This window comes from Saccostrea echinata, unplaced genomic scaffold (assembly GCF_033153115.1).
Source record: "Saccostrea echinata isolate AGI-Se365-2 ecotype Australia unplaced genomic scaffold, CSIRO_AGI_Sech_v1 ptg000003l, whole genome shotgun sequence".
In the NCBI taxonomy this organism is placed as follows: domain Eukaryota; kingdom Metazoa; phylum Mollusca; class Bivalvia; order Ostreida; family Ostreidae; genus Saccostrea; species Saccostrea echinata.
In genome coordinates, this window is record NW_026889752.1 from 11,899,175 (window position 1) to 12,043,353 (window position 144,179).

General features: G+C 33.5%; 8 protein-coding genes and 1 long non-coding RNA gene across 9 annotated transcripts; 4 read left to right on the forward strand and 5 right to left on the reverse strand.

Moving 5' to 3' along the window:
• Positions 1 to 514: 514 nt before the first annotated feature.
• On the reverse strand, positions 515 to 9,419 carry LOC133178583 (uncharacterized). The gene is made up of 3 exons (XR_009720000.1): positions 9,300 to 9,419; positions 697 to 824; positions 515 to 601 (listed from the first exon to the last, which is right to left on the reverse strand). It is a non-coding gene; the product is annotated as an uncharacterized LOC133178583 (long non-coding RNA).
• A 16,000-nt stretch (positions 9,420 to 25,419) lies between these two features.
• Positions 25,420 to 30,006, reverse strand: LOC133178463 (ankyrin-3-like). The gene is made up of 3 exons (XM_061313159.1): positions 27,123 to 30,006; positions 26,274 to 27,023; positions 25,420 to 26,168 (listed from the first exon to the last, which is right to left on the reverse strand). Exons 1-3 carry the CDS (start codon positions 30,004 to 30,006, stop codon positions 25,420 to 25,422), a joined length of 4,383 nt encoding a protein of 1,460 aa, XP_061169143.1.
• A 7,511-nt stretch (positions 30,007 to 37,517) lies between these two features.
• On the reverse strand, positions 37,518 to 41,689 carry LOC133178464 (ankyrin-1-like). The gene is made up of 2 exons (XM_061313160.1): positions 37,825 to 41,689; positions 37,518 to 37,689 (listed from the first exon to the last, which is right to left on the reverse strand). The coding sequence occupies exons 1-2, from the start codon at positions 41,687 to 41,689 to the stop codon at positions 37,541 to 37,543; spliced, it is 4,014 nt and encodes a 1,337-aa protein (XP_061169144.1). The 3' UTR covers positions 37,518 to 37,540.
• A 3,318-nt stretch (positions 41,690 to 45,007) lies between these two features.
• On the forward strand, positions 45,008 to 49,178 carry LOC133178466 (serine/threonine-protein phosphatase 6 regulatory ankyrin repeat subunit B-like). The gene is made up of 2 exons (XM_061313161.1): positions 45,008 to 45,034; positions 46,315 to 49,178. The coding sequence occupies exons 1-2, from the start codon at positions 45,008 to 45,010 to the stop codon at positions 49,138 to 49,140; spliced, it is 2,853 nt and encodes a 950-aa protein (XP_061169145.1). The 3' UTR covers positions 49,141 to 49,178.
• A 13,408-nt stretch (positions 49,179 to 62,586) lies between these two features.
• On the forward strand, positions 62,587 to 72,476 carry LOC133178582 (ankyrin repeat, PH and SEC7 domain containing protein secG-like). Its single transcript, XM_061313300.1, has 2 exons — positions 62,587 to 62,669; positions 69,370 to 72,476. Exon 2 carries the CDS (start codon positions 69,373 to 69,375, stop codon positions 72,163 to 72,165), a length of 2,793 nt encoding a protein of 930 aa, XP_061169284.1. The 5' UTR covers positions 62,587 to 62,669; positions 69,370 to 69,372; the 3' UTR covers positions 72,166 to 72,476.
• On the reverse strand, positions 64,204 to 67,752 carry LOC133178467 (ankyrin repeat domain-containing protein 50-like). The gene is made up of 3 exons (XM_061313162.1): positions 67,723 to 67,752; positions 65,455 to 66,283; positions 64,204 to 64,403 (listed from the first exon to the last, which is right to left on the reverse strand). The coding sequence occupies exons 1-3, from the start codon at positions 67,750 to 67,752 to the stop codon at positions 64,204 to 64,206; spliced, it is 1,059 nt and encodes a 352-aa protein (XP_061169146.1).
• Positions 72,477 to 76,581: 4,105 nt separating the features above from the next.
• On the forward strand, positions 76,582 to 87,197 carry LOC133178585 (cell division cycle 5-like protein). The gene is made up of 20 exons (XM_061313301.1): positions 76,582 to 76,708; positions 76,888 to 76,991; positions 77,635 to 77,796; positions 78,193 to 78,314; positions 78,971 to 79,067; positions 79,831 to 79,881; positions 80,512 to 80,588; positions 80,971 to 81,074; positions 81,493 to 81,572; positions 81,808 to 81,883; positions 82,221 to 82,385; positions 82,841 to 83,006; positions 83,260 to 83,393; positions 83,816 to 83,993; positions 84,251 to 84,375; positions 84,795 to 84,983; positions 85,399 to 85,596; positions 85,902 to 85,985; positions 86,315 to 86,443; positions 86,810 to 87,197. The coding sequence occupies exons 1-20, from the start codon at positions 76,664 to 76,666 to the stop codon at positions 86,912 to 86,914; spliced, it is 2,391 nt and encodes a 796-aa protein (XP_061169285.1). The 5' UTR covers positions 76,582 to 76,663; the 3' UTR covers positions 86,915 to 87,197.
• Positions 87,198 to 97,884: 10,687 nt separating this feature from the next.
• On the forward strand, positions 97,885 to 102,294 carry LOC133178880 (uncharacterized). The gene is made up of 13 exons (XM_061313546.1): positions 97,885 to 97,981; positions 98,593 to 98,658; positions 98,794 to 99,010; positions 99,124 to 99,191; positions 99,333 to 99,441; positions 99,698 to 99,774; positions 100,144 to 100,255; positions 100,569 to 100,642; positions 100,904 to 101,468; positions 101,605 to 101,669; positions 101,789 to 101,828; positions 101,962 to 102,033; positions 102,177 to 102,294. Exons 3-13 carry the CDS (start codon positions 98,864 to 98,866, stop codon positions 102,231 to 102,233), a joined length of 1,386 nt encoding a protein of 461 aa, XP_061169530.1. The 5' UTR covers positions 97,885 to 97,981; positions 98,593 to 98,658; positions 98,794 to 98,863; the 3' UTR covers positions 102,234 to 102,294.
• Positions 102,295 to 108,147: 5,853 nt separating this feature from the next.
• LOC133178468 (uncharacterized) lies at positions 108,148 to 111,988 on the reverse strand. Its single transcript, XM_061313163.1, has 4 exons — positions 111,980 to 111,988; positions 111,189 to 111,640; positions 110,483 to 110,803; positions 108,148 to 108,289 (listed from the first exon to the last, which is right to left on the reverse strand). Exons 1-4 carry the CDS (start codon positions 111,986 to 111,988, stop codon positions 108,148 to 108,150), a joined length of 924 nt encoding a protein of 307 aa, XP_061169147.1.
• Between the last annotated feature and the right edge of the window lie 32,191 nt (positions 111,989 to 144,179).

Here is a 144,179-nt window from a genome sequence, read left to right on the forward strand (position 1 = left end):
TGGTAGTGTCCATCCCTAGATGCATCGTCCATGCAAGTTTGGTCCAGGTAGGGCTTATAGTTACTTGGGAATGGGACTTGCTCCTAAAACTTTAACCGGGACGCAGACGCTAACGCCGACGCCGGGGTATAGCATAAGCTCATCTCGACTTCGTCGAGGTGAGCTAAAAAAATAAAGGCTTAAATAGTACATGCAGGATCATATGATCCTGTCCACATTTTTGACATAGAGAAATAAAATTGTTTATCTAGATGCACCCTCTTTCTTCTCTTATGCAGATTTTCCTTATATATATGCATACAAGTTATTAATCCTAAAACACTTTTTGACCCGAGAACAGCTGCAAGATAATTTTCAATAGGTTGCTTCCCCTTATGTGCATGTGCTCCTTTTCATGAAGTTTCTTTACTTAAATTTCTCAAGATTTTTCAGATTAATTTTTTGGTTAACAAATAGTACTGTGTCATACAAAACTCACAACTCCTCTCATATTTTACCTTATCTTCCTTTTTGTTAACAAAATCCACTTTTCCAACATCTCTCTCTGCAGTGAGTCTATCATTAAGTCATTAACTTGTCTTGCTCCAATACAAAAGTTTTCCTACACAACAGGTATATAAAAAAATAACAATCATCATTGTAAGTTGATATGATAATATTAAATGTACATAATTTATTGAAAAAAATGATTCTAACCTGGACAACTTTTAGCTTGGTTGGTTTTGTTATCATCTCTGTTGGCATAATATAATCTGAACTTTCTAATTTACCCTTCTATCAAGTGGCTATAGTTGCTCGACACATACATATTTTTTATCCATTTCCTGAAAAAATAAAATTCTAATTTACTATGTGTATTAAAATGTTATTCCTTTTAAAAAGAAACTTACACTAGTGATTCAGGGGACCTAGGTTCAAATCCTGGTTTGGTCCATCCCATATTTATTTGGTGCCATTGATCACCCCTCGACTTGCAGGTAAAAGGTTTGCCAGGGGTAAGAAGAACTTGAGTTGTGTCTTCAAGGGCAAATACAATTTAAGGAGGGAGGAACATGGCGATCACGCAGGCTTGATCACCATTGCCAGATCACTCAGTTAATAAACATGCTAAAGCACCTGATTAGTGATTCAGAGGGCTGGGTTCAAATCCTGTTCTTGCTTATTGCATTTTCCTATTACACACCTAATGTCAATGGCAGAGAAATTCAAGAACTTTCCTGTCATTTATAAACAAAATATTTTGGTGACTAATTGTTGAGTTCAGCTATATGGTACATGTTAAATTTAACTTTTTACCTCAAAAGCTAAGAACATACAAATTACAGTTTTCTTAGAGACTGTAGGCAAACTGGATACATTTCCTTTGTCTGACATGGAAATAAACTCCCATATTCATGACAGGTTTTCTTAATTTTTCATTGAAAATAACAGCCTAAAATATGATTTTTTAAATCTTGTTTACCTAAGAGTTATGCTCCAATACACCTTATTTGACCAAGTTATAGTCATTAAAGGAATCTATTTCTCAAATTAAAGAAATTGTAGGCTCCTTTCATTTACTAATTCTTGACCTTAATTAAGAAAAAACTGCAACAAATATGTTTCAAAAATTGACAGAAAAAGCGACATCGGCCATACGTATGGAACAGCGTCCAATCATAAAATTATGTATTATCTAAAATATGGTTGAAACGATGTCAGAGACAAACTAATTATTCAAAGATCTAAAAATTATTAGAATATATTTAGGTCATTGAGTTGAAATTGGTATATAATATATGATTTTTCAAAGGAGAGTACAATTTCAAAGACAGTACAAAAAATGGAAAACTACTGTTACTGTTATTTGATGAAAATAGCATAGCTCTATTCATGACATGATTGTATAATAGTGTTGTACTTTGCATGCACTATGCCTATATAGTAGTCAGGCATAGTGCATGCAAGGTACAACACTACTGTTATTATTATGCTGACTGTTGTATAAAAATGACAATATTATCTCCATTTCCAATGTTTCATCACCTCTTACATTCATATTAGTACACCCCTATTATGACGTCACGTTGTGCTAACGGTACATCATAATCTTTTTTCTTTAATTTTGAATGTTCCATGTACAGATAGTTTCAGAGAATTTTAGTTGAGTGAAGGGGAAAAAATTGCAAGAAACTATTTTAGAAAATTATTTTATTTTTTTTCTTTAAATGTAAAATATTTGAAACTAAGTTTATATATATTATAATACAGTGCTTTAGATAATGGCGTCTGTGGTGTAATTGGTAGCGAGTCAGACTGACGATTTCGGCGTCGTGAGTTCGATCCACGGCGTGGGCGCTGTTGGATTTTCTTCAGAAAAAGAAGCCATGCACTAGCTATTTTGGCATAGTATGCTTACGATATATAATTCCTTAGAACACTATGCGAAAATAGTTGGGTATTGATTACATAGAGACAAACTGACAGGAAGCATAATAATATGTAATAAATAAAACGCAACATCAGACTTGGCTCTGCAGCTATATACAGGAAGTGTGCATACTGATGACATTCTTAAATTATTATTTATTGAATTTTAAAAAATTACTCCATTATGGTCTATATGTAAATATCACACACACACTAGCAGTGTGGCCAAACCAAGAAAAAATTGTGTGTGCACCACAAATACTTGATAATCATAGGTAAGAAGAGATAACAGAGCTCACCTCAACGAATGTTGTCTTTAAGTAAGGCAAAGTCCCACACTAAACTAATAATCTAGTAGTCTGCATCCCTAGATGTAACATTTATGCAATTTTAGTCTAATAGGGCTTGCAGTTACTTGGGAATGGGCTTACCTAAAAAATTTAAACTAGTCACTCATCCAGAAAATGTAAGTCAAATCCACCATCTGAAGCAAGTTTGAGAGTGTTTATCCCATGATAGCCCTTATAATTTCTTGGTAATTGACCTGCTAAAAATCTTTAAACCTGGTCACTTATCTGGAAAATGTAAGTCAGATCCAGCATCTGAAGCAAGTCCAGTAGTGTGCATCCTTAGATACATCATCCATGCAAGTTTGGTTAATACCAGGCTTATAGTTACTATGAAATGGAATCTGCTCCAAAAACTTTTAACCTGGTCACTCATCCGGAAGGAAAATGTAGGTCATATTCAGCATCTAAAGGAAGTCAAGTATAGTGTGCATCCTATGATGTATCATTCGTACAAGTTTGTTCAACCTAGGGCTTATAGTTACTTGGAAATGAAACCTGCTCCAAAAAATTTTATACTGGTCACTCATCTGGAAAATGTAGGTCACATTCAGCATCTGAAGCAAGTCAAGTAGTGTGCATCCTAAGATGTATCATTCGTACAAGTTTGGTCAATATAGGGCTTATAGTTACTTGGAAATGAAACCTGCTCAAAAAACTTTAGTCACTCATCTCTAAAATGTAGGTCAGATCCAGCAATTTAAGCAAGTCTGGTAGTGTGCATCCTTATATGTATTATCCATGCAAGTTTGGTCAATATTATAGGGCTTATAGTTACTTGGAAATAGGGTTGGATACCGTTAAGGATGAAACAGTACGATACCATACCGGTATTTTTAGAACGATACGGTATTTTTAACGATACGGTACTATACCTCGATAAATGAGAATAAGGGCTCATTCTGTAACAAATGTGCTTTCATCAATCTTCAACCATTCAATGTTATAATCTAAAATGAGCATATAAACTATGTTATATTTCAGTCTTTTAATAAATCATCAACAAAACAAATAAATTGAATCTCAAACAAATCAATTTAACTAGATACAGCTGACCGCTTCACCCGGTTGCCACTTGCCAGGACCCATTTTGTTTGGTTGCACTAAACGACGAAACATTAAAAATGGATAGAGATGCACATCACATTTTTGCGACATTTTGCATTTTTTATTTACAATTATTATTAGTTTTTTATAAATAAAATTAAAACACGATTAATGTGAATGTTTTTTTTTTATTTTTAAATATACGTATTGATTTACCTCGAATATCGCCAGTCAAAAGGAAGTATCGTACTAAGCATCCATTTCGTTTATTAGCCTACCCTTTCAATGCGCGGAGAATTTTATTTTAGCGAGTCTGGAATCTCTTTTTTAAAAATCATTTTGAATGTATTAAAATGTTTCAAAGACTGAGAAATACCGTTATTAGTACCGGTATTAAATGAAAAGGTATTTTACCGGTATTTTTGAAGTAACTATTCGTTTCGGTATTGGTACCGAGTACCGGTATCCAACCCTACTTGGAAATGCTCCCTTTAGCTGAATTTGCAGCATCTGAAACCTTGACTGGTACAATGAAACATACTAGAAGCAACCTTCATGCATCTCTGATTAATATAGGGCATACATGTAGAAGTACAGTTGACCTTCTGTATTTCGAACACGAATATATCTCAAATACCATAGATATGTCGAAGTCATATTTTGAAGTCCCATCTGCTTATTCCTTACTAAGTATTTTACCCTGAATATCTTAAATCCTCGGTTATCTCAAAGTATTTTCTTTGTCCCTTTGAGTTCGAGATAACAAGGTTTGACTGTACTTGAAAAGAAATCTGCTCCAAAAACTTTAACATTGGATGCGGACGCCTGTACTGATGGTATTACATAAACTCCCCAACTTCGTTGAGGTGAGCTAAAAATTCAAAATCCATATTCTTGACGTTATCATGAAACTAACTTAATGTCATACTGGGCTGTGCAGCTTGTATATACAATCTATTCACACCTATAATTTTTGTAAAATAGTGTATATTGTTTAATTTTTATATATTTACTAAATCATGGTCTATATCAAAATTATGTTGTATACACTTGGCAGTGTGGTCAATATCAAGAAAATTATGGCATTTGTCTATGAACTTTCTGGACAACCCTCATACAAGTACTCTTTTAACTCAAAAATCTTTATTAAGGTCATGAAATACTGAATTTTCATCTAGAATGTCACATTGATCTGCAAAACTCAAAGGAAAAAATTTGGTGGAACAATTTGTTGAATGAAAATGTATAAAACAAAAATCTAGCATAAACCCATTATTAAGGTGACCAGAGATATATGTATGATCCTTGAAATTTAAAATCTTTATTAAGGTGACCAGGTATTCAGGGTTGTCCATAAGAACTGAAATAGAAAGAGGACATTTTAAAAGTGGAAGGTTATCTTGGATTCCTCTGCTAGTGAGGGTTGAGGGGGCAATGCCAGAATAACTGGGGGATTATGTCAATACAAGCGGCGAATATTTACCTGGCCCCTGAATCTTGAGCACAACCGTGGGTATTCTGCATTTAAGCAACATGTGTTTCCTCACTATTCCTTAACATTGAAGAATAAAACATCCTTATAAATAAAAAATCTAGCTTACATGCATTAACCCATCATTAAGGGGACCAGAGATATATGCATGATTCTTGAACTTTAAAATCTTTATTAAGGTGACCAGGTATTCAGGGTTGTCCATAAGAACTGAAATAGGAAGTGGACATTTTAAAAGTAGAAGGGTGTCTTGGATTCCTCCTCTAGTGGGGTTTGAGGAAGAAATGCCAGAATGACAGTGGGATTAAGTCATTACAGACAGGGAATTTCCCTGGCCCCAACGTCTTGAACACAACCTTGGATATTCTACATTTAAGCATGTAAAACATTAATCAATTACATTTAAGCAACGTTTCCTCACTTTTTCTTAAAACTGATGAATAAATTAATCCTATAAATCAAAAATCTAGCTTACATGCATGAAACTATCATTAAAGCTGACATGAATTCTTAAAAGCGCAACATTTGCATCAATGTACGACTTGTTTCATACCAACTAGCCATATTCTGCCATATTTCTTTCAGATACCTTGTCTTATTGTAACAATGTATACCCCAATGCCCTCGTTACACTTGAGTGAGTTTTTGGTTTGGCTATCGACGCGTGCACATCTCCGATAGTAAAGTATCTTGGAACACACGAATTGATGAAAACATTTCAAGACCATAGCAGATAAAAACAGTCATAAAGATGTTTATAAGTATCGTTTTGAATAATATAAATGCAAGTTTGGAAGAAAAAAACATAGTTGTGCATGTTCTTTAAAAGCATGCCAATATACAGATATATAGCATAATTAACTTGGAATAATTCACAGTAAAACTTGTACAAACAATCTGCAATTATCTATTGTAAGAATGAAACAAACAACCAGCGTATTTGATATGCATGTCCATATGCAAATATAATGATGCATACCGAGAGAACGTGTCGAACGCTGTAAACTTATTCATACCTCCAAAATAGACCACTGTACTCGTTCGAAGATGTGCACATGCCGAGTGATTTACACCTTGTATTTCATTGAAATATGCAACACAGAAAAGTAATAAACTCTATAAATACTCAACAGTAAACACGTTGTCATGTCATCATACAGCCTACCACTTTACCTGAAAAATCTTTGACAAGCTAAAAAAATGCTCTGGAAAAATGGGAGGGGGCAACCCCAATCCACGCGTTCTACAGACCTGTCTTTTATGGTTGATTTTGTAACTAAAGGATTTTTTTAAAGAATGGCTGGCTCTCCCCACTCTCATCCAACGATACTGTATTGTATACTCAAATATTTTTCTTCCAAAAATGATAGTATGAATGGAATCTGTCCTCCCCCTGACTACGGATATTTTTCAATCCCTGTTTTCCGCAGCACAGTTAAGGTGTCAAATGGAAATATCGGCGAATTTTTTAGATAGAAAATACATTCTTTACAAGGATGGGCTTTTCTTTTTAGGACTTTACTATTATCGGACAAATGCAATGTGGTTGAAAACTAAATGTTGAGGACGATTAGATTTCTTATTAAAACTTGTCACGTGATGTGGCAGTCACGTGATTTTAGCAAATATACCTGAAGTATTGAGGTCATCTATAAATTCTAATATTGCAAGGGCATAACCAAGTTAAAAATCTAAGTTTAACATATAATTATTTTCAGCACTCTTTGTAGTTTGTGAAAAGTGCTGCGAACCTATATAGATTCTACTATCTAATTGCTAAAACTACATTTGTTAGACCGTATGTTGAATATTTTGCTGGTCAAGTACATTAAATGTAGATATAATTAATTCATTTACAAGATTTCAACAGGTTCGCAGCACTTTTCAAATATCTTCATACTTCTTGAGTTTATGTGTAAAAGCTTGTCATAATTCATTGAGGCTATGCCCTTGCAATATATCGATTTATTAAGACCCTTCTTTTACCCTTCAATGAATCTGCATACAAATATACGACAGTATCGCTTGTCTATGGAATGTACGGGAAGTATATGAATAAAATCATAAAACAGACATCGCATCCAAGTTAATGGATTCTTATATATCTACAATTTATATTTTATTTAATTATAAAATACATTTTTCATTGTATAAATATAACTTGATCCGCCTCTCACTGCATACAAACTGCGTCAAATTTTCCGATATGACGTCACATTGACAAGTGCATTGCGATCAGTGAATTGTTTAAAAATTGCTGTGTGGGATTTAACCAACGACAATAATGCATGCACTAGTTAGAATTGATGTAGTTTAAAGCTATTCATAACTTTATAATAGCAAATCATTTTATTTTGTGGTAATTTGAAGAACTTATATTTTTGTGTGATGTCATAGTAAGCATTTCCCGTATAAATTAGACCCCGCCTCCTTACTGCAGCCTTAACTGTGCTGCGTCCTTCTTCATTTTTTCCATAAGTATTTTGGTATTTTTCTGCATCCCTCCCAATTTTTAAGTGCCTAAAGTTTTTTTAGTTTTTTTTTGGCTTATCAATCATTTTACTACCCCCCGCTCCCCATCGCATATACGCATTTTGAGAAATGGTGCTACGTGCCTGTTTTATATGTATGTATAGGAAGCCTTTCCAGGTTGAAAATTTTCCCTAGATAATATAAAATTTGATACCTATACAATTTCTTGTATTTTAAGAGAATCTGTAAGGATTACTTGAAACCCTAACTGCAAAATTGTGGATAAATATTTTTTTGCATTTTCATACAAGTATACACACACACACACACACACACACACACACACACTCTCTCTCTCTCTCTCTCTCTCTCTCTCTCGTGTAAGCATACGTAAGAGCAATAAAGCGTACAAAATCTGATGAACTACAAGCAAGTTAAAATCATTGGAAATGCTTTACAAGGGCAGATCAAGGAATTTTTCCGGAGGTGGGTGGATCAAACCTGCTGAAAAAAAATGTCTCATTTTTTGACAAGCCAAAAAATAAACAAACAAAAATAAAACAAAAAACAAACAACACACCTAAACACCCAAAAGGGGAACTAAACAATTGTGAAAACTATATTTCACGGAAATGGAAACTGTGCACCATTCTCACGAACTTTCCAGAGGGAACGAAGTCATTTTTTTGTTATTTTATACCTATTATAAAAATTTTAGACAAGAAGAAAACAATATTAAAATTTAAAAAAAAAAACTTTGGGGGGAGGGGGCACTCTCAGAGGCACATTACTTTCATATAATTATATACTAAAAGTGTAATACATATACTAACTCAGCTTCAATTTAAACAAAAACATGTACTGTAGATTATTTTATATACACATAATTATGTCTGTTCTTGTTGGTAATTGTATCAATCATGCTTGTCATTTGTGATGCCTGAAAGGGCCCCGATTTGAAAATAATCTATGTACAGAAACAAATTGTTCAGTGTGTGTAAATTTACGATATATTAGTTTTAGTTTTATATCTAAAACAGTTGAAGCCAGTTCATTGTACGTATTTAAATATATTTGATCAAGGAAAATCCGAATTTTTTTTCCGACATTTGTTTAAAATATATTGAAGAATGTATTATACATATTCCACCCCCATCCCCCTCCTTTCATTTTCTTTAAAAGATGTAAGATCCGTAACAAGAATGTATGTAATGAATTGACGCTTAGAGCAAAGTGATTTTTATTCCCTGTGACTTTAAAATATATTGTAAACTTAATGGATATAAATATTAATGAATTACACTTATAATGAAGCAAAATTCTCCATCCCTGGCACTTCGTTATAAGCATGTTTTACTGTAATTCTTACAAAATTTTGTGATTAAATATCAGGAAAAAGATGACTTTTGGTCACAAAACTCACCTGAATGGGATTGCATGCATAATTTTATTTTAAATTTCTTCAACACTAAATATTCTAATGGTTAAATTTCATCAAACAAACAGCCCTAGGAATCAACACTTTAAATTACCTCAATTAAACACCAAATCATCCTTCCATTCTCATAGTTGTACAACACTTCTTCTTCATGTAAGTCCTTTCTTGTCAGCATGTATATGCAACTGTTTTCTTTTACCAAAACTTTTAATTCGATCCATTGATTGATTTGTTTCATTCTCATTGTTGACATCTGTAGGGAAATAAAAGTTTCATAATTACATGTATTTTAATCAAACTCAAAAGTACCTCTCTTAACAGATTATTAATCACTCTAAACTCTAAATGTTTTCTTTAACATGAAAATAAGTCATAACAAACACATTTTTAAAATATTTTAATCTGTAATCTACTGTAGTAGAAAAGGAATGTATAAAGAAAATAAAAGGTTGGAATCAAACTAAGGACACCTGTTTCACAAGTCATTGTTCTAACCACTGAACTATCAAGGCTGATTCATATAGTCTAAACTACTATTTTGTTCACTCTTTCAACAGTCTTTGATCTCAAAGACACGTAACAAGTTCACCTATCTGGAATTAATCACAAGCCCCCACCCCCACCCCCCATCACACCTTTGTTCGAATTAAAGGAAGCTTTAAACACTGCTCACTGAAGAGTTCTACATTTAGTATAGGTATCTCTCAATACCTCAAAGTATGCAGGACTGCAATCATGTGTTGTGGGTTTGTGTTCAGTAAAGTGTGCAGAGTTATGCCTAGGTCACATTTAAGCTGATGGTCAGGCAAATCAAATTTTTGTCGTATCGTCGGCTTAAAAACATGATCAGCCGACAGTAGTATCGAGCGACGTGGAGCAGTCACATTAATTCCTAAGAACACTGATAATTTTCAAATATTAGATAATTCTAAGTTGGCCAACAGTCACCCAATCATCGTTCACTAAGCCACAGTTTGATTTTCACCATCAGCCAACATTTACAAAAACCCAATTCCAATAATGTTGACCCATCCACGACCGACTTTAAGAACTGTCTACCAATGTTCGGATGATGATTGAAGGTTGGTCGACAGACTATTGCACGACTGCTTCAATTGAAGGAATCGGCCACCAACGCAGAGAAAATTATAACATGGCCCAACAGACACAAAATTGGTAGGTTGACAAAAAAAGAGGTCAAAATCAGGCAAGACAATGGCAGATGAACAGATGACTGTTGCCTGAAGAAGGTATTTTTGCCTCAAAAACTGTCGCCCGTTGATCTTTTTTTGGAAAGTGACTGGGGTTTTTGAAAACATGTAAACATTAAAACAGAGACACTTCGAGGTATTGAGAGTAAATAACATCAAATTATGCATATCAAGTCTGCATTTTGACTTACAGGGATCATGGATTTCTGAATCAACAGACTGAGAGTTCAAGAGATCAAACGTAAATTTGCGTAGTTATATAAGTAAAAATATCTTTGTAGTCACCTTTTTATCACCTGAAAAATTGGAATTTCCCTGTTAATTAACAACCATTTTGCTTTCTTCTTTGTTTCGTTCAAAATTCATTTAATTTTCCCTTTTTTTCTCACCATTTTTGCAATGAGGTCAGTCATATTTGTTAAAGGATTTTGTCTCTAATACAAGGAGTAACTCTATATCTGTATCTACATAACCACAATTCAGATCATAATAGAATTTGGCATACATATTACATTTAAATCTTTACATTTTGCTGCATGTTTTTGACATCATGGTATGAAAATGAAGTCAATATATTGATGACTTGTGTCAAAACCAGAAGTCTCTGATGAGACTGTAGCTCTTCTGGTTTGTACTTAAACAATTTTTTTTTTAAAATAAATAATTTTTAATTAGACAATTTCAATATTATTGTGTGTGTTAATTAATTTAACATGTTATAATGAATATTGGACCATAATCTGTCGTTGTAAGCTGGCAACACAGAGAAGAGTAATTCGAAATGCAAGTCATGTACACTAAACGAAAGTAGGGTCCTGAATAAGTCTCGTTATATCCGGAGTCCACTGTACTGGGTTTCTGGTCTTTGTTATCAACTAAATTTTTGTTTTGTAATACAGAGGAATATGAATAGCAAGTTTATTATTACAGATCCATTGGACCAACCATATTTTCATTAATTTTGGGGATAAATGACTATTGGGAAAATTAACACATTCGATTGGGAAGAAAGGTACCTCTTTTGAATTAGGAATGGGGCCCTTGAATGGCCCTAATTATAGACAATCGAGAGCCCTAAGGCATCCAGGTGTGGTTCCCCGACAGCTTGGCGAAACGAATTGAATAACTATCCTACTTTTCCCCCCCTTGGGATCCCTAATTCTAAATGTTACATGCAAAGCCAGCTGTTATAATACTGCTAATTTCTTTTCCAAAACTGGTTGTTTTACCATTACTTTCATCACCATGTCTCAAAGAAAAATCAAAAAAATTTCAAGAGTGAGAAAAACAAAAATTCTTTCCGATGGTCATGAACATACACTTGCCTACCAATACATAGCTATAAACATGTGGTAAGCACTTTTTATGGCTGTAATGTATTATCAAACATTTTCTAATGTAGTAGGTTATCATTACAGAAAAAGTTAAAACCTGCAGTTTTTAACACATTGAAATTGGATTCCACGTAAAAATACTAATTACAGTTTGTGTACACAATGTGGCATGATTATCTCATGCAGAAAGACGATGGGATAAGTTAGGTACGCTTCATTGCATATGATACCTGTGAAATTGATTTGAAACTGCACTTCTTTGTCAACTTATTTAGTACATACTTGTCTTGTTTAAGGTAGTTCTATACTCAGCCCTAAATGGGCTCAATATTGAAAAAATCTGCTTTTATAAGATAGACATATATCCCAGCAATGGAAAAGCATAAGAAAATTATATGTCAACATGTTTATTTTTCTGCTATGGCCTCTCAGACTATATACCCCGAAATGTAGAATACTGAAAATGTACCTATCCACGATTTTGTCTATATATCAGAATTAAAATCTAAACAGTCAACTTAAATACACAGAATAGAATAGAAAAATTTTAAGGAACCATATTTAATCATTATTTTGCGTGAATTATTTTAAATATGTGCACTTTGTTAGGCTAACGTATCAAAATTTAGTACGAGAAAATATGCTTCAAAGGTCAGTCTCCGTCTTTTTTAAATATTTTTATGGACTCAATCTTCAAAAATTTGCTTTCTTTTTACTAAATAACATCTAAGAAAAAGAATAAGCTAAAAAAAATTATATGTTGACACATTATTTCATGATATGGGCTCTGAACTAAAGGTACCCCCATGAAATTTCTCTTCCAAAAAAAAGATATTGCCACATTTTACTATAATACAGTTAAAGTTTGAGTGTACATTTGTATTTACAAAGTTGTACATATTTAAAACAATAATAATACACACCAATATCTATGCGTCTTATGTAATAAGTATTATTCAAGATAAATTTGCAATGTTTGAAATAATAAAACTTGTCACTGTCAAATCATAGCAACTCCTTTTCTTGCGAACTATCAGTGTTACGGTAGCTTCAACTTGTCCGCTGACAATAGTCTGTCTGTCGCATTGATTTGATATTTGTAGCATACTCGTCCATGTTATCGGCATATTCTCTTCTACAGAAAAGTCATTTATATTATATCTTTATTACCTTATCGTCTTTCTGTCAACCGACCGAAAGTATTTTCCAACCTTCCCCCTTTTTTTTTAAATTAATTTCTCCTTAAACAGAAACTGTATAAGCAATGTTTGTAAGTTTGTTGAGGCGACCAACTCAAAACAAAATTGTTACCGGATATTTAAAACGCCAAGTAAAAGTCAAACCAATAGAGTTAAAAAATCACACCTCGGAAATAAGAAGTGTGGTTCCGGTTTTACTATTCGTTAGTGATGTAGTGCGAGTATTGGTCTACTTTAATGACATTGTTACATAATTTAGCTAATAAAAAAGAAATATCACCTCTTTACTTGACTACTGACGACATATTTATTATTTATTTGGTACATTATCAGGTCTGGACGATTTCCAAATATGGAAGTCAAGAACGATAACTGAAAGTTGCCATAAATATGCATCATATACACGTAAATATTTTTCTGCCCAATCAGAACAGGGTCATTCTACGAATAGAGGCCCAAATGGTGTCCCGTCATTTTAGTATGTGTTGAGCAATACCTGGTTTATGAAATTTTAAAAATAAATCTGGAATATTGTAGAAAGAGATAATAAATATGCATACACACCATAAGGACACCCCTGAAAGCAATATTACTTCTAAAAAAAATTTAACGTCATGGACTTGCTTTGAAGTGCCATGTCCCAAACTACAAAATCGAATTTGTAATATTGAATATGTGTGTGTGAAAACTGAATTTTCTGTCAAAATTTAACCTGTCGAGATTACTAAGGTATGATAAAATATTCATTGTTGATTTTAAAAAGATACGGGTTACTGAATTCTTTTTTTAAATAATTTATTGTTTGTAAAACGGTGTCCCTGATATTCTTGTCATTACCGAAACGGTGAGATAAAACTGCAAAATATAAGAGACAAGAAAGATAATCCAAAAGAAGAAGCCACGTGATTAAAAGTTTCAGAAACCGCCATCTTTGATACAAGGCATAACGCTCTCCTGTGGGTAAGTAAGCAGATATTACATTGTAAATGGTCTTACTTTCAAGCGTATGTTTATTCAGTGTCATTACCGAATGCTTGCTACAATAAAAGTGCGATCACCTAGGAAAAATGCAATTGTTTAGAAAGAAATATAGATTGGTTTTGAATTGTGTTGTACATTATTTAACCCCTTTTGGCAAGTAGCGCCCTCTATATTCTGTTTAACATTTCAAAATGTCATTACCGAAACGTGTCATTACCGAAACAAATCCCTTGAATCAAATCGTTTCGGTAATGATATCAGTGTTACGGTAATGACAAATCATCTTTAGATTGTCTTGTGCATGGATTTTACAACACTATTATAGTGTTTTATGCATAAGAGGTTGTTACAGATAACTCCTATATGTGGGTCCAGTCCTGGGAGGTAGGCGAAACTAACCTACATCTAATACACAGTGTTTTGAACAATTGTTTTCAAATGCTGATGAATTACCTGTTTAAAAATTAATTTTGCTCAAGCCATGACTGTTTCTAAATAAATTTGGAAAATATAAGGCATGATAACAGGGGGAGGGGGTTGTATACCATTATAAAGCACGTGCTTCTTAATGCAATTAAATGGTTAGATTGAAGTAAATTTCTAACAAATTCCTTACAATTTTTAATTAGCATTGGCTGTCAAAACAAAATTATTAGATTCATATTCATGCCTTTATTAAAACCTGTTACTTTTTTATTTCTAGGAATGAAAAAAAAAGTAAACTTGATAAGAAAAACGTCTTTGCAATCGAAAATTTAGTGGTGATTTCTGAAAAAAAAGCTTAAGGAGCTTCTACTCATTCAATACACTGATAACTTACGTTTTGACTGGGCAAAATTAGTCGTTGATGCATATGAAAAATATGAACATTCAAAGGAACTTTTATTACTGATGAACAAGTGCTTAAAAAAAAACCCTGAACTATGGCACTCACTGCAAAAGAAAGATCAAAAAGATGGAGGGAAAGTAGAAACAGGATCCAGAAAAACATACAAAATACTTGGAGAAAGAAAAGCAAAGGTATCAAGAGAGGAAAAAAGTCGGCAAACTGAAAAATGTAGAAGAGTTATCAGAGAGAGATCAGCGATCAGTAAGAAAACAATGGAGAAAAAATCAACGAAACAAAAGAAAAAAGGATAAGAAGACTAAAATTCTCCTTTCAACTAATACACCTCCGAATTCATCAAGTCAAGATCTGTCACGCGAACAGCTTCCTCGGGACGGAAGAACATCTAGAGGTAGAAAGAAAATCAGGAAAGATAGATCGAAAGCATACAGAGAAATTGGTAAACTACGAATCAAACTTGCACTGAAGGAAAAAGATGTTGCCCGATATAAAAAAAGACTCTACAGAGAAAAAGTGAAAAACAGAAATTTGGATTCTCCAAGAACTAAAACGAACACTCTTATCAGAGGACAAAACGCATCGGAGGAAGTAAAGCGTACTTTGCATTTTCACCACAGCCTGGTCAAAGGTATTAGAGAAAAGTACAGATTGGCTGCTGAAAGGAAGAGTAAAGAGATTTTTGTCAATGTTCTGACATCAAAGTTATTACGAAAATACCGACTTAAGAAGTATGCAGCCAAAGCATTTGGATTTTCAAGGAAGAGAAATTTAGATCACAAAGGGAATATGGAAACGCGGAAGGGCTTATTCAAAAGAAACAGTTCAAGGATAGATGAAATACAGAGATCAGTCAGATCTTTCCTTCAGCGCGACGATAACAGCAGGATAGCACCAGGAAAGAAAGACACAATAACCCGGAACAAAGTAAAGAGACAGAAGCGTTTTTTGAATGACGATTTGAGAAATCTCCATGACAAATTTCTGTCTGAATTTCCAAACTTGAAGTTGTCGTACTCGTTGTTCTGTAGGTTCCGACCATTTTTGGGTGCTCAAAGCAACAGAGAAGGATCGCCAAACATGTTTATGTATAAAACACGAAAATCTGCAATATCAAGTTGATAAACTCAAAGGCCTTGGTCTTATTTCCTCAACAAATTTCAATTCCCTTACTGCAGAGATATGTTGTGACACCGGGAGCAAAGCTTGTATGTATAGAGAATGTCCGCAGTGTGAAGACAAACAAGTTTTTATATCAGACAGGGATCTTGGAAAACAGGTCACATGGAAAAAAATGGGTCAGCCGAAGGGTTGAAAAAGTCAAGAGAGTTCAAGGAAAGGATATAAAGTATGTCACATTCTTGACAATGCGGGAAGATGAGAGTGGGAATGCTATGTCACTTGTTGAGAAATTCCAAGAAAATCTAAAGAAGATTTGTCGCCATTTCTTCAATATTAAACATCAGTTCATCGCTCTTAGAACTTTGCGACAAAGTATGACAGAAAACGAAGTAATGATTCATATCGACTTTTCAGAAAACTACCAGTGCAAATATGACAGAGAAATCCAAAGTGTGCATTTTGGTGCTAACCAAAACTAGATCACTCTACATACAGGTGTGTTTTATTACAAAGACACATGCACGGGATTCTGTACCATTTCTGATTTTAACAAGCATGGACCCCCAGATATCTGGACCCACTTAAAACCAATTCTGTCCTTGCTGCGAAGTACATATCCAGACATAAACACTGTATTTTGTAAGCGATGGACCCACAACCCAATATAGATGCAAGGCAAATTTTTATTTGCTTTCAACTTTGCTCTTTGACTGGGGTTTCAAAGTAGGTAACTGGTCTTTCTAAGAAGCTGGCCACGGGAAAGGCCCTGCAGATGGTATTGGTGGATCGGTGAAGCGGGCAGCAGACGCCTTTGTCTCTCAAGGTGGAAGTATAAATAATGCAAAGTCAATGAAGACTGCATTGCAGCAAAAAGACTCGACTATTCAATATTATTTAGTTAGTGAAGCAGATCTTGAGGAGATCCATAGAATAATACCATCAGACCTGGACTCTGTTCCGCAGACCACATCAGGTATCAGTATATTTGTAGTTTTATTGAATTCAAGTCATTGTATTAGAATATTGACCATTTATTTAGAAACTATCTTCCATTCATTCTCATTCACAGGTTTATTCAGAGGAGAGACACAAGTTAAGGGTGAGGGTACTCAGTTGCTTTTGTGCAAAGCCGAAGTCGTGCGAGTGTTTCCAGCCTTCAGCTTTTACCTTCACTTCGGTATCATCTAGATCCTCCCACTGAATCCAATCCCTCTTCGGCTGATACAGACTGGATTGGAAAGTGGTGTGTCGTTCTGTACGATGACGTGCCGTACCCTGGAATCGTCCAGGATGTGGACGATGAAGACTTCGAGGTTAAAGTCATGCACAAGATCGGTCAAAACCGATATTTTTGGCCCCTTCTGCCAGATATCCTTTGGTATGAACATAACAAAGTTGTTTGCAAAATACAAGAGCCTTCTCCGGTGGGTAGTAGGCACTTCCAATTATCAAAAACCGATTACGAACACTTGCTCCAGTTATTACAGTAAATGTAACTGTGATCATTTGGTGCGTATTTTTGCAACGGTGAACAATTTGAAATGTTTGTTTTTTGTTGGTAGCCTTTCTGGTTGAAAAAAAAAATTGAGTGTGTTGTTTGTAGTTAAATTGATAATAAAGTTCATTCTTGCTTTATACCACATTGGGTTTTTTGAAGGATAAGATACAAAAAATTTATAGAATAAGTTATGAAAATATTCGATCGAAACAACTCGAAACTATTTACCGGAACGCACTGTCACTACCGCAACGTATTGTCATTACCATAACGAGGAGAAAATAGGTCAATTAATTATCAATCAATCTAATAATAAATGTAATAAAGTGTTTAATCAACATGCATGAGTCCGTGAAATCTCACACCGTAGAAAAATGGAAGTAAAATAATCATATACACTCCTCAAGTGGTTTATTGACCAATGGTTTTTTGCATTTTTTAAAAACGTAAATTTAACACCACAGTACGAAAAATAATGTGCGAATATTTCACTCAAATAATCATGAAGGTAAGATATTACTAAGATTTATTACTTCAAACTATGAAAAAATTGGTTAAATACTGTAACAATATTTTATGACGATTTAGTCGTCTGTTGCGGTAATGACAATTTTTTTTCATGTATGTATGTGTAAGTCTCAAAATAAGCAATAAAATATTTTAAACATTGCTGCTGCATGTTGAAATGGTTTCCTCTAAGTTAGATTTAGTAAATAACGCAGAAAAATTGAATAAAATAGGGTATATGAATTCTGACTTTTGGAAAGTTCGTTTGGGCCTCTATCCGTAGAATGACCCAACACAGCATTTTTACACATCCCAAAACATATTTCAAAGGGGTTAAAGTTAAAACTGAATATGTATCCAATAATCCACCATCTGAGCTCACCCAACGGTGATACTGTTAACATACAGGGGTTTTTCTAGGTCTTTAAATCAAGAGCCTGGGCTTTTCTATTTGGAAACATATTTCAAAGGGGTTAAAGTTAAAACTGAATATGTATCCAATAATCCACCATAGCAATAGCAAAATTTGGTTGTAATTAGCAGCAGGGACCTATTTACTGTTAGTAAATAGGTCCCTGTTAGCAGATTAGAGACAATATCATATTTAACATTTTTTTCTAAATGAAATTTAGTTTTTCTTCATTTGCAAAGTATTCATTGACTTATTTTACATTCAGTTAATCAGTTTATGGAGCATGCCTTTTAATTTTTTTTTTTAGCATCATTCCTGTTACATGTATACATGTTCAGGGCTAGACAAATAGCATTGCCCGACACCCGGGACAACCAATTTCGTTTGGCGGGCAAGTTATTTGATAACTGGTACCTGCCTGTGGACAAGTGTTTTTCCAGTTAACAAAAAATCCTATACTCAAATGTTGTTTTGTTTTACCGCTGTTAAAATATAATGAATCATAGCAGAACATCTGTTTTCGATGCAGTTGACCGCTACATCGAACACTCAGTAGGAACTCCTCTAGAATGCCCATTCATGTTTTGATAAAATATGCATGAGAAGTAGAACACGGCAGGTATCAATGTCATGTGAAAAAAGTTGAAGAGGATTTTGGACCTTTCTTTTGTCAAAATGTAGAATTCATGCCGTGAATACACGATATAAACAAATGTGGCTGTTATTAAATTGGAGGTGTTGACTGGCGAACACACACAGTCATGAAGTTGAACCCTTAATTGACATTCAGGAGTGTTTTTCATAACACAATAATGTAGGTACAGGTGTATTATTTTCATTTAAAAAATACAGAGAAATGTATAAGTACAAGTTTATGTATATACATTGACATGTACATGTATATAAAATTTTAAGTTTAATAATCATTGCACAGCGCAGACGCGAGGAAGTCTCCCTAGAATTAGAAATTTCTCCTTAATTTCTCCATGGGAGATTTGTGATTTTGGGTCAAGGTTGGTCCTAAATGTTAATATTTTATTTTTGTGTTATTTAAGGAAAAGGTGGGACAAGCATATTTTTTGGTAGGACAAGTAATTTTACGATGGTAACCTGTCCGAGGGCAAGTACTGACAAATTCTATTTGTCTACCCCTGATGTTACTGAGTTCGACGGACATTATTTTAACCATACATGTTTGTTTCGATTGTCTTGTGTGAGTTCTTACGTCCACTGTTCTTGGCAACTTAGCCAATCTTCCCGTTTCTGACCACTCCATATTGACTTCGGTACAAATTATGAGAGCAATGAATTCCTAGTAACTTACCCAAATCTTTGCATTTAGGCGCCATATTGAGGACATAAAGAATTTCGAACCCGATCTAAATTCAACGGATTTCTCTAAAATCCATATCTTCTAAGTAATTTTTAATAAAATTTTAAACTCCTTCAAATTTTCATTAATCATATAAATCACATTTTCCCCATTATTTTAAGTACAACTGGAAGTACATGTTTCTCATTTATTCCTTGTAAATAAAATTTCACATCAAATATTAATCCGAGATTCCTCTGACTCTAACCCCTGCTTTTATATTTTGACATGTGCAGGGGAGAGTCACACTCGGCACACCTCGGCCGATTCGTTCCTCATCAAACCTCGGCTGTATCATGTAAACCTCCATTGAACCGAAGCTACTTTATACGCAATATGGCTGCGCCCTACATTTACACGTGCACAGTGTGCTGAATTCGATCCGTTAACAAACGTGTGATTATGTAAAGATACTAAGTGCATTTTTCTTGGTAAGTGTTATTCTTAGTGTAACCTATATGCTTTTGAAAATTTTCTTCATATATCAGATGCATGTTTATTATCGTTTTCAAAGCGTTACGTTTTCCATAAGCGGTAAACAGGCAGACTTATCACAAATGTTAAGCGGAGACGCATATCAAGTTTCCTCGTGCAGCCGAGGTTTGATGAAGGTGACGGAATCAGCCGAGGTTTGCCGAATGGGGAGAGTCAGAGCGGAGGCCATATTGAAAAGTGGGAATTCAGCGACACCAGCTGGTGTCGCGACTCTGCCTACCTTTTACAACTTTATTTTGCGGATCTAACTTCCGAGACGCGAGAACTCAGTAAAGGGATGATTCTTCTACAACTTATTCATCACTAATATGATGCTATCGCCATTTAAACGGCCCTATCACCGACAAATGAAGCATCACTTGAATTAGGTCGCCTCCTCGCCATTCGATTTCTTTGCGCATGACGTCAGCACACAAATACACAAAATTCCAATCGGTTTCAAATTAACACGTGGTCAAAACACGTGTGGAGTTTTCGCAAAAACATGAGAGTCCGGTGAAAAAGCACAGGAAACAACAGAATGATGTTACATTTATTTACTGATAAGGAAAACAACTGTCGAAAGTGGCCTCTATGCTCATATGAGAAAAAAATTGGCAGCATCACCACACATGATTTGTTCATGTGATAGTTTGTTTGTGTATTTGTGTGCTGACGTCATGCGCAAAGAAATCGAATGGCGAGGAGGCGACCTAATTCAAGTGATGCTTCATTTGTCGGTGATAGGGCCGTTTAAATGGGGATAGCATCATATTAGTGATGAATAAGTTGTAGAAGAATCATCCCTTTACTGAGTTCTCGCGTCTCGGAACATAGATCCGCAAAATAAAGTTGTAAAAGGTAGGCAGAGTCGCGACACCAGCTGGTGTCGCTGAATTCCCACTTTTCAATATGGCCTCCGCTCTGACTCTCCCCTGCACATGTCAAAATATAAAAGCAGGGGTTAGAGTCAGAGGAATCTCGGATCTCCCCTGCACATGTCAAAATATAAAAGCAGGGGTTAGAGTCAGAGGAATCTCGGATTAATCAAATATTTATCTTTCAAATTGTTTAACTTTGTGTTGCTGGAATTCAGTTGAACCTGACTATCCTAAGAGCAGACTATTATCCCCTCTTAGGGTAGCAGTACAGTAGAATAGAGGCGATAGGAACAGAGAAGTGGTAATGGTGGGGAATGTTGGACGCAAGCGCCCCCCCCCCCCCTTGAAGAAACACTCAAAAATATCATTTTTGAAACAGAGTAAATCATTATTCATTTGTTTAAAGTAACACTGCCAGATTTTCTTTATTTTATATGTGAAAAATGACTTCAAGGATGCACCAGAATGTATATTCATTTATTAATGATTTTAATTTAAGGATTGCACAGGATTGAGTCCTGGAAAAATCGTGTGGGTGGCATATGCCCCCCCCCCCACAAAAGGTATAAGTAACACAGGCACTTGATTCGATTAAAAAAAATTAACCCATAGTATAATAATATTGCGTTATTACTATACTATGGGTTAAAAAATTTGTTACTGAAACAAGTGCCTGTGATAAGTAATTAGTAAGTAAAAATACTAATAAAAGTACTTCATAACATACTAATTGGTACAGTGTGCCCCAAAGAGGCATATTAAGTAAGAAGTAAGTACAAGTAAACCCAATTTTATTAATACACCAATTAGCACAGTTATCATACATGTAAGTACATGCATCATACAACAAAAATATGTATGTATACTTATCCTGAAGCTTTTTTGACATTTAAATCTTCTATTTAGAATTTTATTGATTTTTTTTTTAAATTGGGCAGTTGTGGTACACTACCCCCATTTTATATCCTTTTTCTTTTGCTAATAAATACATTTTATCATTTCATATAAAGACTTCAAAATTATCTTTGGTAGACCCAGGATTTTTTTTAAAGGGGGTTCAACAGGCTAATAATGGGGTCTGAGCCAGTGAGGGCCACCTTGTGGCCCAGTGGGTAAAGGACAAAAGCCCCTTTAAGCTCCCAGGATTTGGGTCCTTTTTAAATCATTTTTGTGAGTTGTGTTATGTATATTTTATGTATAATAAAAGCAATTTCTAACAAAAAAAAATAATGATTATTTCACCTTTACTTAATTTTGGCACACATGAGGGGAAAGGGGTCTATAGAAACTGTTTTAAGAACAGTTTTTTTACTGTAATAGAAATTTCATATTCATCCAGGATTTTGGTTTCAAAATACGAATAATAGATTTACCTCCTAAAATTATGTTTCTGGGGAACATAACAAATTTTATTTTAATGCTTTTTAGGCAGTGAAAAGGAATTATACACTTAAAGACCTTGAAGACTCAGATTCATATTTGAGTTGTTATTTATATAATTATGATATATGCTGATAAAACAGATTATGACATAATATTAAAAAATCATTTATACCAAAAAATTATCAAATGTAGTACCTCAGAAAATTACATGTATTAATAGCCAAATTATTGTTACTACAAAATAACATATCTTAACTTATAATAGAGAGGTTGAGATTTCATACGTGTGCGTGTACGGGTACGTCTAGTAGGGAAATTCCCTAAATCTATTGCGTATTACGTCATCAGTTTTGGTGTTGATAAGTTTTCTACACGTTCCAACAACTTGTACAAAGGCATCTACACGTACGTGTAAACTTGTAGCTTTTTCAATCAAAACTAGTAAATTTATGTGTGAAACTGTTATTGTTGTTAATTATTTAGGATGTTAAGTTTCACAAACACTTATTTTAACCATGTTTTGTTCACTAACTAAAGTCAAATGAATGTCACAAAACTACTAAACAGTTGAAACACAGACACCGATTACAGTCTACACGTTTATGTTACACGTCATTAAAATCTCAACAGACAAATTACAAAAAACGTGTACGTGTACGTCAAAGTTTGTGCACACGTACACGTACGCGTACAAGTTTAAAATCTCAACCTCTCTATTATGCAAGCGCGTCGTATAAAAAAGGGGAAAATAATATACAAAAGACGTATAAAACATAAAAAAAAACAGCTGCAATTGATAGTAAGTAACAGATTTATACTTACGAAAAAGGATCCAAAGCACTTCGAGGCGTCTGCCATCGTCTTCTTTTTTGGTTCTCCAGGTCGACCGGAAACCAGGCAACTTATTGCCAGACAAACATGAGTCATTTGTAGACCATGAATTTTCGAAATTTTAAATACTGAACTCACGAATGAATGAAAGGTAAGAAAATATAGGAAATGAGTAAACTAAATGGGATATTAATTAAAACTATTCATATATAGCTGATTTTGTTTAATATTGCACTTTTTCTCTGGGCGACTTAATAGATATATATATTCCTATGAAAATATATGCCGGGTTATAAATAATTTAATTATTTCTCGCTATGCGAATAAAAAATGCAGAAATTATAATTGCATTGAAAAATATAATTACGAAAGAGTCTTATTTCAGGACATCAGTCATCTTACCACAAAGTACACTGCCTTAATGATCAGTTAAAATATAAGGGAGACCGGAAAAAGTCTGCTTAATCCATCGGGATCCTAAACCGATATATAAATGCTTAACTGGGTTCCCTAACCAAGAAGTCCGGATTATATATATATATATATATATATATATATATATATATATATATATATATATATATATATATATATATATATATATATATATATACGTGTTTTTTTTTCTTCACTTAAACGGCTCGGGTACAACCGATTTTGTCGGAAAAGTCCGAAAAGGAATATTGATCCCAATGCATGGGAAGTTTACTTTGAAAGAAAATATTTATATTTTGTCATAAATAATCCTTTTTAATAATAATAATAAAAAAAAAAACTTACAAGACGTAGTAAACACAGACAAAAGGAGTTTACTGAAAAGTGTAATGTTATAAGCAGAATGAAAAAAAAAAAAAACATTTGAAAGGTGATAAACTTGTAGAATAATTATAACAAAAAAATAAAACTCCGCTCGCCCAAACGGTTTCACCGTGGAACATACATGTATTTACTAAATTTTTTTAATCACATTATGCAAAGAGTGATGATTTGAAAGAAAATTAAAATCCTCACTACTTGTACATCCTTATGTTTCATTATGTTTAATATAGTTTGAAACAGAAAGAAATGAAAAGTGATTCAATACTAATAATGTCGTTGAAAATATTGAAAGCTATTGGCACAGATCTCTCTTTCTCCTCCTTTCTCTCTTTCTTCTTGAACTGCTTCGTTCAATTAGTACATTGTTTGCCTTGTGAGGGAACAATTCTACGATTGCGACAATGTGACTCAAAGTTTTGTAAAAAATTGAAAATATTTTTACGTATAAAACTCAACAGTGATCATGGATCTTTCGGACACTTTATGTCCATAAGTTGAAATTTGTAGAATTAAATAAATACTTAATTTTATATGCACTACAGAAGAGGTCATCAGATGTTACACAAGTCTATAAAGGCAGAGCATCCATATAAAATTATGTTTCATAAACTTCAAATTAATTCTCTTTTCCTACAACAATCAATCTGAGTTGCATTTAACAAACTATATGGATGGACAAAAAACTACGGAAGTGGGGAAACTTAATTAAAACATTGTTGTCTATCAAAAATGATCTTGGTGATCTAAATTCCATTGTCTTTATTGTCTATACAATATAGTTATAAAGTTATAAAAATTAAAAAAAAGTTAGATATACTTATTAAAACATACTTTTAGGGAATTAAAAAGATAACAGATCATGATGTTTAGAAATCCTAATTCATATAATTACCCATATCTAGGCTAACACCAAATTGTCAATAGTGCAAATAATCCTTTTTTCACTCTAAAGTGGAAAAATTCAAACATTTTTGTCAATATGACAATGATGGCGTAAATTGCCGCAGCTTTATTTTTTAATCGTAAGTGCTCTTGTGTTATTTCATTCCTCCAATAATTAAAAAAAAGTTCTTACTCTTATCTGATTAACATCTTCATTAGATATATCAAATAATGAATTTGAACATGTATAAACAAAAACATGCGCTTATTTAAATAAGAAGTACTCAGGAACATACATGTATGCCTTGGGGGTATTCAACTTGTAATTATGCCGAAATGGCAAAATACCTTTTCCTTAATAAAAAGATGCAAAGACAAAGAACTCAATCCATCGAGGATTTCATGCACCTTCATTTTTAACATTCAAGTCATATATATTTTTTTTTTTATTGTTTTACATCATTTTATCGCCAAGTCTTCTTTACTTTCACAAAAGCACGTTTTCTTGGTAGAGCAGGCCCTAGTGAATTTTTTCTAACAAGAACAACATCTTTGCTTAAAGTCGGGGAATAACTCTTCAACGATGAAGAAGGAATCGACCCATCTTTTTCCACCCTACTCTCGATAAGTTTCTCAGAAAGAATTTTTATGACTTTCTTATACCCCCCTCTGTTAGCAATATCCAGTGCAGTGAGGCCATCTTCCGAGCGAATAGATACGTCTGCTCCATATTTAAGAAGTACCTTCACAGCTTTTAAACAACCATGATAGCATGACTCATGGAGAGCAGTCCGTCCATATTCGTTGCGTATATTGACGTCAGCACCATGTTCTAGGAGGAGAGGTAATACAAAAAATCCCTCGGAGTACATAGCAGCATAATGTAGAACATGCTCTCCATCATTATCACGCGCATTGACGTCTGCGCCGTGATCAACCAGTGTCTGTATCATCTCTTTCGTTATAAAAAGTTTTTGTAGGGCCATCATCATAGGTGTAGTTCCCTTCTGATTGCAAACATTCACATCGGCTTTGTTATTAAGTAAAACAGACATGCATTCAGCATTGGAGTTATAATAAGCACTTGCATGCAGAGCCGTGTTACCATCATTATCTTCTGAGTTAATATTGGCTCCGTATTCTATAAGTAGCTTTACTATGCCCGCTTGATTTTTTTCAATGGCCTTCATCAATAGTGTTTCAGCAGTAGGGCCTGAGGTATAGCTGTTTATTTCAGCACCATGTTGTAAGAGAACTTTTACTATTTGATAATGACCTTCCTTGACAGCAGCGGAAAGTGGAGACTCAGCTAGAGAACCATCAGAATCTTTCGGGTTGACTTCGGCTTTGCTCTCTAGAAGAATATCCACGACTTCCTTGAATCCGGCAGAACATGCCAAAAAAAGAGCAGTTATACCATAAACTATAGTATGCACATCAGCGCCACGTTCCAACAGTAGCAAAGCCGTTGAGAGACGGTTCCCCTTTAAAGCTTGTTGTAAAGGCGTATAACTCTCATCATAACCATTGTTATTTATGTCCATACCATGATCGAGTAAAAGTTTCACAATGTCTGAATGACCTCTGAAACTTGCCATGTCTAATGCATTTTCATCTTCCTCATCTTTGCAGCTGGTGTCAGCCCCATTTTTCAGCAAAATTTTAACAACGTCTGTCCACCCTCTCCTTGATGCATTCATTAAGGGAGAGCGTCCTTCGTCGTTTTTTTCGTTGATGTTTGCCCCGTTTTCTGCAAGCAATGCAACAGTTTTATCGTATCCAGAATATAAAGGGGCTAATAGGGGATTTCGTGAGCTGTCTTCCTTATCTTTTGCACCTTGACTCAATAGTTCTTGAACAATTTCATGATGACCAAATTCTGATGCAATAAAGAGTGGGCTCTTTCCATACTTTGTACATGAGTTTACGTCAGCTTTGTTTACTAAAAGGATTTTTACAACTTCGACATGTCCATGCTCTGAAGCAAGAAAAAGAGCAGTGGCTCCCTGCTTGTTAGACATATTTATCTCAGCCCCATGGTTCACAAGTTCCTGAACAACATTTTTATGTCCACAACTTGAGGCCCGCATCAATGGAGTAATATAAGTTTTTGTAGAAGAATCAATTCCAGCGTTGTTCTTAAGTAGCAGCGACACTATATCAAGATGACCTTTCTCCGCTGCAAAGTGCAGTGGAGCTTTCAAAAAATCGTTGGCTTGATTGACATTTGCTTTATTTTTCAGTAGAAGCTGAACGGTTGAATAGTGGCCATTTTGCGATGCAACAATTAAGGGAGTGTCTCCTTGTTTTGTTTTCAGATTTATATCCAAGCCACAGTTTAATAATGCTTCTAATATTGAGACGTATCCACGAGCGGCTGCTGAATACAAAGGACTTATAATATTATTTTTCCGAACGACATTCACGTCAGCTCCATTTTTTATAAGCATCTCGACAATTTTTTCATGGCCATTATCAACAGCCGCGAAAAATGCCGTTGTACCACTTATTAATGTACAATTTATGCAAGGATTGTGCTGAAGAAACATTTTGACAATGTTTGTATGGCCATTCTTACATGCTGTGAAGAAGGGAGAGTATCCTGTCTTTTCTTTGAGTTCATCACCTGTTCCTTTGGAGAGTAAAAGCTCGACAACAGTCTCATATCCTTTTAATGATGCAAAATATAACGGCGAAAGTCTTCTTGTGGTCTTCATATGTACATCTGCACCTTTGTCCAAAAGCAACTTGACTATGTCTAGGCTGCCGACTTTGGAAGCAAAATGTAAAGCAGACATTTGTTCCTCGCCAGTGTCATTGACATTTGCACCACTCTCGAGCAAAATTTCAACAATCTCTTTGTTTTTTCTCTGACAGCTATATGCAAGAGCTGAGGGAAATTTAACAGGATGGATATTTACATCTGCACCTTTCTGAACAAGTAGTGTCAATATTCGCATACGTTTTTCCTCCAGCATTTCGTCAACATTTTCATCAAATTTACTGCATTCCTTGTTCCATGTCCAGGGGATATTCTGGAGAGTGTATCTGTCGGCTGCAGCTGCCAAGAATAAAGGCGATTCATAGTTTTTCGTAACTATGTTAACATCACATTCACCATTTAGAATGAGCGATAAAATGTCAGTGTGAAGGAAGTTTGCAGCAATGTGAACCGCGTATATATTCTCCTGTTTACTCCAGCATGCATTTCTGAAGTCTGTCATTTCCATAATTTGTGCGACGAAATCTGTTCTCCCATTGACACAAATTGCGCTTATCATTGGGGAATTCTTAAGATATTCAGAAAAAGTCCTTTTCTCCCTCACCAGAGCGAATATTGCTAAAAATAAATTCTCTATATTTAAGACAAGTGCAAGGATAATTGGTGATATCTCATGGCACAGTGGAATCAAGTCAAATCTAGAAAATCCTCGTAATTTCCTCTGCAAAACTGGTCCCAGAACCGGTAAACAATCATATTGATTCAGTTTGGAGCATAAAAGGACTTTTTCTATTTCATCTTTAGATTTAGTCTTTAAGCGTATTTGTAGCTTTGTCAAGACTCTTTCATCCTGTATCCAAGGGCTAAGAAATATATCTAAATATGTGCCATTTTTAATATCTTCCTCAATTCTTTCAACAAAAGGATCAATAAAACGGTCTTTCAGTTGAATTCTTGGGAAGACTTCGTTTTGTTTGATTGAAGAAGTGGTCAACGTGCGATAGAAACTGCTTTTGCAATATTTAAGAAACTGGTCGGGAACATCAGTACAAAATATACTAGTCAAGGCAAGCAGAAAAGAGTCATCTGTTATTTTGAAAGTTTTGTTGACTCTTCGTACAAAATAATGACCCCGGAGAGATTTTAAATATTGATAGAGTGCAATCTTTGAGGTGTTCTGAGGAAGATTAAATGTTGTCAATAGATCATTAAGAATTCTGTCGTCGATATCATCTATGTCCTCATCGAAATGAGAGTTTTCATAATCATCAAAATTGTCGTCATCATCGTCGTCTTCATCATCATCGTCACCTTCATCATCACTATCGTCATCATCATCATCGCTACATTCTTTGTCTTCTTTGCATTCTTTATTTTTGCTATCATCATCGTCTTCCTCCTCTTGACATATGTTTTCGTTTTCGTTGTCTATTTTTTCAATATCAGAATCTTCGTCATTTTGATTTTCCAGACTTTCACTTTCTTGTTCTTCATCATCAAAACTGTGCTTAGATAATTTATTTCCATGCAAAATCAACAAGAGGAGACACAGATATTTTTCTTTGGAATTTTCTTTCAACAATAGAATCTCTCTTTTCAGTTGCTCAAAGGGTTCTCTAAAAAAATTAAGTACATCTTCCTGAAATTTTTTGTTGTTAGAAACTGTACTGGAAATCAGAGGAATTGAATTTTCCGTTTTAATAAGCTGGTTGATTTCACTACCTTTAAGTTTTAAACAATCTATATGCTTCTTAAGAATGTCTTCTTTTTCTTTTTCTGTTAATCTTGCATCATCTCCGTCCAGATTGATAATAGTAAACCCATTCATGAGGAATTCCATTTCTTTTTGGAGAAGATTTGATCTGCAAGTCACAATTATTTTTGGAAGTTTTACTTTCGACTTTTCTTCTTTATTTATCGAAAAATACTCATCCAATATGTGCTTCTGTAAATGCCACATTCTGCAGGATTTTTCATCTAAATCACTTTTTCCAATAGGATCATTGATAACGAACAGAACAGACTCTGTTTTTACCTCTGCCTTCTTGATATCGTTTAGATTCCTTGCTTCTACAATTTGCCAATCCTTTCTCCAAAATTTCAGAGCGATGTGTTTGGCAATAGCTGATTTGCCACACCCTGCTCCTCCAAGTAAGACAATTTTATTAAGATATAATTTAGATTCTACCAGTCTAGAGGCTCTGGTTGGTACAAACTTTTGGTCCTCCTCCGCCCAATGATTCAGCCACCGGGACTCCGATCTATCTTCCGCTTCTTCTGTGTCTGAATCGGCAGACGACATGTAGTGGCCACAGCCACACCGTGGCATCCTGGATTTGATTACAAGTTCGAATTATCTCTATTGATTTAGGTAACCTTTATGTAAACTTCTTTTCCTGTAATAAAGAAAATTGATAAAAAAAACTTTTCGTTTTAAATTGATGATAAATAGAAGCATGATGTATTTTGTTCAGCAGGTAAAAAATTTATAACAACATATGTGAATATTTGGATTTCAGATAAATTTCAAGGTTATATTAAGAAATAGAGTAAATAATGAGCTTAATATAAACAACAATATGCAAATGATAACCTTCCATTCTTGAAAGCTTAAACCTATTCATGTTAAACTTATTAGGATGAGAAAATTGGTAATAAGAGATTCAAGTCATCTTTAGTGTTGAAAGCGCATTGTCAAATGTGCTTAACTAATTGCTCGTTTTCTTTTTCAGACATTAGGTTTAATACGTGTACACCGTCATATTTAGTCATAGATATTTCGGCTGCCCCTCCTTTCCCATCCTCCCTAATAAAATATCTGTGAACATGCATTACGGAGACTAGAAGATGTTTTAAATTCTGTCTTAGCATTTAACTTGTCTTATCAGTCATGAACTTGTCCATCCATTGCCCACTTTGACTAATGCATCTAGTATTTCGAAATAATGATCGTTATTTTATTTTGTACATTATAAAATGCTGAAAAACGCTTTTACTTAAACTTTATTTATAGACAATAAGAATTGTTGATAAGCAAAGATAAGATAAATATTCAAAAGATTACTTACATATGCAGAGTCCCAGCATGAAGACATATTTTTTGTATCAAATATTCAAAGATATAACATGTAAGTAGGTCATACCTATTCATATCGATTTAGTATTACTGGTGACATGTCGGTTTCTAATACACATTTTAAATAGACCATTTTAAAGCAACAGCAGGATTTAAGCTATTTGTAAAGAAGTTAACAGAAATTAAAAAAAAATCTGTATATAGGTAAGGTCAATCATTGTAGTGAAATTATATGTGTCTGTCTTAACAAGGCACATTTTATAAAACATAAATGTAAACTACAATACATACATGTATTTCTGCCATGCAATTTTCATACGAAAATAACGTAGAGCATACTTTAGATTTTAAACTCTTTTTTTTAAACGATAAGAATATGAACCTTCATCAAGGGAATTTTAAAGCAATTTATGCTAATTGTTGATTAGGTTAAGAAGGACTTTGAAGTTTGAAAGTTCAATTTAGTCGGCGTATTACTGGTATTTGTACAAGGATTAAACTCTTTGCAAGAAAATTATGTGCTTGTATTTCGGCTTTCAGTTAACATTCATTCTACAGGAAGCATTAGTTTCGCATATTAAGACACGAAAACTTGAGTTAAGTGTATAGAGACAGGAAAAATATTCAATATAATAAACTATTTTAATCTAAAGAATGATTATCTTAAGCAGTAGTGACTTTTTAAACGTTATAACATATAACATGTGTCAGATATTTGTCCATTTTTTGATTAATGGTTGTTGATAAAACCTACTTAGTCATACTACCTACTCGTATGTTTTGCAGCAACAATACAACGAAAGAAACATGAGGCTTATGGGCCTTAACGGTCACCTGAGTATACAGTCTCTGAAACGTTCTGCTTTCCCATTTTTCCGTACACTCACCGTTCGTTCAGCGTGCGTTCACCGTTCGTTCAGCGTGCGTTCACCGTTCGCTTTCCGTTCACAGTTTTGCGTTCAGCGTTCACCGTGCGCTCGCGTTCACCGTTCACAAAGCGTTCAGCGTTCGCTCTCCGTTCGTTCACTTTGCGTTCACCTTGCGTTAAGAGTTCACTTATAGTTCAGTCTTCAGTGTCATTCGGAACACCGAAGTGAAAGGACTTATCTTTTTATTAGTAAGGATTTACAGCTTTTTTTAAATTTAATAATTAACATATCGTCTTTAAAGAATCATTATCTCAAAGGAAAAAAATTATCCACAATATTCTAACTTATAACTTTTTTTTAATAATTTCTAACTTAGCTGTTAGGTAATTTACTCTGAAAAATAAATGTTGTTATAAGTATGTACCTATGTAGAACGATGATGAAAAATTAAATTTAAATACGGGCAATATTTAGATACTTCAAGCACTGCAACATTTTGTTGTTATGTGAAAGACGGCAAATCGTTAATGGATAGATAATTATCCAAGTCAATTAATTTACAAGCTGCAGCAAAATTACGAAAATATTTATTTCTAACACGTTTTTTTAATTACTACAGAAATAGATGATAGACCTAGTTCTGAGAATTATACATAGTACTGCGGATATCCCGTTAATTAAATATCTTTGGAGCGAATTGAATTGATAGTGTGGTTAAAAAAATATTTATTTAAAATGTAATACACTACAGGACTTTCTCTTCTATAATATATGAAGTCTATAGTTATAGAGAAAATAAATTATTCCTTCACCGTAACTTTATATGTTTGCCATTCGATATGATTAAGAGCCCCCCGCCCCCCCCCCTAAAAAAATCGATTACTTAGTCAATATTTCCAGTATATTTTAATTAACATTTAAAAAGAAGTTAATATGTTTTGTAGCACAAAAATTGCAGTCTCAAAACAACATGCATCTAAAAAAAGTTCATTAAACAATAGTGGTTCAAAATATACACGTGTCGGCGGTGGTAATTTAAATTGGCAGAGAGTATGGTTCAAATTCAAGTGTTAATGCCCAATGTATTTTATTTATGTATTTAATGTATTTGTTTTTTTTTTTTAGAAATGTTGGAATCAAATCTAGGAATGATAAAAAAATGTTAAAATTTGTTGGAAATACTAGCACTTCGTCTTCGGTGTGACGAGACTTTCACACCTGCACATCGCTATTAAAACATACTTTAAGGAATTAAAAAGATAACAGATCATAACACTGACAACTGGTCAAAAGGTTAAAGTGTGCGTTTTATTTTGACGTCACAAACGTTGAACGCCCTGGAAGTGCAACGTCATAAGCGAAAATAAAAAATCACTCTCACATTGAACAGAAGCTGTTGCATTAGCTCTTCCATTAACTGTTACGTACCTGAACGATAATTGTGAATTTAAATCCTTGATACATCAACATTGCAGTTAAAAAAAACATTCAGAAATAGTTTTGTCAGAAATATTGCACTAATGCAGCTCCACTTTTCATCTAAGAATTTAACTCTTAAAATTTTTTAAATCATAATTTTAAAAAATACATGTTGTTTTATTCGAAATGATTGTGTCATGAAACATTCTTGTAAATTGAGAGCACACATTTTCAAAGAGATCAGAAACATATTGGAAACATCTGAATGAATAAAAAATGGTATGGTCAATTAATCCGGAAAAAACTTCTCATTGAAATTAAAATTAATTTACAAGTGATTTCGAAGATATATACTTAAGTTGTTACTTTCCTTTTTCTTCTTTTTTTAAAAAGAATTTCTAAAGGTTCAGGATTAGCAAGAAAATGGTTCATTAGATATTTCTTGTGTTTGTTGTACATGTGTATTATTTCTAGACAAACCTGCAATGTGGCCTCTTTTGGAAAAATGTCAAAACTACATTTTTTTTCGTCCTAGATTCTCTTATATTTATCAAATTTTCTTAAGGCTCTGCATTGTATTACTTAGTATAAAAAGATGAAAGGTAAAACCCTAAAGAGCTTACACTCTTTAACTTTTTTGAAAATGTCTATATATATATATAAATATATATATATATATATATATATATATATATATATATATATATATATATATATATATATATATATATATATATATATATATATATATAAACATGTCATAATAAATCAGGGTTGATCAAAACAAGGAGATTTTCTTCACTCTACCTGAAGTACCAAGATCAAAATAACTTTATTCAACATTTATAACTCTCTTCAATAGTTATAACGATGAAGAAAAAGTGTAGTATTTTCTATGTGTACATTGTTGTGCTTCTTCTATGATAATATATATTTCTACAAATAATTGCAGTAAATAATTGTTGACGTATTTTTCATACTAGGCACGAAGAAGAACAGTATATAAAAGTTAAAAATTTGGTTAAATTGTCAGATTGTACAGAATGGGTGTAGATTTCACTTTAGAATTTTATTCAAAATTCTGTTAATAAGATATTGTATAATGCTAGTTACTTTGTGACCATTAAGTTTACCATTTTTACCAAATTATTAAACTGCTGACAGTGAAAAAGTCATTTGTAAGCGCTAGACATTGACCCACTTAAAATAATTGTTTATTCGGACCTGCTGTAAACTACTTTCGATCCTTACGTCGCGGGTTTGAATCTCACCGGGGGACGTGGAGACCGGTCCTTCGGATGAGACCGTATAAACCGAGGTCCCGTGTCACAGTAGGTGCTGGCACGAAAAAGATCTCTCATTGCTCAATGGCCTTGAGTCCCGAGGATAGGTATAAAGAAGAAGGTAAAGTTTTGACTTTATTATGCCCAAAAAATTTAATGTCTTCAAAAGTTTTTAAAACTGGCTTAAATATTAGTTGAGTTTATGACTGTGATAAATCAGTCAAATATAAATCATGAAGGAGTACCATTCTGGAAATATGACGTCATCAATTTGATGCATTTCTCTGTTTTAAACAAAAAAAGCCTCAAAATGACCCATTTCAAGGGTTATTTTCCTTAAGAAAATAGTGTTCACAGCCGTCGCCCACTACAATTTCGGATATGTTGTGTAAAAGACTTTGAAAAATCACATATCTCAAAATCTTTGTGGGCGATGCCTGTGGACAATATCATCTATAAGAAATTTCCATGGAAAATTTGCGTCTTTTGCAACTTTTTAAGAAAATACGGGAAAATGCACATGTTTATGACGTCACAATTAGCATTTAGAAGGTCATGTGAGAAAAATGATTTGCAAGATCTTTCTGCATGAATTTTCAATGATTCAGAAAGCATGAGTTTTAATTTTTTACATCACTTTCATTTGTTAAGAAAAACACAGGGCAAGATTTGTGTTGAAACCGTACCTTGTTCTTTGCATCCCCCCAACCGGCAAGTGGTGGCGTCTCAATATGACTGAAAAATTTTCTGGGGACGTTGAAAAAAAACAAACATATAAACAAATAAATTACCTCTGAATTAGTCGATCCCTAGCTGCAATTGAAAGGCTTACATGTTCTGTCTCTTTTTTTACATTCACGGCTTAGCGTCATGAATTACAGAATAAAGGTTACCAGAAATTATACAGCTCTTTTATTCTAAATATAGGCAAGTATAATTTTTACTTGAATATTGTACACTTGGAGGTTGATTGTTATTAAATGACCTCTGTGTGTTAATTTTATGATCACCGTCATTAAAAATATGCTCACTCAACAAGCAGATAAACATTTATGGTGGTTGGTAATTTAACATTGTTTAAATTTAGACAATGCAAGTGTTTATTTTATCAATCCAAATCAAATTTATACCAACCCAAAAATGTGTCAAAGCTGATGTTGAACTATTGAACTACGCACTAAATATACAAATAAGAGAGAAATCAGAAGTTGGAGGACTGCCTCAATAAAATTAATACTATTTAGCGGTGCCTACACAATTTATAATGAACTTAAAATAATAAATTTAGATTCATAATTTATTTTTTACGAGGGGTGATCAAAAAGTTCGCAAACTAATTGAATTACTTCCATAAAAGAAATGAAATTAGGTTCCAGTGTTCATTGTTTTTCAAAGTAGTCCCCTCTGATTTTAATGCATACCTGCCACCGTTCTGCCCATGCGCGAATCACGTGATCCAGGCGGTCAGGTGACATGCTCCGTAGCGTTCTGTTCACAGAAGATAAAAGATTTTTACGAGTCTTATATTTCTTACCATGAAAGTCATTTTTTTTTTATAATAAAACGGCTCATTTGTCAGAAATGGCTATATCTCGGCAATAGTATGGATGGACAAGGATATCCTTTCCACGAATTAGCATGGGGACCATCACAACCCTAGTCCTCAGTCTTGGGAGCGTCGTTTATCCAATGTGGATAAAGTATGGGCGCCTTTTTTGTCATATCTTATATGTTTAAAGTCTAAAGTAAACGATATTTTAGGATTTTAATGACTATATTATTGTTAAGATATTCAACTATTTTTCTAACTTTAATTTGGCGATCTTTCATAACAAATTGCTCAACTGAGAACACATCTCTTCCCCAGGTTGCTTTCACTGGGCTACAGAACAAATATCATTTTTAAGCATTTCCCTTCCTTCACTAAAACAATCAATCCAATTAATTATAATGCTCCTGGCAAGTCTTTTGCCTTTATAAACCTTGTACAAATTATTATATTCTACTGCAAAGGAATTTCCAAGATATACGTTAAACTTTACAGCCGCTCGTTGCTCGAGTACGACAAAGTCAACCATTTTTGTAACAAGTCACCTACATATTGACGTCATTTTCACATTGTGACGCCACAAACATGGAGCAAAACATTATATAACATTTTCTATTTATATATCATGTGTATGACTATATGTGTGCCAAATTTCATTTTGATCTGAATCGTGGTTTTGTACATGTAGAGATAGTTCGCAAACTTTTTAATCACCCCTAGTAAATTTAAATGAAGATACTAATTAAATGTTTAGAAATTTATCCATGTATCCCAAGCAGTTTAGATTTTATGGTGCTAGTCCACAAACCTTTTGATTAACCCTCTATTGTCGGAGTTTGTAAATATTAAAACATCAAATATAATATAAATATAATAAAAATTAAAAAAAAACAAGAGAGAGAGAGAGAGAGAGAGAGAGAGAGACGAATGACAGCACATCTTTATCCTAAATAAATGCTTTTCATCAGCATAAAAACACATCCAAGTAAGTTACATTTTCGAATTTCATCACCTCTGATAATTTTTTATTAGTAGTATACAGTAAAACATGCTAACAGCGAAGTGCCAAGGACCAACTTTTTTGATTCGTTATAAAATTTATTAGCTATATCCTTTCATTTCGCAAAACGTTTTAAAACTACAAAGTATAGAAGCTTGTTTGCTATAGCTTGTTTGCTATAACTGTAATACAAGGAAAATGACAACAAGTCATTAAAGGCTTAAAAAGTTGTAAATTGGGGAAATTGGTTTCTTCAGCAGATTTTCCTTAATGCTAAAATAAAAAAAAATCAATACAAAAAGGACTCAATCACATTGTATCTTTTAAATACTAATCTTTTTTATTGTGGGTCACTATATAACTCTAAAAGCGACCACATATTAAATTTTGGTCCGAACCAGCCTATACTTTATTCTTTCGGGAACAAAGTTGAAATATAAAATGAACTGACTTGTTTTCTTCTTTATTTCAAAACGAATAGTCAAATTCATTAAACTATTGTCATCTGCTATTTAGAAATAATAAACCAAAAGATAATTTACAAATGTTTTTAAAAGGTACTGTCATTAGTTTTCTGCACATTATTTTCAATGGTATGCATGTATGCATCATGTATCGTTCTACTTTGAAACGATCTTCCCTTGTTGATCTATTTTTGAATTTTCAATTATCGCCTAACAGGTATCTTGTATGGACTTCGCTTTCTTGGTAGCGCTGGACCTAGAGGATTAAACTTGACCATCACAAGTTTTCGTTCAGGACAAACTGGAGGTTCTCGGTTGACATCCAACTCCGAAAAGTCCCGAACAGCCATATCTGGATTTTGAGTTTCTTGATTAACATCTAACTCAGAAGAATCCCGAATATTCAAATTAGAACTTTCTTCAAGTGTATGCATCTAATTTTTATTTGGACCCAATAAATGAGTTTCTTTTTCATGTCCATTTCTACTTGAAGTTAATAGCGGGCAAACCCCTTCTTTATCGCATAAATTCACATCAGCACCATTACGAAGTAGGATATCTATCACATTCAACTGAGAATTTTCTGCAGCTCGATGAAGAGCAGTCCTTCCGAACTTATCCTGTGCATTGACATCTGCGCCGTGGTCAATAAGAGCGCTTATTCGTTTATCAGAGGTTTTCTGTGTTTCCTCAGTGGCCACCATCAGGACGGTTATTCCATCTTTATTGCAGACATTCACATCTGCGCCTTTCTCTAGCAAAAGCAACATAAGGTCATCGCTAGATCGACTGTGAACACTAACATGCAAGCATGTGTTTCCATATTTGTTTTGAATATTAATTTTTGCTTTATTATCTATTAGTAATTTCATAATATCACAATGACCCTCTTTAGTTGCATGAAATAGTGGAGTTTCGCCGTCAAAATTTCTAGCATTTACTATGGCGTTGTGTTGGATCAAGGTTTTTGCAATTTCTAGCTCACCAATTTCTGCCGTTATGCTTAAGGGATCAGAAGACAAAGGTCTACCATCATATTCTGGATTTACCTCAGCATCCTTACTTAAAAGTATATTTACTACATCAAGAAAACCAGCTTGACATGCAAGAGATACAAGGCTCTTTCCATTCGCTATCACACTAACGTCTGGATTATGCGCTAATAAAATCAGAGATGTCTTTCTATTGTATGCCATTAATGCCAAGTGCAGTGCAGAATATCCTTCAATTTGGAGCTCGTTTATGTCAATTCCAGAATCAAGAAGAGTTTTGATAACATCATTACTACCGGCATGGCACGCATGATGGAGTGCATTTTCCATTTCACAATCTTTATAGTTCAGATCAGCACCATTCTTCAAAAGAATATCCATAATATCATTGAAATCTTGTCTTGCAGCAATGAGAAGTGGGGCATCGTCTCCGTCCACGTGTTGGTTCACTTTAGCACCATTTTGAAGTAGGATTTTAACCACATTAAGATTACCATTCCAGACAGCGGCAGATAGCGGTGTTTTTGAGTCTTCGTTTTGAATATCAACAACGGCATCGTAACGTGTCAATTCTTCCACAACTTCAACATGTCCCCAGAAGGACGCAATATATAATGGACTGTTCCCCCTAACTGAATGCAAAGTAATATCTGCTTTATTTCCTAGTAAAAGCTTAACAATGTCCACATGTCCATTCATTGAGGCATGTAGCAGTGGTGTACAATTTTGATCATCATGTTTGTTAACATTTGCGCCATTTTCTAGCAAACATTGGGCAGCTTGGGTGCAGCCATTTCTACATGCGTTTATAAGTGGTGTACGTCCTCTCTTTGCAGTCATTTCTGTATCAGCTTTTCTTTCTATCAACAATTTGATGATATCTAAATTTCCTAAACCAGCAGCCACATAAAGTGGATTGTCCATAGACCACCTGTCCTTTGTGTTCACGTTAGCACCATTTTCAAGAAGTAAACTTACAATGACTTTGTTGCAAGATTCGATTGCAGCAAGTAGCGAAGGGAGCGATTCCTCTCCGTTTGATGTCTTCATCTTTCCCTCTGTATATTTCAAAAACAGTTTAACAACTTTTTCATGGCCATTTTTACAGGCAATATAAAAGGGAGAATTCCAAGATAGAGTCTCCAACTCCTTATGCACTCCCTTGGATAAGAGAATCTCCACAATGTCACGATGGCCTTCTCGTGCTGCATAATACAATGCAGTCTGTTTTCTAACCGTATATAAATTGATATCGGCGCCTTTTCCCAACAACGTATTAACTATTTCAGTGTGCCCAAGCATGGAAGCAAGGAGCAAACCCGTGAATATAGAATCATTGCAATCGTCTTTATTAACATCTGCTCCATTTTCAAGTAGCAGTTGAAAGGGTTTGATATCAGTTTTGTAACAAGCATAAGCTAAAGGACTTGGAGTGAAAGTTGGATGAGTATTAACATTTGCTCCTCTCTCAATGAGTTCCTTAAGAGTTTTCAACAATCCGTCTTCATTTGTTATTTCAGTGCTTAATTTTGTAGGTGAGCTAAACAGGTCAATTATCTCACTGGAAATTGCTACATATAGAGGTGTTTCGTTCAAAACAGTGGTAAAATTAACGTTTTGATTTTCAATTAATATCTGCTGCAAAACTTCGTTATGATTGAAATTTGCAGCAATGTGAAGAGAATGTATCTTTTCCTCGTCATTCCACATATAATTTGGCTGGTCTTTCCCGTAAAATTCCAAAATTTTGGCGGCCAGTTCTCTTTTTCCATTTGCACAAACGGCACCCAACAGCGGTTCATTTTTTAGTATGCTGCTACTGGGTGTAAACAATCGAAGCTTTTCAAACATTGAAGAAAATATTCTGTGATGATTGAAAAGCAAAGACAATATGATTGGAGAAATTCTCTTTCCATAAATGATTAGATCTAATTTTGAAAATCCTCTCATATTACTCCGTTCCTTCTTCCTCCACACTTTTAATCCAGTTTCTTCTTTTGACAGTTCTGGAATCAATGCAAGCTCCATTATGTCCTCTGCTCTTTTGGCTTGTATCATATTCTCCATGACTTTTATCATTCTTTCGTCACTAGTCCAAGGGCTCAAGAACACATCAAGAAACGTTCCATCGAAAATGTCACTTGCTACTCTCTTAACATAGTGCTCGATAAAACTGCCTTCAAAGTATAACCTTGGGGGAAAATGCTGATCGGTTTCCTTTTGCTGATAATCGGCATAACAATATTTTCGAAAAATCACAGATTCACAATATTTAACAAACATCTCGGGTACCTGCTTGCAATATAGTTGTATACAAGTTTGAAATAACAAGCTGTTTTGAAACTGAAATGCACCATCTAAATTCTTTAGATATGGTCCTGTTAAGGTTTCTAAACTGTCTATAATAGACCGTGGAGTAGTAGTTTCTGGAAGTCCAAACACCTTTAACATATTTAGAAGACTCTCGTTGGTGATGTAGATTCGTCTATCATCAATTTCATCATCAATTTTGTCATTCACCTGTTTCTTTAATGCACAATCTGAGAGAAAGTCGTCCTCCACTATCAAGTTATCCCCTATCGTTACTAGAAACAATGCCAGATATTTTTCTCTAGCGACATCTTTTAGCTGAAGAATTTCGTTGCTGATTGAATCGCAAGGAGTTTGAAAAAATGTCTTCATGTTTTCTTGAAAAGTTTTATTACAGGCAAGAGTTTGACATAGCATAGGAAAGGCTTCGTTTGATCCCAGAATTGCCTCAATATCAATTTTATCTAAGCTGGAAATATTTACATGACTTTTCAGAATTTTCTCTTTTTCGTCATTTGTTAATGCTAGGGAATCTTCATTGATATCGATGACTGTGTAATGTTTAAAAAGTGACATATTGTTTCTGACTATATCTGATCTGCACGTCACTAGAATTCTTATATTTGGTGCAAGCTTTCTTCCAGTATTTCCAAGCCTTAAGAAATGGTCCAGTTGCTCTTTCATCGCTCGCCACCACTGACAAGCCAATGGATCAAGTTGAGACTGTCCTACCGGGTCGTCAACAACAAATATATCCACATCAGTTCCAATCTTGGTTGGAATTCTTTCAGGTATGTCGTCCAAGGCATTGATATATGAGATTTCTTTCTTTTCCATGGCATACTTGATGGCGATATTCTTTGCAATGGCAGATTTCCCTGATCCAGCAGATCCAATTATCAATATTCTATCATGTATTCGGACTTTTTCAGAAATAAATTTGGACGCCTTTGTTGGAACGAATCGCCGATTTTCGTTTACCCATTGTTTTTGAGTTGGTTCCAACTTGTCCATCCAACTGAATTCATCTTCACTTTCCGAGTCGGACATCTTTACTTCTTTTTAAGGCGACGTCTCCTCCGTGTCAATAAAATCTTCCTTTAATGTAAAATAAACGCCATGTCATCCTGGAAATAAAAATACTCATAAAAAATGCTTGTGTCATTTATAGTAATCTCATTCTACTATGTATGTTTTTTGTTTTTTAATTTTCTTTAAATTATTAAAAGATATGAAGCCAACTTACCCATGCATGTCTTTTGCTTGAATAATATATATAAACGAGGGCGTAAAACCATCCAGTACAATAGCAAGTGCATTTAATCCTTTGTTGATATGTAGATCAAAATTAAATTCCCGCATAATAAACAACGCCAAAACAGAGTATCGAGTTCTACCTGAATTTCACTTCAGTGCTATGATTTAGACTCTTTCGTTAATCGTCTTATGCGTAGGTGATCGATTTTTAAATATTGACCTATATATTGAGCATCAAGTCGTTCGTATTATTTGATATATCTCGTTTTATTTATTGAATTTATGATTTAATATTGCTAGTCAATTACATTGTATAAAGGTCTGTGGGAAGCATTTGCAGTTTTTTTTTTTTGTAAATTAAGGGGGTATATGTGAAATTAAAAAAAAGGTCATAAAACGTTATTATTGGCGGAACACGACTGTTAAAAATTGTATTATATAGTCGCAAAATTGTTGGACCTGCAGGATATATATAGATTTCATTAAAACTTTTCAAATTGTTACAAACTCTGTTAGCTGATGATTTACTCATGCACATATGAAGTGAATGAACATTAAACAACAATAATATTTTTTTCTGTCGGTACATGATGAATCAAGAGAAATCGATGTGGATTTGATTTGTGCGAGAAATGATCAGGGCTGGGATTCATAAAACTTCTTAGTATATTCTTAAGCTTTAAAAATCACTTAAGTTATATATTTTATACTTAAGTCCCCTAAGTATTACTTAAATTTGGTAGAAATACTTAAGTGTAATGCATAAACATATTTAGTGCTTAAGTATTGACTTAAAGTTAAGTGTCCTCAAGAGGTGTCTTAAGTAGATAAGAAATACTTAAGTTTTCTTTATCAAAATAAAAATAATGTTTTACAGAAGTCATTTTAATCTTTCAGTAAGAAACCATGCTTTTAAATCCAACTAGAAACTTGTTTTGACTTTGAGATGTTTATCAACTAGTAAGATGCAGTATTGTGCAATGTTGATGCCAAAGCTGTATCAGTTGTGATGTAATACACATGGAACTAAATACCTCCATCACAAAAGAGTGCGCTTTTTGTTCGGGAAATTGTATGCATTGCTAGGGTTACCTAACTTAAGTGCTCTAATTTTCTCAGAATTAAACTTAGCTAAGAATTGCACTTAGAATTTATATGAATATGACTTAAGAATTTTTTCTTAGCTAAGAATTTATTGTATACTTAAGTGTGAAACTTAGCACAAATCTTAAGTATGTTTATGAATCCCAGCCCAGGCCCCGAGACCATAAACTGAGAACAGACTTAAGTCAAAATTTTGATTTTGAATATCTTGAGTTTTAGTTAACATACATACTTAAAATTTTGCAGGTTTGCATGGTAAGGTAAATAATGGAAACCTAAGAGGAATATTTCCTTCAAATAGGCAGATTTGTTTTTTGGCAAAAGTTTTATTTTGGTCACAAATGAGGTGTAACATGTGCGTTTTACAACAAATAATTAGATACAGCATATTTGTTAGATAAATAGCGAGGCTAGTTGATCAAACATTGAGTAGTAAATACCACTCCAAGTTACATACTTACATGAGAAGCCCTAAGTCTGGTCCTCAAACATGGTTTTCAATCTTGCATTGTAATGTAGTATTTCAGGTCCATGCACACGATTCAATCGAACATTAAAGCTTTAATATTAATAGGTAATTGCAAAATTCTTCAATCCACTGACGTTTCCAAAATAATGCCTGCCATTTAAAATCGGCTTAGTAAGAGAATGTGTTTGGAATCCGCTTTAAAAGTCTTTGGATTTTCTGTCAGTACACACAATATTAATAATATATTAATAGATATATAACACCCATTCTGTGCATATAAGCTGCCAAATATAATATTAGTTACCCGGTTATTACCATGTCATTACTAGGAGACTGTATACAAACAAGAACTTGTTTGAATAATTAATGGTTATTGATTAAATACACCAAAGTGCAATTCTAAAGAATGGTATTCTGGAAGTCTGAGAGAGAGAGAGAGAGAGAGAGAGAGAGAGAGAGAGAGAGAGATGACTACTAATTAAAGAGGTTTCATTTTACTCCACCTTTTCGATAACTTGCAAAAACATGTAAGAGTTATCGGTCTTTTCACACAAATCAAAAATGAAACTAAGTTGCATGTAGGGACAAAATTATTATTTGAAAGGTAAGCCTAATTAGTTATAAAGTAAGATTTACGGAATAATTTAATAAAATTCATATAAGGATCTGTTAACTGAACTGTTAACAGATCCATATATAGCTTTAGACCAGGATCAGTAACTTAAAAACTAGACAGACAACGTATCTGTGTTAAAAACATTTGTAAAATCGTTATTCACAAGTTTCCTTTTAAATGATTGTCATTTTTACATTAGTTGTAAATTTGACGTCAGTTTTCCACAAATCAAAATGTTGTTGAGATTTAATTTATAATAAATTAAAAATGTAAAATTTAGTTGGAAGCTTTCAGCATCGAGTAGATTGTGCATCTGATAATCTTAATCACTTCTATTTTCCGACTGAATATTAATTTTGAATTCTAAACACCTTTTTCTTCTTCAATTATGTTTTGTTACATGCATATGTATGTCAAATTTTGATTGAGTTTTAACCGTAAGAGCTCCTAGTCCATTGTAAATGTATCTTAATAAATTTGAAATTTCAAATGTTTAAAAAGCAAGATCCTTAGTCAAGAGAGGTAATCCAAATAATGGTAAAAAATTAAAATTAAAAAAAAAGAAACAAAGGAAAAGGGAAATAACATCGAAATCTCTTTACCCATGTGTGGCACTTAAAGAAATAAATGTGACAGCTTCCCGTGCATCTATACTTAATGTATACATTAACATTTGTGTACATCATGGTCCGTGGCCTTTTCAAGTCAAAAGTTAAATGTAGAAAAATATAGGCTTAATATATTAATTAATCAGATAGATATCTTAGTAAATACGTATATCTCACTTTTAGTCTTCATGCATAAGTATTTTTCTTAATGAAATCTCGATTTGATAACCAATGATACCCTAAGTAAATCATAAAATGTCAATATACGAGGGTTGCCCCAAAAAGTCGTAGACAATGTTTATATTAATAATATTATGTCGATACATAGGAAGGCCGATATGGTCTGTCGACGCACAAACAAAATCCGGAATAATTATCGTATGTAACTTTTCCAATTGCATTTGTTTCTCAGGTAACATTTAAAACATAAAACTCAAATTTATATCAGTGCAACCAAAAACAAAATCTTAATTTTTACATAAGTTGGATCAGAGACAGAGGATTGGTGTAGTAATTTTCAAAGTGTTGTTAGAATTGAGTTTGCTGAAAATGACGTCGTCAAGCGCGTTAGCGGCGCACGGGGATGTGATAAAATTGTTTAAATTGTGGTTTGCCTACTCCAAAGACTGAAAAAAGATGTAGAAGTGGCATTACACACTAGAACGGTAGCAGAGAAGTTGTTTGTATATGGCATAAGAGATTCAAGGACAGTTTTTTTCTCCCTACTGAAAATAGTTATAAGAAATAGCGTACTATTTAGTAAATTCAGACGGTGAGGAACGTTATGGGTCACGATCGACGTCAAACTATTCTCTGCTTTCTACGATGAAAGGTGACCTTTAGAGGACTGAAATTTGAATCTGATTTTTAAAAAAAACTATGGACAGCAGTGAATTTTAATGATTCTCTCAGTCAAGATGGTTTGCTAGTTTAAAAAATCAATAAGACGCATGTTAGGAACACGGGACAGTATTTAAAAATGATCATGACATTATAAAAGACGTAAATTACGCTTGCTTTCGATGTACACCTATATGCTACCTTCATTTTACATTATTTACTTATTAAATGTGTTATTATCATAAAATTTGAAATTCATGACCATTAAATGTTGCTTTTTACTATGACAAGAAAAGAAATTTAATTTGGCGAAGAGAAACTAAATTGGTTTCACTGTATTCGACTTTTTGGGACAACCCTCGTATTAGCACATTCAAATTCAAAATCTTCAATGCCCCTCCCACCAACAATAGATGGCACCACAATTATAGGAATATGCAAGCAACCTTGAGTAATATGGATTCTTATTTATTTAAATTGATTCTGTGTCAAAAATGAAGTGTGAGTTAGGGTTAAAAATTTTAGAAAACAAATCATTGTGAAATCTTAAGTGTCTCCTTCACAAGAGTAAAAATTGCCACATGTCCACCCAAACAGCTTTGTATATTATATTCGTATAAACTTTTTAAGGCCATTAGTTACTGGGGGCATATTAGGGTTTAATGATCATTTTTTTAAGGCACAAAGACCAAAAACTGCGTCCTAAAAGTGATTTCACTCACGTGACTATAAAGAACCACAGACTTTCTTTATTCATGTGAGTTTTTTTTTCTTTCCGTAGATAATAGAAAACATGGCCACCAACACCTACAAACCATTTGCTAAATTGGGACAATTCATCAAACAAATTTTTGAAGATGATGATGAATCAGATTCTCCAAACCTCCACCAACTTGCTAGAGCAGGAAACGAGGCTCAGCTACAAGAAATTATAAATAACGGATGTGACGTCAACCTGGAAGACAGTGATGGATTAACAGCACTATATATAGCAACGAAAAGAAGTCATACAAAAATTGTAGAAATCCTCCTTCAGAATGGAGCATGTGTCAATACAAAGCACAATCCTTTGCACATTGTTCGAGATTTGGCCATTGCACATTTACTTCTTCAAGCTAAAGGTGATCTTAACGCCAGAGACGAATATGGAAATACTCCTTTGCATAAAGCGATTATTGCTGGAAAGGAAAATTTAGTTGAATTTTATTTGTCTGTTGGAGCAGATATTTACCAAATGAATGCTAAAAAACAAACAGCTCTTCACACTTTGTGTTCGTCCTTTATGGAAGAACCTCATGGTTCAAAATTGGCTCGAACGCTTATTGAGGGAGGTGTAAGTGTAAACTGTAAAAACTGGTTAAATAGATCACCATTACACTTAGCTGCGATACATTACCACCTTGATAAACTTCAAACAATTTGTACTCTGATAAAAGCTGGAGCCTCTTTGTCGGATTTAGACTTGCAAGGATTAAACCCAATACATCATTACTTCGAACAATCTAGAGGGTGCTCAGATGATAAAGAAGAAGTATCGTTGACATTTATTGACTCTCTTATTGTTGACGAACAAGCAGCGGACCATCGAACTGCAATTGGCCAGACCATTTTGCATCTTGCCATACGAGATATACCACTTCAGATTCTGAAGCACCTTGTAAGAAAAGGATGTCAGCTCAATGCAAAGGATAGTCGACAACAAGGTCTTCTGCATTATCTAGTTGACAGGGATGATTCCACGACTATAATACAATACTTAGTAGACATGGGATTAGATGTAAATGATCATGATATTTGGGGACAAACTGTCTTGCATCTTGCTGTCGAGAAAAACAAGAAAAAACTTGTGGAGACTCTTGTTAGTCTTGGTGCCGAGGTAAATGTGAAGGATTCTATTGAGAGACAAGCAATACATATAGCTGCAGAACATGGTTGGGATTTTATCCTTGAATTTCTTCTACAAAAAGGGGCAAATATTAATTCACTAGATAAATATCAATCTACACCTTTACATTTCGCTGCTTGGAACAACAAGTCATCCATTGCATATACCCTTGTCAATTATGGCTGTGATGTTGGGTGCAAAGATGCACGTGGACAAACTGCAAAGGATGTAGCACAGTTCAGATCCAGTATTGACTTTCTTCAAATTCTTGATGAACATGGTCTAGAATATCAGAAGCATAAAGAGATGTCGTTTTCAAAACATGCTAATAAGTTGTTACATCTGAAAGATTTTCAAGATATCTTAAATTCAAATGAAACGCTAAGAGACCCTGAGAATCTTAATGAGTATCTTATCAATTTAATCACAACTTCGCCGACGGGAATTTTACACAGAGATTCTGAGGCTCTGGAGATTCATACTGCTGTCGATGAATTTGCAATTAACGCTGCAAAATGTCTTTCACAGAGTGATCCAAAGCTAGAGTGCACTGTGTATCCTGTTGGTAGTTCTTCTGAAGGGACTAAAACACTTTATCCAGACGAATTTGATTACATCGTTTGCTTTGAGAAACTCAGTGAGAATATCTATCCACGGCATGAAAAAGAAGATATTCAGGAAAGCATTTTTCTCATCTCGGATAAAGATACTGAAATGCGAGAGGTTCTAAAAGAAGGTGTCGACTTCGATGAAACACTCTACTCAGTATCGGACTATACTCGTATTTTTCTAAAGAAAGAGGCAATCAACACATACTCAGAACTCACTGAAATGGAATCAAAAATAGTTCCAAATCATACCATGTTCCAAACATTTACGCAACGTGTATCCAAAATTGTTTTTAATGAAAGTTTTCCGAAAGATGACCGATTACTGATAAAGGACGTGAGCAACGATCCAAAAATAGTATTGCTATGGAGAGGCTCAAAATACAAAAGCCTGGAAATCAATGTTGATTTTGTTCCAGCTGTGCGCCTATCTTCTTGGCCAAACAAATTGCGAATAAATTCAAAAATCTTTGGTCAGGATTTACTGCGATTGCCTTGTCTTGCTGTTCCAAAAATGACAAGTCAAGAAGATGAAAACCTTTGGAGGTGTTCCTTGTCGTTAGTAGAAATAGCAATAATGAAAAGATGTCGTCCACATATTCGAAATAGCTACATCGCTGCCAAGTCTTTGATCAGTTCAGCTGTTTGTCCCCTTGTTAGCTTTGGTGACTATGAAGAAGCGAAGGATTATTACCGAAGTCGCCACGACAGTATGTCATCTGAAGAAGAGTTTGAACTTTTCGAAGAATTGGGAGACATATTACCATCATACATATTAAAAATGGCGTTCCTTCATGTCATAGAAGAGAAAGCAACAAGAGATGGTGTCGAAACCGTCTTTGATGACGTTTTGTATGAGAGAGACCCAATCGATCAACTTATATTGACATCAGAGTCCATTGCACATTTTTCTAGAACCTTTGTTTGCAAGGAATGCGATCCAAATGTTGTAAAAGGCATTTTCCAAAAATGCCATGAATGGCTCTCAGACCAGTTTGTTCCATCTTTTTTCAATCCCCGGCACAATGTTTTGGGCTCAAGAATGCTTGATGAAGACGGTGTCAAAGTACAAAAATTTATAAAGTTCATCGTCAAACTTCTAGGAGAAAACTGAATACACAAACATGTATAAAATACTTTATATGTGGGGTGATGCTGTTTCATGTTGTTACATATCACATTGCAGCTGTTGTGAGTGTGAAGAGAAATAAATCATTGACCTGCTGGATTTAAGCTAGCTGTCATAAATGCTTTGGTACATGTTTTGACGTATTTTGTGTATTATGCACGAACTGTACAAAACTAATTCATTTTACGAAAACAACCGTTAAATATTGATAAAAATTCTTCTATCTTTTGCTTGTAATATTGTATTTTATTTCATTAGAATTCAAATACATAAGTAAAGTTGATACTTTTGATGCGTAAACCCTTGGCGCAGTCTTAAAATTTATACATGTACTTTCTTCCGTTATGGAACATAATTCTTAATTGCACCTTTCCAATTCCCTTAACTAAAGGTCAATTTTTAGTCAAATTTGAGTAAATGCAAAGCTTATTGAACAAATAATATTATGGAAATAGAATATCTAAAATAAATAAGTGATCATTATTGCCTCTGTTACATAGGAAATATCAAAAGTTGATAGTTTATCAACGTAAAAAGTATATTATTAAATGAATATTAAACTTGTATTACTGTCGAACTGCAGGACTAATTCATTTGTTAGAGTTATTGTTTCTCCGTACGTGAAAAGAAACATGTAATGCCTCACCAATAGAACAAAAAACTATACGACAAAAATGAAATAAAATACGACAATATGTGTCTTCATTTTGTAACGTATACCCCAATCCTTTACAAGATATTTACAAGATATTTTTGATTCTGTAGAGGCCTTTTTAACAAATACTTGAAATACATGTATATTTACAAAAGAAAGAGTTTCGACAAGGTAGTTTTTCGGCCCCTCAAGAAATATTATGAAATTTTGATATGTTGTATATTATATAATTAGGTATAACATACAGCACACATATATTTGATCAAATACAAATCAAAAAACACTGACTACAGCTTATTGTGTCCCATTCGAGAAGTTTTTACTCATATATAGACGTCACCATATGCCGGTGAAGCATTCCAAATCTGGACCTATACTCGGCACCAATGACTTTTGATCAGTGAGGGTTTTTTTTTTATCGTGCCAATGCTAACCGTGATTTTAATCTAACCCTTTCTTTATTCTTTGGTGACAGCTTCCTTTATTTGGTTATCCAACTGAAAAAAGTTTAATCATTTTCAAGAATTTTCAATCTATTTATAGAATAAGTAAGGAACAGTAGATGCGATAAGCTTACTTCATGTATTAGAGTATAAAAAGTGTCTTTTCTTTACTTTTACACTTAATCATACCTTGCATTCTAAATTTACTTACTCGTAAATCATACTTCAATACATACTTAACGATTTTTTTGACAAGGAGTAGTACTAAGTATATCTTCAGCAAGGTATGTCTTTATAGTAGGGATGTCAACGAGTACCCGGTTAACCGGGTACTCGATCGAACGTCCGAGTATCGAATACTAAAAATGGTACTCGGTTACTCGGATGTGTATTTTTTCTTATTTCAAAATACATATATTTATCAAAAACTTACCAAAAATTAACTTAGATGTGCATACGGTAATTAGCGTGTCGTCACCTATACCTGTAAAACACCCGTTCTCGCCTGTGGCTGTGTATATCCAGTAATTAGTGGCCAATCACCTGGTACACAGCTCTTCTCACCTATTGTGGTCCTTAGTTTTTGAATGGCTTCAATGAATGTTTTCGGTGTTCATCGTTTAAATATAGTCTTCAAATCATTTTAAAATTATTTAGTTAATATACGGCAGCGAAATCGGACATGCATAGAAATGCCGCTACCCACTTCAAAAGTGAAGAAATATTTAGAAATAATTAAAGATTAAAAAATATATATATTGAAAGTCAGTTTGCGTAGTAAGTTTAGTGTATACGGGGAAAACAACCAACAAATGAAATAATATTAGACTAGCGATCCCAGCAACGTCCGTTCCTTCTCTTTCGCTAGTCTAATATCATCACAAGCCTGCTTGATAGATTGTTCTCCTTTTGCGTTGATGAAATAAATCCTGAAAAACTAAGCCGTTGGTAATTTTTGATGTATTAATTGTCTTTTGTGTTTATTTGATAAAAAAATTTAGTACCAAAAAAATCAATTCCGTTGGACTCCATGTTAATATACATTTATAAACGTGATAAAAAACAGCTTTGGGTTTAACAAAGCTTAACGGGACTCAACAAAATTAACAAACTTATATTAACATTTTTTCCGAGTACCCGGGTACTCGATCGGAAAAACGTCCGAGTAACCGATTATCAAAAATTGACCGATTTGACATCCCTACTTTATCGATATTTCTTTGGTGTAGGTAAAGGTAATAAACGCATAGGGTGCTGGTCATGTACGATAAAATGACAGGTAAATAGGCAAATATAAACCTTTTTGCAGACATTTTGAAAAAAAAAAAAAATTACCATCATGGGTTTAGAAACGAAATATAAGGAAAATGAAGAGCTAAAGACCATTCCAAAGAAAGCAAGGGACAAGGCACGAAGAGTGACAATGCGGACGGGCAGGTAGAGAAATTAGTTTTCAACAAAAATATCTATTGATCACTACAGTGTAAAGAGAGACAATTATTCTTTTATTCCATGTTATTTGAAAGGAAGTGTTCTAGTTAGTGAAGAAAACTAACTATTCATTAACTTTGCTGTGATTTTGGATTGATATGATATGTATTGAACAAGCAAAGTTTGTTAACGTGCATCAAACAAGTAAGTTTTCAATATTCGTTATATTCACAAAGTAGGTCTCTTACAAGAAAAAATTGTAGCAATTTATTACGTACGTATTTAAATAACCTTTGTTGAAGTAATCTTATATAGTTAACCTTCCATTATAATTAAAGTCACCCTATCTAGTCCATTCGTACTACATGTAGTTTATAGTTCTAGTTAACTGCAGTATTGAAAAATTAAAGTGAAGACAACAAATAGTGTTCGATTTCATAAATCCTTTAAACTATATAAATCGTAAACTGCGAAAACATGGACCCCTAAACCTCCAGAGGTGGAGTCAGTTATGATCCTCTGTCGATCGCGGTATCATACCTGCTTGGAGTCCTGTGTATTGATCAGGTAAACCTAAGAACACGTAGTTTAATACTGTAAATATTGTACACGAGGACGATACATTATTTGATTGCTATTGCAATCTAAATTAATAAGACGAGGATGCAACAGACATTAGTTTTGTACTTGTTTTAAGTTAATGTATAAGTACTTACGTTCGCGACACCTTATTTAAACTCTTGATGTTCCTGTATGGGCGATCTGGTAAAATCTTTAATCATTCAAAAAGCTCTAAGATAGGGGCACTGTAGCATATTTACAACCTCAATTTTTTAAATATCTTTAAAGAGAAAAAATCAAATTATTTGATACCTCACAAGTTAACTTCAGGTACTTGTGTGTTGTTAAAGTAGAAAAACATGAAATACTAGGAGGGACATGAGGTTAAAAAAAGATAAATTGATGAAGAAAAATGCCAATATATTTCTAAAAATATTCATTGAACAAAATAAGCATTGGCCTGCAGCGAACAGACTCTACATGTTTATAACTATTTACTTATTAGAGAGAGGTTACAGTTAATCAAACAGAAAGTGATGGTCAGCGGGTGAGTGAAAAGTCAGAAGCTCATATCAGAGGCGTGGTATTAGAAGTCAGGGGTATGGTGGATCGAGCAGAAAAATTACAAACTGTGGTAAACCAGACGATTTATAGTCTAAAGTGTTCGATTTCCGCCCCCCCCCCCCCAAAAAAAAGCTACAGTTTATACTATAGCTAAATATATATGTAGTTTACTAAAGTATTAGAGTTTTTTTTCATTAAAGTAAATTTAAGTTTTCACTTATCAAAGAATTTTTTAGTATGAATTTCAAATTATTAATTAAATTCTATATTCTCCAAGTCTGGCATGCAATTTTTTATATTAAAAATACACATGCACATGAACTACTTGTTTATCGGATATTACTTCTAGAATTTAAATCATTTGTGTGTTGTTACATAGATTTGAAGGCCCTTAATGAAATACAAAGACGACAAACAGTAATCAACCTTAAGAGTCTATTGAAACAATACAAAATGGGAGCAGAGCAAACACGAGATGGTTTCAGTAGCTGCAACATTATTGTTGACAACTTACACGAACGATCACGTTACACGAACGATTAACGCCCAATAAAGCTCGTTACACGAACGATCCTTCACGCACACGATTCTACACATTCAAGAAGGATCACAATTGATAACGCAAACGCACGCTTCTTCACGCAATACACTCGGAAATATCTAGGAATGTACATTTTTAAAACAAAATAAGATTTAATATTTATTATTAATTAATTAAATAAATTAAATAAAATAATTATTGATTACAAATATTTATTTTTGAAGTTCAAATTTGTCCAAAGAGAGGGGAAAAAATAAAAGCTTCTGAAGCTTATGCTTAGACAAAATAAAAACAAATAGATAAAAACAGAAACTTCGGATCATCCGAAAGACTGCATGAGTTACCTCATAAATATTACAGAAACTAAAAAAAATATATATCTGTTTTCGATAAATTGATTTTCTTATTTTTATTGCCAAGGAAGTAGTAAGAAAAAAGAAACAAAAGATTTATTTTACAATATACATTCGATAAAAACAATAAAACGAAATTTACATACGGTTCTTGCCGCACCATGAATAAGAACATATACTGGAAACCGCTATGTATCTTTGTTTATAAAGATTTTATCTAGTTTAGGAATCCAGTATAAAAGGCATGGTAATTCAAATTCAGTTTGAGTGTTGGGAATATTAAATATTTTTAAAACTGTCAGAAATCTCAAAAGAGAAGCTTAATTTTTAAGTTTCATCATAGATTAAATCAAAGCATCAAACTATTAACTAAAGTTTAAACAATAGTAAATTGCTAGAGTAGAAATGAGAAATGAAAAAGAATCCTAATTTCTACTAAGATCTATATATATATATATATATATATATATATATATATATATATATATATATATATATATATATATATATATATATATATATATATATATATATATATATATATATAAAACAAATATAAAAAGAAAACACAAGAATCCTCCGTAAAGCTTTAGCGTTTTCATTAAAAATCTTCTGAAGAATGAAAGCGCTAAAGCTTTACGGAGGATTCTTGTGTTTTCTTTTTATATTTGTTTAATATTGTAATCCGATTACTGAGACTTTATTTCAATTTTGGATATATATATATATATATATATATATATATATCTATATCTATATCTATATATATATATATATATATATATATATATATATATGTATGTATGTGGGTGGGTGTGTGAGAGGGTGTGTGTGTGTGTGTGTGTTGCAGGAAGTGCAAAAACCGTATAAAATGTTAAGAAGTGGTTGACTTTTTGACACCTTCGATTTTATTTGAACAAAAATTAAAAGTGGTTGACTTTTTGACACAATTTTATTTGAAAAAAATATATGTTTTAGAACAAACTTTAAAACATTTAACATTTATTACAATCTTTAAGATTATATTATGATTAAAAGGATGTATTATTGCATTTTTTTTGGCAGTGTAGATTCTAAAATGTTCAAGTTATGGCCGCTGGGTAGGGTTGGGTTAATTACGGGATCAAATTCTTTCCTTGAAATATATTAAGAAAATCTTCCTCTCAAGAATACTGGACCAGAAAAGATGAAAGCTTCTTAATGTAGTTATTATTTTTAAATGATTGGGTAAGACGGGGTTATAAAAGGGGAACAAAGTTTTACATGAGCCTTCATAAGAATTTGAAATTCTTTTTAAGAAATACGACATAATCACAACATAATCATTTATTCACAAACATTTCCAATGTGGATTCATTTTTTTTCGAATTGTAAATCCTGAGTAAGATTTGGCTAAAACTGGGATCATTTTTTTTTTTTTTGAAAATTAAGGAAAAGAACTTTCTATTAGTGCATGGTCATGTAACTCATATTGAAACATTCCCATATTGTGTAATTCAAGGAGCTTTTAGAGTTTGGGTAGGTTATAATATGGGGTCAAAAATTTTCATTGGATTAAACAATACGAATATCCTTTAAAACTCTTCTGAGGTACAGGATGGCTGAAATTACTTAGATGAGGGTTGTTGCCCACTGGCCCGTGGGCCTCTTGTTAAATATGTTTGTTCCATTGATACTCTAATTTTGAAATATGGTGTTTACTGTTTCAGGCTGGACAGTTTGATACAATGAATCAGGAGACACAAACATGTGGAAACTGTACAAGTAGACGCAACAAAAAGACAATAAGTGTCATCGCTATAGTTTCTGTGTTACTATTAATTGCAATCATTGCAGTCATTGTACTGTTCAGTTTTAAAGTTATTTAAGGAACAGGTTTTACAGCTAGCCAACTTATACTGCATAATCTGCTTTGGGACAGTTTACAGTTTATAAACCGCAAAGAGGTTTACAAAAAAAAAAAGCTTAAACACTCCAACCCATGTTATACAACTTGGGTGGCTATTAAATTTATTCTTTATACATGTTATTTAACTTTCTAGCATTTTTAAGAGTAAAAAGAAAAAGATTTCCCCTCAAAAATTACTTTCAATCGGACAAAATTTAAAAGCAATATCAAGCAGATATAGGATGTTTTTGAAGACAGTCAAATTGTGCCGTAATATCATACAATATTTACTTTTTTCAGCTAATCAAGTGGCGCGTTACACAATTAAATTATTAAACAGTAAAATATACACAAGGTATTTCCTTAAAATTCCAAAGCGTCTCTCTCTTATAATTTTTAGTTAAGACTCGATCTTCTTTCCTACTTTGTAAATTTTTTATCCATTGCAAAATAGATCTTAGTGCTCGACCACCAGAAGAATTTGTAACTTTACCTGTAATTAAGAGATCGGTGAAAAGTTTGAAGTCTTTTTTACTCAAAGATAAAATATGTATAATTATGATTATAATAAAATAAATTCTTTTTTAATAACATCTGATTAATAATTTACTGAAAGTTATGCTAGTATGATCAATTGTACTAGAAAAACAGGATCATGTAGCAGAATAAACGTTCACTTTCTACTCTGAAAAAATATTTTTGTTACCAAAATTATATATCATTGCACTTGAATTGGATTGTAACCGTCGATTTTTTTTTTAAACCTACTTAATCTTCTTTGTCGAAATTCTATGGGCACCCTCACGACGTCTTTAGATAGTAAGGAAGAGACTCACACACACGATTTTTTTTATCTAGTTTCATTTGCAAGGAATCAATAAGATGGTGAACTTATCTGTGCATCGATTGACATTAATATTTTTTTTCACACACAAGATACATATTATTCTGGACTTCCTAGCGTTTTAGGCAGTTCAAAAATTTAGTGTCGGTGCAAATTTGAAATTGGGAAATAAAAATATACCCAATGCGACCAAACAGCAATGATTTGTCAACATTTTCTCGCAGTCGATCTTAGTGTTCAGATATTGATATCAAATGATCAGCTTTTTAGGAATGTCGGGGATCAAAGCAGTTTACGGAAGCCAATAAGTATTTAATCGAAATTTGTTGCTCATATAAATTTCAGAAATTATTTAATAGCATCATATCTTAAAAGTGAATACCACAAATAAAGTATATTGTTTGACGAAATGGCCAATAATTAAGGTGGCTGGCTGAGATTTTCATTGAGAAACATTTCGCGCAGGATAATGAAATAAGGTGTATTTACATTTTTAAAATCCTTGTTATAGCATCATTTATCAAATTTAACAGAATTAAGACATTATAGATAGGAAAAAATGAATTCTGTAAAGCATATGATTTTTAACTTGATATAAAGATGGATGTCGTCATTATATACATTATTAAGTGAAGATTTTCAGGAACAACCAAGCCTTATGCCTGATTACCATGCCATTGGAAAAAGAATTTTGAAAGTTTTTGACTGGCTAGGTTGAAGAAAATTGTATTTTTCCGCTTTTCGGTTGTTAAAGCGGGAAAATTTTGCATAAACGACAAGATGTTAATATACATGTAGCGTGTGTTAGACTCAAGGTTTGACCCATAAAAATTGAACTTGATATATATACTTTTTTCGTTTCATTAGGAACATTTTAAGAGGTCCATCACAAAGTTTTTTAACATCCAGTGGCATTTTGCAAAGAATACAGGTTTTCTAGAGTTTTTAATAATATTTTATGTTTAGTTCTTGCCTGGCTGTGATCGATGGTTTTCACATATTTATCTGTATCATGAAATAACTTGTATATGCAACATGTTTTGCAAATCTGTGTGTTCTTTGTTTGTTTTTTTTTAATTTGCATATACTGTGCTGTGTATCTAATATTGATTTAATGCTTTGAAATTTCAATAAAATACGGCAATTCTATTTAACAGATTTTTCAAATATGCGCACGAATGGCTGTCATGCATAACATGTTGTTGTTTATGTTTCAGAAAAGTAATGGAATTAATACATTCTATTTTAAAATGAGTTTATTTATGTATCATTTTCTACACTTTCTATCATTTCCATCACCTTTTTTTTTTACTTGACCATCCTAACCACTTTTCTATTTCTCCTCTCTAACAAATAATTTCCCTATACAACACTGTTTTGATTAAACCCTGTAAAACATTCAAATTTTTAAAAGCTATTTATTGTTGAGAGAGAGAGAGAGAGAGAGAGAGAGAGAGAGAGAGAGAGCATATTTTCATGTGTTAAAAACATGCCTCTATGGTGAATTATAAAGCATACACAAATTAAGAGTCACGTGAAAGAAATGTAACTGAAATCATGTGCAAATAAACAGGAAATTAACCAATACATCATCCTGATGCATCTGTAAATATAACATATGTTGATATATACAGATAATTTTACATGTAACATTTGGGAAAATAATTATCAATATTTTTTCTGGAAACTTTAATACAAAAAAGATTATGAGGTTATTTATATAGAATCTAAGTGTTATATGAATCATTTTTATTTCAACAATTCATACTGAGAATCAAAGTTTGTTCAGAAATATTTAATCGTATTGTTTATTAAAGAAAGAAAGTCATTTAATCATTTTTTATTAAGCCTGTTCACAAATCAATGATGTTTTTCAGGCACGCGTAGCTTTGTCTATTTCTGTATTACTGACAAGTATACGAATACTGCGATTTAGATCATAGCATATCTGTATTGTCTCTGTCCACCCAGCTGCAATGAGTACTGGCTAACACTGGGTGGGGGGGGGGGGGTAAACTTGCGATGGACTGGTGTCCCATCCAGGGGGGGGGGTCAATGACTCATCCGCTTGGCACAACAGAAACGTGGTATTGGCACCATCCTCATGACTCGGAGTAGGATTTATTCAAGATCATGGCATATTCGTACAATACGATTTAATTCACTGAGAAATGATTTGAACATATTCAGCACATCAAAACGAAATTCTGTGATATTTATGTTGTAAACTGCAGTAGGAATTACGCGGAAACCGTACCATTAGTAAACAATAAGCCCGTTATCACATCAGACTGAGCTTGCTCTCTCTATTTGAAGTTAACGAGCTTTCATCTACACATATAATGTGTATAATATTTTGATTTAAAACAGATACATTTTTACAGCCTTTTATTCTCCAACAAACCAAATATACATATCAACTAAAACAGCATCTTTTATCTGAAAAGGTAAACCTTACGAAAATTATCGTTACATGTAGCTTGTTATCATACAATTGATAGAAAATGATCATGTCATTCGATCATGTTAGCGCTATAATCAAAATATGTAAATTCAGGTCAAAGGTAAGGATAACACTATAAAAGTACCACAATACAGGCCCGTAGGAAGAAATTTCAGTTTGAGGGGGCACAGCCAAACATTTTTCAGTTGACAGTTGAGGGGGCACTACCAAAAAATTTTCCGACAAGCAAAAAAAAAAAAAAAAAAAAAAAATACCTTAAATTCCTTGACAAGCAAAAAAACCCACAAAAAAGGTCATCAGACATTTTTATTGAGGGGGCACAAGCATATAGTATCTATGTTTACTATAGTAATCTATATATCGGCAAAATTATGGGGGGGGGGGGCACCGGCTCCTACGGCCATGCAATGTGAAGATGATAGAAGAAATTTGAAAGTTTTTGACTGGTTATGCTGAAGAAAATTGCATTTCCCCGCTCTTTAATGGTCTTTGATGGCAAAATATGTTTTATGATCAAAATAAGTCATACGATGTATATCATCACAGGTACTTATATGTCTTTTTTTTTTAGTTTTTATACATGTTTTGTGTTTTATATATTCAGTCAACCTTATATTTATATAGCTGTAGCTGTCATTTACTTGGAATCATATATACTTTCAACCTCTTCTCATAGATCATGTAATATGACAAAATGGAAGGGTCCTATAAACCATTTGTCAGATTGGAAGAGTTTTTAAACCAGAAGATGATGATGATTTGTCAGACTCAGATTCCCCATACCTTCATCAACTGTCTGGAAGTGGAAATACGGATCAGCTGTTAGAATGCATTAAAGCAGGATGTGACGTAAACGAAGAGAACGTCGATTTTTGTTGGACACCTCTTTACGTCGCAACTAGAAAGGGACATAAACATACAGTGGGAATTCTTTCGCAAAATGGAGCATTGGTTAATACAAAGTATAGTCCTTTGCATGTGGTTCAAGATTTGGCTATTGCTCAACTACTTCTTCAGGCCAATGGTGAACTTAACGCTTAAGATGACAAAGGAAATACTCCACTATATACGTATTGCAATTATGACTGGAAAAGAAAGTTTGGTAGACTTTTTTCTGTCATTAAATGCCCATATACATGACACAAATGCAGGAGGCATGACAGCAATGCACATTTTTTGTTCCTCTTTCATAGAAGATCCACATTGTTCAAGTTTATGTCTAATGTTTATTACTGAGGAAGGCGCTTGCGTGAACTGTAAAGATGCGCAAAAGAGATCGCCTTTACATTTAGCTACAGTGCATTATCAGGACAAAAATGACACTATAGATATTTTAGTGAAAGCTGGAGCATCTCTCTTAGATTTAGACTTACAAGGATTAAACCCCCTACACTATTTTATTGAAAACACAATAGGGTGCTCATGCATTGAAGAAGAAGAGTCAACAAAATTTATTAACACACTTCTTGTTGACAAGGAAATGACAAACTCTGAAACTGCAATTGGTCAGACGATATTTCATCTTGCCATATGTTATGTCCCAATACAAATTCTCAAATACCTAGTCAAGAAAGGATGCCATCTAAACGTTAAGGATGGTCGAAAACAAGGTCTTCTACATTACATGGTAGACAGACAAGAATGTACTGAGTCAGACGTACTTCAATATTTAATAGGCATGGGATTGGATATTAATGACCGTGATGTGTGGGGACAAACAGCCTTGCATCTTGCAGCTCAAAAAATAAAAAAGACACTTGCAGAAGATCTGGGGCTGAAATTGAAATTTGCAATGCTGTTGAATACCTTTCAATAAACATTGGAGAGTGCCTTTGTGCAAGTGTTCCAAAACTGCAGTGCACTATTTATCGTGCTGGAAGTTATTCTGAGGGGACCAAAACATTTTTTCCGGACGAATTTGATTATATGGTGTGCATTGACGGACTCAGTAAGAATATCTTTCCGAAATATATGGAAAAGAAAGTATATGAGAGTGCTCATTTCACTCCAAATAAAGAAACCGAAATACATTAACTTCTAGAGGAAGCTGTCGATTTAAAAAAAAAAACCCTCGAATCTTTTGTAGCAGACTACTCGTTGATATTTCGAAGAAGCAGACGAGCTACTCCTACTCTGAACTTACACAGTGCAGGGCTAGAAATAATTATTTTTTTAACTGGTTACTCGGGCTATCGCCTTAGATTTTTACGGCTCAACTCAGTACTTTCACTGTCCCCCTGGGCCAATTGATTTTAAAAAGACTGGCCCAGATGCATAATTATATTAGTCATATTTTGATTATATTGTGATTCTTAATAGTACAACATAACAAAACAAAAATGCAAGTCAAGTTAAGCACGGCCATGAATAAATTTTGTAATGTATAAAAAAAAAAAACTGACCCAAAGCGGACATGCTCTCAACAATGCACTAGCCCAGATTAAAATTTCACTGGCCCAAGACCAGTGGGCCATTTATTATTTCGATCCCTGACACAGGTTGAATCAAATTTATTGTTTACCAAACGTTTACCCAGCGTATGACTAACATTGTTTTTATTGAAAATTTTCAAAAAGACGACCGACTTCTAATTAAAAGAAAATATTTTGGAGAGGTTGCAGGTAAAAAAAGCTAGGAAATTGACATGAATTTTGTTCCAGCTGTGTGCCTTCCATCGTGGTCAAACAAAACGAGAAACAGTTCGATACTCCTATCCCCCGAATCACTCCGACTGCCTTAGCTTGCTTTGCTGTTCCCAAACTATCTAGTCAAGAAAAAGTGAACCTTTGGAGGTTTTCTCGGTCACTAGTGGAAACAGCAATAATGAAAAAAAAATTGAAATAGCCACAAAGCTGCCAAGTCTTTAAGCAGTTTCTAGATTTGTGCTTACTATATAAAAAAAAATTGTACTATCTCATTGTCACAAAAAGTGCAATAAATTAAGATACGAAATTATTATTGAAACCCTTTAAACCATACGTTCATGTTTAAATTATAAAATTCTTTGTTAAAAATATATCTTTTTTTAAGAAAACAAGTATTTTCTTCTACAAATGCAAAAAATTGAAAATTCCAGTAAAGTCTATTGATTTCAAAATTTTCTATTTTTGTGATCCAATTTATTTTATCTGTCTGCTTTCATGCATCTATATGGAATTCAAATCATTCGTTTGAAACTACCAATGATGTCATTAATTTATCATAATGATTTCAGAATATTGTAATTTTTTTGAAGGGCCAAATAACCATCTATTTTGTGAATTACATAACAGCGATTAAGGTTAATTTTATTCTTCTGTATTAAGGGCCGAATTTTTCTGTTAGCGATTAATATTTATATCTTTCATCAAAATATTTTTTCATCAAAAGTTGACAGATACAAAAATACCAAATATGTTTTCTTCATTATCGGGCATGAAATGTAGTGTACATTTTTAAATTTCATTGGCAAAAACTTTACAGAACTAGGGCGTAATGCTTGATGACCCATTTGCATTTTTTTCCAAGCCTCGGTTTAATAAACAATGCAAAGGCTTTCAAAAAATATTTGTCTTTGGATAAGATTACATGCCATTGTACATTGTATTAATAGAAATTGATCAAACTCATCTTTCATACTAGATGACGGAGATATTCATCTTGATCGTTGTTTCCTCCGCAATTATGTGCACGGCATGGTAAAAATAGTGGGAATTCATGTAACATATACCACATATGTTGAGCTCCTCGGATGACACGTATGCTCTACAGTTACATGTAGCTGTAACCTTGTAAGTTTTTTACTTTATTTTTCGAGAGAGTAATTTAATTGATGTGCATGTGTTAATTCAATTAATAATATTATTATAAAAATGTATGTACGATTAACATATGTGTGATCTGATGCCCTGCATTCTTTAAAGTATTGCTCTGTTTATCTTCATCATTAGCTTTTCAAATAAACAGGCGATCATGAACTCCTTATTCCTAATAGCTTTTTGCTCCCTCAATTAACGTGTAGATAGTTTTTCATCGGTTGAAAGTTTGTTTTGTGGAAACTCTTGGCTGGATAAGAAGTTACTATCTAATTAATGACCTTGACTGCCCGTTGAATTATTTTTAGACCGTGGTTAAGGTTTCGCGATTGAGTCACTCGGGATTTCCTTTCACTTTGTACTTGGTTATGCAAATATTTTAGTTTAAATTTTTAGGTACCAGGTATTAGGATAAAACGGTTTTCTCTCCAATATTTCAAAATTATTAACCCATTCTATCTTAACTTCAATAATATATAGATAGGCGGATATTTCATTTTAAGTATGTTCCTTTTCCGTAAGATAATCTTCCTCGTGCTAGTATTCAACAAAAGAATTACATCTGTATATGTAGGTCTACATGTACTCATGATGCGCGATACTCCAATTGGGTTAATGTATGTGTCATTGTTATTAGGGACTCTGGTTGTACAGGCTTTATAATTGCTAAACCAAATGATCAGGAGGCCTTCCCTTATAACCCCCCCCCCCCCCCAAGGAAATCTTTACTTGTATGTTTATATCGAAAATAATTCAAAAATAGGAACAATTTGATATCCCCAAATAGTTAAAACATTGCATAATTTTATGTAACAAGCTTAATCTAACTAAAAAAGACAACGTGATACAATTTGATTAAAACTAACAGTGGGACGGACAACTTCGGAATGGACATTTTTCCGAACTTGCGCACCCTTTTCCTTTAAAGCTATTATCTTAGGATTTTTTTTAAATGGTGGGGTTTTTATATTTAAATTGATTTATGAAATAAAAAATCCAACATTTTTAGCTAGTTTTTGAGATATTAAGTGGCAAAGATAAAAATCCCATGGGGAAACATGTACTTAAAATTACCCCATGAAAAACCCCACAAAAACCCCACGGGGTTTAAAATTTTCCCCATGGGGGAAATAAACCCATATAATCTTTCGTGGGGTTTTTAAACCCATATATGACTAAAAATTACATGTGGGTTTTTTCCCCCCACGTTTTTGTTACTTAGGGTAAAAAAACCCATGTAATCTTCATTATATATCTTTGATTTCATGAAAATTGGAATGGAGACATTAATTATTGTCTTGTCTTATTTTCAAACTTATTTCCAAGATATAATAATTTCAGACATGTCTGCTCCTCATTTTTTTTTCAATATTTTTGAAACCTTGTTAGTAGCAAAATCATTTGTTCTTAGAGATAACAAATTCTGTTTATTAATTAATTCATAAATTATCTTGGTATGTCCCACTTCCCTTGGATCCCCAACTCATAAGAAGAGACCGTTGAATTCTATTCATCGCCATGTTTTCTTTAGTTTTACTAGGTTACTCCGCATTGGTAAAACAGATCCAAAGGGATTTGTCCTAGTACGCACGACAATTCTGCCTGAATCTGAGGCACTGCTCCTCTCTGATTTTGAAGAAGCTGCCTCTTCGACCTTGCACTCGTTGATTTTCTTTGAGAGAATTCTAATTATTAGGTCTTTCCACCTTTCTGTGGAAAGACCTCTTGAAATGCTTATGTTTATTATTATTATTATTATTATTATTTTTCTTCCCGGACTTTTGAAACTGCAAGACTTATCGAAAAACTTTATAGGTCATGATACTGGATATCAAAAGTTATTCCGAAAAACGACCCCCCGTGTTTGACCTATGACCTCCTACGAAGTTATTGCCCCTTTCGCAAGAATAGCTTGTTATCGCTACTCCTTCGAAACCATAAACCGTAGAGGAACGGAACCTTCACCAATGTCTTCGACTAATTGAGGGGACTCTTCAGTCTTTTCATTGCGAAAGTATTCGTCAACCCCTTTTATGAGTTATTGCCCCTGAAAGTTTATGAAACTTACGAATAATTAAAAATTTTCAAAACGATAAGTTGTAGAGAGATGGGACCAACTGCATAAGATTCATTGACCTTTGACCTTCAAATATATGCAAAGGTCAAAGGTCAAGGTCATTCAAAATATGAGAAATTAAGCTCTTTTTATAGATCTTTTGTCTTTCAACATATCCTAAATATCTTTGCATCATTAATATGTACTCTTAAATCTATTTCAAAGATATCATTCTTGTCCCCTGAGCTTAACCCCTTTGAAAGTTATTGCCCCTTGTGCGAAAAACATTGTTATCGCTACTCCTCTGAAACCGTAGATTGTAGAGACATCAAACCTTCACTAATGTCTTCAGGGTCTTTAGACACAACTTCAATCTATTCAGTGCAAAAGGATCCGATGACCCCTTATATGAGTTATCACCCTTTAACATCTTTGCGCTTACTATTAAACCTTGTAACTTTAAAACTAAAAGTCGTGGAAGCATGAGACCAATTGCAATGTGATTCATGACCTTTGACCTTCAATATGCGGAAAAGGTTAAAGGTCAAGGTCATTTCAAAATTTTTAAAATTTTCATTTTTTTATCTTTCAAGCCTTTATGGATTCTTTTTGGATAAAAATTAACTTTAGAGAGAAAAATATATAAATTAAAGAAACCTAAAGAAGGTGGAAAGACCTCTAATTGTTCGAGAACAATTAGTCTACTAGTTTTTGTATTTTCTTCTTCCTTAGCCATGTCTAATGCACTTAAATTAGCCTTGGATCGAAGATTTACGTCCGCTCCGTGTTGAAGAAGTGCTGTAACGGTTTTAAGATAGCCTGAATTACATGCCTCATGGAGAGCGGTTTCACCGTCTTCATTGAGCGCATTGACGTCAGCACCATGTTCCAGCAGGAGGGATAAGACGTCATGTCCGTCAAAGCAGCTTGCTGCAAGATATAAAGCACACTGTCTAGAATTATCACGCATATTGACTTCTGCTCCATAATCGATGAGTGCCTGAGCGCGCTCCTTTGTTAAAGTGTTTCTCTCTAAGGCCACCATCATAGGTGTACTTCCATTCTTATTTTGGGCGCTTACATCTGCATTGTTTTTAAGCAGAGTTAACATTGAGTCAAGTTTGAAGCTGTCATATGCACTTGCATGCAAAGCTGTGTTACCAGACTGGTTTTTAGCGTTGACATTAGCACCATGATCTATCAGCAACTTTACTATTCCACTGTATTCTTTTGCAGTGGCCTTCATTAACAGGGTTTCATCCTCGTATCGAGGAATATAATTTACATCTGCGCCACGACGTAAGAGTTCTTCGACTATTTCTGTATGACCACCCAAAACGGCAGCAAAAAGTGGTGAATCTCCAATAGAACCATCTGCTTCTCTAGGATTGACGTTTGCGTTACGCGCAAGAAGATCAACAACATCTTTGAGTCCAGACTTGCACGCAAGATAAAGCGCAGTTGTGCCACAAACGATAATATTCACGTCTGCGCCATGTTCCAGCAGAAGTAAAGCTATTGAGAGACTATTCCCCTGTAGAGCATTTTCATATGGTTTGTATTCGATAAGGAATTGAATAATATTATTGTATCCGTGAAATGGGATTTTTATCTTTGCCACTTAATATCTCGAAAACTAGCTAAATTAGTCTTATTTTCTCTGGATTTTGGAAATCCTTTGACGTTATTTCCTATAAATTGGCTGGGTTTTTTTGCATGGCCTAGCAGGTTTAATCTGATTGATATAATTTTTTGAATGAAAAGCTAGGCACGTATTATTTTTAATCTAATAATTATCAGGTCGTGTTTCAATTTTTGATGATTCAGATTTAAAAAAAAATCAAATTAAGAATGGATGATAAGAAACACACACACACACACACACAAATAAATAAATAAATAAATAAATAAATAAATAAATAAATAGATGAATGGATTAAAAAAAAGGGCTTATTTTGGGTATGAATGATGCACATACTAAATTTCTAAAATATTTCAGAAAGTTTAAACTTCCTATGATGTTCAAAATTCTACTTTTCTGCAATCATGCTTACAAATTTGTACTTTTTATTGCCTAATGATTTTAAATCTTTGAATGAGAAAAAAATATATGACCGATAAACGTATTCATTTATTTTGTTAATATAAATATGACTTTAGTAGTTCTTTTCATGAAGTTGAAAACAAAAGCTTTCTTTGTATCATCTTGAATCTAAATTTGAAACACTATATTTGATGTTTTGCACCACAGTTATTTCTATTATTATCGGGTCAAGGCAAGATTAAAAGTGTGCACATGTTATTTGAAAACATCTTTCTAAAAAAAGATTACATGTAGCTACTCAGCCAAAAAATAACAGATTTTTTTAAGTTAGGCCATGTCATCGACAATGTAAGATAATCAATTTATAATGATAGCTTCATACATGTACAAACAGTAAAATTCTCTTTCTGTTATATAAAACAGTGAAAACCATACGTACGAGGGGTGATCAAAAAGTTCGCGAACTAATTGCTTTACTTCCATAAAAGAAATAAAATTAGGTTTCAGTATGTATTACTTTTTAAAGTAGTCCCCTCCGGTTTCAATGCACATCTGCCACCGTTCTGCCCATGCGCGAAACACGTGGTCTAGGCGGTCATGTGACATGCTCTTCAGCGTTCTGTTCACAGCAGCAAGAAGACTTTTTCGATTCTTATAATTATTACCATGCGGGTTATTTTTTATAACAAGAATAGTCCATTTGTCACAAATGACCAAATCTCGGCAATATGATGGGTGGATAGGGATATCATTCACCAGAATGAGCATGGTGACCAGCACAACCTGTGTCCTCTGTCTTGGATGCGTCGTTTTTTAATGTGAATCAAGTATAGGCGCGTTCTCTTTATCACATCTGAAATGTTTAAAATCTAAAGTAAATGATATTTTAGGGATTTAATAATTATTTTATTGTTAAGATATTGAACTACCTTTCTAACTGTAACTTGACGATCTTCCATAACAGATTGCTCAACTACGGATACATCTCTTTCCCAGCATACTTTCAATGGGCACCAGAACAGACATCATTTTTAACCATCTCCCTTCCTTCACAAAAACAGTCAGTCCAATTAATGATTGAACTTCTTGCAAGTTCTTTGTCTTCATTAACATTGTACAAATTCTTATATGCCACTGCAAAGGAATTTCCAAGATATACGTTAAACTTTACAGCCGTTCAATGCTGGAGTAAAACTGAGTCAACCATTTTTTGTCACAAGTCATCTACCTATTGACGTCATTTTTACATTGTGACGTCATAAACATGGACCTAAACATTTCTTGACAGCTGCTATTTATAGAACATGTGTGCCAAATTTTATTCTGATCTGAATTGTGGTTTTGTAAACATAGAGATAGTTCGCGAACTTTTTGTTCACCCCTCGTACATGTAATTCATCTATCTATCTATCTATCTATCTATCTATCTATCTATCTATCTATATATTAGGGATGTCAAAATATTTATTTTCCTTAGTCGATTATTCGATTGCATTATTCGAACGATAGTCGAATATATTCGGAACATTTCCTGAAAATAAAATTGTATTTGAAACTTCACTGGTACATGATTTATTTATAATTCAGAAACCCTTTTACTTAAATCTATTTAAAAAGTAACATCAAAATTTATGCAACGCGTGGATAGCATGATTATTTGAATTTCAAAACCTAATTTTCCAAAATGTATGAATTCCCCGTCAATAGAATTCATAAATCGGTTTGTACATGCAGTCAGTTTTTATTTAAGTAAGCAAAGAAAAAATTGCCAGGAGATATTTTTTAAAGATTTATTATGAAATACATTGAGGGAGGGGTGTTAATCTCACACTATCCACACGTCAAGTGCCTGTGAAATTGTTAAACAGTTAGATACTGCTTATTCGATTATTGTTTGCTCTGGCTATCAAAATGTCCTTATACAGTTTAAAATGTAAGCGAATTGTTTTGATAATATTATCGAAGTGTCTAAACATGTCACAGTTATGGTTCTTCCTTGCGCTTGAGCAATCTTAAAATAACAATAAATAATTGGTACATGGTATAAGATCAAGTCCAATTTATAATTTTACAAACAAAGCCTAGTAAATTGGTGGGTAATTAATTACAAAAACAACACAGGCAGTTACTGATAAATAATTCCCGCAGTACGCGGCAGTAGTAAAGCACTTATAATTACTGTATTTGCTATACGTACATGTACATGGAATATCAACCGTTTTTTGTTGAGAAAAATTATCTTATCGACTGTCTCTGAGGAAAGACGGTTTCTCAATTTTGTGATGAGAATTCCATCACGTTATCACTCTTTTATTGCATTTATTTAATTATGATAATATTCGAATGTCGTTTCATTATTCGATCGTCGGTCGATTCGACTGATAGTCGAATAGTCGACTATTCGTTGACATCCCTAATATATATATATATATATATATATATATATATATATATATATATATATATATATATATATATATATATATATATATATATATATATATATAATTTAAGCTTGACGATGTGTGGAATGATAAAACATGTATTTATCAATACTGTTCGGTCTCTTTCTACAGAGTATGGAAAACGACGACGATACGAAAGATTTCAAGGAAAATCTTGCAAAGTTTATGAAACACAAGTTAAATGAAATACCTCAATCCCCCACCATACATCAACTGGTAAGATCTAGAAATGAGGAGCAACTTCTAGAATATATCAGAGATGGATGTGACATCAACTTACAGAATCATGACGGTATAACGGCTCTTTATGTTGCAGTAGACATAGGGAATGAAAGAGCAGTAGAACTACTTTTGCAAAATGGAGCTATTGTCAACACACAAAAAAACCCAATGCATGTCATTAAAGATATGGCTATTGCTCAGTTACTACTTCAGGCCAAAGGCGACGTTCATGCTAGAGATGAGTATGGGAATACTCCATTGCATCGTGTGATAAAATCAAATTCACGTGAAACAGAAAGTTTAGTTGACTTGTATTTGTCTCATGGTGCAGATATACACAGTAGAAATGCTAGTGGCCAAACGACACTGCACACTCTTTGTTCATCTTTTGTACAAGAACCAGAAAGTTCCACATTGACTCAAAAACTTATTGAAAAAGGTGCAAGTGTAAATTCCAAAGATTCATGGAAAAGATCATCATTACACGTAGCTGTCATACATCAGTATTCATATAAGTACGAAACTATCAATATCTTGAAAAATAACGGAGCTTCTCTATCAGACCTCGATTTGCAAGGATTTAATCCGATACATCACTTTATAGAGCAATCAGGAGGGTGTTCATATGACGAAGAATACATATCGCTGAAATATATCGACTCTTTCCTTGTTGATGAGCACACTGCAAATTTGACTACCGCAATGGGGCAGACGATTTTGCATCTTGCCATCCAAGAAGTACCACTGGAGATTCTGAAGTACCTTATGAAAAAAGGATGCAAAATCCATGTAAAGGATAATCAGAATAGATGTCTTCTGCATTACCTTGTTGAAAGAGTGGAATGCACAGATATATTAGATTACCTAGTTGGCATGGAACTTGATGTGAATAATCGGGATTTTTTGGGACAAACAGCTTTGCATCTTGCTGTTGAGGAAGGTAATACTGAACTTACAAAAGGTCTTGTAGAACTTGGAGCTGATTTAAACGCGAACGATTTAACTGAAAAGCAGCCCATACACGTCGCTGCTGAAAAAGGATGGGATCATATAATTGATTTCCTTATAAAAGAGGGAGCAAATATTAATGCTCTTGACAAATACCAATCTACTCCTCTTCATTTTGCTGCATGGAATAATCAGTCATCGATCGCATTAGCCCTGATCAAAGCTGGTTGTGGGGTTGATCTCCGAGATTTCTGTGGACAAACTGCATACGATGTTGCAGTGTTTAGATCAAGCTTTGACTTTGTGCAGTTTTATCAGAAACATTACTGTCTTCAGAATAAAACACAGATATGCAAATTTTCAAAACATGCTAATTTATATATGACATTGGAAACTTTTAAAGACATCATAGAATCAAAAGAAATACAGAAAGACACAGAAAATTTAAAGGAGTTTCTAAACAACTTAATAAAAAACTCGCCCACTGGAATTGTATATGACGATCCTGAAGCCATTGAAATTCGTGATGCCATTGGACATTTTACCAAATACATTGCAAAGTGTCTGTCTGAAAGTGATCCAAAATGGAAATGCACTGTATATTATGCGGGAAGTTCTTATGAAGGAACGAAAACACTTTATCCGGACGAATTTGATTTCATCTTTTGTTTTGATGAACTCAGTGAAAATATATATTCACGGTATGAAGAAGATGATATTCGGGAAAGAGTAACTCTTATCGTACAAGGAGGTGCAGAGATCGAGGAGACACGTCCCTCTGTATCAGACTATGCTCAAATTTTTCTAGCAAAGCATACATATTACTCATACTCAGAACTCAGCGAGAAAGAATCGAAGATAATCACAACTGATGTGATGGTGAAAGTATTTACTCACCTAGTATCCAATATAGTGTACGATGAAAACTTCCCTAAGAATGACCGACTTTTTATAAAAGATGTTACAATGGACCCAAAAGTAGTGTTTCAATGGCGAGGTTCTAAGTATAAAAGTCTAGAAATAAATGTGGATTTTGTTCCAGCAGTGCGCCTCCAATCGTGGTCAAACAAATTAAGGATCACTTCAAAACTCCTAAATGCAGATTTTCTTAGTCTGCCTTGTCTTGCTGTTCCAAAAATGACGACTGAAGAAGACGAAAACCTTTGGAGGTGTTCCTTGTCACTAGTGGAAACAGCAATAATGAAAAGATGTCATCCACATATCAGAAATAGCTACATCGCTGCCAAATCTTTAATCACCTCAGCTGTTTGTCCTGTTGTTAGCTTTGGTGACAACAAGACTGCAAAGGATTATTATCTCAAACTCCACCCTGACTACATATCGTCTGAAGATGAGTTTGAAGTATATGACATAATGCAAAATATCTTCCCATCATACATCCTAAAAATGGCTTTCTTCAAAGCCATAGAAGAAAAGGCAATACGTGATGGTGTAGAAACTGTATTCAATAAATGTTCGACAGAGAGAGACATGCTGGAACAGCTCGTACTGAGAGAAGACACTTCTTCTGAACCAATCACTTTAACATGTAAGGAATGTGATCACACTGTGGTACAAGATGTTTTTAAGAAGTGTGATGAATGGCTGTCAAATCAATTCGTTCCTTCATTCTTTAATCCACGACACAATGTTATGGGTTCGAAAATCCTAAAGGAAAACGGCTTCAAAGTGCAGTATTATATGAAGTACATCCTTAAAATCCTAAATGAAAGCTGAATTATGATGGTCACGATGCCAAATTTACTAGTACTGAGTTCAGAATAAAATTTTATACTCATACTTTTAGTGTTTGAATCCTAGCTGCAAAATTAAAAAAAAAGATATGTGAACAATGCATGCAAAATTCCAATAGCTTTAAATATATATAAAATAAAAAATCAAATTCAATATGTAGACTGAGTGTTTAGAGCAAAGAAAAATTCCCTGAGAGCTTTTACAGCAGAAAAATTCTCTGAGCAAAAATCACTCTGTTGTTAATAAATAAAAATAAAGATTTCTTGGGATTTGAACCCAATCGATTTAAAAATCTTGATTTTTTTTCTTCTTAAAGGCTGCACCACACATAATAGGTAACGACATTTAAATCTTGAGTGCTATTTGATCCTTGAAAATCTGGACTTCAAATACTTCTCAGAAAAAGATATGAATTCGAGTAAAAAAAAGGTGTATTTTTAAGGTAGAGATGATCCTTGTTTCATGTTTTAGCTGTATATTGGTCAGAAACCAAAGGTACTTATACGATATTGAGGTGGTCGTCGTCCGTCCGTCTGTCTCTTTGTTTGTAAACAATTTTAGCTCACCTGAACTGAAAGCTCAAGTTAGCTTTTCTGATCACCTGTTTTCCGTCGTCCGTCCGTCCGTAAACTTTTCACATTTTCATCTTCTTTTCAAGAACCACTGGGCCAATTTTAAGCAAAGTTGGAAAAAAAGCATCCTTGGGTGAAGGGGAACATAAATTGCTAAAATGAAGGGTCAAGCCCCCTTCAAAGGGGAGAGAACCAAGAAAAGACAAAAATAGGGTGGGGTCATTTAAAAATCTTCTTCTCAAGAACCACTAGGCCAGAAAAGCTGAAACTTATGTGAAAGCATCCTGGTGTAGAGTAGCTAAATTGTTCAAATCATGGCCCTCGGGGGTAGGGTGGGGCCACAATAGGGAATTTAAGTTTTACATTGAAACATACAAGAAAATTCTTTAAAAATTTTCTACTAAAGAACCACTGGGCCAGAAAACCTGAAACTTAAGTGGAAGCATCCTGGGGTTGTGCAGTTCTCCTACAGCTCTGGTTCGATTCCAATATACATGTAAATTGGTATACAAGTAGACTTCATGAAGATGAATCATTCTGGTTATAGAAAAATTTTTAGTAGCCATGGGAACACCAAATATAGTAGGAGTAGCATTTTGAAAGAAAGGAGATGCGCTAACAATTAGGTGTGCAAAAAGCCTAAAGCTTCAGACGTTTGAAATCATATTCAATTTGTGAACTTAGTATTTAGAGGAAAATTCTTTTGAAATATATGAAATTATGACAAACAAATCTTACCTGCGGAAAATTTTCTCGGCAAAATTTATTCTATAATAAAAACAAATGTGGTATTCTTGGAGTTCGAACAAACAATAAAAATTCTGTCATTCTTGTTTAGACTAATATACGTTTAACCACTACGCTAAACAACTTAAGGAGGCTTGGGGGTCAACAAATTAACCATCAGATATATAACTTAATTTTTTAGACATGATATCTTAAGCTGTCAACTATCATTTGACAAAGAAAAATTTCATACATTTTAGTTTTAAAATTTGATCATTTTTGTATATTTTTATATGGAGCTCTTCTTCTAAAGGAGATCAATACAGTCTGAAAATGGCCACAACCACCCAGCCCTCTTAAGCCAAATTGTGGAATTTAAATCATGTTTGTGTTATGACCTTTGACTTTATGGACTTAAATTTAAATATTTCTCAGAAAGATGCAAATGTCGTGTCAAAGAAGGTATTACATGTATTAAGGTAAAGGGGGTCTTTGCTCCATGTTTTTATTCATCAAAAAAATGTATATCCTTACACATACTTTTAGGATAAATTATCAAAAATACGGAACGATACCCGCTCATATGGAAAAGTTGTACGTATGCTATTATTTCAATCTTTGTACGATTGTTACATATTGTGAGGATTTTACGTAATTTATAATAGTATACGTTAATGTTAGATGAAATATCAGAAAGAATTTTGTGATTTCATATTTAATTTTTCACCTTCTCATTTGTCGCACCATACATGTAACTTTTTTATTATTATTATTATTATTATTATTATTATTAATTATGTAAAAGTATGATACTTTCAAGTATATGGTTTAGTAATGTATGCATAAATATATGATGTACTGTATGTATACCTATAAAACAAGTCTTATGTTCATATAAAATATTTTGGGTATTCCCCTACTTGTATGTCTTTTCTATCAATCAAGCAATTCTTTTCCTCTTATGTATATGTATATTGTATTTCGTATGTATGATCATAATCATTATATACATTTTAACAATGTACTTTCTTTTTGCCCCATGAGGGCCCTTAATTGGTCAATAAACGAATTGAAATTGAAATTGAAATTGTATAGGCATTCTGCTCGCCTTGTTCGTCTACCTTCTTCTAATGAAATCTCTATTTCTATTTACCATGGCAACACCATTCATCAAAAACCGATGCACAGAATTATATAGTTAAATTTTACGTGGGGTTATCATAAGGTTCGTGGACTGATGCGATAAGTTGATTCTATATCGTGTATAGGCCTATGTTAATTTAATTTTACACCTTCTCTACATACACTGTACATTTTTTCCAAGTTCAAGAAGAGTTGAAAATTTTAGCTTGATGCGTTGATAATTTGCCAATTTATCTTTAAATACAAAATTTAAAGACATGATCACCCGGCGTTATTGCCATTTTGTTTTAAATGTGTGCACAGGACTTTTGATCGCTTTAGTCCGACTTAAAAAAAAACTGGGGTGTAAAAAAATATTTTATTAAACAGCTCAATTTTTTTGTAAGTCGGATATTAAAGCGATTTAAAGGGCTGGGGTTTCATGTAGTTTGAAAACGTCATTGCTTCTCGATGTCTTTCGCCTCAGTTCACTTTTTCTTGATGAGATACCCTAAAAATACTAATTGAAACCCATTTTGTTTTTATGATTTTAGAATTTCATGAAGAGCTGATTTCAAAGCATAATTATATTTTAAATGGACCTATACTTAGATGAAAATTCCCTTTCTAGACCTCTAATTAATTTACTATAAGATCTTATAGAACTGACAAAATGAGGTTGTAAATTTTGCAACACAGTTATGTCACATTACACTATAGCTAGTGAATTATATTAATCATTGGATGAAAAATGCTCATACATGTGTATCTGAGGATTTATTTCCTTTAGACTCACTACATAGAAAAAAATGTCGCAATTTGAGGTTGCGCCGCGTGTTCATACCATTTTTTACGGAAACATTTACAATTTATTCAAAGATAAGCCGTGTGTCATATAGTTTATTCTGTAGACAGAAAATTTGTTAACTAGATATGTAAAAAAAAAATCATTGATGTACCTAAAGCGGTTTAATTTTATATAGCACCAGTCCACGAACTTACGCGAATATACCTTAGTGAAGTCTACTTATGTACCCAGTTTTATTGAAATCGGACCAAAACTTTAGCAGAAGTAGCGTTTTGAAAGAATTTCATAGAAATTTCTATTTTAGTAGCCATGGCAATATCGTTTATCGAAATTTAAAAAAACGATATATACAGTAAAACAGAATCGTGTATCTTAGGGATGTGTACCTGTGTTCCAAGTTATAATGTTATATAGGACAAAAACTACAGGTGAAGTAGCATTTTGAAAGTTGTTTACAGACAAACATACAGACAAACAAAAAATACAAAGAGCTAGGAAGACGGAGGAACGACGGGCAACTTACAATCATACTGTATGTAAGCTCTTTTGATTTCTGACCAGTAGAGCTAAAAATGGACTTAATTGATATCCTACTGATGTACTCTGATCTTTAAAAATACACTATCGTATTGAATGCAAGGTGGATGCATGCTGTCCATTTTATCAACACAATTACATCATATTTTGTTACTGACACATTATCTGATTCAATCAAAATGACAGTTCTAAGTCAAAAGGGGTGGGGGGGGGGGGGTTTACTATTCCCTTCTATGATCTCCCATCGACAACCCCTGTTCCTAGTGCCTACCTCTCCCGTTGTTTCGCTTTTCTCTATTTTTGTTTCATTGTATTTTTCTTCTCCCGTATCCACTCTCCTCCTCTACCAGTCCCGACCGCTATGAAAATAAACTTGAAGGGAGAATTATTATTAAACATGTATCAGATTATAAAAACCTAAAAAGGGCAAGGGAATAATGAGGAATTATTTTTTGTTGTGTTTTACATTATTATTATAAGCATGTTGGAAACAAAAAACAAAAGCAATTACGCCTCTGAACCAAAAAAAAAAAAAGTATTTTTATGTCTTTGCATTTTCGATGTCTGGTGCCGAAACGTCTGAGCACCGAATCCCTCAGGTGCCCATACGTATCGAGATCGTATTATCCATAACGAGGCTATCTTCTCCATATTGTTTATTTTTCAGAAGTGTACCCAAATAAATTTGTATTGAATATACAGCAATACAGTGAAGATGCCGCGAATAATGATTAAAGGTGGTGTGTGGAGAAACACGGAGGTAAGTTCGGAAATAACATGAAGAAGAAAAGTATGTTTTAAAAATATCTTTATTGCAAAGCGAACAAACAGTTATGTAGCTATTTACTTTCCCGAATTTGTTCTATAAATAAATCTCATTTTTGTTTATTATTAAACTCAACTGATACTCTAAGACATCTATTTCTAAATCTTTGACAGGATGAAATATTAAAAGCAGCTGTAATGAAATATGGCAAGAATCAATGGGCCAGAATTGCTTCCTTACTTCATAGGAAATCCGCCAAACAGTGTAAAGCACGATGGTAAGACTTTAGTCTCTTTATCAGATGGTGTACTTGTTTGATGCTTTGGGTTTTATGTGCTAACGTTTATTGAAAGTAACAATTATTATGGTCATAATAACATGTTTCCATAAGTTTGGAATTTACAGATTTTCAAATTAATTTTCAGTACAAGCATCTAGGTTGTGCTCACGGAAATCTAAATATGAGAGATTAACAAATCCGGAATTTATCTTGGATAAAACTTATGATTATGCTTGGAAATTGCCAGTTTTATATCACTGTATATTATTTATATCAAGTTTGCTAGTGCATGTGAATATGTTGCAAAAAACACATTTACACACCAGAGCCCTGTTCAACAAAGGAACGTTCGCAAGCGCTCGCCAAAATTCCTTATCCCTGCAACGGAAATGTTCATGAGCGCTCGCGAACATTCGCTGTGTTGAACAGGCTTCAGGAGTAAAGTTTGCATTAGTGAAAAATTTAGACTTAATTGTGAGTAGATGGTGCATGTGAACGGGCTTTAAGGTACCATGAGATGCAGAGTTGACCACATCCTGAGCATAGGGGATGCTTACCTTGATGTATAACTCTCATAATGAAGTGAATTAAACAGAATGTTTTATTAATTACATGTCAACATAATTCATATATTAAACAGGTTTGAGTGGCTGGACCCCAGTATCAAGAAAACAGAATGGAGTCGAGAAGAAGAGGAAAAGTTGCTACATTTGGCCAAGTTGATGCCCACACAGTGGAGAACCATTGCACCCATAGTGGGACGAACAGCGGCGCAGTGTTTAGAACATTATGAATATCTTCTGTAAGTATTCTAATTATGTGGGTAATTTTTATGTGTATTGCAATAATTATTACAGTTAAACTTCAGTATCTCGAAATCCGATATCTCGAATACCATGAATATGTTGAAATGATTTGGAAGGTCATATCCATTATTCTTTCAGTATTTTACCCTGGATATATCTTGAATCCAGGGATATCACAAAGTTTTTGCCTTGTTCCCATATAGTATGAGATATCGAAATCTGACTGTATTCAAAATTTGTTTCATTTTATATAATAATGGACTTATGGCTTTGTAGAAAACTTTCATTATAATATATATTTGGAATTTAATAATACACAAATGACAAGGAAATGTGTACTATGAAAGCATTTTGACAGAGAATGGTTTAATTGTATATAAATATACACACAGAGACAAAGCTCAGAACAGAGATGACAGTGAAGGTGATCCCAGGAAACTGAAGCCGGGAGAAATTGATCCTAATCCTGAGACAAAGCCTGCCAAACCAGATCCCATTGATATGGATGAAGACGGTAATAAAAGATGACTTTCTCAGCTACATGTGTATAGGCTTATCTTCCACTTAACACTCTCGATGCATACTAAGGAAATCTGTAAATTTCATATCATTGAACAGTTTTTGTATGGTAAAGTTCTGATAGTTATTTACTCCTGTCTCTGTGTATTTGTTTGATACACATTTTTTTTCAAATATAAATAAAAAACATATTTATAATTTACAGTAAATATAATTGTATTTGAGGGATGGACAATTGTACTTAGGACTGAATGATTTTTAAAATATTAAGCATTGAGCAGTGCACACATGTATATTTTTATATTATGCCTACATGCATTTTTTATGCAAAAATTGTTTATAAATTATATATTATATGCTTGAAGAACTCTAATATTACAAACTATATTTATAACTATGTCTAGATGGATTTTTCATGCATGTAAAAAGAATTCTTTATATATTTATGCCTTGTGTACTTTAACCTTATAAATAAAAATATACTAAGATCCCTATTGTTTCTTTTTCAAGTCATGCAATTGAATTATTATCAATACAATGTAAAGCTGGATGACCATGTACTCAGTAACATCCCTCCCCCCTTCCCCATTTCTATTTCACAGTTTACACCGATTTATCTCCTTGTGTATTGCTCTTGTTTTCTCCTTTTAGAACTTGAAATGCTGTCAGAAGCAAGAGCTCGTTTAGCCAACACACAAGGCAAAAAAGCAAAGAGAAAAGCCAGAGAAAAACAGTTAGAAGAAGCCAGGTATTGCAAAATATTTGTCAATTTTGCACTATTCTTCAAATTAAATTTATGATCTAATAGTATAAGCTTGAGAATTTATATATAAGGGTGAATTTAAAAAAAAATTCCAAACACATATTTTTCAATCTGCAATAAAAGAACAGGCAATGGGAATAAATTTCTATGTCTCGGCATATGTCTTTAGATAGTGTCTAAATACCTGCCAAATATCTCATTGATATCTCAATTCACAAAAAAGTTATGCCCAAAAATGATGCTGAAAATGTCAGGAGAGCAACACCTTTTTGTCACATTTTTAAAATTCAATATTTTTTGAAGATCTGTGAATGAATAATAATGGTTTATGGTGGAAATAAAGACTTTCCTGATAATATTTAAAGTATTGAGCTTTACATTTTTTTTTAATTCACCCATAAGAAGTATTAGTTTACACTAAAGATGTGAGAAAAAAATGTTTTGTGTAATTATCATTCCCCCCCCCCCCCCCCCCCTCCTGAGTATAAGACTACAATTACCTTTAAAATTGATTGTCAGGTTTTGTATACATACAGTTAAGTATGTAATAAATGCTGATGGAGGTCACTGTTAGAATGATAATCAGTTTGTTTTATGTTCGTATATAGAAGTAATATTTTTATGATGTTAAATAAGATTTAAATTTTCAAGCCAAAGAAAATTCTTTAAATTCTTCATGTGAGTACTGCTCTGAAGTTTCCACAAAAAAGAGTGTATTTCAGTTCATAGTTTCATGTATATATTTCAGACGACTAGCAGCTCTGCAGAAAAGACGAGAATTGCGTGCAGCAGGCATTGAGTAAGTTATTATTTTGATCTGTGCCTTTTGCCGATTAAAAACAAGAAAAAGAAATTCTTTTAAGCAAAAAGTAGGTGAATTATTGCTATCCTCAGTCGTCTATCCTCTTTGTAATTTTTGACAATTTTCAGCTTCTTTGAAAAACAGCAGAGTCAATTTCAGCCAATTTTGTACATGAATGTAACATGTATGATTGGCTTGATTTAAGAGAACAAAAATTGTGAATTTTATGAATTTCTTTGTAAAACCTTACTTATTCCTAGACGTTAAGTAAGCAATCTATCTAATGTTGGCAATAAGGTGTAAGCTCATTACCAAATTGTGAAATTTGTATCCCCTGGGCTTTGTCCAAAGGAATACTAAATTGATCATATATTGAAAATGCATTATGCATTGTGTCTTTGAGATTCTTTATTCCTAAACATCTTTGAGAGGAGCTTCCTGCAGTGTGATAATGAAATTTGAGTTCTCACAAATTGAAGAATTCATGTCACATGAATCCAGAGTCCCACTTATAAGTGAGATTGAGTTCGTCATAGCCTGAGAAAACTAATGATACTCAGGTGATCATCAAGGCCAATGGGCCTCTTGTTTAATAACTTAATAAAAAATATTTCTCTGTATATCTAGAATAAAGAAACAAAAGAAAAGAAGAAGAGGAGTAGACTACAATGCAGAAATTCCATTTGAGAAGAAACCTGCTCCAGGTATCCCATTATCTTTGTGGGCGATGCATGTGGTCCATATTATCTGAAAGAAAATTCCACTGAAAATTGATATCTTCTGCAACTTTTAAAATACTGGAAAGTGCACAAATTTATTACAAGGCAGTTGGCATTTAGGAGGTCATATAAGAAAAACAGTTTGTAAGGTCTTGCTGCATGGCCTTTGAAAATTCACAGAGCATGAGTTTTAATTTTTCACAATAATTTTATATTTATAACAAAATACAGTGCCAGATTTGTATTGAAACTGTAACTTCTTCTTTCTTTTTGTATTTTTTACGTTGTCATCGAATGTCGAAACACGCCTGTAAAATTGCCTAAAACAGACTTGATGGTATTGATTGACTTGATTTGTCCTTTACAGGGTTTTATGACACATCAGAGGAGGTGTATGTGGCAGAGGAACCTAACTTCAAAAGATTACGTCAGCAGAATTTGGAAGGAGAACGCAGAAGTGACAAGGAGGAGGTAATATTGTCACTTTCTGTGTAGACACAATGTTTTCATCATTTTAGGGTTTTTTTTTTTGGGGGGGGTGTTTAGATCCTTTTATACATCTTTTTATGTAATGTATCAAAAGGGTTATGCATTATGTACAAGATGAAAAATTTTTAAAGAAAAATACTCGTTCAAAACATTTTAGATAAACTTCATAGAAGAATGAGTTTATGTTGTATCTGATAATTTATTGCAAGTTATTAGATATGAAAAATTTCTGTATCAAATTTTCAAATTTTTTTCCCCCTGAAACTTCCAGTATTATTGTTGTAGTTGTCAGTAATAACAAATCTGTGTGAAAAGCTGTTCTTGTATTTCATTATGGAATTCAGCTTTAAAGTTATACTTCCAGTAAATACAAATAAAGACAAATAATGTTTTATTACAGAGAGACAGAAAGAAGGATAAACAGAAACAGAAAAAGAGAAAAGAAAATGATTTACCAGGAGCCATAGCAAGTCAGAGCAAGTAAGGATAAATGCTCTAGATCTTTGGATTTGAATGAAAAAAAAAATCCAAAAACAAAATAAACACTTTAAATCTGTTTCAAGGTATAAGTGAGAGAGCTGTTGGTAGGCCTTGAGAATTGTTTCAGCTTCTGTTTATGTCATGACTTTTTTTTATTGTGAAAAACGTGATTAAAAAATTTTAAACAAAGGATAAATTAATACCCCTGGTGTATAAAATTAATATTTTTTTTTAGTTTTCAAGAACCAGTGAAGAAGAGAAGCAAGCTTGTGTTACCAGCTCCACAAATCTCCGATCAAGAGCTGGAGGAGGTAGAAATTATACAATGATAGAGTTTGTTGTTTTAAAATTTGCTTATGTACATGTATCTGAAGATGGCTCTCTTTAGACAATAAGCATGATGTATGAAATGGTCCATAAATTGGTTAAAAGCTTGCATTCTTTCTAGTTGAAATTTACATGTGTGAATTTTGTGAATTTGTGGAAAAGTTATCAAATAAATCATAAAGTCCTCTATTTAATTTCTAATTTAATGATTCAATAGTTTCATAACATCAGGAAAAAAAATACATTGTAGTGTATATTTCTTCTTGAATAAAACCTGGATTTTTTAAAAATATATGTAACTGGTGCTTTCATATTTAACAGGTGGTAAAAGTAGGTCAGACCAGTGAGTATGCTCGTCAGCAGGCGGAGGAATCAGGGGGAGGAAATGTGGCCAGTCAGGCTCTACTACAGGATTACAACGTCACTCAGGGTGTGGCAAACCTCCGGACCCCCCGCACACCAGCCCTCCAGGACACAGTGCTCCAGGTAACCCTTACACTAAGATATCTACGTAGTGAAGGTACACCCTACACCAGTACAATCAAACCTCATTATGTGACATTCGATGGAGCTGAAAAAAAAATCTGAGGATTCAAGATATCAAAGATTAAATTATATAAAGAAAAGTGGTTGGCACTTCATCAAATCCATGTTAATCCAGATATTGATGTTTGAGATACCAAAATTCAACTTTACTTAAGTTTTCTTCCCTTTCCTTGATGTTGGTTTATACCTCCCTTATCATTTTTGTGAAAAAAGGGAGAAATTCATAGAAGGGATAATTTAGGTGTTCCAATCTGATTTGTAAGTGCAAGGTTTTATTGTGTTAAGTATTGGAGAAAAAAATCCCCAGCTTCATTATGATAACTGAGAAGTCTAAATTTTAAAGCTTAGAAGCTGCAGTTGCTCTTTGATAATAAAATGACATGTTTCAAATGTAGGAAGCTCAGAATTTGATGGCATTAAGTGTAGTGGATACTCCACTGAAAGGTGGACTTAACACTCCTCTCCATGAGTCGGACTTTGGTGGAGTGACCCCCAAGCATGCTGTAGCACAGACCCCAAACACTGTTTTGGGAACCCCTATGCACACCCCAGGAGGTCAAGGTGTGTACTTTAATATTACTAGAAATAAAACTATACATAGAGTAGCTGGATGAAAAATAAATGTAGCAATTTCTGTATGAATGCTTGATTCAGAAGGAATTTTTTTAATATAAATACATGTATATAAATTTTCTGTTGAGACTGATGATTGAGTTATTAGAAAAATATAAGTCTACTAATATTTTGAAGTTCTAACAAGTTACTTATCAATGGTTATTAAATAGATTTAAAATTCTTTCACTGTATTAATAAGGTATGACCCCACGTGGAATGACCCCTAGGATGGGTGTGGCTGGCCAGACTCCTCTGAGAACCCCAATGAGGGACAAACTGAACATTAACCAGGAAGAAGACTTTGATGCTGCTGTTAATGAAAAATACTATCAGGTAATCCATCACATATCATATGATAAACAGGGAAAGTGTGTAAATTCAGAAGAAAGACTTCCAATGGGATTTTGTCTCCAAGATGCTAACATACATTATCAGGGATGTGTATTCTTCTGACTAAAGCTAAAACTAAACTAAAAATTAAACCCTGTAAATTTATTGACACATCCCAGAATAAAAGTAGTAAGAATCCACACTCAATAGCAGAACCTGGTTCAATTTCTGTTTTGTTTAAAGAGACAGATATGCACTTTGTGAAAACCTATTCAAGGAATTTTTTTTTTTTTTACAAATTGGAAGTTTGGGGTAGAAAGTGATTGTATGAGAAGAAACTCGTATACAGAATTCTGTGATTAGCACTCATTGTATAAGAATTAATTCTTGTTGATAAAAGAAAAATTGCAACTTTGACTTTCCAGAGAGATATGAAAGACCAGCTCCGCCAGGGTTTGGCAAGTTTGCCTCGACCTAAAAATGATTACGAAATTGTGGTGGAAGATCTAGGGGAAGATATGGATGAAACAAATGAAGGGGAGGACTTCATCGCTGACCAGGCAGATGTTGACGAACAGTCTGAGGCAGAACATTTAGCAAAACGTGTGTATTTTAGATTTCTACCTATGTCTTACTTTTGTGCATGTTTTTTAGGACCTCCTATCAAAAATTGTTGTGCCCTTTTAAAAGAACACTTTGATATTTTCCAGGATTAGAATATAAGATGGATATGAAGTAAATTTAAACTTGGTTAATTTCTGCCTAGCCTTAATTTTTTTTTCTGTACAATGCTGAAAAAAGGATTTTTTGCATTCAGAGGACGAAACAGTGAAATACTCTTTGTAATGTTTCTGTAACAGGTCAGAAAGAAATGAAACTGAGGTCCCAATCTGTACAGAGAGATCTGCCCCGCCCATCAGACGTCAATAAAAATATCTTACGGGTCACAGGTCCTGGAGACCCGCCCTTAAACGAACTACAGAAGGTGAGGTTATTTACAGGCAATGCAGAAAACTAATTTTGTTAGCAAGTGCAACTTAGATTGAAGCTTTAAATGATCTGAAAAGTCTTGTCAGACCCTCAAATAAGGATTTCTATGCAAGACGTTTTTCTGATGCAGCCATCCACAAAGCACACAAAACACAGAGGCATTAAAGCATATTTCCCCTGAAATATTTTTCGGACAAGGAACACATCAGTGTACTTTTCTGTGGATCATTTTACTTCTTTTTAATCCAAATGATTTGTGTAAAGCTTTGTATTATTAAGCTGTTTTTAAAGACTTTTCACAGATATAATTCATTGAAGCATGACAGTTTGAATTGCCTTCACATTTGAATGAAAACAATGTCACATAGGCAAGGACGTCAAAAAAAAAAGTGAAAACTTTCAATAACATTTCAGGCTGAGGAATTGATAAAGAGAGAGATGTTGACCATGCAACATTATGATGCTGTACATAATCCTACTCCTGGTCAGCTGGGGATGGGACCAGGCAAAAAGAACCAGAAAAATGTCACATCACAGGCTCAGCATCTGGCTTATCTACAGCAACATCCCTACGACAAATACACAGAGGAAGATCTAGAGGAGGTAACAGGGGTGGACAAAAAAAATTTTCGGTGGGGGGTGTTTATCAGATGTATGAAATCAGATTTATTAAAATCTCACTTTTTATGTGAAGGATACAGAATTGAAAATTTGTTAACAGGATACTTCCCTGAGCACATCATGGAATCCTGTCAAATACATTTATTGGAAAACATTGCACAGGCAGTTTATTTAAATTTGAAATAGTTCTTTCATTTACAGAATTTTTTATTTTTTATTTTATAATTATGTTGATCATTATCTGTATATTGAAACTGATTTCCACTCATACATCTTTGTCTATTCAGTATTGCTGTGTACGAAATTAAGCACGGTGGCAGTACAATGTAGTATAACAGCACACAGGACATGTATTTCTTGTACAAGATTTTTATAAATCGAATTTTGAATACTGTAGGCCAGGAACCTGTTGAAGAAGGAGATGGGGGTGGTGAAGGCAGGGATGAATCATGGAGAACTCTCTTTAGAGTCTTACTCTCAGGTGTGGGACGAGTGTTACTCCCAGGTTCTCTATCTCCCCTCCCAGAACCGCTACACCAGGGCTAACTTAGCCAGTAAAAAGGACAGGATTGAGTCACTGGAGAAAAGGCTTGAGGTACTGAAATTTTTATCACTCTTGTTTTAATTCAGAATATTAATGGTAAATTCTTAAAATCTGTATGTAAAACAAAATTGATTTATTCGATGTTGGAACTCCTCAACTTGCTCACTGATTGTCATATTTGTTAACAGATGTACACTTTTTTTTTAATGAAATTCTGAGGTCTTATATACATTAGTCATCATTGATCTTTGTACAGAATAAAACTTACAAAGGCAAAGTTTAAGCTTTGATTTCCCAGGGTAGAATATTTTTCCAAGGTAAAATATTTTTACAGTAGTATGTCATAAATCTTGTAGGGAAACAGAAACAGTATGACCAAAGATGCCAAACAAGCAGCCAAACTGGAAAAGAAGCTGAAAATTTTACTGGGAGGCTATCAGGTGGGATTTTATTATTTGTATGTAACAGAGTTGCTGAATAAAACGTCCATTCAAATTATTTCATGTATTAGGTTGTACATTTTATGTTATGTTTAAATCTAGATCAACCTTTTCGAAGGTTGTTGAAAGAAATATGAGCAGAGAATTTAATAGGTCCTGAAAATATTGAAAGACTGAAATATTTTTTAATGGATATGCTTTTACAGTAAATCCAAAAATATAGAATAAAACATTTATTTATTTACTTGAAGTGATTGTAAACTATTTATTTTGTTGTCAGTTTCCTTTAACAGTGTGTATTATAAATGAAAATGTTGTTTTGTTTTCAGTCTCGGTCCCAGGGCTTAATTAAACAGTTAAATGATCTGACAGAGCAGATAGAACAGACGTATGTGGAGTATAAGACGTTTGAGGACCTCAGAAAACACGAGATTGGAGCCATCCCAAAAAGAATGGAGGTTTGTTTGTATGAGTTTGGTTTCTTTGACATTAAAAAATTTTATGATAATTGTGTCATTGTTGATCGTATGTAGTATATTTTTTCAACTTTGCCATTTTGACAGAAGTTGGAAAATTTTGTCATCCATAATACCTACAAAGAAATTGTTCTTCTTTGTATTAACTTTTGAAAGAAGGATAACAAAAAAAAAAATGCTGGGTTAAATGAAAAGGTAAACAAAAAATGGTGGATGAACAGTTTTACATTAGGTTAATAAAGGGCAAGATCTGGTTTAAAAAAGAATTAGAAAAGGGGGAGGGGGTAAGACAAAGATTGCATTCTCCACAGTGGCTTACATGAACAATGACCATTTTTTTGTTTTTAGTCCCTGACAGAGGATGTACAGAGGCAGATGGAGAGAGAAAAAGAACTACAGAAAAAGTTTGGGGAACTTCAGTACAAAAAAGATGTTATTGTCTATGATAGCTGATAATGCAGTTATGAAGTGACAATTCAGTGGTGGTTAAGATCATGCATTATTTATGATGTTGTATATACTTCAAGACTATGGTCCCTCCTTAGCTTAATACCAAGTTTAACAAAATAAATTTGTACAGAAGACTATGCTATACTGAGCAGATAAAATCCAGAAGGGAAAACACCAGTCTATGAACTCTGTAAGAAACACACGATTTGGAAGATATTCTGGATTAGTTTCCTTCATTCTCTTAAATGTATATTGTATTTGCAAAGCAAATAAAATTTAGAATTTTTCATAGAACTTTTTTAATAATCAGTCTCTAGAGGTGATACATTTCAAGAGACAATTATCATAAATGTTGATCAATCGATAAACATAATTACATGTAACTTCTTAACTAGTTAAATCCAGTTTTTTAAAGCCATCTGACAGGTGTGAAAAATTATCTTCAGAAAAAAGTGTCAAAGGTAAACTATAGCTATTTCTTGGCTCTTCCATCAAAGTAATGCACAAATTATAACAATATTTCATGCACATTATATACTGTTGAATCATCATTGTTTGTGGGGGATCAATGTTCGTGGATTTCTTGGGTAACACTTACCCACGAATTTACATCCCATCGAACAATTATTTTGTCAACGTATTGATTTATTGAATCTACTAAATAAACGAGCAGCCCACGAAATTACATCCCCACAAACTAATAAAATCTTGCTTGCCAACGAACATTGACCCCCATGAATTTAAATGATTCCACAGTAAATAATTTTTTCAGATGAAAAAACAAAACAAAATGTTTTTGTATGTTTATTTAAGGATAAATTGCATTCATTTAAAAAAAAACAAAAAAAAAACCAATGTGTGAAAAACTGGTACCCCTTACATCACAGCTCATTGCCATGGATGAGTTTTTTTAAGACTTTAAAAAGTAGGTCAAACTCCCAAGATCATGAGGTAAAAAATGTGGATACCCAAAGAAAGTTCATGTCGCAAAGAATTCACTTGAACTATGGAAGCTTTAAGTCGGTCAAGGTCATGAAGTTAGAAAAAAGTTGGTAACCACAGAAAAGCCATGTCATAAGGAATACACGTGAAATATGAGAGTCTTGGCATCAATTGTTTTAAAGAAAAGACTTAGGTTAAAGTTTTTTTTAGGACAAACAGACAGACAGACCAAAACTATAGGGTGGGGGGGCGTAAATATATTACAAGGTTACATAATTGTACACCCATTCATTCCTTTATAAGTAAAATGTTTATTTACATGAGACTGCATTTAGCCCACATTTACCAAGTCCAAAAGTACAACGATGTCATTGATGTATTGCCTTTGCAACAGCTTCCAGGTTAAAATTTTCTTTAGGAAATTTTTTCTGTAGATACCACCTAGTCCAAACTTGATTGATGTTAGTGATTTTCATAAATCTTTGTCACTGTTGAAGGTCTACTAGATTTAATTAACCAAGAACCGTTTTCAGATAGTCATGTGTATTTTGATTCGGGCCTAGATTAGGAAAAATTTAATATATTCGGAAAGGTTTAAATAATAAATAATCTATTGATCAACATCATTGGTACCATGAATGTTATTTGGATGTCATATAAGCTGTAGGTGTCAATGAACATATAGTAATTGTTGAGAACTATTCTCTGAAACCACTTGAGCTTTTTTGGCACGCACAGTTTTTGAGGAAACGTAGCTCATTGTTTTAGATTGAAACCATAAACATAATATATCAAACCCAATTTGGTTGCTTTGCATCTTGGTTGCCATGATAACAAATTTAAAAGTTGAGATTTTCAGATACTTTAGTTCTTTACTGGGCCAAAATGAAGACTAAGAAAACCAAATTAATTGTAACAGCTCTCTTAAAAACATTACACCTTGTTGCCACTAATGCAATAGAAAAATTATTTAGAATATATCTCAGTCTAAATAAAAGGAAACCATGGATACATTAACCATCCTTTAATTGCTGAAAACAGCTCAATATACATTTATGATAGGTGTAACATATTTTCGGGCCAAGATTTCAATGCTCTAGAGAGAGCTTGTCTTTTATGGCTTCATAAGATAAATTTCATGCCTAAGCCAAGGTATTAAGCTAGCGCCTACAGATACCGAGGCATTCAAGGTCTCATTCGAAAAATCCGTACTTTTTATGAACAGTTTATATCATACATTGCCTCACAGTTCTAGGTAAAAGCTGTAGCTTTCCTCTTTCTTTTGATATACAATAAATATGTTTTGGTACTACTATTCATAATGGTTTTCAAAAGAAAAATGGAACGGACCCTATGAGCCTTGAGTGTATTTTTCTTTGTCAGTATGATCTTTCTTTTGGCAAATGCTATGCGAGCTTTTTAAAGGTGCATGGACACAGTTTCAGCTTAAAATTTTCAAATTTTATTTTTCCATTTGTTATGTTTACATATACTTAACTAAGATCGATATTTCTTATGATCATCAAAAATTTGAATTTCAGTTGTTGAAATACAAGACAGATTTAGAGCTCCCAACCTCTGTTATGTAAACAAGGCCTGTGCCATGTTTTTGTTTACATATGCTAAATATACTAATATTTATTCGTTCAAAGCACATTTTTTTAATAAAGAAGTTGATTCTAAATACGATTAGACAGTTTCTAGTGATTTTGCTGAATCTGGTGTTGTTATAAACATGATATTTTCTGTATGTAAACAAAAACAAGGCACAAGCCTTGTTTACATTATGAAGAAGTTTAAGTTCTGCATCTCCTTTGTAAATCAACAAACGATGTTCAAATTTTGCTGATAATTGGAATTGCTTTAGTTAAGAATTGTAAACATTAATAATTGGTAAAAATAAATTTCAGTTGAAACTGTGTCCATGCCCCTTTAAAGTTAAATAATATTTTCACCCTTGTAAATGTAGTGATTTGCATCATACTTTTACCAAATCTTTCATAAATCATAAGTAATGACAATATTGAATCAAGTTTCTCTTTATTTTGAAAAAACATGTGAAACAATTATTTGAATAATATTGCCTAGTAAGTGTATTTAGAATTATGTATATTAAGTTTTCTAAATAAAATCAATTTCAGGAAGGTAATTTTGTTTTACAAAATTGATTACATCGTTTGGATTTAATATCTGGCAACACGTATGGTAGGAAAAGATACAACAGAAATTAGCTTCTTTGGTATCAATGTTTACTGATGAAAAGAAATACATTTTAAATTTTAAATCGTGTTCATCCAAATGTATGAAAAAAGAAAGAACAAAATGCCAGGTCCAAAATCTTACAAACAGAATACATAAAAAATAAGGACTTGGTGCAAAATATGAAGACGGCAATAGAAAATTAAGCTTTTAGTTTCTTCAAAAAAGAATTTAGTGCCGATTAAAAATAAATAAATAAATAAAAATTAAAAAAAACAGAAGTCTCTGTCGAGACTGTAGCTCTACTGGTTTGTACTTGTAACAAAGGAAGAGAAAAGTAGCAGTTGGACTTGAAACCTTGCAAGAAATAGAATAATGATCCTTGATTCAGTTTCTTTTTGTGACATGATTGCAAATCAGACTAAAACTGTAGGAGGAGTAGCCTTTTAAAAAAAAATTACAGAATTTTCTATTTTTAGTAAACATGGCAATACGATTGATCGAAATCAAAAAAACTGATATACAGAATTATGTATCTTAATGTGGTCTACTTGTGTGCCAAGTAATACTGAAATATATCCAAAACTGTAGGAGGAGAAGCATTTTATACTTTTTTAATAGAAATTTTTATTTTTTGTAACCATGGCAACACCGTTCATCGAAATAAAAAACCGATTGACAGAGTTATGTATCTTAGTGTATTCTCCTTGTTTGCCAAGTTGAAATCATGCAGACCCAAATTGTAGGAGAAGTAGCATTTTGAACAAGAGGCCCAAGAGCCTTAACGGTCACTTGAGTACAACAATTTAGAGGATCCATAAACTGATAAATGAAGCCCTTCACCCATAGGTGCTATATGCCAAAATTGGTTGAAATTGGTTGAGCGGTTTCAGAGAAGAAGCTAAAAATGTTCAAATGTTAACGCACGACGAACGCCGACGGATAGCAATAGGTCACCTGAGTGACTTAGATGACCTAAAAATTGTTTACTGACAGACGGACAGCTAGACAGGCAGCTAGAGGGACGGACGACGGACATCTTACTATCGCATAAACTCTTCTGGTCTCTGACCAGTAGAGCTAAAATAAAAAGACTTCTTGGATTAAGTCATGCAAATACATGTAAATCTGTTAACATTGTTTTTAAATCAGCTGTGAAACCATACAGGTCATCTGACAACTATTGTATGTTTCATTTAATGTGTTATGATGATGGTATTAAAGATTTGAAACATTTTACTGCAAATCGTGCCAATTACAAAAAATGAGCAGACAGGTACTTTGCATCCAGAAAATACAGCTCAGTAGGTAGAGCGCTCGTTCCGTGATCGGAAGGTCGTGAATTCGAATCTCCACCACGACTGACCTAAGTCGATAAAATAGGTAGCAACTGTTCCTTCGCCAAACGCTCGGCACTTCGAAGTGAAAGTTGCAGGCCCTTCGGATGAGACCCTAAAAACCGAGGCCCCGTGTCAAGGCAAGCGTTGGCACAAAAAAACCCTCACTACTCACCCGTACGAAACTCTTAACCGTTTTCCGCCTGGAGTCCGGGCGGACTGAGACGGATTCCGGTTAAGTGCTAGGTGGACTAAGCCGTACTAAAGGCGGACATGGAAAACGTCTTAGCTTTAACCGTTTTCCGCCTCATATCTTAGGTGGATTCCACCTTAAATCTGAGGCGTATTTTTGTTAGACGTTTTCCGGCTTAGCTCTTAGACGGATTCTGCATTAGTCTTTAAATTATGAACAGTTTAAATTATGACCACATGTTTCATTCCTCTAGATGACATTGTTTTCTAAAGGCACTAATGGGGGAGATATTCGAAAAAAAATAGTCAAACATGGCTTTTAATCCAGTTATTAGACTTTGAATATTAGGCTTTTTATTACATTTAAGATTGCGTTTCCTAGAGGAGTTATTTTTTTGCAGCCATATTGTATATCAGATATACGTTTCTAATGCGCTCCTGCATGACCACCCTCTACAGGGGGCGGAAGTTTTCAGGCAGAGCCTCTCTTTGGATGCATTGGTCAGTTTGAATGCAGATTTTGAAAGTGATGACTGTTGGTCAATTTGGTTGATGAATCTTTATATCTTATTCAGTTTAAAAAGGAACTCAGGCAAGATGTATGCCTGTAAATTACTATTCTGAAGATGATTTGTTATGTGTTTTTGGAAAAAAGAGTGATAAAATACAACTTTTGGTGTTATTCTACTAAGCTTTGAAGTGAAGCAAATTATGCTCGGTGAACATGCTGAATGGACAAAGAAGGACCTCTAAACACTGTACAGGAATACGTGTAACTGTGAAAAACAATGGTAAGTTAAAATTTTTAGCGTTTTTTTTTTCTCTCTTTTGAATTCGTACAGCCAAAATATGTACACACCACTCTCCACCATTACTTCCGATTAATTAATTCCAACTGGAATAGCATTGAGGCCCTATATTCACATTATACTCTACACTGACCCAGATGTTATAAAAAAGTTTGCGCATAAAATTTCAGGCGCCATTTCTTTTTGCCTAATGTAGGGTAGCCCCCCCCCCCCCCTTGTTTTCAATGTTATGAGTATATCCTTTTAGATTAAAATATTAAAAAGTACAAAGATAAAGGATAAAAAAAAAATTACTAAATTAAATTCATTTGTCAATTATTAATCAACATGTACTTTTGTAATTTTATTTTTCACTTTGCGTATGTGTTTTCCGGAAATACGATTTCCTTTTAAAATTAGCGACCTGTAGTTACTTCCAGTTTTAAAATCACGATTGAAAAATTTGTTATGATGTGTGTTAGCACTGGTTTAATCAGTGGTTTATTAGTGGAATGGTGACACAGACACCCTTCTAAAAGTGTAGTTCGCTGCTCAGGTGGGATTAGGAGTCAGGTTCTGAGATGTAAGTCATCATTTAAACTATTAATATATACATCATGTACATGGAATTCTTCTTCTTCTTTTTTTACCTTGATGAAATTCTTAAAATACATTTTTGGGGTGAAATTTGAACAAGTTTTTTTAATTTATTTTTTCATCCACATTGAAGTGTACCATTCCTCCTAACGTTGATGCATCTACACGATAGTTTTCCTAATTATTCAATAAGCAGCTGCAAATGTACATTTCAAAACATACATGGATATGAGTATATTCATTTAAGTTAGATATACATATTTCATGACCAGCTATTGAATATACATGTAAATTAAAAGTGTTTGTAGAATGGGGTCTTACGTTATTACCTTTTACAAGTATATGAAGATTATGAAAAGTAAATGAATAAGAGATTAAAAACCTATTTAAGTCAATTTTAAAACTGTAGATAGTAGGATTTTCTGCAGTGCAGTGTTATACATTTCAGCACTTCGAGCTTTTTAAGTCCTCAGCAATTTTGGCCAATAAAGGTAAAATGAGGACTGCGGCAACTGCAGCAAGTCCGAATGAAGGCCAGAAGTCACTGTCCATCCACCCTTAGCAGTAAACTGGCAATGCTGCTGAGACTTCTCATTTGAGAGGAATGCAATCTAACACCTGTGCTTCAATCAACTGTATTGGAGGTTATGAGAGGTAAGAATACATGAAAACATCAGACGTCTGATAAATATATGAAAAATTATTCGTATATTTTGTAAGTTTTAGTGTTGAGAGAAATTAGACAAGACTGTTTGCATCCTGATCTGTAATACAGAATAGAATGCCATAAAAGAGTCATTTTATTGAAAAATGTTGAAGAGTTCTTTTAAAACGAGAAATTCATTTCAGTTTGTATTTTCTTTATAGACTTCAGCATGTGGTGACCGTGTGTGAAGAATGGCAAAGGAAAGCTTGAATCATGGAAAAGATAATTAAGTTATTCCAGATAACTTAGGAAGAAGAACAATAAAAATGACACACTCTTTCCTTCAGCAGACAGAAAGAATTTTGTGAAAATAATCAACCAGTGGTAAATTAACAGCTAATTGTTTTGTTGAATTGACTTTTAAACAATGGTTTTGTCTTTCTTTTTTTATTTGTTAATTCAACTGTGACAGTCACATTATTATGTAGATGTATGAAGAAAAATCAAGTTTTGGTAGAATATTTTTTATATTTTTATTTCATGTGAATTTAAGGCAAGGCATAACATTTTCAAATGTAAAATTTTTTTAGTCGTTGAATTTTAAAGAACTTGTAAATAAATGATTTATAATTTGTATAATTTCATTTTTTTAATTGTTAAGTTTGTAAAAGTCTGAAACAACAATAGCTGATACACTGTGATTGGCAGATTATGTAACCATTAATGCAAAAATCCCTCTAACCATTAAGGCGGAATACGCCTTGCTAGTAAGACGGAATACGCCTATCTTAAGTAAGGCGGAATACGCCTTGCTAGTAAGGCGGAATACGCCTATCCTAAGTAAGGCGGAATACGCCTTGCCATTAATGCGGAATACGCCTTGCAGGTAAGGCGGAATATGCCTTGAAAGTAATCCATATTAGGAAAGGCGGAATACGCCTTAACTCATTTAAATATTTCGAGCCCTATTCCGCCCTGATTCCACCCGGACTCCGTCTAATAGTCTTATTAAGTTCTTTATAGATAAAGGCGGATTCCGTCTTTTGATTTCCGCCTAAGGTCAGGGCGTAAATTTTCGTACAGGCAATGACCCTGAGTGCCGAGTGTAGGTCTAAATTTGAAGCTCTTCACCGGTATATGATGACGTCTCTATATGAGTGAAGAATTCTCGAATGGGACGTAAAACAACATATCAATCCATCCAGAATAAAATTCTTGAAGATATCCCAATCATGTCAAATTCTAAAATCATATTCATCCATTTGATAATTTAATCGCAAGTACAACCTAAGATTTACCGAGTATAATAGGCTAATACTTTCACGTATTTATGCATAATATATTAACATCCACTGAATGTTATCTTCTTTATTTCTTATGAAACCCATTACCGTTTATCAGTCTGTAAACGCCGTTAAGCTAGCCACCTGTTTAGATTTCTTGAGCAGCGACTGTTCCATCAATGAAATTTACAATGACATACAAATCAATTATACAATATTTAACATAACTTATTTTACTTTCTATGTCTTTTTTTTTATTAAGACAGAAATATTACCAATAAAAAAAGTCTTTCTTTGATTAGTAGTACGTGAAATAACATTGGACCTATTGTAGAATTTTTTTTTTTTTTTTTTTTTTTTTTTTTTACAAAACCCGCTTTTTCTGCAACAGCTGCAACATCAGTTCCCATACTAACAACCAAAGAAAGCATTTTATTGTTCAAATTAAAGAAACCTGTATTAAAAAGAATTATGAGGTATTTTATCAATTCAGATACTCAACAATTTAGTGAATACCATAAGTACATTTCAATCCATTCCGTATATTTAGGAAACTGAAAACCATTAGACATTTTAATATAAAGAAAACAGACTGATACTGCGGAAAGGGTATAAGCCTATATTTTAACATGCACCATTTTTTAACTGTAATTTATTGACAAGGCTTCCTCCAAAGGAAAGCACTGCAAGACATTAGGTTTTCTTTAATATCAGGTTTTCCATGGTTTTCTTGTAATTTTTTTGATTTCCATACCCCCAAATAAACATCTGAATTCTTGTCGTTCTTAGAACAGATCGGACTTTGCGTAAACGTTCAGTAACGTTTGTTTTTGACCCTTTTCTCATATTATGAATTGTATAAGTAAGTAGACCCAAATCAAGTAAAACGGACAATGGAGGTAGAAGTGCATCTGCAATGGTGACTGCGCGTACAATCACGCGCCCTATGACAATTGGCAATCCACGAAGAATAAGAAATGCCCCAGTTGTTGTATGAATTGCTGTTGCACCGACGCTGTCGGTGTCTTTCGTAATGAAGCTTGTCAACTCTTGTTGGAGATCTGAAAAAGACTTCTCCATGCATCGAGACCTCTCTCGCAAATTCATCTGATATCTCTCCAACATTGATATTGCATCCCTACTTAAAACGAACTCGGTGATTTTTGTTCCTATGACACCAAACACTACCAAGCGTTCCAATAACGCCTCCTGCAATTGCTAAACCAAGGGAAACTCCTGCAGTGAATGGTGCTGCTATTAATCCACCAATTGCCAAAGCTGATCCCCAAAGTCCTACAGAAGACCCCACAATATTGGAAATGTTAGCCGAAGGGGTTCATGATTTGTACAAACTTGAACCTACACTACCTGATGATACTTCCATAGTGTACATATAGAATGATAGTTACTTATCTTTGATAAGTAAAGCTTTACGGGAAAGATACATATATTGAATTTGATAAATAGAAGCAGAATACCAATTTATTATGTATTTCAATTCATAAAAAATGTCCACTTGGTAGAATCTTTATTCCCAAAACATTTCATAGAAAAATATATATATACAGTGAAATCACTCTTTCGTTCCCTCTTTCGCTTGCTTTTTCTCTTTCTATCGATCGATAGATCGGTCACATAGGCGTCGGAACGGGGGGGGGAGGCTAGCCCCCCCGCCCCCCCCCCCCGCCTTTTTTGCAAAGATAGACATAATGTAGGCAATAAAAATTGAGGTTTAGCCCCCATACGTTTTGTGTTGGTTTAGCCTTCCCCTTCCTTCACTTTCGATTTGCTTCCGACACCTACAATGTATGGGTCATTTGAAGTGTGAAACGATGAAATGATTAAAGTTACACAGACTGGAAAAATATTAAGATAATGCTCTTTCAAATATGCAATGAAATTTTTAAAAAGAAATATACTGGGCTTGTTTGTTCATCGTAAAATTATACAGTGTTTTATCAATAATCGAGACACTTCTAGAAAAAATGACATGATCGTTAGACAACGACAGAGCCTTAAACAAGGGGAGATAAACGGCGTTGGGCGAGGTTCATTTTTCACGATCAAGTTATTTGATCATTCCAGCTATTCTTGATAAGCCAAAGTGGCCTCGTTTCCGTATATAACTCAATATGTTTAGAGCACTGTTTCCCATGAAATTGAAATTAGAAATAATGACATGTATACAAATTTACATGGCCGATGACAATGGCGCACTGTTCTGCATGGACAAACGTGGTGTATAAATTTTCTTCTTTTTTTTTAATGTTTTAAGAAAACTTGATAACTATGAAATTAGTTAATGGGTGAAAAGGTAATATTGTAAAACAGTTACCAGGATGCTTCAGAATGTTAGAAACAATGCTTATTGATATTGTTAAATTCTGTTGGTTTTTACTGTGTGAAAAAACACGTTGAATGAATTGAAAAACTCTAATAGGATAATTTGATTCGTTCCACAACTTGCAGAAATGCTAACATCAACATAAAAAATACCCCCACCCCTCACTCCGGTAAAAAGAATGCCGTTGACATCATAGTCTAAGGGACGTCACAAAGCTATCAGCGTCATTACTAACTTTCAGTTAGAAGCATTGCTTGTTCACAGCAAAAAATCAGACTAAATATTTTTGAAGATGGAAACAATAGAACGAGAGGTAGGAATCATCTTTGTCTTAATTGAATATGTAAATATTTATGACGTGCTTACCATTCATGCAATTGCATTCGATCTAGTCATGACTAGAAGAAACATTTTTTTAAAACAGGAGGTAAATATCTAGACATACTTATTGAAAATGAAATTGTATATGCCTTGAAATGCCTCGTACTTAAAATTAATATGATTGCTATGGTAATGATCCCTTTCATTTGTTTATTGAAGGGAGGGCATATTATCTTTCCCCCGAAATAACATTATAAAAGATACTTTTTAATCGAATGACGACACAATATCAATGACGTCACTATATCAAGGTCGTCACAAAGCTAAAAGCATCACAACTAACATTTCAGTTAGAAGCATAGTTTATGCACAGGAAAATTTCAGACTAAATATTTTGAAGATGGAAGTGAAGGAACGAGAGGTAGGCATTATCTTCCTCTTAATTGAATATATATCAATGTCTATTACTCAGACGTGCTTATCATTCATACAATTGCATATCGATCTAACATAACTAGACGAAACTGAGTTTTTTAATCTGGAGGAGGTTGTTTATACAAACTTACTTAAAAACATGATATGCTATCAACTGCTACGTAATTATGAGAGTCATTGATCCCTAGTTTCATTGGAGGGATGGACTATAAATTTCCATGCTGATATTATATTTCAGCAAATGTTTCACTGTTTTGACTTAATTGAATGACGTCACAATAACAATGACATCACTGTATCAAGGTCGTCATAATGCACGCTACATATTTTAAAGCTGATCGCTAAGAAAAACAACAATTCGTTATATCGTTTAGTAGTATATTTTCCTTGCTTCTTTAAAACAATGGCAAGCTCATTTGAGGTAAGTTATGTGAATGGTTGTAAAATATTCTCATTAATTCTTTGAACTTGCACCAACATAATATACATGTATTAAATTCTCATCTATATACCCTTATATTTATATATGAAGTCAACGAAGGAAATACAATCAAAAGCTAATCTAACTTAAAGGGGTTTAATGTGATTTTATCGTAGAACTCCGAGAAGCTGAGGGAATGTCTCAAGAATGGCACATTGACTCCGAGAGACCTTGACAACAAGGTATGTATAGATTAAGGAATAATTCAATTAAAATTCATATCAGTGGACTTTGTAAAAAAAAAAAAAATAAACAGTGAGCACAGTCTGAGAGAAAAAAAAAAATTAAGAGATATCTTCCGAACTGTTTTAAAATAGAAGAGAGGGTCCTCCAGAGGCAGAAAAAGACGCAGCAAAGGCAAAAGTGGAAAAAATGTAACAACAGAAGATGCGACAAATACACAGGCGGTGGATAATCCACGAAGCACCTCGAAGGCTTCTAAGATTACCAGACAACCCAAAATGGAAAGCAGTTCTAAAACTGCAGAAAAAAGTCTCAATTAAGCTGAAATCTCAAGACAAGGAATCAGAAAGGGTAAAAATTTGTAATATTACACTTAAACATTTAATATGACCAGAAAAAGACCTCTCCGCTGTTTGATGCTAAAATAGATTGAATCATACATTTCCTATTTGATATCGTTTTAGGTTGTACGCAGCATCCTTGATGACATATTTGACCAGGTTTCCAGATATTGTTCTGCTACTAAGAATAGGTTTGTTAAAAATTAAATAAACCAATTATTTCCATTGAAGATTTATTTACATTGTCTTTGACAACTTTTATAATCCCAACTTAATTATAATATTGAATACATCTGGAGATGTAACTTGCTTGGGTAATTCTTCCTTTTCAGCGTTGCCAAAGAACAGAAAAATATTACCCCCGTCCTGACGGGAGCTTCAGACGAGAGAGTAGTAGCTACCCGAAATTTCTACGCAGATCAGAAAAGGGCAACACAGCTGGTATAATAAATACTATTATAATATGATGTTTAAATGAAAATGAATTTACTGCCTTTTCCTGGCATAACAAAATAAAGGTACAATCATGTACATACATGTCAAATATCGTAAAAGATTTACAATTACAGGATATAATTTAAAGTTTAATGTGAAGTGATTTAAATTAGGATTTATTTAACACAATTTTACACCTAATTATAATGTCTTTGGGCGCTGAAGAGCATAATCAAATAAATTTTAATTTCTTTATCAACAGTTATTATATACAGCAGCAGAGGAAAATGTGAAGGACTTGATCTTGTGTGTAACAACACGTCGTCACGATATTCCTAGGTAAATACAATCTGGAAAGCGAAAACTTCTTCCTATACAGAAAACAATTTGTTGTCGTTTTTTTTCTTTTTGGTCACAGTCGCACATTAGAAGATGAAATTCAATTCGCAATGCATTTAAGCAGATTGTATAATTTAGAAAAGTTCCATTCTTTAGACCAAGGGATTTTCCTTTTGCCATTTTAAACAAGTTAAAATATAAATTTAAAAAAAAATGCAGAGTTGAAAAAATGTGAAAGGCTGTATGACCTCAAACCATTCGTACATTCTAGAGCATAAAGGTTCAGAAGAAAAATAGGGTTATATTTTATATTACTATGTTGCATATATATAATGTTGAATATGTAAAAAAATATATATTTATTTTTAGCCCCGACGAGGAACAAATATCTAAAACTGCCCCACTCAGATTTGCAATTTATGACGCACGACAGAGGGCATACCAACAGTGGATGACCACACAGAAATTGAAAATGCAAAAGGTATCTACTGAATAGAGAAATACTTATTTCATATTTCTTTAAATTTAAATTTTTTCGTATCCCTTACATACATACTCTGAATATTGTGTTAACATGTAATATCTCGAATACCAAGGATATGTTGAAGTGACTGTCACAACCACTTTTTCTTCACGTTTTTTTTTATCCTCGTTATCTCGAATCCTCAGATATCCCAAAGTCTATACACTTAGTCCGATGAAGTTCGAGATAATGGGGTTTGATTGTAGATGAAGACACTGTACATTTGAAAGACAAAAGGGGAGATTAAATTATCAATTTTCTGCATTGACAGTTATTGTATAAAGCGGCACAGGAAAATGTGGACGACCTGATAATCCAAGCAACTACTAACTGCGATATTCCTGGGTAGGTACACTAAAATGAATCAGGATTTTGTTTCTTGTAATTTTGTTTCTTGTAACAGCATGATTTTATGTTCATTAAAACTAAGGGTAAAGGAGAAGATTCAGCTGAAGGATAACAATAAATAACAGAATTTGATTCTGCTAGTGCAGTTTGAAAGAAAAACATTTTGCTTCTATTACCAGTTTTTTAAAATCTATAACAGCTGTCAAAGAAAAGCGTAAATTTTGCCTAAATATTCACCGAGTTATTTCCTGTTTATAGAACAGTCAAAGTAGAAGTGGATGTGTCTACCTTGGTGCGATCTGTTTACAGACCAATTACAGTAGAGGTGGATGTGCCTCCCTTTGCGCGATCTGTTTACAGACCAAAAACAGTAGAGGTGAATGTGCCCAGCTTGGTACGATCTGTTTACAGACCAATTACAGTAGAGGTGGAAGTGCCCACTTTGGTACGATCTGTTTACAGATCAATTACAGTAGAGATGGATGTACCTAGCTTGGTACGATCTGTTTACATACCAGTTACAGAGGAAGTGCCTACCTTGGTCCGATCTGTTTACAGACCAATTACAGTAGAGGCGGATGTGTCTACCTTGGCACGATCTGTTTTCAGACCATTTACAGCAGAGGTGGATATGCTTAGCTTGGTACAATCTGTTCACAGACCAATTACAGTAAATGTGGATGTGCCTAGCTTGGTACGATCTGTTTACAGACCTGTTAAAGTAGAGGTGGATATACCTATCTTACTACAATATGCAGAATATGATGCCAGACTGAGGGCACTCTTTGGAAAGAAGAACGCTGAGAAATTAACAATGCAAAAGGTGATTATAGAATGGAATAATAAAATATGTCCATATTGTGTACTGTAACTCCTATTTAATACACCTCAGTGAAACTTTATCATATAATTATAACTTGTTACAAAGATTATAGAAAATTTGTCTTTTTGTTATTTAGACTAGGTACAACACAGCCTCGGAGGTCGTTGAAGACCTGTTTACCTGCGCAGTCAGTAACACAAGGTTTGTCCAGTATTTGTACTTGAAATTATTTATAAATAGTAATATTTTCATTGATTGCAGAAACAAAGCCGACCAAAAAATTTGTCTATTATTTGATTTTTTCCATCTTTTGTTTATAGCTTAAAGACTTTATCTGAACCAGATGTAAGCGACGAAATGGTATGTATTTCGTATCAAAAAGCACTATGTAACGTAATTCATAGTTTTATTTTTTAAAATGGACAAATGTAGCTTAAAAGTAAATGAGAAAACTACAAGATCTGAAGTACTGTAAATGAATTTTGACTTTTAGGAGGATGATCCTGAGCCAACACAGAAAGGCTGGAGAAGATTCTTTTGTTGTGTCAAAGCAAAGAAACAACAGGTAAACATCCATCATTATCACATCATAGGCACTTCATTTTATTTTTTGGTCATGTGTCCTGGTGTACACACGACTGTGTTTATAAAAATGAGTTCTACAAACATTTGACTATATACTTATTATTTTTTCACCAGAAGAAAGAGAAGAAAGGGAAGTTTGGATTGCTTACCAGACTGCGCCGCTTGTTTAACTGTCGCTAAATTGTCTGAAAGTTCTAGTTTATCATTTGAAAATATGTGTATATAGAGAACATTTTTTTAATTCAAAAAGTTATTGATAATTTGGAATATGATTAGGACAATTCACTTACTATAACCATCATTTTGAGAATGGAAAGATGTAAACGTTATTTTTGAATAAATTTTATATTCATGTTCTTGTGTGTTTAGTTTTTATTGCTTTTCTCAAGTTTCCCGAATGACAAGTTACTGTCTGAACATTAATCTATGTTTCAGTAAAATGGCAGATAGACACAGTTTCATCATCCCCCTTTCCAAAAATAGTCCGAGACTCTGCTTGCAATGGCCAGTAGATGTAAACTTCCTTTTTGTCCTGAAGTAGCCTCTGATGTAAAGTAAATTAAGTCTCCACTTAAGTACACTTTCAGGTGACATATTTGTCAGAGAATTCCTATTCTCAATCTACTTATGGGGTTTCAAATAAGGGTCAAAATCAGTTACTCATGTTTTCAATTGATCTCCAGGGTGAGAAAACTAAGTGGTAATGTAGGGATGGACGTATTTACCTCATGTATTCGTACATGTAAATAGTCTCTGGAAATTGGTTTTCTTTGTTTGCTTGTGTTTTTTTAGCTTCCCTTCCAGAATTTTTCACGCATATTGAGATGCCATCATTTGGCAGTGAATTAAGGACTTTATACCTGTACTGGGCACTAATGGCCTTTGATCAGTGAGGGGATCTTTTTCATGCCAGAACCTACTGCGACATGGAACCTTGGTTTATACGGTCTCATCCAAAGGACTAGTCTCCACATTTTGCAGTGGGATTCGAACCTGCCATGTAAGGACCAACTCCTTACCTATACCACACAAGTGACCCTGGAAACTGGTAAATCAGTTAAAAGAATTACAACTCTATATCTCTTCTACTTTTTGCCGAAAAGAAATTACAACAAAGTGTTAACTACTTGTGTCACACAGAGAGAGAGAGAGAGAGAGAGAGAGAGAGAGAGAGAGAGAAAGAAAGAGATTATTAATATGACTAACCTTAACCCTTTAAAAATAAAAATACATGTATATGTTCACAAATATAATAGATTATTGACTCGGTCCATTGTACTCGGATATGGAAGAATTTGATTTTTGTAAAAATGTGAACAAAAACTTAATGGTTCTTAGCCTCAGACAAATAAGTACTTCTTCCAGAAAGCATTGACATCACCCATAAAAATTCTCACATGTCAAATGTACGGAAAATCTTTGAAAATCTGAATAGAATATGAAGTAAATAACAAGAGGCCCAAGGGCCTTGAATTGCTCTTCTGATAAACTGTACAACCTATCACTTCTATTTGAAGCCTATAAGTATCCTGTATATTTAGATAAAGCCTTGAAATTCCAAAGGTAGGTCATCATGACCTACATTTTAGATGAAACACTCTGAGAATTAAACCCAAGGTGATTCTAAGCAAATTAGTAACTAAGAGTTGGTCATGGTGACCTACTTATCACTTGTCATTCTCTGAGGACCCAAGATGCATCAATTAAGTTTGATGATTCTAAGTCAATTAATACCTAAAATATTTTTAAAATTATAACCATAAAATTTCAAAAGTAGGTCACAATGACCTACTTTTCAGATGACATACTTTGAGGACCAAGATGCATCCACTGACAAAGTTTGATGATTCTAAGCCAATAAGTACCTGATATATTTAAATAAAGCCATAAAATTTCAAAAATAGGTCACAGTGACCGCCTTTTTAGTCGACTAACTCTGCTGACCCAAGATGCATCAACTGACAAAGTTTGATGATTCTAAGCCAATTAGTACCTGAAATATTTAATTAAAGTCATAAATTTTCAAAAGTAGGTCATGGTGACCTACTTTTCAGTCGACCTATTCCGAAGATCCAAGATGCATCAACTGACAAAGTTTGATGATTCTAAGCCAAATAGTACCTGAAAATATTAAATACAGCCACAAAATTTCAAATGTAGGTCATGGTGACCTACTTTTCAGTTGTCATACTCCAAAGACCCAAGATGCATCAACTGAAAAAGTTTGATGATTCTAAGCCAAATAGTACCCGAAATTATTAAATACAGCCACAAAATTTCAAATGTAGGTCATGGTGACCTACTTTTCAGTTGTCATACTCCAAAGACCCAAGATGCATCAACTGACAAAGTTTGATGATTCTAAGCCAAATAGTACCCGAAATATTTAATTAAAGTCATAAATTTTCTAAAGTAGGTCACAGTGACCTACTTTTCAGTCGACCTACTCCGAAGACCCAAGAAGCATCAACTGACAAAGTTTGATGATTCTTAGCCAATTAGTACCTGAAATATTTAATTATAGTCATATAAATTGAAAAGTAGGTCACGGTGACCTTTTGAGGACCCAAGATGCATCAACTTACAAAGTTTTAAAATCATAGGCTTTAAAATGTCCAAATTATGCCTCCTAAATGCTTTGAAATCGAATGTCTGCAAAGTTCAAAAAGTAGGTCACTCTGACTTACTTTTTAATAAATACGTTTTATGGCCCCAAGATGCATCATCTTACAAAATTAAATGATTCTAGACCTCTCAGTATTCGAATTAATGACCTTAATTGTTTTGAAAAAGATGAGCCATAAAATTCAAAAAGTAGGTCAAAGTGACCTACTTTTTAGTTGACATACTCAGAGGACCCAAGATACATCAACTAGCAAAGTTTGATGATCATAGGCCTTAAATTCTTCAAAATATGCCTCTAAATCATTTTGAAAAAGAATGGCCAAAAAATTTAAAAAGTAGGTGACCTACTTTTGAGTCAACATGATATGAGGTCCTTAGATGTATTAACTGACAAGATTTGATGATCCTAGTCCTTATAGTAAGCAAAATATCAACATTTTAATAAAATGTAATTTTTGGTCAACTTTGAAATGACCTTGAGACCATGCCCTTTGCCCAAGGGTGTTGCCTTGAACAATTTTTAATCTACAACATATCCTCATCCTTTTGTGTAATTTTGGTGATAATCTGCCCAGTGGTTCTTGAGAAGATTTTTTAGCAACCAGTACTTTTGTTTCTATTTTCCTAATTATCTCCCCTTGTTTAAGTGTCACAACCCTAGTTTTAATACAAAAGGGAGCCCTTGGGCCAAGGATACCCTGTGACAAATTTGACAATAATTGGCCAAGGGGTTCTTGAGTTATGGCCCATATTCTAAAAAGTTTACCCACACTGCACAAATGGCCATAGGCATTAGCTCTTTGACCCTTTGGCTCAGAAGAGCTAATAAGGATCTACTATTGTCTACTTTCAATGAAATCAATGGTGAACAACTACTCTGAGTAAGTGTGTTATAAGGTATTTTATTTATATAGTTTTTTGTTTTCAGGGAAATACATATATCACTCATCATTTTAAAAGTTAATGTTTAACATTTCCCAAACACGTTTTTTAGATTGAGAGTTTTTTTTTTTTTTTTTTTTTTTTTTTTACAGCAATAAATATTAAAACTGTCTAGGTGTCAAATGTTTACATTTGTAATGAAAACATCAATAAATTTCTCTAAATCTGTGTTTTCAATAACAATTAATTATCAATGTGTTCTAGGAAAATAAAAAAAATCAAACAAACAAAAACTAGATGTGTCGTTTACACCAAGAATGCCCCTGCAAGCAGCCAAAATTTCAAATACAATATTTAGTTTTAAATTTTAAATTTGTATTCAAACTTGACCCACATTTTCTGATAAAATACCTGCATATCCAATTTCAACCTTATATTTACATCCCTACAAAAGTTGGAAAGCTGAAAATAAAAATTTCTTTTTTTCTCTAAGTTCAAGAGGCTTAACTCTGTCAAAAATCATCGGACCAAGACCAAATTCAAACTTGACCTGAATTTTAGTGATAAAATACCTGCACATGCAATTTCAACCTTAAACATACATCCCTACATAAGTTAGAGAGCGGAAACTGAAAATTTCTTATTTTTTTTAAGTTCAAGAGGCTTAACTCTGTCAAAATTCATCGGACCATGACCATATTCGAACTTGACTTGCATATTCCTATGACGTATCCATGTGTCAAATTTGAATTGAATGTGTGCAATTGTTGCAGAGTATTGGACAGAAAGTGAATGATAACAGAATGACTGAATGAAGGAACATGGTACATGTAACACTATTTGCCCCGGCCATTTCATGGCGGGAGCATAAAAACCTAACTATCTACCCATTTTTATAAATGTAGATTGAAGTACATCAAACAAAGCAATTTTTATTATTATCCTTCAATATTATACAGTCAATCTAAATGGTTGAGAGCAGTTGTCTCGTGTGGGGAGACAAATTGGTGATGTCTCCCTCACGCACAGGTTGACAACTGTGTCGTCTCCCTTTAGATGAAAAAAAGTGTCTTAAGCTAGATAACTCATATTTATAATTATATAACTGCTTTCAATGCGGGATTGGTAAACAATATATTCTAATGTGATGTCGAAGTTGACTGTTGACATATTTTGAAAGTATGGAATCAGATCTAGAGCAGTGAGTTGGAGAACACAAGAGGTTTGACTGATATTTTCTACTCTGTCTAATTAATAATTTTGATTCTTCGTGATAATAAAACTATTATGGACTGTTTAGAAGGGAGATATTATCAATTATCAGGTCTGAGTAGGGTTGTCACCCTCGGACACAAGTGAACAACAATTGCATAAAAATATCTATAACATAAAATAAGAAAATTAATCCTTTTAACAAGTTAATTTTAGCCAATCAAAAACTAAACTTAAATTTGTCCACAAAATGTATCTACTACAGAGACATCAGAGGAAGTCATATTTTTTGAGATCTTGAACAAATCCTAACCAGTAGAGGAACTCGGCCATTTTCAGCCTGTCCTCTTGTTTTAGCATGTCAAATGGCTCCGTGTAAATAATCTTCCCAGGATTCTCTGCTGATCCACTCTCTCCTTTATGGATGCTAACTGAATGCTCCTCTGTTATTTTCAGCAAAACAAAAATTAACTACAAGAGAAAACAAGGTCTGTAAGCCAATTCTCACTAGTAATACCCCCGCTATGATATAAATATACGCTCTCAAAATGAATCCCAACTATATGGCATGCCTAAACAAAGAATGTGCTAATTAAAAATTTAAAGCACCTGCAATGAGTAGTTGCTGAAACTGACGAAAATTCGTTACAGACAGACACGAAAGGGTAAAACAGTATACCCCCTCTCCTTCGGAGCAATGTGTGCCATCAATTTATCATTTTAACACTTGAATTCACTTTTATCTATTGTTTGTTTTGGACAAGTACTACTTACTTTTGTTTCCATACAAACAACTCCAAGACTAAATGGATAAAATACTGAGTGTGGTGACTGGCCAAGAAGCTCTGCTCCAACTTGTCCCATAACAATCTGTCCAACTACCTGTTCCATATATGTTGTACCTTCTTCAGAAGCTTCAGCATTTTTTGCCTAAAATTTGACAAAGCTATGGATTAATACAAACAGTCAAACTTGCCTAAGTGGTCACATTTATCCAGCAGTCACCTGACTCATAGTCATCCTCATAATAAGAAACGGATGAATATCAATTGGTCTTTCAACAGGAAGGTGCAAAAAGACCTATCAAAAAATAGTTTCAAGAGGTCCTTCCACATGAAATATGGAAGTACTAATAATAGGGTACAATAAAAACAATGAAAAAAAATAATAAAACTTGGTTTGGGGAGCATAATTAATTATTTAAAATACAAATTTAAAATTGAATTTGAGGATGGCCACTATCAGAAAGTTTTGAGGAACATTATTTCATAAGTTTAACGTGAAGATAGCCATGATCAATAAGGCTTAATTAAGGACTGAGCATAATTACCTCTATACAAGAGTTGATCTTGAGGATAGCCATGATCAGAAAGGTTTAAGGAATGAGCATAGTTACCTCCATAACAATCAAGAGCTGATCTTGGGGATAGCCATAATCAGATAGGTACTGATAGACCACATCAGGTGTACTTCTCAAGATTTGATTCTTAAAAGAAAAGGATCCCTCAAGTACTTCACTGAAAGAGAAAAAAAAATTAGTGCTCTAAATACACAACTAAGACCAGAAACATAAATAACAGAGACTATCAAAATCAAAATCTTGCAAGCCCTATTGTTTACCTTGCAAGCCCTATTGGTTACCTTTTTCAAATCTAGTACATGTACTGGGAATCTTAAAAATTATTAAAGATAAAGAAAAAAATCTTTCACTTTATTAACAAATTATTCACAGAATATTATAAATATTTTTAATGCTACAAAATAGCAAAGGAAGAATTGGAAAAAAAAGTAACCTGGTTGACTAAAATAAATACTGTAGCCCTACAGATTTTGGAAATATCTTCTTCGGATTTTTTTCATAATACAGTTGTAGAACTATGATTTAATGTGGCCCAATTTTTCTCACAGGGACCATGATTTGATAAAAAGAAAGAATCTACACTACTGGAGGATGCTTGTACATATTAATATGATTAAATATGGCTCTGCTGTTCTTGAGAAGAATGACACTGCTGTTCTTGAAAAAAAAATCTTTAGAGATTTTTCTTACATATTCCCAAGACATAAATCTCAGATACCCTGTTGCTTCCTCAACCTACCCCTGTGGGCTATGATCTGAACAAAATTGAACCTATATAGTGGCATGAAGACTTCACTAAATTGTTTCATATTTTCAGGCCCAATGGTTTTTGACAAGATTTTAAAATTACTAACCAAATTTTTGCTATTTCTTAATTATCTCCCCTTGAAAGAGGTTGTGGCCCTTATTTGAACTAGAATTGTCAAAAAGGGACAAATACCCCCTGCTGGGTTTTTCAGAGAAGGTGCCAAATCACTAATACTTTATGGATCTAAAAGGTGTTCACAATTTGCTTAAACATTTAGAGTGAAAATATAATTGCTCATTATATTTTTTTAATGAATGAAACTAAGGCACAGCCTAACAAAACATAAATACTAATAATTACATTGTTTTCTCATTACATTGAAAAAATAAATTGCCAGGAGATATAGATAACATCTGCTTGATCAGAGATGCCCTAACAGCTTCCCACACTGAACTCATTCTTAACTGGATGCATGTCCACTGATTACTCCCAAGGGACGAATGGATTTACGCTAAATGCTTTGTAATGCACTGTGTACAACGGAAAAGGCATATCTATGTCATTCTGTTGAAAACAAAGAAATTTTTTTAAATATGTTACAAAGCTTTATATAATGAAAAAAAAAAAAGAACTGTGTAATCTTGATGTGACATTTTTTAATAAGGTTACTGCATGACTCTTGGATTTGTAGGGACTATCTATCAAAAACTTTTTTTAATACTTGCATGGTGACTTTATTTTTAGTTTTAATGAGTCGTTTTAAGCTGCAGTTCACATTTTTGTGCAGATGTACCAACTGGCAGTTCTAGATTGTATGTCTCAAACCTATATAAATCCAAAATGACTAAGTCAATAAGAATGAAAAAAAAAAACTGTAAAATGCAGAAAAACTACCCAATAATGATGAAAATAGCAGGTGCACACCGTCATATAATGGATAATGAGTGTACAAATATTCAGACAAATCTAATATGCAATAGTCTCTGAGAAAAGGTCTGGACAAAATCATGTAATTAAAATAAATTAAACACCTGTAAAACGCAGAAAAATTATCCAATCATGATGAAAATACCAGGTGCACACCTTCATATGGTAAATAATAAGTGTACAAACTTTCAGACAAATCCATGCAATAGTCTCCGAGAACAGGTCTGGACAAAATCTCGTCTACAGACAGACGGACAGACAGACGGACATGGTGATTCCAATATACCCCCCCCCCCTAAACTTCGTTTGCGGGGGGTATCATAAACTTGAATCCCCTTTACTTGAAGATGCTATGTGGAACGTTTGAATAAAAAGTTGAAATTGTGAGTTTATGGAACACACCTAATGGACACACAACAGACGGATGCTCACTGATCAGTAAAGCTCACTTCAGCCTTTGGCTCAGGTGAGCAAAAAAATAAGTTCTCAAAAAGCAATTATTTTGTATCCAAAAAAATGTGAAACTTAAGACAGTGCCCTTGATACACCCTATATTTACAAACTTCCTCCTCCATACTGGCCATACTGTAGATTTTTAGATCAAGTGTTAGAAGAAAGGACTATTTTAGAAACTTAACTTGCACTGCCTTGTAATTATGATCTAACTATACTTACCCTTTAACTAAAAAGAACAGCCCTGCAAATTTCTCACAGTATTGCTGGAAAAAATTTTCAGTGGTTGCTTTATATGAAATCTTTGAATCTGCATGTTGACCATGTGACCCTCTGCTCCGTACTCTAGCTCTTTCACTTCTCCTTCTCCCTTTCCCTCTCTCCATTTCATATGAAGACCTCTGCTTTTCTTCTTGCTTTCCAAAAAGAATTTTTTTGACAAGTTGAATAGTCTCCCCTGCAAATGTTTTTACAGGAAAACTTAAAGAAAATATCAGTTCCTGTACTTTATCCTTCAGAGATGAATCCAACGCTTGATAAAATCTGAAAGACAAATATATATCATTCTTTTTCCTTAATTGCAATTTTTTTCTTTTTGGCATTTGAGTCATTATTGAGAAAGTCTACATATTTCTTCTTCAAAGAATGCTTTGAAGAAAGTCCCATAGATATTGGTTCAGTAGTTCTGGAGAATTTGAAAATTTAAAAGTTTACAGACAGACATACAGACCATATGAATGACAAAGATATAAATACAAATGACAGAGAAATTTCTGTCAGAAAAAACTCATCCTGAGCCTTTAGCTCTGGTGAGCTAATCACTCACACCAAAATCCTAAGAAATACACTTTCTTGTATAAATACACATAAACGATCAAAGAACACTGAACAGAAAAACTGACTTTGATACAGGTAACTAAAAACTTACTGGTTCTTTTGTAGCATTTCTTGTGATTTTTTCCATGTCCATTGTAAATATCTCTCCATCTCCTTCGTAATTCTCTCTGCTACAACACCAGGGTTACCATACACACGGAGGTCTCTAAGATTTGTCAATTCATATGAAAATGTCAAATTTTTAAGATGTTCCTTCAAAACATTGTTTATTATGCTAGAATCGGGACAAAAACCTTTCCTTTCCATAAAAGCATCTTTCACTTCTTTCATAAAGTTTTCCATGGATTCTGGAGTTTTCTCATAAAAGATATTTAAGAGCTGCAGATCAGCAAATGTCCATTTACTTGCTGAATAGTTTCCATCTTCATTACTTTCATAAGAATCTGTATTTTCTTCATTATTACTGGATGTAGTATCATAAGAATGAGGTAATGGTGGGAGTTTCTTTACTTTACAGCAGCTTGGTGTATCACTGTCTGAGTCCTACAAGAAACAGAAAACAGAATAAAATTACATACAGTAGAAGCACTCTTTACCACATGGTATTCATTAATGCTAGGTATGCGGTCACAAAGTTTTCGCTGAAATTTTCCCAGTGCACCTTAAGGACATTTAAGGAGGAAAAGGACCTTGAGCTGAAAAAATACTTGTCATTCAATTTTTTTTCATATTTTGTATATTTCTAATTAAGTATGTCCCACATATCTTAAAGCAGTTATATCATTAGGTTTCTTACCTTATTTTAGAGATATTGATTGACAAATACTATGCCCTACAGTATCTAAGTGGATTTTTAATTCTCCATGTTTCTGGGCTCATTACTCTGTCCATAATGAGATTTTTTAGGCATATACAGTCCCTGAAACGTTCTACTTTCCCATTTTCTGTTCGCTCACTGTTTGTTCACCGTTCATTCAGCGTGCGTTCACCATTCGTTCAGCGTGCCTTCACCGTTCGCTCTCCATTCACAGTTTTGCGTTCAGCGTTCACCGTGCGCTCACCTTCACCGTTCACAAAGCGTTTAGCGATCGCTCTCCGTTCGTTCACTTTGCGTTCAGTGTTCAGTTATCGTTCAGTCTTCAGTGTCATTCGGAACTCCGAAGTGAAAGGACTTAATATCTTTTTGTAAGTAAGGATTAACAGTTTTTTTTTTAATTTAATAATTAACATATCGTGTTTAAAGAATCTTTATCGTATAGGGAAAATTATCCAAAATATTCCAACTTATTATTTTTTTATTATTAGCTGTAAAGTTATTATTTTACTTTGGAAAATAAATGTTGTTATAAGTATGTACCTATGTAGAACGATGCTAAAAATTAAATACAATGTATAAATACGGGCAATATACAGATACTTGAAGCACTGCAACATTTTGTTGTTATGTTAAAGACGGCAAAACGTTAATGGAGAGAAAATTTCCAAAGCCAATTAATTCACAAACTGCAGCAAAATTACGAAAATATTTATTTCTAACACATTTTTTTAATTACTACAAAAATACTTGATAGAACTAGATCTGAAAATTATGCATAGTACTGCAGATATCTTGTTAATTATATATCTTTGGAGTGATTTAAATTGATAGTGTGGGTAAAAAATATTTATTTAATATGTAATACACTAAAGAATTTTCTCTACTATAATATGGAGTGCCGCAGGGTTCAATTTTGGGTCCGCTTTTATTTTTATTGTACATAAATGACCTTTCATTGCATGTAAAAAATTCAAAAGCTGACATGTTTGCTGAAGATGTAACTCTACATACTAACAATCATAATCCAAAATATCTAGAAAATGTGTTGAACTCAGATATTTGTGAAATTGAAAAATGGTGCTCTCAAAATCAAATGGTATTGAATGTAGATAAAACAAATGTATGTTAATGAGCACGCAGCAGAGAAAATCCAAACTAATCAATCCGAATTTACAACTGTATGCTTCAGACAAAATAATTGAGATGGTTGAGACTGAGAAACTTCTAGGTATACACATTGATGATGAATTACAGTACTCTGTTCATGTAGACTCAGTTTGCAAAACCTTAAACTACAAGTTATTTACATTATGCAAGATAAAAAAAATTTCTTCCCTTACATACCAGAAAACTGTACTACAATGCATATATTCTACCTTCAATTAATTACTGTTTGACTGTTTGGGGAAATGCACCCCAAAACAGTATTGAAAGAATATCTAAATTACAAAAAAGGGCCGCCAGAATTATTCTCGATGCAAGACCTGATTCTTCTTCTAAACTATTGTTTGAGAAACTTGGCTGGCTGACAGTTTATGAGCTAGTTGATCTACACAAATACATTTTATTATTCAAAATATTCAATGGTATGACTCCTGAATATCTTTGCGAGTTATTTGAATTTCACTCTTCAACTTCTTATAATCTGTGATCTGAATCAAACTACAGTGTACCATCTTAGATTACCAAAATCCCGTACATATTTAAGACCTCTTTTCAGTACTCAGGTGTACATCTTTGGAACAAACTACCACAAAAAATCAGGCTTTCTCAGTCTCTACAAGCCTTTAAATGCAAGGTAGAAAATTACGTTGTTAGCCGTCGAATAAATATCTGAGCAAATATTTCAATCATTTTTTTTTCTTTTCAATTTACTACGTGTATTTATATTTAAATACTTGTGTTTATGATTGTTTCTTATTTATATGTAATTATTATCGGACAAAGACAAACACTGTATTCATACTTCTGAGACTGTAATCATATGGACTGCAATATGTTAATTTGTATATTTGTATATATATAATTATATGTATCTTTACTTAATATCTAGAAGGCCCTGGGGAAGAATAGTGCATGCACTAACCAGGTTACCTTCTTTAAATAAAGTATTATTTTTATATATAAAGTCTATAGTTATAGAGAAAAAAATTCTTCCTTCACTGTAAATTTATATGTTTGCCATTCGATATGATTAAGAACACCCCCCTTTTTTTTTCCCTCAATCGGTTACTTAATGGTCAGTATTTCCAGTATATTTTAATTAACATTTAAAAAGAAGTGAATGTGATTTGTAGCACAAAATTATCAGTCTCAAAACAAATATGCATCTAAAAAAGTAATTTTAAACAATAGTAGTTCAAAATATACACGTGTCAACAGTGGCAGAGAGTATGTTTCAAATTCAAGTGTTAATGCCCAATGTATTTTATTTATTTATTTATTTATTTTTAGAAATGTAAGAATCAAATCTAGAAATGATAAAAAAAAAATGTTAAAACTTGTTGGAAATACTAGCACTTCGTCTTAGGTATGATGAGACTCTCACATCTGCACAGTGTCGAATGATTTTGATTGACAGGACAAGCACGTGGACTCCATGTGAACTTGAAGCAGGAGAATAAAAAAAACGAGTATGACTGTCAAACAAATGGATTTGTTGATTTATAAAAAGTTACTTTCATTGCCTGATATATTTAGAAAAAAAAATTAAGAATTTTTGTTTGATTATAGGTACAAACATTTGGTGCAGTCTGAAGGATGGGGGGGGGGGGGGGGGGAGACAGAATCTCTCTCTCTCTCTCTCTCATTTGTCTGTTTAATAAAAACTATGACATCATATTACTAAAATATCAAGTTCTGAAATTTTAATCTATAACAAATAATATGAATGCCTCTTCGTATCATCTTGTCCGAGTATAATCACAGGGGAATGTGTTCAGGTACATGTAGGATTCTGCTCAATAAATCATCATAAAAAATAGAAATGGCACATAAATATATCATTGCATTAAAAATTTAAAATACAAGTGTATTTATGCAATACGTCCACAGACCTTTATTATTTTTTTTTCATTATTTTACACAGAATCACCTTCGCACGGAAATATATGAATGAATGTTATAACTGTCGTAATTCATTCTATAAGTCAGAAGTTTTCTCTTATTTGTAATGGTTTTTTTTATATCAAATAAGAAAAAATATATTTATTTTCCATATAAAATAATTTTATCTTTTATGCTACAGCGTTCGGTAATAAATAATAATTACAATGTTTTACAGCGATAAAAATCGTGTGATTAAAAAGTTGAATTTAAACATCATACAAGTAAGAAACTTCAATAGTTTTACTTAATGTGCATATATCATATTTCTTAGGGCAAATCTGGAGCATTTATTTTATATTTATTTATTCATTGATTGATTGATTTTTTTTTTTTTTTGCACCTGACAATAAAATACAATAGAATACTAGTAGTTTCAATGCAAGGAAAATATCAGAGGCATTCCGAAATAAATTGTTCATCTTACGTTCACCGTTTGTTCACTGTTCACTTTGCATTCGCGCTCCGTTCGTGTTCTGCATTTGCTCACCGTTCGCACATCGTTCACCAAGTTGCGTTCAGCATTCACACATCGTTCACTCACCGTTCGCTCGGCGTTCGTTCACCGTTCGTTCAGCGTTTGCTCACCGTTCAAGTGGGAAAGTAGAATGTTTCAGGGACTGTATAAACAAGAGGTCCATGGATCATATCGCTCACCTGAGCACTGTGGCTAGGAAAAAAGCAGAAATTAGTTCAGTATTAAAAAGTATAAATGCATAAGTGACCCGGACCTACCCCTAAAAAGGGGGGGGGGGGTATGATTTGAACAAACTTGAATCTACACTAAGGATGCTTACACATTTCTTCGCCAAACTGTGGCTTTTTTCCCATAAGTTTGAACTTTCATTGTGGTCCCACCCTATCTCCAGGGGTCATGATTTGAGCATATCTGAATCTACACTACCTGAGGATGCTTTCATATAACTAATCATCATGGCTTTGCTGTTCTTGAGAAGATTTTTTAAAAAAAATCCTATGTATTCCTATGTATAAATTTCTTTGTCCATTGTGCCCCCCCCCCCCCCCCCCCCCCCATGATTTGAACAAACTGGAATCTACACTACCAGGGATGCTTCCAAATAGATAATGACCAATCATGGTTTGCTGTTCATGAAAAGAAGATTTTTCCTATATACTCCTATGTAAAACTTTGCTCATCCATTGTGCCCCCAACCCCCACCCCAGGGATAATAATTTGAACAAACTTGAATTTACACTAGTCTACCTGAGGATGCATCCATATAAATATGACCAATCATAGCTTTTTTGTTGTTGAGAATAAGATTCTTAAAGATTTTTCCTATATAGTCCTAGGTAAAACATTGATCTTCCATTGTGGCCCCACGCTACACCCGGGGGTCATGATTTGAACAAACTGGAATCGACACTACCTGAGGATGCTACCTTATATATATGGCTAATCATAGCTTTGTTGTTCTTGAGAAGAAGATTTTTAAAGATTTTACCTATATAATCCTATGTATAACTTTGCTCGTCCATTGTGCCCCCCCCCCCCCCCCCCCCGGGGTCATGGTTTGAACAAATCTGAATCTACACTACCTGGGGATGCTTCCGTACAAAAATGACCAATCATGCCTTTGCTGTTCTTAAGAAGAAGACTTATAAAAGATCTTTCCTATATATTCCTATGTAAAACTTCGCTTGTCCATTGTGGCCCCACCCTACCCCCAGGGGTCATGATACCTGAGGATGATTCCACACAAGTTTCATCTTTTCTGGCCTAGTGGTTCATGAGAAGAAGATTTTTAAAAGATGCCATTAATTTTTCACTAATTTGTAATTATCTCCCCTTGAAAGAGGGTGTGGCCCTTCATTTGAACAAACTTGAATCCCCATTACCCAAGGATACTTTGTGCCAAGTTTGGCTGAAATTGGCCCAGTGGTTCTGGAGAAGAAGATGAATTTGTGAAAAGTTTACAACGACGATTTCACCGCCGCCGCTGACAACTACTACAACGACAGACAACTGACAAATTTTGATCAGAAAAGCTCACTTGAGCCTTCAGCTCAGGTGTGCTAAAAATATTAAAGTGGACATGTATCTTTTAAAATATTTCAGAGTATAACTAGGGTTTAAAATTCGAAAAAGCAAGTTTTGTCTATCACACTGCATCTGGAGAGGGAAAATTACGCACTTTTTAAGACAACTTAAACAATAAAAACATAATTTACAAAAAGTTCTATCATTCAATATTTTTTAAATTATGTTAACATGGTTAAAATGCAAATCCTTCAAATTAATGATTAACTGTAAAAATTTTGAATGATGAAGCTGACCTCATTATTTCACAGGACATTGTTAAAGAGGACATAAGCATGACAAAAACGTGTCATGTTTACATTTCTCTAGTACGGAAAAACCAACTATGACATCACATGTATGCTAAATAAGCAAAATAAGATATACCTTCATAAGATTTCCGTCATAAGCCATGCAAAAATAATTTTTGTGGTCCACGTTTCTCAAAATATTTCATCATATACTGATTATGACCTGTTTTTACACAATAATACCACCCCTGTTTTCACCGAGTATGATCTTGCTGTTCTAACAGATCGTGTATGATGTCACCGACTTGTTGGACGGGCAGTTTAGGGAAACAGAGGAGTGGATCACTCTTTTTCATTATTTGTTAATGTTTACAAGAATGTTAAAACTTTTGATTTTTTTTTTATATAAGATGGTAATTAAAGTTAAAAAATTGTCAAAAATTTATACAAGAACTGATGCTTCAAGGTTTTTCACTTTAATATATAAACAGAGACAATGACGTAGTTAAACAGTCATGTGACCATGTGTCCTTTATCCCCTTAAGACATATGGTGGCAATTCAAGAAAACTGCGTAATTTTCTACACACAGATTATACCAGAGCTGTGAAGAACATTTTGAAATAGCCAATCATTCGGACCGGCAAGAAGACAAAATTAGCCAGTCCGAAGTATTTTTGCCGGTTCAAAATAGTAAGTCACAAAATTAAAAAAAAGCATAACAATTATGCATTTGGGAATTGTATTAACCAAGAAAATGAGTCTAAAAAATGGAAGAAATTCTGTGCATCGATAATAAAGATATAATTAAAACATGATCCTTGAAAAAACGAAATCCAGGACAGTTGGAAGTACTAGATTTACCGCTTTCCCCAGCTGTGTTTGAATTCTTTCTGTTGAAATTTCTACATAATAATTTGGCTTGTCTTTATCTGTTTCTTTATGTTTTCTACCTAATTCTGTCCAAGTTGTAAATTTTAATAGGTCAAAAGACCATGCTGGTTACGCTTTCATTTACAGCCTCAATCTCATACAAAGAAAAAGCATTACGCAATCACATGAAATTAAGCTGGGAAGTGCACCTATGATAAATGGAAAAGCAAAAAACTTTTACCAGAAAAAGGGGCTGGTCATTTGGACCGGCATCGATAGCATTTTTACCTCTCACAGGCATTTTTGCTGGTTTTACCGGCATGACCAGTAGTTTTCCACAAGTCTCAGACTGATTAAACAGATTGAAATTGTTATTCCGCAGAAACACAGTGAAAAAAGTATGTTTACAGTTCATCCACAAAATGTTGATGTCAGACATGAATATAACATAAGCTCATGACTTTGACCTTACAAAGGTGAGTTAGGTGGGTTAAAAAGTTCATAAATCTTACCGAGTTTGAATCTTCATCCTCTTCAAGTTTGTTTGCTTTCCTTTTCCTAGTTCTCTCTTTTAACGGCTCAGTTACCTTAAATTCCATTTTTTTAATCTACAAAAGTAAACAAAAGAATAAAAAAATTCTTAAAAAGGTAGAACTTCTTAGGATCTTGATCTTAATGGTGCAGATGTGGGAGTGATTGAATCCTACAAAGTGCCACTCCTCTGCAAGCTCTCACGACGATGCTTGGTCGAAGAGAAAATGCAGACTTAATTTTCACATTGATCCAAATGAATTTTTTTCCGCATTTATCTCCAGACCCACCATGCAATGCGAATGCATCTCACTGCTTACTTCGTTCTCGCGGTGACAAAATTTAAAAATTCACAGAAAATAAACTCACTTTGATTTTCTCATATTTCTTGTATTTAAAAATTAATGAAATTTTCATATTAGATTCAAGAAGACATTATCACTAAGTGATGGTATCAGTTAGACTGAATTTGACCATTTTATTTTAGAAGCAAGATCAGGTCAAGGTCATTATCTTTCTCCTTGACATTAAGAGTAAAAAATTACTGTTGCTAATCATGTGATGCCTACTTCTATTTTAAAAGTTAAAATGTTTTTCTTTTTACACAAAAAGATGTTACCATATCGGGTCTATCAGATGATTCTACCAAATTAATTGACATAATTTAACTCAAAGAGATATTGGCTATTCCGAATTTCCTCTGTTTTTCTTAATTTTTCAGGATATATTAGTTATTTTTATATACTTCTTATATTTAAATATTTCTTATTTTCACATATGGTACAGTAGTCATAGAAATATACAAAATTATATGAAAACAAAATGCTTTGACTGTTTAATAAGAGAGAAAACACTTTTTACTGATTTTTTGCTCAAATCTGTTTTTAGATCTGAAGCTTTCAGAAGCTAACAAAATTGTAGTTTGTTTAGAAAATTATTACTATTTGCTTTAGTTTAAAACTTTAGGGTATTTTTATTAATATTTGCTAATTTCGAAATTTCTTTAAGTCTTTGATTGTTTAAAAAATTTAACTAAATGTATTGTTCTGTAAGTGATTTTGATAGGCCGAAAAGGAGATATTTTTATACGCCGCAGTTGCGCCTATAATAAAGTCCCTGCAGGATTTCAAACTCAGCTTACCATTTCTATCTAAAATTGTACAATTATGATGAGTACAGAAAAATATGATCTTTTGAGTACATTACAGCTATGTATAATAAAAGACATACAAGCAAATATACTTGGATTATTTCGTCTAGTCAGAAACCAGAGAAGAATCCCTCCTTCAGAGCTCCAGATAAGGTGCGCATTTGCAGAAATATGCATTGAATTTTTCAATATACGCATTAAAAATTAAAAAGGGGGTATAATTACGCATTAGCAATCATAAATAAGCATTACACTACAAAAGTGCTGCATTAATTATAAATGCATGGATTAATGATACAAGTACGATTTAACTAATTTGTGTATGGAGATCAGCTTTAAGTGTTTGAATTTTTATCAAAGCAAAATTTTGATTTAATAAGTGTATTCGGAATAACCTAGGCCAATTTTCAGTTAGGGAGAAAGATTTGAATATTAAAACTCGTATTTTGTCTGAAAATATCACAGATTTCCACTGTTCATATAACATTCAAATTTTCGTTCTTGACGCGTACACGTCGATATTGTCAAAACTGCGCAAAACACGCATAGTGTCTAAATCATACTCATTCACTATTAAACAGTTCTATATATATATATATATATATATACCATTGTCTATAGCAATAATTTCATCTTAAGTCCGACAACAACCTTTACTACGAGGGTGGTCTGGTAAAATCATGGACAAAGCATTTTTCTCAAAAAATAATGGGTGCACTAAGCTGAAACTTTCAGCAAATATTTATCCATCATATTTAAGTGCATCTTAATTTTTTTTGGTAAAATATAGACAAAAATAAAGATTTTACTATGCTTGAATGTGCACAGGGTACGGTCCTACAGCGCAAAATCAAAAAATCAGGCTTTTATTAGCGAATACACAAGTATTATTTCGAAATAAAAGTATTAAATAGATAAGGTTGGGGTAAAAATTATCCTGTTTTTAATACACTATCTATGATTTCGTCTTCTGTAAAATATCAAGGCATTTGCTTAATTTTTGGCAGTTTCCTGAGCATTTGAAATGGGTAAGTGGTAAACCCAACACACAAAAAATGGCGACATTTGGTGACGTTACGGTGCACCGGAGAGCAGTTCAGTTTGATTTAGATGTAGTAATGATGCCCTAAGAAACACTAAATGACTACAGAAGAAAAAAAATTTAAAAATATCACTAGATCTTTAGTATACAAGTGAAATGGGAGTTTTCTAAGCGGAAGCTTTTTGATCGGGTCCCAGGCTAGAACAAAACATACGGACAAACAGCTACTGGCAATAGCAAAAGATGCTGTCACTGTAGACTGTCGATATAAGAGAGCCTGTTTAGTTGAATGATTAGTAAGGGTACTGTCCATAACTTAATTATAAAAGAAGGTCCCAGGTGTGTGCGAGATAAGTTCCTCGACTGTTTATGGAGGAATAAAGAGAAAATCAAGTATGTGCATCAATGAAATCCCCGAATTTAAGTGGGGCTTATCCAACTTTTATTTAGCAAAGAGGAAACGTGACGCTGATTTAGAGACTTTGACGTTATCATCCGTGCACCCTAAGACGATACCATACATAACATAAATTCTCACATTTTGTTTATTTGAGCAGATATCTATTTGAGATTTGCTATGTATATTGATGAAAAATGTACTAAAAAGTAGTGAAAGTTTTAGAAAGCAGTGATGATTATTTTTCAATATAGACAACTTGTCCACGATTTTACCGGACAAACCTCGTAATTGTATGAAAATAATTTCTTTTTTTTCTTTCCACAAGATAGCGCCACGTGACTTAAAATGCAAACGGGGAGTTACTCTAAAACTTTTACCTCGATCGATGCCAACAATTTATATATAGCAAAACCTAATATATATTTTTGATAACCAAAAAAAAAAAAAAAGTATTATTTAGAGAACAAGACAGGTACTGTATCGTAGATACAAATTTGGGGTGGACGAGTGCGTAGCACAAGTCTCCACCCCAAATTTGTATCTACGATACAGAACCTGTCGAGTTCTCTAAATGATTTGTGACACGATCAATCAAAAAAAAAAAAGCACCGCCCACTTCATACCTGTGCAGCATCCAAACTTCCGCCAGAGTTCGTTTGTTCTTTCTGTAGATGAGGCCTCGACGGGGAGTATACATCCGCAGTATATATATATTTTCATGAACATTGTAAGATTTAGTCAGATTAGTTTTGACAACGGGGTAGACGTAACAGACTCGAAGTCAGTCTTAATTGATGAGGTGGATGATTTAACCTTGTTGTAAATGGAGATTGATCTGAATATATTTCAGGGGTCTTAAAATCTCAGTTAACTATAGATACACATACAGGCGATAAAGACAGTTTTTCGATGGACTTTGATGTTACGGATTTTTATTTTCTTACTGAAGTGCGACATTAAAAACGAAGTGAAAGAGATGTGCTGCAGTTGTCAGCGATAAGGATTTAAGATGAAATTTAAAAAAAAAAACCCTGAAAAACAGACTTGATTGAGTTTACACGAGAAGAGAGGAAAATGGGGGGGAGGGGGAGTGCGAATTTCACGTAATGTATGCTGCATCCGCGAACCCATTGGCTTTACTATTTTGAAGGGGACACAAAAAGCAGGGAAAGCAAACAGGTTTTCAGGAATTTCTCCAACATAGGATGTTTTCCATAATTGCGACTTTTCCTTTTCGTTTGGATCGAAATAACGTGTAGATTCTGTGTGGAATAATTTTTTTAAAAGTGACTGAGAAATTTTGACATTTTACATTCCTAAGGAAATATTTCTTCAAATTTATGTTAGGAAAAAAATCAGCATTTACTATTTGTACGTGCTTTTAATAAATTGAATCAGATTTATTTTTAGACCGTGCTGTATTTTAGATACAGAACAGTTGGCTAATACAAGACAGTATGCAGAGCTAATACAGAACGGAAAGTAGCTCCGCCCACTGTATTTCCGTTCTGTATTGCTAATACAGAACAGCAAACTTAAAAGAAAAACACCGCAATCGTGTCACAATAATATTAAAAAAAAAGGGGCAGGCGGGGATTAGAATCTAAAGATTAATTTTATCTGGCCAAAGGAAGGATATTTTTCTTGGTAACTCTTGCTACGATCAATAAATGGAGTTATGTGTGCCCCTGATAACTTTGCTTACTGTATGGTCTTTCTGGTGAAAGAAACAAAATGTTTCTCAGTTATAGCTAAAAGAAGACAAAAATTTTAAAATTTCACTAACCTAATTGATAAATGCAGAAACTATCTTTTTTTTGACATACCTCTTTCAAAAACATTTATTCCGATACCAAGCTCAAAATCACATCAGATGTCAAAAGAACAATAGATAACAAAATACTCTTTGATTATTTTTCTGAAAATCAAAATCTGCATTGATTTGAAAATCAGGGAGTAAATACACTTTGAGGTAAAAAATTCTCTGGAGCTCTGCTCCTTAATGGATATTAGAAACAGAAAGTACATTAAACATTTTTGTTAAAATTAAGCACTTTTCAAAATTTGTTTATGGAAATGCAGCTAACATTTGATGTTGTGACGAACGCTAGACATTCCAAATGTCTCATGCAGTTTGAAGAGGTAAATCTTAGTTAAAAGTTAATATCCAGTAATACACAACTGCGCTCACCCCAAGGAAAGCAACATCAAGATAAAGTGATTTCCCAATAGAATGAAGACTTTCAAATCACTTAAGGTAAAAATAATGTATTAATTAGGAACAATTGATTAGATTATATTACAAAATCAGAGAGCTCTCACATCATGGCCTGCACCCAGCTTGGCGGAAACGTGGGAAGAGAGAGATAAATGGGCACCCGAGCCCGATCTCAAATATTAAATAAAAACACCCCCTAAATCAGTGATTTTTCTACATCCTCTTTAGGTCCAAATATCGGCCCTTTCCCCTCTCAAAAATTAACGATTTTTTCCCAATTTTTATTGCTTTTTTCCCAAAACAAAACCGATGTTGTTTTTGTTATATTGAATTTTTTAAGTAGGACTTATCTAAAATGGAACGCTATTGTTCTCGGTCATTCAGACTCTTAAATAATAGTAAGAAACAGCAGATTACGTCGTGCGTTTACAAGTCTTAAAAAAACACATGGTCATGTCAAACCTGTTGTATAAATACATCGCAAGAAAGTGTAATGTGCATGTGAACCGGCAAAACATAGCTCTATTTGTAAATCCAAGTACTAGTAACTCTACAGTAAGCATCCCTGATTCCATAAAAATCAAACTGTTTCTACATCCGGCAGATGCAACTAGTATTGCAGAGAAATGGCAGCAATATGATTAGCTAGGGTCATAAAAAAAGCTTTAATAATTAGTTTGAAAAAAAAATGATTTGTCATTTAATTATCATGTCAGATTAGTCTATCTTCAATGGCTATTACGAGAAAGATTTTCTCTTATGTCTACCATTATGGCCAAAAAAAAAATGGAAATATAGGCTGGTCACAATTAATGACAACTTTCAAAGATTAAAAAAAGGTTAAGAATTTAGAACTGTGTCTAATTTGTTATTTTTTAGCAAATAAATTGAATAAATGATGTTACATTTACTTATATACATGTACCAGTATTTCATTTTCCCTGCCAATTAAGGTTAAATTTCAATCTTTTTGATTTTTCCCAATTTGATACAAATGTCGATGATTTTTCCCAATTGTAAAGGCCCAGGCCCCTTTAAAAAAATGTAGAAAAATCACTGTACAGTAAATACACTACAAAGATATCAAAATTTTCAAATACATATTTTACAATCATGCAGCTCAATATTAAGGAGGCTCATTACACCACTTTTTGATGACATACTACACAGAAAAATAAACCTCCATTGTTTCGTCCGTTTTCTCCTGGGGACGAATTGTTCAGGTTCGCTTTGCTGATGATCTAAATCTTTAAAACGCTCTAAAAATAGACTACATGCGGTGTTGTAAACAATGAGAACAAGATAACGGATTCATTATAAATCACAAACGAAGAAGGGTTATTTTTTAAGTAGAGACCAAAGAGAATGACAGTCAAATCTTCGCTACCCAAGCAGTGTACAATGTCATAGCGAAAGCAGCAAGTTCTACCACTGACAATATGTAATGTATAGAGGAAATACAAGTTGAAATCTACAACACTGTACAACCTCGTTAAAATAAATTAAAATTGACTTGCGCTTTTAGAGTACTGTACTCTTGTTGGTTTGTGTGCTTGTCTTTTTTTCTTTAAAAAATGTATATTTATTCTAGAAATTTTAGTTTATTCTGAGTCCGATATGTTCAACCGTTCCTGAGTGTTTTGAGTCAGGGGGATTTAGGAAAGATAACTCTTGCAAGTGGACTTTTTATTCCAATTATTTTTTAAATTTGAATTTTCATTTCCTTAAAACATTTTTCATTCAATTTGTCACTTGTTATTCATAAATATACATTCCTTGTCTATTTATTACTGATTTTCCAAATTATTCATGCAAAAATTAAGAAGAAAATCACATTTATTCTTTTTTGGGAGAAAATTATTTTTTCTTATAAAAATAATGTTGATCATTATGAAGTGTTATTATATTGCCCACATAACTAAAGATGATATCCATCACTTGACACTGAGATTCCTGCAATACTATCAATCAGAAACTTGAAATAGAACATTTAACCAGAATCAGAAAAAAGATTAAAAAATCTTTAAAAAATATTTATCCTATCATAACCTCCATTTGGATATTTGAAATCTTCATAATAACTGGTGCTGTAACAAAATCTAAAATAAACTGTGGGTGTAATGAGCCTCCTTAAGCAGAATGTTTTGTTTGCAGATAAAAATGTTCTCTGCCACCACAGCATTTTATGGACTCCCTATTTAGATATATATACATGTACATGTGAATGTTCACTTTTGCCCATTTAGACAGATAGAATAACTTTTATTTTCAGCATTTATTATCAAATCATTACTTTGAATCTTTGATCCCCCCCCCCCCAAAAAAAAGCAAGAGAAAAATCAAAAGAGGGTGTACAAAGGTTTTAAAGAACAACGACCAAACATATATGACTATTATCAAGCTTTCATACAGAAATACAATACTTAGAAGTACACCTGTACACAGGCTGACAGGGAGAACTATACTCTTTTGTTACTTTTCGAGATCCGAACCAAAAAGTTACGATAAAAATTACAACCGCATCGAAAGCCACCCTTACCTTGGCGCTGAAACTTTATTTACGTGTTTTGAGGAGCTACATGTCATATCATATATGCACTCAGCACTGGCCGTTCGGCGTTCTTTCTTTTTGCCGCAATGCTGCCATTCTGCCGTTGCGTCGATTAACCCAAAAGATCCCGTATGACAGCTGAAAGAAACTCGGAGAAAACCCACAACTCAAAAGGACCCCGATCCCCTCTCTCCCCCACCAAAAGAACGTCAGGAGTCATTTAAATAACTATTAAAATTATATATTAATATTATATGTCAGAATTAACAGATTAACGGTTAATGACATTTTATCGCATTTGTTTTGGTTTTTAGAAAGGGGATGGTATAATGTCCCATGGAGTCTAATGTCCTGATTGAATTGACGAGATTTATCTTATAAAATAATGGCTTTAAAACAAAATTCTGTTTTTTGTTTGTTTGTTTGTTTTTTTTTTGTTTTGTTTTTTGTTTTTTTTTGTTTTATATTGATTATTTTATATGGAAAACACAAAAAAATATTCTCGAAAATAATATTTTGTTAAGTGAAGGGACGGGCCATTCAATTTCACTGATATATTGATTCAAGGGGGTTGGGGGTTGGAAATAAATAATCTGTCCTCGAAAATGTTGAAAATGAATAATCTGTCCTCGATTGGCAAAAAATACATAAGTGCCGCCCCCTCCCCGGAATTTTTTTTTTTCTTTTCTTCTTCTTCTTCTTTTTTTCGTTTTTTTTGTTTGTTTGTTTCTTGTTTTTCTTGTTTTTTGCTTGTCAAACTTTTTTTCAGAGAAGAAAAGAAATAATCTATCCTTGATCATCTTGAAAATAAATAACCCGTCCTTGACTAATATGAAAATAAATATAATCTGACTCGAAAATGGTCGTCCCCTTATTAAGATATATAAAAGTTTCATTTTGATATTTTTGATATCAATTATTCTTACAAAACTCTATCTTATGTCGTATTAACATTATTAATGATCAGTATTGAACAACCTTATTGTTATGATGGATATTTATTCTTTGGTATAGTTTAAATGGCCCTATTAGTAATTAAAAAGAAATTATATTTTGATTAATATATGATAACGTTAATCAATTGATTACAGAATCTGATATTATTAAATAAAAAAGTGTGTATATGCTTTATGGTGTCATTCAATATACGGTCACTGGTATGATTACCCTAGATAGAATGTTCTATCGTTAAAATGATTAATGTCCTACAGACCCGATTTAACGATAGAATGCGTTCCGTGTATAGTCTCTGTAGCAAAGAAAATACGGGAGATAACTCTAACTCAAGTGCATTTACTATGAAAAGTCTCGAGAGTTCCGAATGTCAACATGGTGTGTAAATTTGAAACGAGTAAAAAACGTTGATGAAAAAGTGTTGAATTCTTCCATTATATGTTTTAGATTTTTATATGAATGGTATTTACAGTCTCAAAAAGGTTTGTTATGATTAATTTGACTGTTTCAATGCAACTTCTTTAACTTTCTCCAAAATCGTTTCAGAGCGATTCTGCAATTTTCTGCTACATTACGGGTATATGGGAGGCATTCTAACTGTGGTGAGGGCCTGTCCCGAGACACAGTTAGATTATTCTAACTATGATCAGGCCCGTAGGAAGCAGTTTCAGTTTGGGGGGGGGGGGGCACAGCCATACATTTTTCAGTTGACAGTTGAGGGGGCAATACCAAAATTTCCTGACAAGCAAAAAAAAAAAAAAAACTAGTAGACTAATTGTTCTCGAACAATTAGAGGTCTTTCCACCTTCTTTAAATTTCATATATTTTTCATATTTAACTCTCTATTGTTTTATTTTTATACAAGAGAAACAAGAAATGGCTTGAGAAATGGAAAAAATGAAATTTAAAAAAAAAATTGAATGACCTTGACCTTTGACCTTGAACAATTATTTAAGTTCATAAGTCAAGGGTCACATTGCACTTGACCCCATGCTTCTACGACTTTTAGTTTTAAAGTTATAAGGTTTAATAGTAAGAGGAAAGACGTTAAAGGGCGATAACTCATATAAGGGGTCATCGGATCCTTTCGCACTGAATAGATTGAAGTTGTGTCTAAAGGCCCTGAGGACATAAGTGAAGGTTTCGTGTCTCTGCGGTTTACGGTTTCGGAGTAGTAGCGATAACAAGGTTTTCAGTGAAAGGGGCAATAACTTTTGAAAGGGTAAATCTTAGGGGACAAGTATGAAATCTTTGAAATAATTTTAAGAGGACATATTAAAGATGCAAAGAGATTTAGTATATAATGAAAGACAAAAGAGATATAAAAAGAGCTTAATTTCTCAAATTTTGAATGACCTTGACCTTTGACCTTTACAAAAATTTCAAGGTCTGAGGTCAAAGAATCTAATGCAGTTGGTTCCATGTCTCTACGACTTATCGTTTTGAAAATTTTTCATTATTTGTAAACTTCAAAAACTTTCAGGGGCAATAACTCATTGAAGGGGTCGACAAATCATTTCGCAATGAATAGATTGAAAAGTCCTCTCAAGTAGTCAAAGACATTGGTGAAGGTTCTGTATCTCTACGATTTACGGTTTCGAAGGAGTAGCGAAAACAAGCTATTCTTGCGAAAGGGGCAATAACTTCATAAGAGGTCATAGGTCAAACACGTTGGGTCGTTTTTCGGAATAACTTGTAATATCCAGTATCATGAACTATAAAGTTTTTTGATAAGTCTTGCGGTTTCAAAAGTCCGGGAAGAAAAAGAATAATAATAATAACTAGTAGACTAATTGTTCTCGAACAATTAGAGGTCTTTCCACCTTCTTTAAATTTCATATATTCTTCACATTTAACTCTCTAGTGTTTATTTTTATATAAAAGAAACCAGAAATGGCTTGAGAGATGGAAAAAATGAAAATTTTAAACATATTGAAATGACCTTGACCTTTGACCTTGAACAAATTTTCAAGGTCAAAGGTCAAGGGTCACATTGCAATTAACCCCATGCTTCTACGACTTTTAGTTTTAAAGTTATAAGGTTTACTAGTAAGCACAAAGACGTTAAAGGGCGATAACTCATATAAGGGGTCACCAGATACTTTCACACTGAATAGATTGAAGTTGTGTATAAAGACCCTGAATACATTAGTAAAGGTTTCGTGTCTTGGCGGTTTACAGTTTCAGAGGAGTAGGGATAACAAGGTTTTTCGAACAAGGGGCAATAACTTTTAAAAGGGTTAAGCTTAGGGGACAAGATTGAAATCTTTGAAATAGTTTTAAAAGTACATATTAAAGATGTTAAGATATACTGTATATGTTGAAAGACAGAAGAGCTATAAAAAGAGCTTTATTTCTCATATTTGGAATGACCTTGACCTTTGACCTTGACATAAACGTCAAGGTCTAAGGTCAAAGAATCTAATGCAGTTTGTTTCATGTCTCTACGGCTTATCGTTTTGAAAATTTTTCATTATTTGTAAACTTCAAAAACTTTCAGGGGCAATAACTCATAAAAGGGGTGGACGAATACTTTCGCTATGATACAATGAAGCAAGTACTAAGTAAGTCGAAGACATTGATGAAGGTTTCGTATCTCTACGGTTTATGCTTTTGGAGGAGTAGCGATAACAAGCTTTCTAGCGAAAGGGGCAATAACTGCGAAAGAGGTCATAGGTTATATGCGTTGGGTCAAATTTGTTCATAACTTTTTATGATCTTTACGATGAACAAAAAATCTTTTCGATAAATGTCGAAACAAAAAATCAGCGGAAGAAAAATAATAAGAAGACTAGTAGACTAATTGTTCTCGAACAATTAGAGGTCTTTCCACCTTTAAATTTCATATATTCTTCATATTTAACTCTCTACTCTTTATTTTTATACAAAAGAAACCAGAAATGGCTTGAGAGATGGAAAAAATGAAAATTTAAAAATTTTGAAATGACCTTGACCTTTGACCTTGAACAAATATTCAAGGTCAAAGGCAAAGGGTCACATTATAATTAACCCCATGCTTCTACGACTTTTAGCTTTAAAGTTATAAGGTTTACTAGTAAGCGCAAAGACGTTAAAGGGCGATAACTCATATAAGGGGTCATCGGATACTTTCGCACTGAATAGATTGAAGTTGTGTCTAAAGACACTGAATACATTAGTGAAGGTTTCGTGTCTCTGCGGTTTACGGTTTCAGAGGAGTAGCGATAACAAGGTTTTTCGCACAAGGGGCAATAACTTTTAAAAGGGTTAAGCTAAGGGGACAAGATTGAAATCTTTGAAATAGTTTTAAAAGTACATATTAAAGATGCAAAGATATACTGTATATGTTGAAAGACAAAAGAGCTATAAAAAGAGCTTTATTTCTTTTATTTGGAATGACCTTGACCTTTTTACCTTGACATAAACTTCAAGGTCTAGGGTTAAGGAATCTAATGCAGTTAGTTTCATGTCTCTACGACTTATCGTTTTGAAAATTTTTCATTATTTGTAAACTTCAAAAACTTTCAGGGGCAACAACTCATAAAAGGGCTCAACGAATCCTTTCGTAATGAATAGATTGAAGAGTCTCCTCAATTAGTCGAAGACATTGGTGAAGGTTTCGTAACTCTACGGTTTACGGTTTCGGAGGAGTAGCGATAACAAGGTTTCTAGTGAAAGGGGCAATAACTGCGAAAGAGGTCATAGGTTATACGCGTTGGGTCAAATTTGTTCATAACTTTTTATGACCTTTACGATGAACAAAAAATCTTTTCGATAAATGTCGAAACAAAAAATCAGCGGAAGAAAAATAATAATAATAAGAAGAAGAATAACTAGTAGACTAATTGTTCTCGAACAATTAGAGGTCTTTCCACCTTCTTTAAATTTCCTATATTCTTCACATTTAACTCTCTACTGTTTATTTTTATAGGAAAGAAACCAGAAATGGCTTGAGAGATGGAAAAAATGAAAATTTTAAAAATTTTGAAATGACCTTGACCTTTGACCTTGAACACATATTCAAGGTCAAAGGTCAAGGGTCACATTGCAATTAACCCCATGCTTCTACGACTTTTAGTTTTAAAGTTATAAGGTTTACTAATAAGCGCAAAGACGTTAAAGGGCGATAACTCATATAAGGGGTCACCGGATACTTTTGCACTGAATAGACTGAAGTTGTGTCTAAAGTCCCTGAGTACATTAGTGAAGGTTTCGTGTCTCTGCGGTTTACGGTTTCGGAGGAGTAGCGATAACAAGGTTTTTCGCACAAGGGGCAATAACTTTTAAAAGGGTTAAGCTTAGGGGACAAGATTGAAATCTTTGAAATAGTTTTAAAAGTACATATAAAAGATGCAAAGATATACTGTATATGTTGAAAGACAAAAGAGCTGTAAAAAGAGCTTAATTTCTCATTTTTGGAATGACCTTGACCTTTGACCTTTGCTTATATTTTAAGGTCAAAGGTCAATGAATCATATACAGTTGGTCCCATGTCTCTACGACTTATCGTTTTGAAAATTTTTAATTATTCGTAAACATCAAAGACTTTCAGGGGCAATAACTCATAAAAGGGGTCGACGAATACTTTCGCAATGAAAAGATTGAAGAGTCCTCTCAAGTAGTCCAAGACATTGGTAAAGGTTTCGTACCTCTATGGTTTACGGTTTCGAAGGAGTAGCGATAACAAGGTTTTTCGTACAAGGGGCAAGAACTCCGTAAGGGGTCATAGGTCATACTCGTTGGGTAGTTTTTCGAAATAACTTTTGATGTCGAGTATCATGAACTATAAAGTTTTTCGATAAGTCTTTCGGTTCAAAAGGCCGTAGCGGAAAAATAATAATAATAATAATAATAATAATAACTAGTAGACTAATTGTTCACAGAACAATTAGAGGTCTTTCCACCTTCTTTAGGTTTCTTTAATTTATATATTTTTCTCTCTAAAGTTAATTTTTATCCAAAAAGAATCCATAAAGGCTTGTAAGATAAAAAAATGAAAATTTTAAAAATTTTGAAATGACCTTGACCTTTAACCTTTTCCGCATATTGAAGGTCAAAGGTCATGAATCACATTGCAATTGGTCTCATGCTTCCATGACTTTTAGTTTTAAAGTTACAAGGTTTAATAGTAAGCGCAAAGACGTTAAAGGGTGATAACTCATATAAGGGGTCATCGGATCCTTTTGCACTGAATAGATTGAAGTTGTGTCTAAAGACCCTGAAGACATTAGTGAAGGTTTGATGTCTCTACAATATACGGTTTCAGAGGAGTAGCGATAACAATGTTTTTCGCACAAGGGGCAATAACTTTCAAAGGGGTTAAGCTTAGGGGACAAGAATGATATCTTTGAAATAGATTTAAGAGTACATATTAATGATGCAAAGATATTTAGGATATGTTGAAAGACAAAAGATCTATAAAAAGAGCTTAATTTCTCATATTTTGAATGACCTTGTCCTTTGACCTTTGCATATATTTGAAGGTCAAAGGTCAATGAATCTTATGCAGTTGGTCCCATCTCTCTACAACTTATCGTTTTGAAAATTTTTAATTATTCGTAAGTTTCATAAACTTTCAGGGGCAATAACTCATAAAAGGGGTTGACGAATACTTTCGCAATGAAAGACTGAAGAGTCCCCTCAATTAGTCGAAGACATTGGTGAAGGTTCCGTTCCTCTACGGTTTATGGTTTCGAAGGAGTAGCGATAACAAGCTATTCTTGCGAAAGGGGCAATAACTTCGTAGGAGGTCATAGGTCAAACACGGGGGGTCGTTTTTCGGAATAACTTTTGATATCCAGTATCATGACCTATAAAGTTTTTCGATAAGTCTTGCAGTTTCAAAAGTCCGGGAAGAAAAATAATAATAATAATAATAATAATAATAATAAACATAAGCATTTCAAGAGGTCTTTCCACAGAAAGGTGGAAAGACCTAATAAACAGAAGCATTTCAAGAGGTCTTTCCACAGAAAGGTGGAAAGACCTAATAATAATAATAAACAGAAGAAAATCAATAGGTCTTTCCACAGAAAGGTGGAAAGACCTAACTAGTAGACTAATTGTTCTCGAACAATTAGAGGTCTTTCCACCTTCTTTAAATTTCATACATTTTTCATATTTAACTCTCTAAAGTTAATTTTTATACAAAAAGAATCCATAAATGGCTTGAAAGACAGAAAAAAATGAAAATTTTAAAAATTTTGAAATGACCTTGACCTTTGACCTTGAACAAGTATTGAAGGTCAAAGGTCAAGGGTCACATTGCACTTGACCCCATGCTTCTACGACTTTTAGTTTTAAAGTTATAAGGTTTAATAGTAAGGGCAAAGACTTTAAAGGGCGATAACTCATATAAGGGATCATCGGATCCTTTCGCACTGATAGATTGAAGTTGTGTCTAAAGGCCCTGAGGACATTAGTGAAGGTTTCGTGTCTCTGCGGTTTACAGTTTCGGAGGAGTAGCGATAACAAGGTTTTCAGTGAAAGGGGCAATAACTTTTAAAAGGGTTAATCTTAGGGGACAAGTATGACATCTTTGAAATAGTTTTAAGAGGACATATTAAAGATGCAAAGAGATTTAGTATATAATGAAAGACAAAAGAGATATAAAAAGAGCTTAATTTCTCAAATTTTGAATGACCTTGACCTTTGACCTTTACAAAAATTTCAAGGTCTGATGTCAAAGAATCTAATGCAGTTGGTTCCATGTCTCTATGACTTATCGTTTTGAAAATTTTTCATTATTTGTAAACTTCAAAAACTTTCAGGGGCAATAACTCATTGAAGGGGTCGACAAATCATTTCGCAATGAATAGATTGAAAAGTCCTCTCAAGTAGTCAAAGACATTGGTGAAGGTTCTGTATCTCTACGATTTACGGTTTCGAAGGAGTAGCGATAACAAGCTATTCTTGCGAAAGGGGCAATAACTTCGTAAGGGGTCATAGGTCAAACACGTTGGGTCGTTTTTAGGAATAACTTTTAATATCCAGTATCATGAACTATAAAGTTTTTTGATAAGTCTTGCAGTTTCAAAAGTCCGGGAAGAAAAAGAATAATAACTAGTAGACTAATTGTTCTCGAACAATTAGAGGTCTTTCCACCTTCTTTAAATTTCATATATTTTTCATATTTAACTCTCTATTGTTTATTTTTATACAAAAGAAACAAGAAATGGCTTGAGAGATGGAAAAAATGAAATTTTAAAAAAAATTTTAAATGACCTTGACCTTTGACCTTGAACAATTATTTAAGTTCATAAGTCAAGGGTCACATTGCACTTGACCCCATGCTTTTACGACTTTTAGTTTCAAAGTTATAAGGTTGAATAGTAAGAGCAAAGATGTTAAAGGGCAATAACTCATATAAGGGGTCATCGGATCCTTTCGCACTGAATAGATTGAAGTTGTGTCTAAAGGCCCTGAAGACATTAGTGAAGGTTTCGTGTCTCTGCGGTTTACGGTTTCGGAGTAGTAGCGATAACAAGGTTTTCAATGAAAGGGGCAATAACTTTTAAAAGGGTAAATCTTAGGGGACAAGTATGAAATCTTTGAAATAGTTTGAAGAGTACATATTAAAGATGCAAAGAGATTTAGTATATAATGAAAGACAAAAGAGATATAAAAAGAGCTTAATTTCTCAAATTTTGAATGACCTTGACCTTTGACCTTTACAAAAATTTCAAGGTCTGAGGTCAAAGAATCTAATGCAGTTGGTTCCATGTCTCTACGACTTATCGTTTTGAAAAATTTTCATTATTTGTAAACTTCAAAAACTTTCAGGGGCAATAACTCATTGAAGGGGTCGACAAATCATTTCGCAATGAATAGATTGAAAAGTCCTCTCAAGTAGTCAAAGACATTGGTGAAGGTTCTGTATCTCTACGATTTACGGTTTCGAAGGAGTAGCGATAACAAGCTATTCTTGCAAAAGGGGCAATAACTTTGTAAGAGGTCATAGGTCAAACACGTTGGGTCGTTTTTCGGAATAACTTTTAATATCCAGTATCATGAACAATAAAGTTTTTCGATAAGTCTTGTAGTTTCAAAAGTCCGGGAAGAAAAAGAATAATAATAATAATAATAATAATAAACATAAGCATTTCAAGAGGTCTTTCCACAGAAAGGTGGAAAGACCTAACTAGTAGACTAATTGTTCTTGAACAATTAGAGGTCTTTCCACCTTCTTTAAATTCAATATATTTTTCATATTTTACTCTCTAAAGTTAATTTTTATACAAAAAGAAACCATAAATGGCTTGAAAGACAGAAAAAATGAAAATTTTCAAAATTCTGAAATGACCTTGACCTTTGACCTTGAAGAAATATTCAAGGTCAAAGGTCAAGGGTCACATTCCACTTAACCCCATGCTTCTACGACTTTTACTTTTAAAGTTACAAGGTTTAATAGTAAGCACAAAGACGTTAAAGGGCGATAACTCATATAAGGGGTCAACGGATACTTTCGCACTGAATAGATTGAAGTTGTGTCTAAAGACCCTGAAGACATTAGTGAAGGTTTTGTGTCTCTATGGTTTACGGTTTCGGAGGAGTAGCGATAACAAGGTTTTCATTAAAAGGGGCAATAACTTTTAAAGGGGTAAATCTTAGGGGACAAGTATGAAATCTTTGAAATAGTTTTAAGAGGACATATCAATGATGCAAAGATATTTATTATATATTGAAAGACAAAAGAGATATAAAAAGAGCATAATTTCTCATATTTTGAATGACCCTGACCTTTGACCTTTGCATATATTTTAAGGTCAAAGGTCAATGAATCTGATGCAGTTGGTCCCATGTCTCTATGACTTATCGTTTTGAAAATTTTTAATTATTTGCAAACATCAAAAACTTTCAGGGGCAATAACTCATAAAAGGGGTTGACGAATACTTTCGCAATGAAAAGATTGAAGAGTCTACTCAATTAGTCGAAGACATTGGTGAAGGTTCCGTATCTCTACGGTTTACGGTTTCAAAGGAGTAGCGATAACAAGCTATTCTTGCAAAAGGGGCAATAACTTCGTAAGAGGTCATAGGTCAAACACGGGGGGTCGTTTTTCGGAATAACTTTTGATATCCAGTATCATGAACTATAAAGTTTTTCGATAAGTCTTGAGGTTTCAAAAGTCCGGGAAGAAAAATAATAATAACTAGTAGACTAATTGTTCTCGAACAATTAGAGGTCTTTCCACCTTCTTTAAATTTCATATATATTTCTTTTTTTTTACTCTCAGGAGTTAATTTTTATACAAAAAGAATCCATAAATGGCTTGAAAGATAGAAAAAAAAATGAATTTTTTTAAAAATTTTGAATGACCTTGACCTTTGACCTTGAACAAATATTCAAGGTCAACAATCAATGGTCACATTGCACTTGACCCCATGCTTCTACAACCTTAAGTTTTAAAGTTAGAAGGTTTAACAGTAAGCGCAAAGACGTTAATGGGCGATAACTCATATAAGGGCTCACCGGACACTTTTGCACTGAATAGTTTGAAGTTGTGTCTAAAGACCCTGAATACATCAGTGAAGGTTTCGTGTCTCTGCGGTTTACGGTTTCAGAGGAGTAGCGATAACAAGGTTTTTCACACAAGGGGCAATAACTTTTAAAAGGGTTAAGCTTAGGGGACAAGATTGAAATCTTTGAAATAGTTTTAAAAGTACATATTAAAGATGTTAAGATATACTGTATATGTTGAAAGACAAAAGAGCTATAAAAAGAGCTTTATTTCTCATATTTGGAATGACCTTGACCTTTGACCTTGACATAAATTTCAAGGTCCAAGGTCAAAGATTCTAATGCAGTTAGTTTCATGTCTCTACGGCTTATCGTTTTGAAAATTTTTCATTTTTTGTAAACTTCAAAAACTTTCAGGGGCAATAACTCAGTAATGGGGTTGACGAATACTTTTTCAGTGAATAGATTGGAGAAAGTACTCAGTTAGTTGAAGACATTGGTGAAGGTTTCCTACCTCTACGGTTTAAGGTTTCGGAGGAGTAGCGATAACAAGGTTTCTAGCAAAAGGGGCAATAACTGTGAAAGGGGTCATAGGTTATATGCGTTGGGTCAAATTTGTCCATAACTTTTTATGACTTTTACGATGAACAAAAAATCTTTTCGATAAACCTTGAAACAAAAAATCAGCGGAAGAAAAATAATAATAATAATAATAATAAACAGAACAATTTCAATAGGTCTTTCCACAGAAAGGTGGAAAGACCTAATAATAATAATAATAATAATAAACATAAGCATTTCAAGAGGTCTTTCCACAGAAAGGTGGAAAGACCTAATAATAATAACTAGTAAGCTAATTGTTCAGAGAACAATTAGAGGTCTTTCCACCTTTTTAAGTGTTTCCGTGTCATTTGGGCTGAAAAAAATGAAGAAAAATGCAATAAATGCAAAAAAAAAAAAAAAAAAAAAAAAAAAAAAAAACTCCTCCAGCTGGGCTCGAACTCAAAACCCTTGGTTTGAAAGGCAGGTGCGCTAACCATTAGGCCACGCACTCCAATAACAATAGTATGTTAAAATGTTTAGGACTATAGGATAATTGCAAGCGTATTTTTAGAATCGGTAGGGGAAGAAAGAAGTTCCGTAAAAGGAAATAGTTCCTGAATTTGCAAGCAGTATATTAAATAACTAGTAGACTAATTGTTCTCGAACAATTAGAGGTCTTTCCACCTTCTTTAAATTTTATATATCTTTCATATTTTACTCTCTAAACTTAAATTTTACACAAAAAGAATCCATAAATGGCTTGAAAGATATTTAAAAAAATGAAAATTTTAAAAATATTGAAATGACCTTGACCTTTGACCTTGAACAAATATTCAAGGTCAAGGGTCACATTGCACTTGACCCCATGCTTCTACGACTTTAGTTTTAAAGTTATAAGGTTTAGTAGTAAGCGCAAAGACATTAAAGGGCGATAACTCATATAAGGGGTCATCGAATACTTTCGCACTGAATAGATTGAAGTTGTGTCTAAAGACCCTGAAGACATTGGTGAAGGTTTTGTGTCTCTACGGTTTACGGTTTCGGAGGAGTAGCGATAACAAGGTTTTCAGTAAAAGGGGCAATAACTTTTAAAGGGGTAAATCTTAGGGGACAAGTATGAAATCTTTGAAATAGTTTTAAGAGGACATATTAATGATGCAAAGATATTTAGTATAGGTTGAAAGACAAAAGAGATATAAAAAGAGCTTAATTTCTCATATATTGAATGACCTTGACCTTTGACCTTTGCATATATTTGAAGGTCAAAGGTCAATGAATCTTATGCAGTTGGTCCCATGTCTCTACGTCTTATCGTTTTGAAAATTTTTAATTATTCGTAAACATCAAAAACTTTCAGGGGCAATAACTCATAAAAGGGGTTGACGAATACTTTCGCAATGAAAAGATTGAAGAGTCCCCTCAATTAGTCGAAGACATTGGTGAAGGTTCCGTACCTCTACGGTTTACGGTTTCAAAGGAGTAGCGATAACAAGCTATTCTTGCGAAAGGGGCAATAACTTTGTAAGAGGTCATAGGTCAAACACGTTGGGTCGTTTTTCGGAATAACTTTTGATATCCAGTATTATGAACTATAAAGTTTTTTGATAAGTCTTGCGGTTTCAAAAGTCCGGGAAGAAAAAGAAGAATAATAATAACTAGTAGACTAATTGTTCTCGAACAATTAGAGGTCTTTCCACCTTTAAATTTCATATATTCTTCATATTTAACTCTCTACTCTTTATTTTTATACAAAAGAAACCAGAAATGGCTTGAGAGATGGAAAAAATGAAAATTTAAAAATTTTGAAATGACCTTGACCTTTGACCTTGAACAAATATTCAAGGTCAAAGGCCAAGGGTCACATTACAATTAACCCCATGCTTCTACGACTTTTAGCTTTAAAGTTATAAGGTTTACTAGTAAGCGCAAAGACGTTAAAGGGCAATAACTCATATAAGGGGTCATCGGATACTTTCGCACTGAATAGATTGAAGTTGTGTCTAAAGACACTGAATACATTAGTGAAGGTTTCATATCTCTGCGGTTTACGGTTTCAGAGGAGTAGCGATAACAAGGTTTTTCGCACAAGGGGCAATAACTTTTAAAAGGGTTAAGCTAAGGGGACAAGATTGAAATCTTTGAAATAGTTTTAAAAGTACATATTAAAGATGCAAAGATATACTGTATATGTTGAAAGACAAAAGAGCTATAAAAAGAGCTTTATTTCTCTTATTTGGAATGACCTTGACCTTTGACCTTGACATAAACTTCAAGGTCTAGGGTTAAGGAATCTAATGCAGTTAGTTTCATGTCTCTACGACTAATCGTTTTGAAAATTTTTCATTATTTGTAAACTTCAAAAACTTTCAGGGGCAATAACTCATAAAAGGGCTCAACGAATCCTTTCGTAATGAATAGATTGAAGAGTCTCCTCAATTAGTCGAAGACATTGGTGAAGGTTTCGTACCTCTATGGTTTACGGTTTCAGAGGAGTAGCGATAACAAGGTTTCTAGCAAAAGGGGCAATAACTTCGTAATAGGTCATAGGTCAAACACGGGGGGTCATTTTTCGGAATAACTTTTGATATCCAGTATCATGAACAATAAAGTTTTTCGATAAGTCTTGCGGTTTCAAAAGTCCGGGAAGAAAAAGAAGAATAATAATAATAACTAGGAGACTAATTGTTCTCGAACAATTAGAGGTCTTTCCACCTTCTTTAAATTTCTTTAATTTTTATATTTTACTCTCTGAAGTAAATTTTTATACAAAAAGAATCCAGAAATGGCTTGAAAGATAGAAAAAATGAAAAAAATTAAAAATTTGAAATGACCTTGACTTTGACCTTAAAAAATATTCAAGGTCAAAGGTCAAGGGTCACATTGCACTTGACCCCATACTTCTACGACTTTTAGTTTCAAAGTTATAAGATTTAATAGTAAGTGCAAAGACGTTAAAGGGCAATAACTCATATAAGGGGTCATCGGATACTTTCGCACTAAATAGATTGAAGTTGTGTCTAAAGACCCTGAAGACATTAGTGAAGGTTTTGTGTCTCTACAGTTTATGGTTTCGGAGGAGTAGTGATAACAAGTTTTTCAGTAAAAGGGGCAATAACTTTTAAAGGGGTAAATTTCCGGGGACTAGTATGAAATCTTTGAAATAGTTTTAAGAGGACATATTAATGATGCAAAGATATTTAATATATATTGAAAGACAAAAGAGATATAAAAAGAGCCTAATTTCTCATATTTTCAATGACCTTGACCTTTGACCTTTGCATATATTTTAAGGTCAAAGGTCAATGAATCTTATGCAGTTGGTCCCATGTCTCTACGACTTATCGTTTTGAAAATTTTTAATTATTCGTAAACATCAAAAACTTTCAGGGGCAATAACTCATAAAAGGGGTGGACGAATACTTTCGCAATGAAAGGATTGAAGAGTCCCCTCAATAAGTCGAAGACATTGATGAAGGTTTCGTACCTCTACGGTTTACGGTTTCGAAGGAGTAGCGATAACAAGGTTTTTCGTACAAGGGGCAAGAACTCTGAAAGGGGTCATAGGTCATACTCGTTGGGTAGTTTTTCGAAATAACTTTTGATGTCGAGTATCATGAACTATAAAACTTTTTGATAAGTCTTTCGGTTCAAAAGGCGGTAGCGGAAAAATAATAATAATAATAATAATAAACAGAAGCATTTCAAGAGGTCTTTCCACAGAAAGGTGGAAAGACCTAATAATAAACATAAGCATTTCAAGAGGTCTTTCCACAGAAAGGTGGAAAGACCTAATAATAATAATAATAAACATAAGCATTTCAAGAGGTCTTTCCACAGAAAGGTGGAAAGACCTAATAAGGGACGGGCTGCGTAAGAAAACATTAACACTGTTCCCTAATGAAAATGTATTAATGGACTGTAGCCCGATTCATCGATATTGTGAGCATGCTGAATTTTTTGTAAATAGCTTTGTTGTAAGCTTAAAAGATCGGGTTCGGATTTTAACATTTCTGACTGAATATCCTGAAATAACTATGAAACATTTAAATAAGCATTTCTTTGGGTTAAATTAAATATGTGTATCACAAATTAAACTCCCAACATGCATTTTTAGAAGGGAAAGACGACAATGAAAGCGAGAATTGTTTTTAATCTACCGAAAATCGATATTTCTGGAAACTGATTAATTCTAAATAAAAATCAAATAAATTCCAAATGTAAAAGAAAGAGAGAATGCTTGGTATTAAAATGTCGTATCATATCAGGAGAATCGAATGCTGCTAACGACATCTGAGGAAAAAGCCGATAAAAGGTTTAGATCATTTCTTCGTTCACCTGCACTTTAATTACAAACACAACAGAACTTGTAGTTTTTGCCGTGAAACTTCAAGACTTCTATAAACTTATAGGACTCACCGTAAAACTCTCCAGAAACTTTCTCTGAGGTCTATACTACAATTGTACCAAATATGGTGTCGATCCGAGGTCTGGTTTGAATTTGACACAAATATTCTACGTTGTTGTTGATGTGATTTTTTTTTTAAGAAGGGGGGGAGGTTAATTATTTATTTTATGCCTCTTTTAAACTAAGAATTGTAACTACTTCCACATCCTTAAGCCTGATTGTGACCTTGGGTCAAGGTCAAAGGTCAAGGTCATTAAAAAAAAAGAAAAAAAGAGAGAAATCTTTACTTTTCTATGTTTTTACCTGATACTGGAGCTGAATGCATGTCCTTACTTTTCCATTTGACCCAAGGTCAAGGTGAAAGGTCAAGGTGAAAGTTCAAGATCATTTGGTAAATTGCCATATTTTACACATATATAAGGAATTTCTAATGTTTTTAAATGACCTTGACCTTTGACCTTGACCTATATTTCAAGGTCAAGGGTCGAACATGCCCATGCAGTTGATCCCATGTCTCTAGGATACACCGTTTTAAAAAAAAGTTCATTAAATGTAAGCAGCGTAAACTTTCAGGGGCAGTAACTCATACAAGGGACCAAAGAATGCTTTCGTAATGATATAATGAAGAGAGTACTAAATGAGTCGAAGACACTGATGAAAGTTTGGAATCTCTACAGTTTACGGTTTCGGAGGAGTAGCGATAACAAGGTTTTGTTGCACAAGGGGTGACAACTTTTGAATGGGTCAAGCTCGGGGGACAAGAATGAAATCTTTGAAATAGTTTTAGAAGGACATATTATAGATGCAAAGATATTCAGTATATGTTGAAAGACAAAAGAGATATTAAAAAAGCTAATTTTCTCATATTTTGAATGACCTTTACCTTTGACCTCTATATAAATTTCAAGGTCAAAGGTCACACATGCCAATGCTATTGGTCCCATGTCTCTACGATTAATTGTTTAGAAAAAAATTAATTATTCGTAACCATCAAAAACTTTCAGGGGCAATAACTAATTAAGGGGTTTATGCAACCTTTCGCACTGAATAGATTGAAGAGTCTACTAAATTAGTCAAAGACATTAGTGAAGGTTTCGTATCTCTACGGTTTAGGGTTTCGAAGGAGTAGCGAGAACAAGCTTTTATTGCGAAAGGGGTTGTAACTCCTTGAGGGGTCAAAGTTCATATACGCAGGGTCAACTATAAAAATCTTTTACGAAGTGCATTCTTATGGACCATAAATCTTTTCGATAACTTTTAAAACAAAAAACCATTCGGCGGAAAAATAATAAAAATAATAATAACTAGTAAACTAATTGTTCACAGAACAATTAGAGGTCTTTCCACCTTTTTAAGCGTTTCCGTGTCATATGGGCTGAAAAAAAATGCAATAAATGCAAAAAAAAAAAAAAAAAAAAAAAAAAAAAAAAAAAAGCTCCTCCAGCTGGGATCGAACTCAAAACCCTTGGATTGAAAGGCAGGTGCGCTAACCACTGCGCTGCGCATTCCGATAAAATCGGTAAGTTAATTGTTTAAGACTATAGAAGAAATGCAAGCGTATTTTTAGAATCGGTAGGGGAAGAAAGAAGTTCCGTAAAAGGAAATAGTTCCTGAATTTGCAAGCAGTATATAAAATAATAAGGGACGGGCTGCGTGAGAAAACGTTAATACTGTTCCCTAAGGAAAATGTATTAATGGACTGTAGCCCGATTCATCGATATTGTGCGCATGTTGAATTTTTTGTAAATAGCTTTCTTGTAAGCTTAAAAGATCGGGTTCGGATTTTAACATTTCTGACTGAATATCCTAAAATAAATATGGACAATTTAAATAAGCATTTCTTTGGGTTAAATTAAATATGTGTATCACAAATTAAACTCCCAACATGCATTTTTAGAAGGGAAAGACGACAATGAAAGCGAGAATTGTTTTTAATCTACCGAAAATCGCTATTTCTGGAAACTGATTAATTCTAAATAAAAATCAAATAAATTCCAAATGTAAGAGAAAGAGAGAATGCTTGGTGTTAAAATGTCGTATCATATCAGGAGAATCGAATACTACTAACGACATCTGAAGAAATAGCCGATAAAAGGTTTAGATCACTTCTTCGTTCACCTGCACTTAAATTTCAAACACAACAGAACTTGTAGTTTTTGCCGTGGAACTTCATGACTTCTATAAACTTATAAGACTCACCGTAAAACTCTCCAGAAAGTTTCTGTGAGGTCTATACTACATTTGTACCAAATTTGGTGTCGATCCGAGGTCTGGTTTGAATTCTAGAGTAATATTCTACATTGTTGTTGATGTGATTTTTTTTTTTTTTTTTTTTTAAAAAGGGGGGGGGGGGTGAATTATTTATTTTATGCCTCTTTTAAACTAAGAATTGTAACTACTTCCACATGCTTAAGCCTTATTGTGACCTTTGAGTCAAGGTCAAAGGTCAAGGTCAAGGTCAAAGGTCAAGGTCATTAAAAAAAAAAACAACAACAACAAGAAATCTTTACTTTCTGTATTTTTACCTGATACTGGAGCTGGATGCATGTCCTAACTTTTGTATTTGACCCAATGTCAAGGTCAAAGTTCAAGGTCAAAGTTCAAGGTCATTTGGTGAATTGCTATATTTTACACATATATGAGGGATTTTTTATGTTTTTAAATGACCTTGACCTTTGACCTTGACCTATATTTCAAGGTCAAAGGTCAAATATGCCGATGCAGTTGGTCCCATGTCTCTAGGATACACCGTTTTAAAAATAA

Excerpts from the sequence above, each read along its gene's own strand:
- LOC133178463 (XM_061313159.1), bottom strand. The coding sequence starts at position 30,006 with ATGCCACGGTGTGGCTGTGGCCACTACATGTCGTCTGCCGATTCAGAC. Across the intron at positions 27,024-27,122 it reads CTTTGCAGCGGAGAAAGGTC|ATAAAAATGTTGTTCAGGAA; the intron begins ATCTTGATATAG and ends CAAGTTGTGGAC. Across the intron at positions 26,169-26,273 it reads CAACCCGAAAGATTCTGATG|GCCCTACTGCTGAAACACTA; the intron begins GTTCTCTAGCTG and ends GCTATACCTCAG.
- LOC133178464 (XM_061313160.1), bottom strand. The coding sequence starts at position 41,689 with ATGTCCGACTCGGAAAGTGAAGATGAATTCAGTTGGATGGACAAGTTG. Across the intron at positions 37,690-37,824 it reads TTGCCCGCTATTAACTTCAA|ATATGGCTGTTCGGGACTTT; the intron begins GTAGAAATGGAC and ends CTCAAAATCCAG.
- LOC133178466 (XM_061313161.1), top strand. The coding sequence starts at position 45,008 with ATGTCGATACATAGGAAGGCCGATATG. Across the intron at positions 45,035-46,314 it reads TACATAGGAAGGCCGATATG|ATAATAGAAAACATGGCCAC; the intron begins GTCTGTCGACGC and ends TTCTTTCCGTAG.
- LOC133178467 (XM_061313162.1), bottom strand. The coding sequence starts at position 67,752 with ATGGAAGATCGTCAAGTTACAGTTAGAAAG. Across the intron at positions 66,284-67,722 it reads GTCAAGTTACAGTTAGAAAG|GGGAATAGTCTCTCAATAGC; the intron begins GTAGTTCAATAT and ends AATGCTCTACAG. Across the intron at positions 64,404-65,454 it reads AGAAGAAAATACAAAAACTA|AAAGGTGGAAAGACCTAATA; the intron begins GTAGACTAATTG and ends GTCTTTCCACAG.
- LOC133178582 (XM_061313300.1), top strand. The coding sequence starts at position 69,373 with ATGGAAAACGACGACGATACGAAAGATTTCAAGGAAAATCTTGCAAAG.
- LOC133178585 (XM_061313301.1), top strand. The coding sequence starts at position 76,664 with ATGCCGCGAATAATGATTAAAGGTGGTGTGTGGAGAAACACGGAG. Across the intron at positions 83,394-83,815 it reads TTAATGAAAAATACTATCAG|AGAGATATGAAAGACCAGCT; the intron begins GTAATCCATCAC and ends TTGACTTTCCAG. Across the intron at positions 85,597-85,901 it reads CACTGGAGAAAAGGCTTGAG|GGAAACAGAAACAGTATGAC; the intron begins GTACTGAAATTT and ends TAAATCTTGTAG.
- LOC133178880 (XM_061313546.1), top strand. The coding sequence starts at position 98,864 with ATGCGACAAATACACAGGCGGTGGATAATCCACGAAGCACCTCGAAGG. Across the intron at positions 99,192-99,332 it reads TGTTCTGCTACTAAGAATAG|CGTTGCCAAAGAACAGAAAA; the intron begins GTTTGTTAAAAA and ends CTTCCTTTTCAG. Across the intron at positions 100,643-100,903 it reads ACTAACTGCGATATTCCTGG|AACAGTCAAAGTAGAAGTGG; the intron begins GTAGGTACACTA and ends TCCTGTTTATAG.
- LOC133178468 (XM_061313163.1), bottom strand. Across the intron at positions 110,804-111,188 it reads GAAATGCTACAAAAGAACCA|ATTTTATCAAGCGTTGGATT; the intron begins GTAAGTTTTTAG and ends TTTGTCTTTCAG. Across the intron at positions 108,290-110,482 it reads CTGTTCTTTTTAGTTAAAGG|TGAAGTACTTGAGGGATCCT; the intron begins GTAAGTATAGTT and ends TTTCTCTTTCAG.